At 38.1% G+C, this 144,179-nt stretch overlaps 8 protein-coding genes, 1 long non-coding RNA gene and 1 pseudogene across 12 annotated transcripts in view; 7 read left to right on the plus strand and 3 right to left on the minus strand.

The window, feature by feature from the left end:
• Positions 1-4,610, plus strand: part of LOC149402299 (lupeol synthase-like) — a 13,756-nt gene extending 9,146 nt beyond the window's left edge. For all 3 annotated transcript variants that reach the window (XM_089609320.1, XM_089609319.1, XM_089609318.1), the window contains 8 exons: positions 570-1,039; positions 1,549-1,788; positions 1,883-1,981; positions 2,342-2,398; positions 2,498-2,544; positions 2,629-3,031; positions 3,737-3,820; positions 4,307-4,610. In XM_089609320.1, the coding sequence (XP_089465446.1) occupies positions 570-1,039; positions 1,549-1,788; positions 1,883-1,981; positions 2,342-2,398; positions 2,498-2,544; positions 2,629-3,031; positions 3,737-3,820; positions 4,307-4,423 (1,517 nt within the window). In that variant the 3' untranslated portion in view covers positions 4,424-4,610. The remainder of the gene's footprint in view (positions 1-569; positions 1,040-1,548; positions 1,789-1,882; positions 1,982-2,341; positions 2,399-2,497; positions 2,545-2,628; positions 3,032-3,736; positions 3,821-4,306) is intronic.
• A 13,926-nt stretch (positions 4,611-18,536) lies between these two features.
• LOC149402300 (lupeol synthase-like) lies at positions 18,537-32,520 on the plus strand. Of its 2 annotated transcripts, XM_089609292.1 has the most exons (12): positions 18,537-18,777; positions 18,884-19,087; positions 26,821-27,009; positions 27,091-27,463; positions 28,042-28,511; positions 29,649-29,888; positions 29,983-30,081; positions 30,181-30,237; positions 30,337-30,383; positions 30,468-30,870; positions 31,538-31,621; positions 32,114-32,520. In XM_089609292.1, the coding sequence occupies exons 2-12, from the start codon at positions 18,887-18,889 to the stop codon at positions 32,228-32,230; spliced, it is 2,280 nt and encodes a 759-aa protein (XP_089465418.1). In that variant the 5' UTR covers positions 18,537-18,777; positions 18,884-18,886; the 3' UTR covers positions 32,231-32,520. The 2 variants fall into 2 exon arrangements, with proteins under 2 accessions (XP_089465418.1, XP_089465417.1); XM_089609291.1 differs by lacking the exon at positions 18,537-18,777 and having other exon boundaries at positions 18,801-19,087.
• Positions 32,521-43,871: 11,351 nt separating this feature from the next.
• On the plus strand, positions 43,872-48,235 carry LOC149402301 (uncharacterized; annotated as a pseudogene).
• Positions 48,236-49,702: 1,467 nt separating this feature from the next.
• LOC149402302 (U-box domain-containing protein 34-like) lies at positions 49,703-54,196 on the plus strand. The gene is made up of 9 exons (XM_089608846.1): positions 49,703-50,498; positions 50,792-50,916; positions 50,999-51,120; positions 51,302-51,516; positions 51,586-51,637; positions 51,809-52,091; positions 52,220-52,750; positions 52,821-53,552; positions 53,909-54,196. The coding sequence occupies exons 1-9, from the start codon at positions 50,315-50,317 to the stop codon at positions 53,951-53,953; spliced, it is 2,289 nt and encodes a 762-aa protein (XP_089464972.1). The 5' UTR covers positions 49,703-50,314; the 3' UTR covers positions 53,954-54,196.
• Positions 54,197-54,455: 259 nt separating this feature from the next.
• LOC149402303 (glutathione hydrolase 1-like) lies at positions 54,456-57,234 on the minus strand (the record flags this gene model as incomplete). The annotated part of the gene is made up of 6 exons (XM_089608847.1): positions 54,456-54,926; positions 55,037-55,174; positions 55,514-55,778; positions 55,856-56,091; positions 56,176-56,691; positions 56,968-57,234. Coding segments are annotated over 6 exons (1,674 nt in total), but the record flags the coding sequence as incomplete, so codon positions are not given.
• Positions 57,235-63,356: 6,122 nt separating this feature from the next.
• On the plus strand, positions 63,357-65,908 carry LOC149402304 (uncharacterized). Its single transcript, XR_016296080.1, has 3 exons — positions 63,357-63,710; positions 64,502-64,595; positions 65,555-65,908. It is a non-coding gene; the product is annotated as an uncharacterized LOC149402304 (long non-coding RNA).
• A 3,305-nt stretch (positions 65,909-69,213) lies between these two features.
• Positions 69,214-69,804, plus strand: LOC149402305 (uncharacterized). Its single transcript, XM_089608312.1, has one exon. It carries the CDS (start codon positions 69,214-69,216, stop codon positions 69,802-69,804), a length of 591 nt encoding a protein of 196 aa, XP_089464438.1.
• A 21,616-nt stretch (positions 69,805-91,420) lies between these two features.
• Positions 91,421-94,282, plus strand: EMB2453 (Tetratricopeptide repeat (TPR)-like superfamily protein). The gene is given in 4 exon segments (XM_089609207.1): positions 91,421-91,807; positions 92,418-92,759; positions 93,370-94,072; positions 94,075-94,282. Coding segments are annotated over 4 exon segments (1,458 nt in total). The 5' UTR covers positions 91,421-91,492; the 3' UTR covers positions 94,173-94,282.
• Positions 94,283-100,746: 6,464 nt separating this feature from the next.
• Positions 100,747-107,623, minus strand: LOC149402307 (pyrophosphate-energized membrane proton pump 2). The gene is made up of 15 exons (XM_089609025.1): positions 107,481-107,623; positions 106,703-107,039; positions 106,037-106,240; positions 105,706-105,857; positions 105,472-105,619; positions 104,982-105,114; positions 104,519-104,691; positions 104,047-104,167; positions 103,782-103,969; positions 103,112-103,549; positions 102,827-102,991; positions 102,600-102,755; positions 102,372-102,483; positions 101,679-101,898; positions 100,747-101,158 (listed from the first exon to the last, which is right to left on the minus strand). Exons 2-15 carry the CDS (start codon positions 106,802-106,804, stop codon positions 101,059-101,061), a joined length of 2,412 nt encoding a protein of 803 aa, XP_089465151.1. The 5' UTR covers positions 106,805-107,039; positions 107,481-107,623; the 3' UTR covers positions 100,747-101,058.
• Positions 107,624-122,083: 14,460 nt separating this feature from the next.
• On the minus strand, positions 122,084-125,134 carry AGT2 (alanine:glyoxylate aminotransferase 2). Its single transcript, XM_089609755.1, has 9 exons — positions 124,826-125,134; positions 124,237-124,467; positions 123,906-124,076; positions 123,687-123,830; positions 123,428-123,607; positions 123,116-123,341; positions 122,588-122,701; positions 122,359-122,445; positions 122,084-122,268 (listed from the first exon to the last, which is right to left on the minus strand). The coding sequence occupies exons 1-9, from the start codon at positions 125,060-125,062 to the stop codon at positions 122,225-122,227; spliced, it is 1,434 nt and encodes a 477-aa protein (XP_089465881.1). The 5' UTR covers positions 125,063-125,134; the 3' UTR covers positions 122,084-122,224.
• Between the last annotated feature and the right edge of the window lie 19,045 nt (positions 125,135-144,179).

Consider the following 144,179-nt stretch of genomic DNA (forward strand, 5'->3'; position numbering starts at 1 on the left):
ACTCTTTTTTTTTTTTTTTTAGCTCTACTAAGTCTCATAACTATTGTGTTAGTAACATCTTCGTCCTTCAACCATTTTTATATGAGCAAAATGGTCCACGAAGTATTGATTTCGCAGTATTCAGTCCTTTTTAAAAAATACATATAATTTTTAATGAAACAAAATACCAAACACCCTAAAATATATTAATGACCTTGAATATATATATATTTTAATTTAAATAAATCAACTAACTAAATCATATTATTAAACACTTAATAGAAGTTATGCAATTTTGAGTTCTAGAGTGCTATTTTATTTTAATGGTACCTTTCTAAAATTTAAAGAAGTTACTTAAGTTTTAAATATATGTATGTTTTGAGTTGTTAAGGAATTGAATATAAAAAAATAAAAAAAAACATATGGTGTAGAAAATGTCTAAAAATGTTGAAAAATCAATAGTTTAGCTTGCATAATAGTTCAATGACTATATGCAATAAAGCTACTTTTTTTTTTAATGCATCAAGTCATGATATATTTTAGCTATTACTTATTGTTTGTTTTTTTCTGTATGTATTCTGACTATGTAGCAAAAATGTTTTGCTATTGTCGATTGACGTTTATGCCGATGTCCTACTTTTATGGAAGAAAGTTTGTGGGACCAATCACACCTCTAGTTCAACAATTGAGGGAAGAGATTCATGTTCAACCATATAAACATATTAAGTGGAGCAAAATGCGTTACGTATGCGCGAAGACGGATAATTATTATCCTCATGGAAGAGTTCAGAGGCTTTTATGGGACAGCGTGTACTACGTAGCGGAGCCTCTTATGAATACATGGCCTCTTAGCAAGTTTAGAGAAATGGCTCTTAATCGAGCGATAAACCACATTCATTATGAAGACGAGCATAGTAGATACATTACTATTGGCTGTGTGGAAAAGCCGTTGATGATGCTTGCTTGTTGGGCCGACGATCCTGCCGGTGAAGCATTTAAGAAGCATATCCCTAGAGTGGCCGACTATTTATGGGTCGCAGAAGACGGAATTACTATGCAAGTATGTGCTTTCTTTTCTTCTCCTATTTATTTTACTAGTTTTAAGAACATGCTCAAAATGAATACTTGTACATTTTGTTTGTGGCTTTTCATTGCATTAATGATCGAAATTTAATACCTAACAAAATTATCGGATAAAAATAGTAGAGTACTTCTTTTTTTATTTTAATTTGTATTTTGTATATATATTTTATGTGAATTATTCTTATTATTTTCAAAATATATAAGGAAGGAGAATAAAACTCTTTCTATTTATTTTCAATGTTATGGATTATAGATATTTTTATAAAAGATGCCTGTTAGCGAACTTGTGTGCATGATAAGTTAGTGATCATGTTTATTGACTTGATTGTTTTTTGTTTTTTATTTTATTTTGAGAAGGTGACTTGGTTGTTTCTTATTAAAGAACATTTGTGCGCACGAGTCATAACCATAAAATGTAGTGGAGGAAATAGTGTGAGATATAGTGGCTGGTTCATTAATATTGTATTCATTAATTTACATGTGTAGAGTTTTGGAAGCCAGTCATGGGATTGCAGTCTCACAATTCAAGCTCTACTAGCAGGCAATATCAATGACGAGATAGCCCCTATTTTGAAGAAAGCACACGAATTCCTCAAGATGTCTCAAGTAAGGGAGAATCTTCCGGACTACAAGCATCATTTTCGTCATATTTCCAAAGGAGCATGGACATTTTCGGATCGAGACCACGGATGGCAAGTGTCTGATTGTACCGCTGAGGGTCTAAAGGTTTTTTTTTTTTTTTTGGCATAAATTCGTAATCACGTCTAAAAAATATCTAATACTTCATTAACTAACAAAAAAATGAAATTAATTTTGGCAGTGTTGCCTTCTACTCGAAATGTTGCCATCGGAACTTGTAGGAGAACCAATGGTTATTGAGCACATGTATGACTCTGTTAACCTCATAATGTCTCTACAGGTGAGAAAATTATTGCTAGATCTCTCCTTGATTCCTAGCACCTTTATATTTTATAATACATTAATGTCAAAAGAACTGTCGAGCGGCTCAAACTTGTTTTCTGGGCTCTAATTGGTCCCCAAAAATATGTATTTAAATTTAAAATATTATGTATGACAGTAATTCTTTATTGAAAATTTATCAAGACAAGACAATATGCTAAATTTATAGAGAAAAAATTTCATTTATTACAAAGAATTTCTTTATCAAAGAATATAAAACTTTCAACAATTTTAAAAAGAGTTGGGCCTAGTTCGTGCCCGGGCTCCAACTCGACATTTGTTACTAATTAATCACTTTTTTTTTATGATAAAAAAATAGGGTTCCAATGGTGGCGTATCAGCTTGGGAACCGACAGGAGCTCCGAAATGGTTAGAGGTGACGAATATACTTATCATTATACTTGTTTGTATTAAGAACATGTACTATGAGGAGATAGTAATGTAACCATTTTTTTTTAATCATCATTTTCTTCAGTGGCTCAACCCTGTCGAATTTCTTGAAGATCTCGTTATTGAATATGAGTAAGTAATTATTTATAAGTCGTTCTCTACAAAATTCAACATGATATCTCAAAGCTAATGGCATGCATGCACGATTTTGTTTAGATACATTGAGTGCACTTCGTCGTCAATCCAAGCCTTGAATCTATTTCGAAAGCTTCATCCAAACCACAGAAGAAAAGAGGTTGAGAGCTTCATAGAAAACGCGGCAAACTACCTGGAAAACATTCAAATGGCTGACGGGTCATGGTACGGGAACTGGGGGATTTGCTTTGTGTATGGCACGTGGTTCGCCATTAGAGGATTGGAGGGTTCAGGGAGGTACTACTACAACTGCGAGGCTGTCCGTCGGGGCGTTGACTTTTTGCTACAGACGCAAAGAGACGATGGTGGTTGGGCCGAGTCCTACACTTCTTGCACCAACAAGGTCTACACTCCTTTTGAAGGAGACCATTCAAATTTGGTGCAAACTGCATTGGGATTAATGGGCTTGATTCACAGTAGACAGGTTTGTATACATAGACCAACCTATTTTAAAATTACTAACATGTGTAGGAGCAAACATACGTCCTCCCAAAAAAAAAAAAAAAAAAAAAAACTCGTTTATTAAGTCACTAACCAGCTTATTTATTTATTTTAATAGTCTCTCTATTTTGTCGTTCCAATAAAATTAAAAACCAGTCCCTTCAAATACTTTTATAATTAAAAAAACATACTTATTAAGTTTTATAATAAAAAAAATTAATTGGGAGATCTAGGTATATGGTCGACCCTATAACCAGTGGCAGATCCTGATTTTGGAAAGAGGGTGAGCAAAAATCAATTTAAGCTGAAAAAAAAAAAAAAATTAATCCCGAAAATTTGGACTTTGATGGGCCCAGGCCTCTTCAGGCTTGTACCTGAGTCCGCGCCTATAACTATAGCATCACTATCTAATAATTAAGAAACTATCTCAAACTATGACGAGTATAGGTAAAAGTTGAATTCGATCTTTAACATTGGAATAGTTGAACTACAATTTTAATTGAGAGTAGTCATTGATTATTTGATATGATTTCTTTTATCGTATTTTTAACTTATTTTCAGTTCAATTTTTATCCCTCTATAATTATGTTTTTGACTGGCTCAGCCCTTAAACATGTGTGATTCTTTTGTGATGATTGTGCTTTAATTTAAAAAAAAAAAATGTTCTCATTTTATCATTTTGTTTCAGGCCGATAGGGACCCTACTCCGATCCATCGTGCCGCCAAATTGCTAATAAACTCTCAATTGGAAAACGGAGACTTTCCTCAGCAGGTATTGTATGTCGTAATATGTCATCTAATTTTTTTTATAAACACCAATTGTTTCATATTAATAACAGATAGCCTTAGTCTATTTTTTTGGATTCTATAATTATATAGTCGTATAGAAATTTTAGGGTTGCATAATAGCAAATGTTTAGTTAATTATAATTAATTAGTCACTAATTTTGTTAACTACAATTAAATTGACAATTTTATCCGAATAATTATTGCTTATTAATTGAGTTATTTTGAAAATATTGTCAATTTATTTACAGTTAATGGAATGATCAATGACTAATTGATTATAATTAACTAAACGTTTGCTATTATTAACATGTTGACTATTTAACAAATACTAAATGTTTGACCCTTATAAATTTATTTTTCTAAGTAACCCAAATAGCCTTAGCTTAAGTCTCCGGAGTTACTTTATTAAGACCGTCGTGGGAATTTTTATGCTAAAACACGTGGCTTTTTAATTCTTATGTAATCACAGGAACTTATGGGGGTTTTCATGAGGAATTGCATGTCGCACTATGCTGCTTATAGGAATATATTCCCCATTTGGGCTTTGGCTGAATACCGTAATCTTGTTCAACCGCCTTCTGTTTGAAGAAACAATAGCGGCATAAGATTGTGTTTGTACTTTTTAGTTTTGGGTGTTGCTAATTCATTTCAAAGTTTCCATCAGCGCATCCTCTGGTAAGATTTGGTATAGGAAATGAGCAATTTGTTAAATAGTTGGTGTGTTGTTGCCGGACATAGAAGAAAACGTACAACATTGATATACATTAATGAAGGCCCGATGATATTTGGTATATCCCTCTATTGTTAATTATACACCTAAAAATTCATGATGAAAATTTAAACTTTGAACTATGGAAGCAAGATTATTATATTTGATCGTCTCTATAGGATTTGGCATAAATAGACCACAAACATAACGGTATTAATGATTTAGTCCTGAGACTAATTATTTTAATAATTCAATCCCTAAACTCTAGTTTTGAAAGGGATTCCATCCTTCTGTCCTTGCCACGGTATATAAAATCAGCCATAACCTAAATAATTTGAAAATCATAGCCAAGAAGTATCCAAGAATAATTTAAAAAAAAAAAAATAGAAAGGGAAACAAAAGCTGCAATGTTGATGGTTCCCCAAATAAGGTGAGTACATATTTATATCTCAGGACAATGTCCATTTATAATTTTGAAATCTGTATTCGAGGACTGAATAATCGACCATCATGTTCACCTCTTCCAATCGGATGGGAAAATACCTTGATTTTCTGTTTTAAACCCAAGATTTTAACCTATTATAAAATATAATTTCACTTACGATGAAGTTTCTACACCAACTAGAAACGTACATACATTCCAACATTTAGAAACATCTTTCTTCCATTGAAATACTACTTGTCGTTTTTTGGGATTTACAAGTTTTAGTTTTTTTTTATGTTCAGTACTAATTAGCTTTCAGTTTCAATGTTTGAACTTTGTCGGGTATGTCTTGATTTCGATTGTTAACGCACGTGCTACCAAAGTGTTATTCGAATGGTAATCGAGGGAAGGATGAAATTTCAAACAAGATCGTAATTTAGGGATGACATCATTTAATTAAAAATTATAGGGAATAAATCGTAATATATATATATATATATATATATATATATATGTTTTATATATATATATATATATATATATATATATATATATATATAAAAAAACTTAAGGACTATTTCTGTCAACTATTCATAATCTCTATGGTTATATGAATCCCCGAAAAATACAAATTTCTTGCAAACATGTATTTTATTGGAAAAATTGTACAAAATAGCCAAAGTTTCAACTTTTCAACAAAGTAGTTAAATTTACGTTAAGGAAAATATAATATATATATATATATATATATATATATATCATGTGTTTAATAGAAATGAAGCGGCTATTCTTCTAGTTTCTACAAATATCATATATATTTATTTACTTTACTATTAATGGCATATTTGCACCTTAAAATGTTTTATGGGTCCATTAGGAAAATAACCAATTTAAACGTTTAATATTGCTAAATAGCCAACGTTTGTTAAATCTTAGATAAATTGTCATTTTCATGTATTTACATACGTCAATCTTAGATAAATAATCACCTCCATATATTATACCACTGTCGGGGATGATTCCCCCATATAACCATATAAATGCGGAAAAGTAATTAATTACACTAATCATGAGCTAATTAATTCAATGATTATATGACAAGATCTAGATTTACGTTAATTAAAAAATTATAAGAGAGCATATAAGTCAAGCAACCGAAACAAGAGTAAACAAGTACTTACATTGATTTTCGGTTCACGAACTGAAAGCTTTCACAATCCGTCTTCGTCTTGAACGTACAAGCCTCCACACGATCAAATAAGTGACTCTACTTCAAGGACTCGATGTGATGACACCTTAGTCTTTCGAAACGTAATCTCCGAGACGAATAAGAAAGATGAGTGGGCACAGTCTTTATCTCACTAGATCACGAAACTAGGTGTTTCGAGATCTCTCTCTTATTTTACTAAGAATGGAAACGAATTTCCGAGGGGAAGAGAAGCAGAAGTGCACGGCCAAGGGAGGGCTAGGTTGCACGAAATTTCTCTCAAAAATTGCTCAAAATAATTGCTTATTTTTGCATTCTCATGAACCCCTATTTATAGTAGTAAAAATGAGATATTCATGGAATCTTCCAGAATATTTTATTTCCTTTTATTGTGTTCACACTAGTGGATTAAATCTAGGCCATTGGATCTCATCTAGTGAATCCTACTTTTTCTCTCATCCATCAGATCAATATCTATGGGATATTATTATTTTATTTAAATAGAGAATATTTTATTTAGTGAGATAATAAATGAGAATATATTATTCTCCTAAATATTCTCCTAAATACTTTCCTTTAAATAAGGAGAAAATATAGGACAATATCTTATATTTCTCTCTCTCCTTTATTTAAACAACTAAAGAGAAAATATTGGTAAATAATAATATTGAAAAAATCGGATTTGGAGGCACACGGCGAAGGGGATTTGCGCAAGTCCTTATGCCGAAATTCCCAATTCGATTTTTTCATGTGTGCAAGGCCCAATTGCTTAAAACCCAATTAATCATTTATTTACTTGGTCCAACAATAAACAAATAATTAATAATTGTTTATTTACTTGATCAAACAATAAATAAACAATTCTACCATAAATATTTATTTAATTCTGCGAATACCCGTTTTCCAGAATTAATGCTGTCAATCACAATTACAGCAAGTGATATTAATAATGATAAACATTATTATACGAAAGTTCTTATCCGCCTTTATCAGAGCCGAATCGGGGACTATGGACCTAGTAATAGGAGCTTAACAAATCCGATGAAAAAGACGAAATAGTCCTTTTTCTTTTGTCCATCGATTCGTCTAATCTTGGTCAAATACTCCACCTTGTAAGCCAAGACTGAACTCTCCTTTATACTAGAATTATATTTACTCATCGTGACGAGTGTCCACTGATATAGTCAGTTCGTGATCAAGATCCTCCAGGTTCAACCCGTGTCAAGAGAGGTCAATTTTTCCGTTATACTTCTCTTGATACATATCAGCCCTAAGCATTGTTGCTTCCCCAGCGAAAGATTCTTTCGAACGTTACTTACTTCAAAAGTGCGCGCAATCTATCGGTTCTGGAATCAACCCTTAGGTGAGAGAACATTAACCTTCTTTCAGGAAGGCTGGATTCAGTATCTGTAAATCATTTCCCACTCGAATTATGCTCTGAGAAAACTCTCAAGACATAAGCTGTGATTAGCATGAATAGTCTTTTAGCGAATGAGTCAAAGAGCTCAGTAACATAACCCAGTGTCCATGATCACTTCGGGATTTAGATCAAGTCTCACTGTGACCATCATAGTGGCCTCGGTTAGTGTGTCGTAACGGTCCTTAAACGACACATCTACACCAAGACATGTCCGAGTCGTACACTTACCACAAGTGTAGAATGCTCCCACATAGTGATCAGCCTTCACCCATGTGTTCCACATATATGACTTTAGATATAGTTTTTCAGGCGTATATCAGTCATCGACCATGTTTTAGCACACTGCCCGAACTCAGGTGCCCAGCACGTGACTCAGTTAGATACGGAGGCTATGGAATAATGAATGTTTAATAAATCTCATTAAATAAGAAATAACGCTTTCAATTCAAATAGATAATAAATGTCAAACTTTATTTTATTAATAATTTCAACGAGAATTTACATAAGTATCTTCTCGTGGGCAAGAATTCCTAACAATCTCCCACTTTGACCTAGAGAAGATATGGCATGTATCTAAGGCCCATTCCTCCCACATGTTTCATGAACACATGTTCAGATAGTCCCTTTGTCATTGGATCCGCAATGTTGTCCAACGTCGAGATCTTCATGACTGCCACGTCTCCTCTTCGAACTATTTCTCTTATAAGGTGGTATTTTAGTTCTATATGCTTTCATCTCTTATGGCTGCGAGGTTCCTTTAAGTTTGCGATGGCTCCAGTGTTATCCCAGTAGAGTTGCACAGGCTCGTTTATTTTAGGAACTACCTCCAGTTCGGCTAAGAAATTCTTAAGCCAAACAGCCTCTTTGGCTGCCTCGGAAGCTGCAATATATTCAGCTTCCATAGTAGATTCTGCGATACTAGATTGCTTAATGCTTCTCTAGACAATCGCTCCTCCATTGAGAGTGAACACTGATCCAGACGTAGACTTCAACATGTCACGGTCTGCCTGAAAATCAGAGTCAGTGTATCCTTGTATCACCAAGTCATTACTTGTGTATACAAGCATCATGTCTCTAGTTCTCTTAAGATATTTTAGGATATGCTTAACAGTTATCCAATGTTCTTGACCAGGGTTTGACTGGTATCTACTAACAACTCCCACTGCATAGCATATGTCGGGTCTAGTACACAACATGGCATACATCAGACTCCCAACTGCTGAGGCATATGGAACTCGACTCATATCCTCCACTTCTTGCGGTGTCTTAGGACACTGCTCTTTCGACAAGAACTTTCCTGAACGAATTGGCAACAACACCCCATGGGCATTTTGCATCGAGAAGCGAGAAAGTACCTTATCTATATAAGTACCTTGAGACAGAGCTAGTAGTTTGTTCTTCCTATCACGAATGATTTGGATTCCTAGAACAAAGGTAGCATTCCACAAACCCTTCATTTGGAATTGCTTTGCCAGCCACTCCTTTATGTCAGACATTACTTTAATATCGCTTCCTATAAGGAGGATATCGTCTACATAAAGGATTAAGAAAACAACTACTTTCTTCGAGTACTTGTAAACACAAGGCTCAGAAAAGTTTTGTTCGAAACCATAGGTCTTGATCACCTCACCAAACCTTTGGTTCCAGGATCTAGACGCTTGCTTAAGTCCATAAATGGACTTCAATAATTTGCAAACCTTGTGCTCTTGACCCTTTTCTATGAATCCGTCTGGTTGAGCCATATAGATTTCTTCTTCCAGATAGCCATTCAAGAATGCCGTCTTTACGTCCATTTGCCAAATCTCATAATCGTAATGAGCGGCAATGGCCAGAAGAATTCTGATGGATTTAAACATGGCTACAGGAGAGAAGGTTTCGTCGTAGTCGATTCCTTCTCTTTGGGTAAAACCCTTAGCCACAAGTCTAGCCTTAAAGGTTTCAACTTGTCCATCAGCTCCTTTCTTCCTCTTATAGATCCACTTGCACCCAATCAGTCTAATTTGTTCGGGTGCATCTACAAGAGTCCAGACTGAGTTCGAGTGCACAGACTCTATCTCTAGATTCATGGCTTCTAGCCATTTTTCTTTGTCCAAGTCGACCATGGCGTCTTTAAATGACATGGGGTCGTCGTCGTTCGCATCCAAGGCAACGACGTTTGCTTCAAAACCAAGATATCGGTCGGGCTCTCTAGAGACCCTCCCACTACGACGAGGCAGTGTAGCACTTGGACCAACGTTTGTGTTTTATTCTTCATCTCCCACTCTCACAACAATTGTAGGTGGAGATGGATCCCCTTGGACATTAGTCTTCGGGGTTGGTCTAACAGTTTCCTCGAGTATAATTGTACTTCGAGGCTTATGATTTTTAACATAATCATCTTCAAGAAAAATAGCATGAGTTGAAACGAATGTTTTCCTATCAATAGGATCATAAAATATACCTCCTTTTGTCCCTTCTGGATAACCAACAAAGAAACAAACGTTTGTTCTTGGTTCCAGCTTGCTCGATTTCTTTTTCAAGACATGAGCGGGACAACACCAAATACGGAAGTGACGCAAACCTTCAGGTGCTCCATTCCATAGTACTTTGGGTGTTTCGGATACAGATTTTGAAGGAACTTGATTTAAGATATACATGGCAGACTTTAATGCATAACTCCAGAAAGATGTTGAAAGTGAAGAGTAGCTAATAATGGATCTTACCATGTCTAATAAAGTTCTATTTCTCCTTTCAGCAACCCCATTTTGTTGAGGGTTACCAGGAGCCGATAATTGCGACTCAATCCCATGCTCAAGCAAGTAATCGGTGAACTCATTGTCTAAGAACTCGCCTCCCCGATCCGATCGAAAGGTCTTAATAGTCTTACCCTATTGGTTTTCAACACAAGCACGAAATTCTTTGAACTTACTAAAAGTTTCAGATTTTCGTTGCATTAGGTAAATGAAACCATATCTAGAATAGTCGTCAGTAAATGTGACGAAGTATTCATAACCGCCTCTCGCAGCCTCACTCATTGGTCCACAGACGTCAGAGTGAACAAGTTGCAGAGGTTCGGTGGCTCTTAATCCTTTTCCAGCAAAAGATCGCTTGGTCATTTTTCCTTCAATACAGGATTCACAAACAGGCAGAGTTCCCACTTGAAGGTGTTTCAACGGCCCAAGCCTTGAAAGCCTCTCTAGCCTCTTTATATTTATATGACCAAGTCTTAAGTGCCATAAATAGGTTTGTTCATCACTAGACAGTTTAATTTTCTTATTAGATGTGGGTTTAGCTACTTTAAACATTTCAGCATTAAATGAACATTTATTTTCAGGAGTTAATACATATAAACCATTATATAATAAGGCATCACATATTAATCTTCCATCTAAAGAAATACTCATAGTTTTCTCATTCACAGATAAAGAAAATTTTTGTTTAAGTAATTCAGAAACTGAAATTAGGTTTCTACATAACCCAGGAATAAAATAAACTGAATCTAATATCAAATATTTATTTCCAAATTGGAGTCGAACTATTCCTAAAGCTTTAGCCGTGACGGACTCTCCGTTCCCCACTCTAAGCTGCAGTTCGTCTCCCCTCAGTTCCTCCCACGAGTCAAACACCTGTAAGGTTGTACAAACATGATTAGTTGTCCCCGAATCAATTATCCAGGACGAGAGAGAATCTCCAGCATATAATGCTTCTAATACATGTAAGTGAGTGAACGGTACATTACCTTCACACGACTCAGGGCTGATGTCATCATCATCAGGAATCACTATAAGTGATGGCCTTTCCAGTACGAGAACATTCTCTAATGGTAAATCTTCTGGTGAAGGTGGACAAGGCTGTGGTGCCAAACTCGGTTGCACCTGATGGTAAGCATACTCTACCAAACCATCACGCCAAGAAAGAAGTTCGCTTTGAAACTTCGTCATCTTATAATCCGGGCCAAAACCACGAAAGTAAATGACAAAATCGGCGTATTCCTCGGCGAGTGAATTCAGAATGATTTCAACCCGAGTTGCCTCATCAATCTTTGTGCCCCGAAAGGTAGCTAGATTCATCCAATCCGACATGTTTCTCATATAGAGAACTGCGGATTCACCAGACTTCATTTTGTTATCCATAATATACTTCAAGAGATCATAATTCGAAGTCATGCTGAAATTAATAAAATACAAGTACATAAATTACTAATGAAAAGAAAAAACATTCATCATATAAATTTAGGAAATAAAAAAACATAATGCATAAGCACGGGGAAAAATACTAAAGATATTAAAAGACCCAGTTTTTTATATTCCAAGGTAATTCGACTAATAGTCACAGTCCGTTTCACTCTGGTGACGTAACGGAGTGCACCTAGTGAAAATGAGAACCATCTCAGATTAGTGAACAATCACAGTACATGTACCTTCATAACTATGCTCACTAACTAACATTTTAATAGGAATCGTTGGCCACATGAGCAACCACCGGTTGGTTCATGCATGAGTCGACCCAACACTTCAGTGAAAGAAATCTAGCCCATACGCACTAGCGTAACTAGTACACGCAGTGATCAACCCTCCCACCTATCGTCAGAGACACAACCTTGGTATTGGAATCAGAAAAGCCCTTCTGAATGGCACTGACCACCATGTTTAGAAAACCGCCGGTCACGAGGGGATCTTTCATCCTCCCGGTGTTGTGTCAATGTTGGAGGCCTAAGACTCAATATACTTTTAGTATTTTAATTTCCTAGCATTAACTTTAATCTAGGTGATACACTCGTGTTTACTAAATCATATTAAAAGCTCGAGTGATTCTAAGCTACCCTTAAAAACAATAAGTTTCGATATAGCTTAGTCATTAGGAAATTGTGACATTCTAGTCTTGATTATCCTAATAGTATTCCTTCACGGAAAAGCTCCCAGTAGAGAAGGTGAGACACTAGGTCTTCTTAAATACATCTCAGCTTAGCCTCTTATCGGCTTGGTGACAAAGCTCTCCGATCCGTTCAACTCATTCATTAATTAACTATCCTAATCCAATTAGACAATTTTAACGAATGAAAGCCCATGACAACCATAAACATACGATAAACGATCTAAGTTATAGCATACAAGCATGGCAAAACAATTAAATAAACAAGCATAGCAAGCATGGTTTGATTTGTGTTGATCGTATCCTAATTGACTCTTTAAAAATAAATCAAGATGAGCCCAATCATATTGACCCATGGATTCAATTAGGCCCATTCTTATGTCCTTTAGAAAAAAAAATCAATATCAAATTATTTAATTTTTCTAAGTTTTTTATCGAAAAAATTAATTAAGTAAGGGTCCATTCCAATGTCCCATTTAAAATAAATCGATATCATAATCATTTATTTTGTAATGTTTTAAATAAATATCATTAGGGCTCAGCCCATATAATTAATTAAATAAAACATTTAAAAAACTTAATTTTTTTTTTCGGTAAAATTTTTTTTTTTAATGAGTGGGCCCGTGGGCCCACTAGGGTTTCCGGGCTGAGGCCCGGACGAATCCTCTAATCTTGACTTAGGTCAAGTTTAGACTTGAGGTTGCACCGGACCGCCGCCGCCACGAGGGCCCGGCCCGGCACGAAGAGGACGGCCGAGACTTGTCACAAAATTTTGTGCAAATTTTCTTGTGGCGTAGTCGTCGAGGCTTTCTTCGTCCGTCATGCTTTTTCGTTGTGTGTCCATATCATCTCTCGCTGATCGTCGTGATCAAGAACGTCGCTCGTCGGATTACAACAATAATAATAATAATAATAGATTTACAAAAAATCCTATACCCTTTGAATTTCGGGTGTACAAAAAATCTAGAAAAGCGAGAATCAAAAATTCTACGATCAACCACAAATCACAATTCACATAATCATATATTGAATTGCATGAACTTCATATCAAAATATAAATTCATTCAAACGATATTAAATTTAATCACATGAACGAATCAATTAATTAAGTAAATCGACTAGCTCTGATACCACTTGTCGGGGATGATTCCCCCATATAACCATATAAATGCGGAAAAGTAATTAATTACGCTAATCATGAGCTAATTAATTTAATGATTATATGACAAGATCTAGATTTACGTTAATTAACAAATTATAAGAGAGCATATAAGTCAAGCAACCGAAACAAGAGTAAACAAGTACTTACATTGATTTTCGGTTCACGAACTGAAAGCTTTCACAATCCGTCTTCGTCTTGAACGTACAAGCCTCCACACGATCAAATAAGTGACTCTACTTCAAGGACTCGATGTGATGACACCTTAGTCTTTCGAAACGTAATCTCCGAGACGAATAAGAAAGATGAGTGGGCACAGTCTTTATCTCACTAGATCACGAAACTAGGTGTTTCGAGATCTCTCTCTTATTTTACTAAGAATGGAAACGAATTTCCGAGGGGAAGAGAAGCAGAAGTGCACGGCCAAGGGAGGGCTAGGTTGCACGAAATTTCTCTCAAAAATTGCTCAAAATAATTGCTTATTTTTGCCTTGTCATGAACCCCTATTTATAGTAGTAAAAATGAGATATTCATGGAATCTTCCAGAATATTTTATTTCCTTTTATTGTGTTCACACTAGTGGATTAAATCTAGGCCATTGGATCTCATCTAGTGAATCCTACTTTTTCTCTCATCCATCAGATCAATATCTATGGGATATTATTCTTTTATTTAAATAGAGAATAATTTATTTAGTGAGATAATAAAGGAGAATATATTATTCTCCTAAATATTCTCCTAAATACTTTCCTTTAAATAAGGAGAAAATATATGACAATATCTTATATTTCTCTCTCTCCTTTATTTAAACAACTAAAGAGAAAATATTGGTAAATACCAATATTGAAAAAATCGGATTTGGAGGCACACGGCGAAGGGGATTTGCGCAAGTCCTTATGCCGAAATTCCCAATTCGATTTTTTCATGTGTGCAAGGCCCAATTGCTTAAAACCCAATTAATCATTTATTTACTTGGTTCAACAATAAACAAATAATTAATAATTGTTTATTTACTTGATCAAACAATAAATAAACAATTCTACCATAAATATTTATTTAATTCTGCGAATACCCGTTTTCCATAATTAATGCTGTCAATCACAATTACAGCAAGTGAGATTAATAATGATAAACATTATTATACGAAATTTCTTATCCGCCTTTATCAGAGCCGAATCGGGGACTATGGACCTAGTAATAGGAGCTTAACAAATCCGATGAAAAAGACGAATAGTCCTTTTTCTTTTGTCCATCGATTCGTCTAATCTTGGTCAAATACTCCACCTTGTAAGTTAAGACTGAACTCTCCTTTATACTAGAATTATATTTACTCATCGTGACGAGTGTCCACTGATATAGTCAGTTCGTGATCAAGATCCTCCAGGTTCAACCCGTGTCAAGAGAAGTCAATTTTTCCGTTATACTTCTCTTGATACATATCAGCCCTAAGCATTGTTGCTTCCCCAGCGAAAGATTCTTTCGAACGTTACTTACTTCAAAAGTGCGCGCAATCTATCGGTTCTGGAATCAACCCTTAGGTGAGAGAACATTAACCTTCTTTCAGGAAGGCTGGATTCCGTATCTGTAAATCATTTCCCACTCGAATTATGCTCTGAGAAAACTCCCAAGACATAAGCTGTGATTAGCATGAATAGCCTTTTAGCGAATGAGTCAAAGAGCTCAGTAACATAACCCAGTGTCCATGATCACTTCGGGATTTAGATCAAGTCTCACTGTGACCATCATAGTGGCCTCGGTTAGTGTGTCATAACGGTCCTTAAACGACACATCTACACCAAGACCTGTCCGGGTCGTACACTTACCACAAGTGTAGAATGCTCCCACATAGTGATCAGCCTTCACCCATGTGTTCCACATATATGACTTTAGATATAGTTTTTCAGGCGTATATCAGTCATCGACCATGTTTTAGCACACCGCCCGAACTCAGGTGCCCAGCACGTGACTCAGTTAGATACGGAGGCTATGGAATAATGAATGTTTAATAAATCTCATTAAATAAGAAATAACGCTTTCAATTCAAATAGATAATAAATGTCAAACTTTATTTTATTAATAATTTCAACGAGAATTTACATAAGTATCTTCTCGTGGGCAAGAATTCCTAACAACCACGTCATTATTTATGGCTATTTACTAAACGTTAATTCCCGCTTCCATCATTTCTTCCAAATGGATATTCCAATATCGTCTTGTCATTTCTCCCCACACTTTTCTTTTTTATTTAAAGAGAAGATTCAACAATCGTGATTCAAATAACAACATAAATAGACTTGACTTCGTAGACTATCGGAAGGTGCATCCGTAGATTACGACATAGAGGTAGTTCATGTGTGTTCATGCTGTTAATTTGATGTCAATGGTCGGTCATATTCTGTGGTTTATGCAGTGCTGGTTAATGGTATATAACTCCAAACCATGCATTAAATCACTCCGGATGGACTGCCAGAGGAGCTCTAATATCTAGTAACTAGCTGGGACAACATCCAATGCTGGATTGGATGGAAGAACAAACCTAAAGAAAGACTCGGAATTGACTTTTTCTATTGATTCTTTTCCGATCGAGATGTATGGATCCATGGGTCTATATAGATCTTGTTCATGGATTAACGAAAATGTGCGAAAGACTATTTAGCAATGTCAAACGTTTAAATTGGCTATTTTTCCAATTTTTTATGTTTGTTTTATTCATGCAAATATGACCAGTTTTGTAACTTTTGGTTTACTTTTGAGAATATTTTAAAATAACAATTAAATATTCTTAATGAAATGTCTTACAATTTAGAAATATTTTATTAGAAAAAATTAAATTGAACAAATAAGACCTCTCTCTCTCTCTCTCTCTCTCTCTCTCTCTCTCTCTCTCTCTCTCTCTCTCCACACGGTGAACTAGTAAAAACCACATTGTAACCCCAAGAACTCTTACAGTAGTTTAACCACTCAACTCAACCTAAAACCTTTTGCCATCTTCTTCTCCGATATGCGAAATGACTTGTTCACTCATCTACAATACAACTCATACGACTATTTTTGGGAAAGCACAGCCATCCTTCTTCACCAAACTAAAGGCTTCTACAAAGTTCAAGAATACTATAATAGTGATACGAACCACGCCAACAATGTGACGGTGACCCAGAATCAATGTTGGTGCCTTCGCAAACCAGGATCTCAAGTTCGATGACTCCGCGACCCAACGCCTAGAAAGACGCGAACCTTGGAATAAAGAGGACGCCACAAACGAATGTGTAAGTTCACTTGATAAGCCGGGGATGAACGCCACAAAGAATACCTTGATAAGTTCAGAAGTTTCTTCAAGAAACAAAGAGAATTCTCTCACTTTTTTTTTTTTTTATCAAAAACGTAGTCTACCTTTCTCATTCATGAAACCTCCTTAAATAAGGAAAATACAAAGCAAATTCGGAGTTCCTGGTTGCCCTAACTTAAATGGGCTAGAAGACATTATTTAGGCCTAATAACAATAAAATTAAAAGTCTAACTTAATACCTAACATATATGGGCTTCATTTAACATAAATAAAGCCCAAAAACACTTGAAAAAGACTTCAACTTAACCCATTGTTTTTTGCTACGAAAATAACAAATAAATAACTCAAACAATAATAACTAAAATCAATCTTCTTCAATAACAGCTTGAATGATGTGAATAAGCTCTCCTTTATTTCCGTGGGTATGATCGCTCTCCACTTCTTGCGCAACTTGTAAAACAAGGTTGTTCATACCTTCCTTCATTCGCTTTGCCCTTACCCTTGTGATTGGTCCCTTTGTTTGTTCCTCCTTGATGTCCGGATTAAATAGATCGGTATCTTATTTGCTTATTGTTTACATATAACACACGTCATTATTTCATATGTTATTTCAATTATTTTTCTATAACCTTAACTTTTATTTCCAACATGAATCGATGGAGGCCTACACATCGAGGCCTTACCAAAATCTCGCCGCGCAACAAATTTGTGCCATACCTCTTTGTCTTACTCGCCTATCTGGCTCCCTTCAGCATAATCTTAATTTCTATCTCACCTATCGACCTTAGCTGCCTCAATCCACCATACTCCCGCACCCAACAGCCAACTTCGCCGCCCAATCCCACCCTCAAACCACTCGCCCATCTATCGAGCCTATACTCTAGTCCCACTTTTCCATCTAGATATGAAGACGTTTTTTTAACGTCTTAAAAAATATATAGTTTTTAAGACATTCACTTCGAAGTCTTTTTTTTTAACGTCACTAAATTGTTTCAAGTCAATTTTTTTAACGTCACACTTGCTATTTCAATTATTTTTATATAACCTTAACTTTTATTTCCACCGTGAATCGGTGGAGGCCTACGCATCAAGGCCTTACCAAAATCTGGCCGTGCAACAAATTTGTGCCATGCCTCTGTCTTCCTTGTCTCTCCTTCAGCAAAAAATTATGGTGCACTAAGTTTGTTACATTTATATTTTCATATATGCGTTGACCTCCTGCATTGTTAATCATTTATGGACTACAATGTTATTAAACAAATATGTCGATTCATTATTAAATAAGTCAAAATTAATGTTATCCAATTTATAATAAATTTTGTGACTTATAGACCCATATGCTAATAAAAGTCACGGTTTCAATATTTGTATGCGCCGTTCATTATACGTGACTGCCTGACTGGTTCTCATTTTTCGTTTGGGTCTTATCTCGATGTTGTAAACGGACTTCGTTATATCATATATTCATATCAATCTAGAAAATGAAATCCGAAGTTAATTGCTATTTATTGACCTATTAGTTGACTGGTGGTTATAATGATTATATCACGAGATTAGGCAGACGAAAACGCATCTAATTTAATTCCTGACCTCTCTAGTACATAAAAAAAAAAAAAAAAAAAAAAAAAAATTTGCTTCTCAACCATAATCCACCAATAATTCCTAAACTTCCAGTCTTTACCATATTTATTGCCATCGCTAACTCAACCGTTTTGAATTTATTGTACGCACAGAAAGAGCAACATCTTTGATATTGATGTGAACAGTCGGTCTGGTATCATCAATATAGAGTCGGTGAAGCTGCAAGTGTAGCTCGTTACACTTGTTTTCTTGTCATTTAGTATTCTTTTGTTTTTTTTTTTCCATTGTCTCGGTGTTAACCCGGTACGTAACAGTGTATATATATATATATATATATATATATATATATATATATATATATATACTTACACAAACATATACATTCGTTCTCGTGAATTGAAAGAAGCAGAAAATGTGGAAGGTGAAGTACGGCACAGGAGCAGAAGAGCCATACTTGTACAGTACCAACAACTTTCTGGGAAGACAAATATTTGAATTTGATGAGAAGGCCGGGTCGGAAGAAGAGCGAGCCGAGGTGGAAGAGGCTCGCCAAAACTTCTACGAAAACCGCTTCAAGGTCAAGCCTTGCAGTGATCTCATTTGGCGTCTCCAGGTATACATGATATCATTATGATTGTTGTATAATAGTAAAATATTTTACTCTTATAATAATTTATTTTGTTACGATGAGGTATAAGGGTACTTATTATGTGTAGGATAAAAAGAAACCACCAAACCTTACTTACACATATGAGTTCAATAATTTATCATACAAAAAAAAAAAAAAAAAAGATCCTTAACTTTCAATGCAAGTACAGATTTCCCTTTCTAGATTTATGATTTTCTTGTATTCGTACTGCAAGATGAAACAATTAACGAACATGGAAAAAAAAAAAAAAAATAGTAGTTGGTGCGCTTTAAATTAAACACCATCCAACTTTAGTTGGTGCGCTTTAAATTAAACACCATCCAACTTTTGTCCTCTTATATATTTTAGTTGTTTACTCTTGCGCTAGTCACAAAAACCATTGACTTCGAGCAAATTGCCATATCGCAATTCGCAAGCCTCTTCCTTGGTAATTTATTATGTAGAAAAGTAATATATATATATATATATATATATATATATATATATATATATATAATTCACTTTTTTCAGTTTTTTCACTTTCTCAAAAACAAAAATAAAAACTGTATCAAACAATTTTTTGAAAACAACTACAAAACAGTTTTTCAATACAACTACAAAAATTAGAAAACAGAAAACAAAAATTTTTTGAGTCAACTACCAAACACAACCTATAATGTTTTCTCCTACTTGTTATTATGTATTTATTGAACTAGGAGTTCAAGGCTGGTCCCGCTGGGTCCCGCTTGTAATTATTCATGCCCGTCATAATTGACCACCAAAAGTCAGTGTCTGATTTCTGATGTTCAACATTTATTGTCAACATAATATTCTGAAATTTTTGTCACGTAGTTTATAAAACATTTATGTGGCCGGCCAGCCAGTAAATGGTTACTTAATTAAAAGGATTAAAAAGATTAACGTCAAACATCATGCCAATTGGCGTAGATATACTCCCCATGGCTCATTTAATTAGCAAACTATTCATGGTTTTGATCATATAAAATGTAGTAATTATAAACTAATCGATTAAAAAATGGAAATTTGTAATTAAATAAGTCCTTTTAATCTTAACATTTGAGATTTAGCCAACATTTAAAAAGTTCTGAAAAAAAATAATCAAATGTATGAAGTGACAGTTGGAATAATGGGTTAAAATTCCAAAAGTATCATTAAATCAATGTAGCGGTTTTTTTTTCTAGATTCGTCATTTTCTCTCACTTCTAGTTTTGGATTCGTCACTTTCTCTCTTATACTTTTATTCAAACATTTTTTTTATCCAAACTTCAAAAATCCATATCTATCTCATATGAACTCGAAATTGAGTGATTTCAAATCCTACAGATATGCGGCACCGAAATCTTCAAACATAGACTCATTGTGTTGGATGAAAACTAATTTTTAGTGCCATAGATGTAGAAAAAAACTGAAATTTTTTGGAACTTATCTTGAAATAAATGGAAATTTATTGAATATTTTTGGAAAAGTCATTACAAACACACGTAAACATGATGCATTAAACATGATTTTTCATCAAACAATATTAGATCTATTTTTTAAGATCTCGGCGCCACGAATCCGTAGGAATTGAAATCACTCAATTTCAAGTTCATATTAAATATATATGGATTTTTGAAGTTTTTATGGAAAAAAAAAATGTAAGAAAGAAATTAGGAGAGGGAAAATGACGAATTCAAAACCAGAAGAGAGAAAGTGACAAATTTAAAAAGCTAATGTCATAAAAATAATTTTTATTAGCTAACACTTATATCACATAAGCTGTTTGGTTATTTTTCCAAAAGTTTGCAAACGTTAACTATTTCTAAAACATGAATATTTTTGTTGGCTATAAAACTACAGTACTCTAAAAAAAAGAGCCAATGTTATAAATGTCAGTAAACGGTGACATTTAAAGTTTTTTTTTAGCAAATTGTTTTCTTGATAAGTCGAATCTATTTTCTAATTTCAGTGGACGAGGGTGCTTTATTTACTGATTTAGTCCCTTTTGTCGTTTCAAGTTCGTTTACAAATAGCTAAAGCTTGACAGACATAAAGTATTTACATGTCCATATCATTTATATACACTATTTGATAAAATATCTATCCCCACATATAAATTTATATACAAGGGTAAATATTTTATTTACAATTACTTCTTTTTAATTTCTTCAATTTGTTGTTATTTAGTAAATTTTATATAAATTTGACAATTTGTAAATTTATTAGTTTTATCGTCTATTTTGGTAACATCATACACAGTTTAATTCATCAAATATCCAATAGCTTTTTTACAACCTGATAAATTTTTAAAACTTCGAATTGTTCGATATTTTCTAATTTCATTACCTAATACTGTCCATCTAGAAAACCATTCATATTCCATTACATGAATACAGCTTGCGTTTAAATTAATATTGTATTTATTCTATTCATATGATTATCCATATTTTCTAGATATATTTATTTCTTATGTATCTAATTAACTCGGCATATGTATATACCAAGTGTGAAAATAGGTTGTATTATTTTGTCCTAATATACAAGTACGTAGAGTACTTATCTTCATTCTACAATCTCTCTATCTCTTTCTCTCGAATTCCACAATATCATATCATAGCCTCGAAACAAAAGCACATGTACACCTTAGAAAATTCCTTTACCTTCACTTGAGTCTCATCAAACCCATCTTCAACATCCTTTCATTCAAACTTCGATCAGATCACCCATCGTCACGAGTCACAAACTCAATGGTAACAACTACCTTAAGTGGCCATAATATGTGTTCATGTTCATTTTCATGTGAAGTAAAGATGACTACCTCACCAGTTGACCTCCAAAGAGTGTTGATTCGGCATACAAAGGGTGGAAGGCAAATAACGTCATGGCGATGTCCTGGGTTATCAACTCGATGAACCCCGGGAACGGGAAAAGCTTCCTACTGCTGCAAAAATTTAGAAGGCCGCGAGAGAGATATTCTCAAGCTCAACAAACGCTTTAAATTACCCTCCACAACCTACAACACGGCGAGATGTTGGTGACGCAGTACTTTAGCTCATTTCACACATTTGATAGAAAATCGACTACGCGCAATGCCAGTGGATATGCCCAGATGACTCCAACGAGATCGTGGAACCAAACGAGCCTTCAAACTATTCTCCAGATTAAACAAAGAACTACAAGAAGTTTTTTGGTTTTATTCTCAGTTTGAAGACTCTACCATATCTCAAAGCCACAAATATAAACAGAGGTTTGTCATTTCTATTACTTGTAGACAATCACACGAGGTTTAGTTTGGTTTACCTAATGAAACACAAAACAGAAACTAGCGACCACTTCAAGAATTTCCACAGAATGATTCAAACTCAATTCAACACACTCTTTCAAGTATGTCACACTATTAATGCTCGTACTACTTTATCACGGAGTTCATTTCCTATTTCCTAACGCATGGCATCATTCATACCAACTCATGTGTACAAAAAGGAATTGCTGAATTACTTTCTTAAAGTTGTTCGAGCTATCTTGATCACCTTGAATGTCTCAACCCACTATTGGGGACAAGTTTTCCTTACTTTCATGTACCTCATTAACTGCATTTCATCTCGGGATCTAAATTCCAAACTTACAGTTCAAGTCTTGCTTGAAATATTTCTTCACACATGGCTCAAAATATTTGATTGTTCTGACTTTGTTCACTCCTCCCACTGGGGAAACCTTGACCCTATCTCTACCAAATGCATCATTGTCAGGTACTCTACCACTAAAAAAGGGTACAATTGTTACCAATCAAACTTTAGGAATTTCATTGTCTCCATGGATGTATGATGTGATGTTTCATGAGCTTAACCCTTACTTTCCTAGTTTTGATAGTCACAGGGAGAACATAATGGAAGACTCTCTTAATTGAATGACAATATCTTCAAACTCTACTCCGTCCATGAGTTCGAATATCTCTACCATACAATCAAACATTCCAATCTCGTCTCAGTCTTTGAGCTCACCTCCGTCCAGCTTTAAAATCACTACAAGTTACGTACAAGCTCACATCCAATATTCACCTTCAATATTTGACATTAAACCTATTGAGCAAATGTAGTTGTTCTTCAATAATGCCTCTTGATTTAGACTTACTTATTTCCTTGAGGAAGCCTACTCAGTCTAGTGGTTCATACATAGAATACTATGTGTACAAAAAATATCTATCTGCGAGCTATCAAGATTATGTGACAAGAGTAGACCAAGTGATGATCTCAAACTAAGTATATGAACTTCTAAAAATCCCTAGTTGATGACCTAAAATCCCCGACGAAATATGAGCTCTCAAGTATAATGACACCTAGAAAATCACCGATATACCATCAAGAAAGAGAATTGTTGGATGCATATGGATGTTCACCATCAAACACAATCAGGATGAAACTGCGAAAAGACGGAAAACACAATCAGGCTGGAACTGCCAAAACATAAACTCAGGGCCTATAGAGTTGATTATATAGTATATTGGCACTAGTGAAAAAGTTCAAAACCATTTCTCTAGCTACCAACTCGGACTAGCCGTTACTTCATCTTGATGTGAAGAATGCCTTCTTGAATGGTGATCTAGAAGATGAAATGTATATATAAATTCATCATGGCTTTAACAGCGACCAGCTCCCTAACAAAATCTGCAAGCTCAAGAAATCAGTTTACAGGCTCAAGTAGTCACCAAGAACTTAGTTTGAGAAGTTTACTCATGTACTCAAGAATTGGAAATATTCACAACGCTAAAAGGATCATACATTGTTCCTAATAATCTCAGCCCAAGGAAAACATACGACTCTTAGTGTGTTTGTTGATGGCATCATTATCACCGTAAATAACCTCAAGGAAATACCAAGGCTTACAGTGATTTTATCTCCTGCATTCGAAATCAATGAACTAAAAACCGTATGATACTTTCTCGGCATGAAAGTATCTCGATCTGAAAGGTATCATTATCTCTCAAAGTAATACATGTGTGATCTTCTTAAAGAAACATGCATATGCCTTATTGCGAAACGACTGACTTCTATGGATCTTAACATCAAGCTTCCAGCTTGAATTACTAAAGTCTTTGCACACAAAGAAAGATATCAATAGCTCGTTGGTATGCTCATCTATCTCACTCATACTCGACCAAACATAGGTTTCTAATAAGTAAGCGTATTCAGTGGGTTCATGAACAATCAGTTCGAGCTCCACATGAAAGCGATCGTGAGAATTCTTCGATACATCAAATCATCTCTTGGTATCGATCTTTGGGTCAAGAAGATCATTTCCGAGATGTAGAAGCATTACAAATACCAACAATTGAATAGGGTGCTAGATCATTGACCGACCTTTGTTCAGTGTGACCTAGTAACCTAGCAAAGTAAGAAGAAATATATGGTAGCTCGAACCAGTTCAGATGCCAAAACTAGCTACCGGAGTGTGTAAAGGTAAAATGGTAATGGACTACTCGATATCCTGCTCAATTGCCTTATCAAAATGATATGTGATGATCTAGTCGCACCGAGTATTGCCAAGAATTCAATCCGACACTGAGTATCATGCTGAACATCTTCCATCTAGCTTGAGGGGAGTAGAAAATTATTCAAATTTTATTACATGAATATAGTCTTCATTATAATTAATATCGTATTTATTCTATTCATATGCCCACCCGTATACCCTAGGATTATTTATTTTTTGTATCTAATTATTTATTGTATATATAGATTGTATTCTTCTCTCATAATATACAAAGAATAAGGTACATATTGGACTATATATATCTAATATTTGAATATTTAAGATATAATTTTAATTAAGAATAGTTATTAAATTATTTTAAGTAGTTTCTTCAAAATAATTTACACAAAATAGAAATTTGAATATAATTAATTAACAAAGTAGTCAAAACATTTAACTCTTCAATAAAATAGCCAAAGTTATGATGTCCAGTATTATTTTTGGAACCGTCAATAATAAAATTGACCCTTATTCACGATAAATTTACTAATTATTTGACACCTGGTAGTTGCATATTTTTGTTTTTATTCTAGTAATTTCATAAAACATTTGCTATTTCTTAAATCCATTAGCTTTAATTGACTATTTAGCTATAAAACTGATTTTTTATTTTATGAAAATTAAACCATAGGCAGATGTTTATAGCTTTTTATTCATAATTGAACTTTTTATAGGTGTTATAAGTAAATACTAAAATGAAATAAACGAGTTTTGAATTTTTTGCTAGTGGAGGAAGGACATGTAGCTAATTAACTAGAGGAATAACAGTTCATAGAAAACTACTTAAAGCATCTCCAAGAGAACTCTTTATATTTTAGCTATTTTAACTAAAAAAAAATTATTTTTTGAGAGTTACTGTTTTTCCATTTCACTCCAACCACACTCTCTATTTTAGCTAACATCCATTACTTTTATACTTTATTTAACAAAAAGTTTGATTAAAATAATATTAAAAATATTTGGAAAAAGAATAGGGAGCTCGCTATATTTAAAGAGCTCTCTACTACAAAAATTAATATAGGGAGCCATTATGAGTGTGGTAGGAGTGTGTAGGGCCCCCGTTCTCCATCGTGTTGGGCTGCCACCCGATCATAACTTCAGACTAGTATGATATTGTCCGCTTTGGGCCCAAGTCCGCACGGTTTTGTCTTTGGACATATTTTTAAAAGTCTCATACTAATGGAGATGGTGTGACTCTTATATCCAATGCAATTATTGCCTACTAGTTCGATGTGGGACTTAGGTTGCTACCCCAACAATCCTCCCTCAAACCTAGAACCACTTACACGTGGCCTCTCCTCCAGAGAAATCATCTTTGTACCGCCGTTTGGCACCAACGGGACATGCCGCCTGACCATCATCATTGTCAGGAAGACTTTCGACACAAAGCACTCCCATCGTGAGGTCATCACATTGAGGGCTTCTCCTTCCACATCGCAAACATAGCCCAAACTCTCAGTGCTCCTGATCATTTGGCTCTGATACCACTTGTAGGGCCCATGTTCTCCTCGGAAAGCACAATTTTATCTTTGGACAACTTCTCAAACGGTCTCATACTAATGGAGTTGGTGTGACTCTTATATCTAAAACAATTTTTGCCTACTCTTTCAATATGGGACTTGGGTTGTTACCCCAATAGAGTGTTTATTTTCCTCGTGATGCTAGATATGATAGCTAAGAATCTCATATAGAGAGTCTAATTGAAAGGCTCTTAATTAGCTATTAAATATTACCTTTTAATTTGCTTAATATAAACAAAATTTATCTTTGACTTTAATTTTACGCTCCCATATTTAGCTCGCAAAAGTAAACCAACAAAAAAACAAGTCAAAACAAACTAACAGAACACACCGTTTACTATTTAATCCGAAGTTCTTTTTTTTTTTTAACTATTTTATCCGAAGTGTTATTACTTATAAATTAAGATAGCGAAAATTCCTTTCATTTTATTTATTTCTTTTAGGGAAGCGAAAATTCCTTTCAATTTATTGTTTAAACTCACACGGTTCATATGCTTTGAACTTTTAATGATTTTCTTTTGCATGCAATCATATTTGGATTACACTTATTCATATTATTGGATGGTAGAAAAATATGAAAAAAAATAGAGGTGTGTGTAGTGATGTCTAAAAATTCTAAAGCTAACACAATAGTCCTTGCACTTTTATTAACTGATATGAAAATTTCAGATGCTGAGAGAACAAAATTATAAGCAAAAAATTCCACGAGTAAAATTGGAGAAGGGAGAGAGCGTGTGCAGTTACGAAAAGGCGGATGCTGCAATGAGAAGATCAATAGACTTTTGGTCGGCCTTACAATCACCTCATGGCCACTGGTCCGCTGAAAACGCCGGTGTTATGTTTTACATTCCTCCATTGGTACTTGGTTTCAAATTAATATAACTAACTAAAATCTAGATGCACTAACATAATTTTTAACATAGGGAAAATGTTTTGTAGGTGTTTTGTATGTACATATCTGGGACCTTGGATACGGTGTTCAATGAGCATCATAAGAGGGAAATGTTATGGTACATGTATTGCCACCAAAACGAAGATGGAGGATGGGGACTGCACATTGAGGGCCCGAGCATGATGATGTGCACAGTCATGAACTACCTTGCTATGCGAATTCTTGGTGAAGGACCCGATGGTGGTCTCGACAATGCATGTGCTAGAGCTCGTAAATGGATTCATGAAAACGGAGGCGCAGTGGGCTCGGGCTCGTGGGGAAAGACTTGGATGGCTATACTCGGAGTTTATGACTGGGCTGGTTGTAATCCCATGCCTCCAGAGTTTTGGTTTTATCCTTCTGTGGTTCCACTGCACCCTTGTACGTATACTCTTTTTTTTTTTTTTTTAGCTCTACTAAGTCTCATAACTATTGTGTTAGTAACATCTTCGTCCTTCAACCATTTTTATATGAGCAAAATGGTCCACGAAGTATTGATTTCGCAGTATTCAGTCCTTTTTAAAAAATACATATAATTTTTAATGAAACAAAATACCAAACACCCTAAAATATATTAATGACCTTGAATATATATATATTTTAATTTAAATAAATCAACTAACTAAATCATATTATTAAACACTTAATAGAAGTTATGCAATTTTGAGTTCTAGAGTGCTATTTTATTTTAATGGTACCTTTCTAAAATTTAAAGAAGTTACTTAAGTTTTAAATATATGTATGTTTTGAGTTGTTAAGGAATTGAATATAAAAAATTAAAAAAAAAACATGTGGTTTAGAAAATGTCTAAAAATGTTGAAAAATCAATAGTGTGCTTGCATAAGAGTTCAATGACTATATGCAATAAAGCTACTTTTTTTTTTAATGCATCCAAGTCATGATATATTTTAGCAATTACTTATTGTCTTTTTTTTTCTGTATGTATTCTGACTATGTAGCAAAAATGTTTTGCTATTGTCGATTGACGTTTATGCCGATGTCCTACTTTTATGGAAGAAAGTTTGTGGGACCAATCACACCTCTAGTTCAACAATTGAGGGAAGAGATTCATGTTCAACCATACAAACATATTAAGTGGAGCAAAATGCGTTACGTATGCGCGGAGACGGATAATTATTATCCTCATGGAAGAGTTCAGAGGCTTTTATGGGACAGCGTGTACTACGTAGCGGAGCCTCTTATGAATACATGGCCTCTTAGCAAGTTTAGAGAAATGGCTCTTAATCGAGCGATAAACCACATTCATTACGAAGACGAGCATAGTAGATACATTACTATTGGCTGTGTGGAAAAGCCGTTGATGATGCTTGCTTGTTGGGCCGACGATCCTGCCGGTGAAGCATTTAAGAAGCATATCCCTAGAGTGGCCGACTATTTATGGGTCGCAGAAGACGGAATTACTATGCAAGTATGTGCTTTCTTTTCTTCTCCTATTTATTTTACTAGTTTTAAGAACATGCTCAACATGAATACTTGTACATTTTATTTGTGACTTTTCATTGCATTAATCATCGAAATTTAATACCTAACAAAATTATCGGATAAAATAGTAGAGTACTTCTTTTTTATTTTAATTTGTATTTTGTATATGTTGACCTGTAAAACTAGTACAACAATATCTTACAAAAATACACAGACTCCGAGTAAGAGGACTCCGAGTACTGAAAAGATTTAGGCAAGACTTTCTCTTTATACCGACGAATCTAATACAAGAGAGCAGTGTTTATAAAAGGTTCTAAGTAGAAGAAAAACAAGAAAAGTATTCAAAATTCCGTGTCTTGAGAATCTCCGCGAGTTCCTATTTATACTTGTCTGGTGTAGCTTCGTGGTTGTGGGCTCTGACGGTTATTCGGGGGAACGTTGGGTGATCACTCCCACGTTCTAGACGGTTTTTGGGTAACTGCCGCTTTCCTCTCGCTGAGGTGGACGGTTACTACTTTTTGTATGGTTTTGGAACTGTTGAGGTGTGCGTTTTAGGGATTTGAAACATGTTTTTTTTTGTTTGACTAGTCTTTGACCTACGGTCTTCTCTTCTCTCCGAAGTTCTGATCGGTAGGTTTCGTTCTTATCTTATATACGGGTCGTTCCTTTTCAATGGTTAACTCTTAGCTCAATTTTACCTGAGTTCGGTGCTGGACTTTACATGCTGCTCGGGATGCCGACTACTATGCTCGGTATTTGGCCAAATTATCCAGTAACAGTATATATATTTTATGTGAATTATTCTTATTATTTTCAAAATATTTAAGGAAGGAGAATAAAAGATGCCTGTTAGCAAACTCTTTCTATTTATTTTCAATGTTATGGATTATAGATATTTTTATAAAAGATGCCTGTTAGCAAACTTGTGTGCATGATAAGTTAGTGTCATGTTTATTGACTTGATTGTTTTTTGTTTTTTTTTTATTTTGAGAAGGTGACTTGGTTGTTTCTTATTAAAGAACATTTGTGAGCACGAGTCATAACCATAAAATGCAGTAGAGGAAATAGTGTGAGATATAGAGGCTGGTTCATTAATATTGTACTAATTAATTTACATGTGTAGAGTTTTGGAAGCCAGTCATGGGATTGCAGTCTCGCAATTCAAGCTCTACTAGCAGGCAATATCAATGACGAGATATCCCCTATTTTGAAGAAAGCACACGAATTCCTCAAGATGTCTCAAGTAAGGGAGAATCTTCCGGACTACAAGCATCATTTTCGTCATATTTCCAAAGGAGCATGGACATTTTCGGATCGAGACCACGGATGGCAAGTGTCTGATTGTACCGCTGAGGGTCTAAAGGTTTTTTTTTTTTTTTTGGCATAAATTCGTAATCACGTCTAAAAAATATCTAATACTTCATTAACTAACAAAAAAATGAAATTAATTTTGGCAGTGTTGCCTTCTACTCGAAATGTTGCCATCGGAACTTGTAGGAGAACCAATGGTTATTGAGCACTTGTATGACTCTGTTAACCTCATAATGTCTCTACAGGTGAGAAAATTGCTAGATCTCTCCTTGATTCCTAGCACCTTTATATTTTATAATACATTTGTTACTAATTAATCACTTTTTTTTATTATATAAAAATAGGGTTCCAATGGTGGCGTATCAGCTTGGGAACCGACAGGAGCTCCGAAATGGTTAGAGGTGACGAATATACTTATCATTATACTTGTTTGTATTAAGAACATGTACTATGAGGAGATAGTAATGTAACCATTTTTTTTTAATCATCATTTTCTTCAGTGGCTCAACCCTGTCGAATTTCTTGAAGATCTCGTTATTGAATATGAGTAAGTAATTATTTATAAGTCGTTCTCTACAAAATTCAACATGATATCTCAAAGCTAATGGCATGCATGCACGATTTTGTTTAGATACATTGAGTGCACTTCGTCGTCAATCCAAGCCTTGAATCTATTTCGAAAGCTTCATCCAAACCACAGAAGAAAAGAGGTTGAGAGCTTCATAGAAAACGCGGCGAACTACCTGGAAAACATTCAAATGGCTGACGGGTCATGGTACGGGAACTGGGGGATTTGCTTTGTGTATGGCACGTGGTTCGCCATTAGAGGATTGGAGGGTTCAGGGAGGTACTACTACAACTGCGAGGCTGTCCGTCGGGGCGTTGACTTTTTGCTACAGACGCAAAGAGACGATGGTGGTTGGGCCGAGTCCTACACTTCTTGCACCAACAAGGTCTACACTCCTTTTGAAGGAGACCATTCAAATTTGGTGCAAACTGCATTGGGATTAATGGGCTTGATTCACAGTAGACAGGTTTGTGTACATAGACCAACCTATTTTAAAATTACTAACATGTGTAGGAGCAAACATACGTCCTCCCAAAAAAAAAAAAAAAAAAATCGTTTATTAAGTCACTAACCAGCTTTTAATAGTCTCTCTATTTTGTCGTTCCAATAAAAATAAAAACAGTCCCTTCGAATACTTTTATAATTAATTAAGTTTTATAATAAAAAAAAATTATATTGGGAGATCTAGGTATATGGTCGACCCTATAATCACGGCAGATCCAGATGATTTTGTAAAGAGGGGGAGAGCAAAAATCAATTTAGACTGAAAAAAAAAAAAAAAATTAAACCCGAAAATTTGGACTTTAAGGGGTCCAGGCCTCTTCAAGCTTGTACCTGAGAGCATGCAACATATTGTATAATATATAGGCAAAAGTTGAATTCGATCTTTAACATTGGAATAGTTGAACTATAATTTTAATTGAGAGTAGTCATTTGATTATTTGACGATTTCTTTTATCGTATTTTTAACTTATTTTCAGTTCAATTTTCATCCCTCTATAATTATGTTTCTGACTGTCTCGGCCCTTAAACATGTGTGATTCTTTTGTGATGATTGTGCTTTAATTTTATTATAAAAAAATTAAAAAAATTAAAAAAAAAAAAATTGTTCTCACTTTATCATGTTGTTTCAGGCCGATAGGGACCCTACTCCGATCCATCGTGCCGCCAAATTGCTAATAAACTCTCAATTGGAAAACGGAGACTTTCCTCAGCAGGTATTGTATGTCGTAATATGTCATCTAATTTTTTTTTATAAACACCAATTGCTTCATATTAATAACAGATAGCCTTAGTCTATTTTTTTGGATTCTATAATTATATAGTCTTATAGAAATTTTAGGGTTGCATAATAGCAAATGTTTAGTTAATTATAATTAATTAGTCACTAATTCTGTTAACTACAATTAAATTGAAAATTTTATCCAAATAATTCTTGCTTATTAATTGAGTTATTTTGAAAATATTGTCAATTTATTTACAGTCAATAGAATGATCAATGGCTAATTGATTATAATTAACTAAATATTGACTATTATTAACATATATAACGTTGGCTATTTAACAAAGACTAAGTTTGACGCTTATAAATTTCTTTTTTTAAGTAGCCCAAATAGCCTTAGCTTAAGTCTCCGGAGTTACTTTGTTAAGACCGTCGTGGGAATTTTTATGCTAAAACACGTGGCTTTTTAATTCTTATGTAATCACAGGAACTTATGGGGGTTTTCATGAGGAATTGCATGTTGCACTATGCTGCTTATAGGAATATATTCCCCATTTGGGCTTTGGCTGAATACCGTAATCTTGTTCAACTGCCTTCTGTTTGAAGAAACAATAGCGGCATAAGATACCATCGTTTGTACTTTTTAGTTTTGGGTGTTGCTAATTCATTTCAGAGTTTCCATTAGCGCATCCTTTGGTAAGATTTGGTATAGGAAATAAGCAATTTGTTAAATAGTTGGTGTGCTGTTGCTGGAAATAGAAGAAAACGTAACACATTGACATACATTAATGAAGGTCCAATGGTATTTGGTATATCCCTCTATTGTTTATACACCCTAAAAACTCATGATGAAAATTTAAACTTTGAACTATGAATGAATGCAAGATTATTATATTTGATCATCTCTATAAGATTTGACATAAACAGACCATAAACTTTACGGTATTAATGATTTAGTCCTGAGACTAATTATTTTAATCATTTAAATTTAATCCCTAAACTCTAGTTTTGAAAGGGATTCCATCCTTTTGTCCGTGCCACGGTAAATAAAATCAGTTATAGCCAAAAAGAATGTGCAAATCCTAGCCATGAAGTATCCAAGAATAGAATTTAAAAAAAAAATAGAAGGGGAAACAAAAGCTGCAATGTTGATGGTTCCCCAAGTAAGGTGATTACATATTTATATCTCAGGACAATGTCCATTTATAATTTTGAAATCTGTATTTGAGGTTTGAAAAATTGACCATCAAGTTCACCCCTTCGAATCGGGTGGGAAAAAGCGAAGAAATGAGGAAGACGAAGATTTGAGAGAGAGAGAGAGAGAGATAACTGTTGAACAATCGTTCTAACATAATTTCATTGATTGAGTAAGTTTAATACAATCAGTTATAATTACGCATATATAGTCAGCTTATCTTGACTGACGAGTTAGTTACAAACGGTAGTTAGTTACACAAGTTGAGTGTGAGCTGGCAGTGATGAGTTGGCAATCCTGACAGTGATGAGTTGGCAATCCTGACTGAGCTACTCTTGCTCACACGCCCCCTTGAGTTGGACGATTGTCCTCAGCGGCTAGAAGCAGGCGAGAGCTAAGTTCATGAAACCGTGCTTCAGGAAGTGCTTTGGTGAACATATCAGCAAGATTGTCCTCAGTGGGCACATATCGTACTTCGACGGACTTGTCAGCGACCAAGTCACAAATGAAGTGTACATCAGCTTCAATGTGCTTGGTGCGAGCGTGGAATACGGGATTCGAAGCAAGAGCACCGGCACCTAGGTTGTAACACCAGATGATCGCCGTCGACGGGGAGGGACAAACGTTCAGCTCACTCAGCAAAGAGCGAAGCCAAATCAGCTCAGTGGACGTTTGAGCAAGTGCCCTGTACTCCGACTCGGTGTTGGAGCGTGAGACAACTTTTTGCTTGCGTGCAGACCAAGTTATCAGGTTACCACCAAGGAGTACCACATAACCAGTTGTGGATCGACGATTGTCTGAGCAGCCTGCCCAATCTGCATCGGAGAAGGCCTCAATGGCAAGCCGTGGGGCTGGTTTAAAGGAGAAACCATAGTGAAGTATCCCCTTGACATAGCGAAGCACCCTTTTGCAAGCCTTCCAGTGGGACTCACGAGGACACTGCAGATATTGACTCGACTTGTTGATGGTAAAAGCTAGATCAGGCCTGGTGAGTGTCGGGTACTGAAGACCACCCACCAGCGACCTGTAAGCTGTAGGAGATTCTACCAATGGCGTGTCATCATCAGCAGTCAGAGATCTGGAAGAGATCATGGGAGTAGGACACGGTTTTGCTTCAACTAGATTTGCCTTGACCAGCAAGTCATAGGCATACTTGGTTTGAGTGAGCCTGAGTCCAGTCTGCATGCGAGTTGACTCAAACCCAAGAAAATGGCTTGAGGAACCAAGGGATCCAAGAGACTTTCAGGCAAACTTGACATTCAAGTCACTGACCACACGCTTGACTTCTGAATTGTCATTTAATGTGATGAGAATGTCATCCACATATACAAGTAGATATAGCCACACTGATCCGGAATTATAGAAGAACAATGACGTGTCACTCTTGCTATTGTGGAAACCCCGAGAGATCAGATTTGCGTGAAGTTTATCATACCACGCCTTCGGAGCTTGTTTAAGGCCGTAGATGGCCTTGATGAGTCTACACACATGAGTCGGGTTAGCTTGATCAACAAAACCAGGCGGTTGATGCATGTACACAGTCTCCTTTAGATCACCGTTGAGGAACGCATTATTAACGTCTATCTGCTGAATATCCCAGTTATATGTGACAACAAGGGTGAGCATTGTTGGAATTGATCTAGGGTACTCTAGACAAAGTGCAAGTACACGTAAATAAAAACTATTATGAGCATACTAAATTTACTAACCTTTTTAGAAGCTTGAACGTTGAGAAGCTTTTGGAAAGTTGCAACGTTCGTCTCCCCTCGCAACACGTCTCTCTTCTTTCCTCGGCAACACAAGCAACCACGATAGTTTCTATCACAAGAATCACTCTAAAGAAAAGGAATCAGTGAGTGGGCACTTTTAAACACGACGATTCGAGAACAAGACTCAAATTCGAAGAGCTAAAGACGCTAGGTCAAATGAGGACCTAGGTTCCAAAACAAAAACGAAAAGAACTTAGAGAGAGAGAGAGGATGGGCTGCCAAGCTAGAGAGAGAAGCTCTCAAATCTCTAAAACTTGGAATGCATGAAATGAGAAGAATAAGGCCCTTATTTATAGGAGAAGCTTTACCTTCAATAAGGTAGTTTCTTCTTCTATAGGATATCACATATTCATGAGCAAAATTGCCTTATTTCCCTTTCTCATTTGGGCGGCCAAGGGGGCTTCTAGAAGGCTTGGATTTGTTTCCTCTTTTGCTCCATTGCCTTGCTTGGCCGATTACCCTCCTTCCTCATAGAGGAAATTTGTTTTCTATTTTTCTTTTGGCAAGTATCTTCATACATTAATGCACAAAATAAACTCTCTTTCACATTAGGGCTGCACAAAATTTAGTCTCCCATTTCCTTGGGTTGGATGGCCAAAAGGCTTCTAGAAAGCCTTTCTAGATCTTTCTTTACTTGTTCATGACAACATAAGAAAAGCCCATTAAGAATTTTCAAGTAAAATTCTATGAAATGTAATTAATTCACAAGGCCAAATGAACACATCATGGCCGAGTGATCTAATGTCATCATATGACCATGTCAAAAAAAATTTATTTACATTCATTTCATAAAACCCTTTTAACAATTTTCGTAAAACTTGTCTCGTTCTTATTTTGACTTAGCTTCTAGTTTAACTATTCCTACTCGATATGATTTGTGACAGTGACCTCATGGATCCAAATGAACAAAGCTTGAGCTAAATACTCGGACTCAAAAGTTCACAAACCTTTTCCAAGTTTAGCTTAATGTCAACTGACTCCACTAAAGAGTTGACACTGCAAATCTCTCGGTTCAAATGAATTTATTTTCTACTCAAGAATTCAACCAAATTATGATGAGTGGATCCACGAAATATTATCGATGTTTACCCTTCATGAATATCATCAGCTAGTCGGGATTTACAAAATTACCATTTTACCCTTCTAGCTGTTATTTTCTCAACTCCTTTGTCGCTTGTGAATAAGTTAGAAACAATGTATTGACGATGAGCTAACAAGTCACATTGTTTCATCCAAAAGAGTCAGGACTCAATTTGGACACTGGCCAATTCATTTATTCACATTCCAAGGAACAAAGCATGAGGTGATATACATTACATTTCAGCAATCTTGTACATGAATTCCATATCTATGAGAACTTCACAAAGTTACTCATGACATCTTCATAACTTAGTACTTCACTAATAGGTCATGTTCGGAATCACATAGTGAGTCCGAACTCTGACTTTCTCAAATGAGAATACGTAAGCTATGAAATGACATGTCTCATTTCAGGATTAAGGTAAGCATGATGCAATTCATACGTAGTGACTTCGAGACATAAGAGGTTAAATGGTTTATTCTTATTTTGTCTCTAGAAGTGCACTGGTCAATTCAGTACCTTCCGAAGATACCTAGAAGAACTATAGAGTCTCCAACTCTCAATGCCCCATAACCAGACATCATAGATTCTCCTATCAATCGTATTGAGGTCAATAGTCCTTTGACCCTTAGATTGCGAATATATCGTTTTAAGCAAACTACGAAGAGTTTGTTCATGCAAATCTACATTTGTCTCTTCGTAAGTTGTTAAGTTTGTTTATGGACAAAAGACTAATGTTTTATCATAAAGCTTCAAACATACAAGGAAGAATGAATGAATGTTTCAACTTTTTATTAATGAATAAGCAATTACAAGCAAGAGTCTTCGTGAGACTTTATTACATCAAATGTACCAAATAAATACTACAACTCTTCTTGTGGGCACCATTGACAACAAGCATGACTCGGACTGATGGTTGTTTGATGACGGGACTAAACGTTTCAAAATAATCAAGACCATGAGTTTGCTTAAACCCTTTTGCAACTAGGTGTGCCTTAAACCGATGTATAGACCCATCTATCTTGTACTTGACTCTATCCACTATAGGTACATCCGGTGGCATGGCTACAAGTTCCTAGGTGTTGTTCTTGTGTAGTGCAGACAGATCATCATCCATTGCAGTCAACCAGCGAGTGTCTGCTAGAGCAGCTGAGACATTGTGTGGTTCAGCTACAGCCTCATGATTCAGAAGTGCTAGTTATGCTGTTAAGGCCTTTGGCTTGAAGATGGCTGAACGAGCACGAGTGACCATGTGATGTGATGAATTTGTGGCTATTCTGAACATTGGAGGTAAGGCATTTGTGGCTAATTGGCTATTTGTGGGATCTGAGTTTGAACTGATAGGTATAATGTGGAGTTGGGAGTTTGAGTCTTGGGAGGTTGAGTCATGAATGATTGAATTTATGTTGATATTTGAGGGGTCATCTGGGCCAACTGGATTACGTGGGGAGGGGATAGGGTCACTAGAGCATGGTGCTGGTATGTGTGTTGTGAGAAAAGGAGTGACATTTTCATTTGTATTAGTTGTAGATGATGTGTTTGTGTTTTTGTCTGACAGGGCATAAGGGAAGTGTGACTCATTGAAGGTAACGTTTTTGCCTATGTATATCCTCCCTGATTTGTGAAGGCACTTGAAGCCTTTATGTATATCACTATAGCCAATGAAGGTACATAATATTGCCCTGTGATCAAGCTTGTGTGTATTGTAAGGACGTATGTGTGGGTAACAGGCACAGCCAAAAACTTTTAGGGCCTTGAGATCAAAGGATACCTTGAAAACATCTTCAAATGGAGACTTGTAGTCAAGTGTTGATGAAGGCAGTCGGTTGATCAGGAAGATTGCTGATGAGAAGGCATGCCACCAGAAGGTCAGGGGCATGTGACTCTCAGTAAGTAAGGTCAAACCTAACTCCACTATATGGCGATGCGTGCATTCCACGCGACCATTCTGAGCATGAGTGTGAGGACAGGGATGTCTGAATATTATCCCAAGATGACTCAGCAGGTTGGTGAAAGATCTGAATTCTCCTCCCTAGTCAATTTGTAGACACTTTATCTTGCAGCTGAAGAAACGTTCAACATGAGCCTTGAACTTCACAAAGACTTGTTTTGCTTCATCTTTTGTCTTCAAGGGATAAAGCCATGTAAACCTGGTATGGTCATCCAGGAAAGCAATGTAGTATCTGTAACCCTCACTTGTTAGTATAGGTGCTGGTCCCCACAAATTAGCATATACAATATCTAGAGGATTTTTGGCATGAGAATAAGATCTTGGAAAAACAACATTTTTTTTACTTTCCAATTTTGCAGGCAGTATAAAAAATCTAAGTGTCTTGCATTGCCTTGTTTAACATTGGCTTTTTCTAATGCTATAGAAAGGACTTTTGTACAAGGATGTCCTAACCTCTTGTGCCAAAGATTTAGATCACTTGACACAGTTTTATCACTAGTACAAGTATGTAAGTTTTGATTTTGATCTGGAGTGATTGACGTGAGTAGAGCTGATGCAAGTTGTGGTTGACTTGAAGCCTGTCCTCTCGAGTCTTTGAGCTTTGAGAGATCAAGCTTGTAGAGATCATCCTTGAGTTCCCCTGTTAGAAGGGCCTGCCTCAAACTTTTGTCCTTAATTTCACAGCCATCACATGAAAACTCAGCAATCACATCATTATCTCTTGTAATTTTCGACACACTTACTAAGTTTTTGGTGATTTTAGGTACATGTAGAATATTTTTCAGAATAATATTCTTTTACTGTGACTTAATAACAGAGTTTCCTATATTCAGAATAGGGATAGTATTACCATTACCAACTACAAGTTTCTCCTTGCCTTTGTAGTTCTCTGAAACAGCAAGATTGGAGAGACTTGATGTGATATGGCTTGTGGCTCCACAGTCAACATACCAGGATGGATCGTCAACTGTGTCTTGAGTTGAAAAGAGAGTAGTGGTCTGAGGAGACTGGTTCTGTGTAGCTGAGGCACTTGGAGTCTGATAGGCTTGATCAAACCTGAACCAGCACGCTAAGGCTAGATGACCAGACCTTGTGCAGATCTGCAATGTAGCCAAGCATGGATTCTGAAATTGAAGACATGAGCCACGACATAATGGCTTGATCTGTGCGATTCCATATCGAGAACTCGGGATTTGGCCTGGTTCTGAGGACGGTGGCGTTTTCACGCACAGTGTTCTTTGTTCTGATCGCCATTGATTCTGTCACAGGGTTTTCTTCGATTTGAATGAACTGAGTCGGAGTTGACTTAGATCCATCGAGAAAGCCTTCTAGGTCGTGCGCACGAATCGCTGCAAGCACTTGTGATCTCCAAAAGAAGAAATTATCACGATCGAGCTTGAGTGTCGTCGGAACAAGATGAACAACGATTGGGAATGCGTTTCCAGGATACGCCATTGACGCGAGTCGAAACTGCTCTGATACCAAGTGAAGAAATGAGGAAGACGAAGATTTGAGAGAGAGAGAGAGTGAGAGAGAGAGAGAGAGCTGTTGAACAATCGTTCTAACAGAATTTCATTGATTGAGTAAGTTTAATACAATCAGTTATAATTACACATATATAGCTAGCTTATCTTGATTGACGAGTTAGTTACAAATGGTAGTTAGTTACACAAGTTGAGTGTGAGCTGGCAGTGATGAGTTGGCAATCCTGACAATGATGAGTTGGCAATCCTGACTGAGCTACTCTAGGTCACAGAAAATACCTTGATTTTTATATTTAAACCCAACATTTAAAGCCATTATAAAATATAATTTCACTTACGATGAAGTTTCTACACCAACTAGAAACGTACATATATTCCAACATTTAGAAACATCTTTCTTCCATTGAAATACTACTTGTCGTTTTTTGGGATTTATAAGTTTTAGTTTTTAGTTTTATGTTCATTACTAATTAGCTTTCAGTTTCGATGTTTGAACTTTGTTGGGTACGGCTTGATTTCGATTGCTATCACACGTGCTACTGAAGTGTCTTTTGAATGGTAATCGAGGGGAGTATGAAATTTCAAACAAGATCGTAATTTAGGGATGACATCATTTAATTAAAAATTATAGGGAAGAAATCATAATATATATATATATATAACTTAAGGACTATTTGTGTCAACTATTCATAATCTCTATGGTTATATGAATCCCCGAAAAATACAAATTCATAATCTCTATGGTTATATATATCATGTTTAATAGAAATGAAGCGGTTTTTGTAACTAATTAGTCCACTTTAAACATGTGATTTTGGATCTAGCCTACGTTTGACAATTTTTAGTGATATAGCCAAATGGCTAATGTGGCAATAATTAAGGTCTGATTTGCCATTATTTATTAACAAATTCGTCACTTTCTCTCTCATTTTTTTAAATTTTTTTTGCATCAAAACTTCAAAAATTCGTATCTTTCTCATACGAACTCGAAATTAAGTGATTTCAGATCTTACAAATTCCTGGCGTCGAGATCTTCAAAAATAGACTCATTGTGTTTGATGAAAAAGTAAGTTTAATGTATCATATTAACGTTTCCATTTATTTTTTTTAATAATTTCAAAAAAATTCAGTTATTTCCATATTTAAGGTAGTAACGTGATTTTTCTACATCAATGATATTAAACATGATTTTTCATCAAACACAAAAAGATCTCGGCGTCACGAATCCGTAGGATTTAGAATCACTCAATTTCGAGTACATATGAGATAGATATGGTTTTTTGAAGTTTTTATGTAAAAAAAAAGTGTAGGAAATAAGTAGGAGAGAGAAAATGACGAATTTGTTAATAAATAAGGGCAAATAAGACCTTAAAAATTGTCACATAAACCTATTGGCTATTTCCATAAAAGTTGTGAAACGTAGGCTAAAAACAAATTTCATACTTTCATTTTGGTTATTTTGCTACACTGCTCTTTTATAAAATATTAATTTTTAGAAAAAATTAAATTGAACAAATAAGACCTCTCTCTCTCTCCCCCCACACGGTGAACTAGTAAAAATCACATTGTAACCCCAAGAACTCTTACATTATTTTAACCACTCAACTCAACCTAAAATCTTTTGCCATTCTTCTTCTCCGATATGCGAAATGACTTGTTCACTCATCTACAATACAACTCCTACGTCTATTTTTGGGAAAGCACAACCATCATTCTTCACTAAACCAAAAGCTTCTACAAAGTTCAAGCACACTATAATAGATTAGTATCTTATTTGCTTATCGTTTAAATATAAGTATAACACACATCATTATTTCATATGCTATTTCAATTATTTTTCTATAACCTTAACTTTTATTTCCAACATGAATCGCTGGAGGCCTATGCATCGAGGTCTTACCAAAATCTCGCCGCACAATGAATTTGTACCATTCCTCTTTGTCTTCCTCGCCTATCTGGCTCCCTTCGACATAATCTTAATTTCAATCTCTACCTATCGGCCTTCCCTGCCTCCATCCACCATACTCAACAGCCAACTTCGCTGCCTAATCCCAACCTCAAACCACTCTCCCACCTGCTCGCAACCTTCTCATGCGCTTCAAGGAGTTGTGCCCCATCCTAGTTATGTGTGTTGAACAATTTTGAGGGTATGTGTCAAGCCTATACTCTAGTCCCACGTTTTCCATTCACCAAGCCGAACTCATCTTAGCCTTTTCACTAACAAGGCCATATATCAAAACTGCTAAGATAAAGCGTTAGGCCAATTGGCCTATCGACAACCCAACCTTTTGATATATTTCTCGATAAGAACAAATACACCAATTATTAAGAAACAAACTTCTACAAATCCCGAGTGATTTTAGTACTTAAATGAATCTCTAAAACAGAGAGGATGCATGAAGGACAAAATAGATCATTCACACAGAAAATCGTGGTCCCAAGTTAAAGAAAGCTATTTAATATGTCGGTAAATCCTTTACATACCCTAAAAGAAGGGATCATGCAACATCATCAACAATTTCATTTTTGTGCCTTTTTTGCATTAATTTATGCCACATCATCAATGGTTCATTTTGCGATTTATTCTTCATTATCATCATCTATCTCTCTATCTCTCTCTCGTTCTATTCTACGTGTGGGCTCCACTTTAATAAAGTTGTATTGAGCTTTTATGTCTATATATCTTTACACGCTTATTCTTTCAAATAAGTCATAGAATGGGACTCACTCAATTTTTTTATTACAACTCCTAATTTTGGTTGACAAAATATGATAGTGCTACTTTGGATCATGATGATTGACGACATGACTGTTATAGGGTAAAAATCCGACCCTCGGAAAAGGACAAAACACGACGGATTCCGAGGAATGGAATCATTCCAAGCTATCCCGGAACCAGTCTCTGACCAAAGTTGGCGAGACCCTGGCAAGTCTCGCGAGCCACAAGCGAGACCCAGCCCAAAGAAGAGGTCATGCGAGCTACGATCGAGACCCAGCCATCAAGGGCAGGTCTCGCTATCCCTGTCGAGGCCCAACTCAAGGGAAGGTCTTACAAGGGGTCACGTCACGCGACACAAAGTCTCACTAGCCAACGGCGAGGCTAGCCTCTGATAGGCGACACTTCCACACTGATCTCGCTGCTCAATGCTGAAGCCCGCCCTCTCATGAGCGACACCTTCTTAGGTCTTGCCCACCTATGACGAGACCCAGAAACCCTCATGCGAGACCTCCCAAAAAGGTCTCCCGCAGGCTCCTCGAAAATTGGGCAACCATATTTTGGGTCCTTATTCCTATAAATATGGACCCCTACTCCATTTTCTGTAAGTCATTTCTTACCTGAGAACACTCATACTTTCTCTCTAAATTCTCTCAATGCTTCTGAGTTAAAGATAGCGTTTTCTATATGTCGCTTAGCATTATACCAATATTAATGTTAAGCGTCGTAGAGCGCGAACAAGGGAACCTCTCACGCCCCTCTAGTTCACTGTTTGTTTCCTTCTCAGGGCAAACCAAGGAACTCTCGATTACCCGCAGAGGTCGGTGATCTCAAGCGTTTGACGACACCAGCCTATGTGCAGCTTCAGGTTCCGACCCAAGGTTGAACTGCAGACGGTTCTCTAGTGTTAATCTGAACCGAACATTAACAGTGACTATAGTAAAAACAAAAATTGCATCAAACCACTATAATAATATAAATGTTGTAAATAATTGTTATGCTCATAAGTCAAAAATATAGGTAAGTAATTAATTACCCTACACCTAATTTATTGACTAATGTACACAAATTTTCACTATAAATACATGAGCATGATGAAGGGAAAATCATCCCAATTTCTACAATTCACTCTTTCAATTTCTCTCAAAAATTTACTCTTCATACTTCTCTAATCTCTCTTCTAAAATTCCTACCTTATAAGTGTTTAAAGAGTTTTCGATTTAAGTTATTCTTTTGGTTTTCATAACACGTTATCAGCACGATCACTCTCGTCAAGATCAATTCGGAGGTATAATACTCTAAACACTAAAACTCGTATAACTATTATTTATTGTATACACCAGATTACTATAAACAGGAGGCTATGCCACCTTATGGTAATATGATGTGATTTACAATATTTTACCTTCGTTAATGTATAACATCATAGTACTATACGTATGGAAGGCTCTGCCTCCTTATAGTAAAGTGACGTGAACTACATCTTACTTGTAATTAATATCAATTTTCTATATACAGGAGGCTTTGTCACCTTATAGAAAAATGTTATTAATTGCAAATTTATTTTAACTGCTCTACTTAATATTTTATTTTGATTAGCTATGTCAATTCAATACTCGTACATCTACATATTGTTTATTACACATTTTTATACTTAAATACAATAATTTTTACCACAAAATTAATAAATACCCAACGGTAATATAACGGCTATAAACGGCTATATTTTACCTTATAAATACATATCTATTCAACTCATTTTTACCACACAACTCTCAAATTTTCTTCTACCTCATACATATTTTTCTCATCTCCTACTATTTTTCGGTACAAGCTCAAAACGTCTCGCTTACTACTAGTCTTTATTGCCATATTTATTGTTATGTTTAATGCTTATATTTTTACCATAGAAATTCCACCGAATGAATTTTATTTCGTTGTAGTAATGTTTGGATTCATGTATTTATTTTTATTCCTCACAATTCTTGTAGACTTATATGTCTTTAATTATTAATCTAAGAAATTTTATATTTCATAATAGTTATCATCATGGCAAATCTCGTCAAACTCAATTTCAGTCCTCTAGACATCACAGGCCAAAACTACATGCCGTGGAAGGTAGATGTAGAGATGCATCTGGAATCTTTGGGTTTACTGGAAACACTTTCTGAGGAAAATACCTCGTCAAATATAGACAAGGCAAAATCTTTAATTTTCCTTCGTCGACATCTTGACGAGGGATTGAAAAGTGAATACCTCACCACCAGAGATCCAAGTTGACTCTGGAAGGAGTTGAGGGACATATATTTTCACCAAAAGGAGATCATGCTTCCAGTATACCGTGATCAATGGAACGCTTTACGGTTCCAAGATTTCAAAAAAGTCAGCGAATATAACTCTGCGATGTTCCGAATAGTATCTCATCGGAGATTTTATGGAGACCAAGTGACAGATCATGACATGCTGGAAAAGACGTTCACCACTTTCCATGCATCGAACGTAACCTTGCAACAACAATATCGTGTTCGAGGATTTACGAAATATTCTGAACTAATTACTTGTCTTCTAATCGCAGAGAAGAATAATGAACTACTCATAAAGAATCACCAATCCCGTCCGACAGGTTCAAAAGCGTTACCTGAAGTAAACGCTGTCAACTCCGAAGAACCTGAACAACGGAACTATATTCCGGGTCGAGGACGAGGTCGAGGTCATGGTCGTAGTCGTGGTCGTGGTCGTGGTCGCGGACGTGGATACAGACGTGGTCGAAGTGGTTATAATCATAACGATTCTTACAATATCACGAAAGATTATCATAAGAAGCAACAAGAAGAAAAGAATCACGATTATCCACACAAAAAGGGAAAATACCCAAGTACTTCCAAGGGTAGTGAAGATGTTTGTCATAGATGTGGCACAAAAGGACACTGGTCTAGACTTTGTCGTGTTCCTCAATATTTGTGCAATCTATATAAAGCAACCGTGAATGGGAAAGAAAGGGAGGTCAACTTTATTGACCAAGAACCTTTAGATGACTCCACTCATCTTAATGCTTCCGACTTCGATGGTGATCTTGCGCACAATGTTGTTGATTCTGCTGCCTTCACAGAAGACTTCAAGATTAATGATGCATGTATGTTTTTCCCATGCTTGGGAATGAAGCAAAGTCTAATATTTTACCTAGTTACTTAAATATAAATATGTATAATATGTGTAATATTTTTCAAGACTATGTAACACATTAATATTATATAATATAAGTACGTTTTTCTCATTAACTTTATTTTGTTTTAATATGAAGTTATCATATGGAAAAAGCAAATTGTGTGGCGAACCAAATGGTTGGTACTGGAGAAATCTGCATACCGGATAGTGGAACAACGCATATTATTTTGAATGATAAAAAGTTTTTCTCAATGATAAAGCCAACGAAAAATTTTGTGAATACAATATCAGGTCCTGTAGATCCGATTGAAGGTATTGGTAAGGCAAATTTCACACTGCAAAATGGAACAGAATTCAATATAAATAATGCTTTATTTTCACCGAGATCCAAACGAAACTTGTTGAGTTTTAATGACATATATTCTCATGGATTTAATACTCACTCTATAACTGAAGGCACCATGAAATATATGTGTCTTACGACATCCAAATTTGGAAAGAAACAAATTTTAGAAAAACTACCTATGCTCCCTACTGGATTGCACTACACATATATAAAAGCGATAGAATCAAATTCGGTAGTCATTGAGTCTTCAATTTTAACGACATGGCACAATCGTTTGGGTCATCCTGGTTCTATTATGATGCGAAGAATTATTGAAAATACACATGGGCATCCATTAAAGGGCCAGAAGATCCCTCAAGGTAATATTTTTCCATGTAAAGCTTGTTCTCTTGGAAAGCTTATCATAAGGCCTTCACCGGGAAAGGTTGAAACAGAATCACCTACGTTCCTTGAACGTATTCAAGGTGACATATGTGGGCCTATTCACCCACCATCTGGTCTATTTCGATACTTCATGGTATTGATAGATGCTTCTAGCAAATGGTCGCATGTTTGTCTGTTATCAACTCGCAATATGGCATTTGCGAAATTACTTGCTCAAATAATTAAATTACGAGCTCAATTTCCTGATCATACAATTAAGAAAATCAGGCTCGATAATGCTGGTGAATTTACATCCAAAACATTCGATGATTATTGTATGCCAGTTGGGATGGATGTTGAGCATCCTGTTGCTCATGTACATACACAAAATGGTCTAGCTGAATCGCTAATTAAGCGCCTCCAGCTTATTGCTAGACCATTGATAATGAGAAAGGGACTCCCTACTTCAATATGGGGTCATGCAATATTACATGCTGCTGCATTAATTCGCATCCGACCGAGTGCATATCATAAATACTCCCCTCTGCAACTTGCATTTGGCCAAGTACCAAATATATCTCATCTGAGAATTTTTGGATGTGCTGTTTATGTGCCTATAGCACCTCCTCAAAGAACAAAGATGAGACCTCAAAGGAGGCTTGGAATTTATGTAGGTTATGAAAGTCCATCTATTGTTAGGTATCTAGAACCTCAAACTGGTGATGTTTTTACAGCACGGTTTGCTGATTGCCATTTTGATGAAGAAAATTTCCCAGTATTAGGGGGAGAAAGAAACTAGCTGAAAAGGGAAATTACTTGGTCTGTACCAACATTATTGCATCTTGACCCTTACACAAAAGATTGTGAAGGAGAAGTGGAAAGGATTGTACATTTGCAAGGTATTGCAAATCAACTTCCTGATGCGTTTACAGACACTAAAAGAGTGACTAAATCATACATTCCTGCTGCAAATGCTCCTGCGTAAATTGATGTCCCAAAAGGACAAATTGAAAATAAAGTCACTCATGAAGTCACAACACGCCTGAAACGTGGAAGACCATTCGGTTCCAAAGATAAAAATCCTCGGAAAAGAAAAGGAGCAGAGAGACAAAATGACCCCAAAATGGAGGAATGTATTCTAGAAATACAAAACGAGGAAAATCGAGAAATTTCAATTAATTATGCCAATACAGGTATACAATGGAACCGAAATGATGAAATCAATGATGCATTCTCATATAGTCTGGCATGCGATGTCATGGATGAAAATGATGGAGATCCCGAACCAAGGTCTGTTACTGAATGTAAAAATAGACACGATTGGGGGGAATGGAAAAATGCAATTCAAGCCGAACTTGACTCGCTTAACAAGCGCAATGTCTTTGGACCAATAGTACTCACACCTGTAGATGTGAGACCTGTTGGATACAAATGGGTATTTGTACGAAAGAGAAATGAGAAAAACGAGATTGTGAGATACAAAGCTCGACTTGTTGCCCAAGGTTTTTCTCAAAGGCCCGGAATTGATTTTGAAGAAACATATTCCCCTGTAATGGATGGAATTACATTCAGATACTTGATCAGCCTAGCAGTGCATGAGAAACTAAATATGCATCTCATGGATGTTGTCACAGCTTATTTATACGGATCGTTAGATACTCAAATATATATGAAGATCCCCGAAGGATTCAAGATGCCTAAAGCATCTAGTTCAAAGCCTAGAGAAAAATATTCCATCAAATTACAAAGATCTTTATATGGGTTAAAGCAATCCGGATGAATGTGGTTTAATCGCTTAAGTGAATATTTAATACAAAAAGGTTATGTCAATAACTCTCTTTGTCCATGCGTATTCATTAAGAAAACTACATCTGGATGTGTAATCATCGCTGTTTATATTGATGATTTAAACATCATTGGGACTGATGAAGAGATCAAAGAAGTAATCTCTTACTTAAAGCAAGAATTTGAAATGAAAGATCTTGGGAAGACAAAATATTGTCTTGGCTTACAGATTGAGCACGTGAAAACTGGAATATTTGTGCATCAGTCAAATTACACGAAAAGGGTGATAAAACGCTTCCATATGGATAAGTCAAATCCTTTAAGTACTCCAATGGTTGTCAGATCCCTAGATGTGGTAAAAGACCCATTTCGTCCATGTGAGGAATCTGAACAGATTCTTGGTCCTGAAGTACCATATTTCAGTGCGATTGGAGCCCTTATGTACCTTGCTAATTGCACTCGACCAGATATAGCTTTTGCAGTTAATCTATTAGCAAGATTCAGCTCAGCTCCTACAAAGAGACACGGGAATGGTGTAAAACATGTGCTTCGTTATCTTCAAGGAACGATTGATTTAGGATTATTTTATCCTAACAAGACAAAACCAGTTTTGATTGGTTATGCAGATGCAGGTTACTTATCAGATCCACACAAAGGGAGATCTCAGACTGGATACGTGTTTACGTATGGAGGGACTGGCGTTCTCAAAAGCAAACGCTCGTTGCTACATCATCAAATCATGCGGAGATTATAGCACTACATGAAGCAAGTCGTGAATGTGTATGGCTGAGATCAACGACGCAACATATCAGAGCCACCAGTGGTCTTCCAACAATTGAAGACCCCATCACACTTCATGAAGATAATGCCGCATGTGTTGCTCAAATGAAGGAAGGATTCATCAAGAGCGACAGAACAAAACACATCCCTCCAAAGTTCTTTTCGTTCACCCAAGAGCTAGAGAAGAACAATGTTATCAACATCCAGTATATTCGTTCTTGTGATAACTCATCTGATCTCCTCACAAAGACGCTCCCCACTTCAACTTTCAGGGGGAGCTTTGCATAGTTGTACTTTTTTTTTCCTTACTGAGGTTTTTATCCCACTGGGTTTTTCCTAGTAAGGTTTTTAATGAGGCAGCATGAACACGTAAATGTATCAATGAGCATCCCAAAGGGGGAGTGTTGTAAATAATTGTTATGCTCACAAGTCAAAAATATAGGTAAGTAATTAATTACCCTACACCTAATTTATTGACTAATGTACACAAATTTTCACTATAAATACATGAGCATGATGAAGGGAAAATCATCCCAATTTCTACAATTCACTCTTTCAATTTCTCTCCAAAATTTACTCTTCATACTTCTCTAATCTCTCTTCTAAAATTCCTACCTTATAAGTGTTTAAAGAGTTTTCGATTTAGGTTATTCTTTTGGTTTTCATAACAATAAACACATTATTTCTTGTGATAGAGGCAATATTTATCAATTGTACTATATCTTTGCCACCTCATACTGTTACATTCATCTTCCACTTTTTTCATATCATCTGCATTCTCATAATCTCTTTACATAATTCATAAAATAACTACATATACAAATTATTTACTATGCTGCAAATATTTATATTGTAATTATTCATTATATATATTATAATTTTCAAATTCAAAATTAACACAACTTTAACATTTGAGAATTATTGTATTTTATTGTTATAATTTTCAATGTTATGTATAAGTGAATGGAATGACAGATTTGTATTTTGATAAACTATTGTATTTCGTTGTTATATTATTATTATTAATAATTTTTTACACTAGAAATTGAGAGCTAATTCATGTGGTAAATTAAAATCTGGAATTATTACAGTATTAATAAAAAAAAATACAAAACAGGGGGAACAAATACACAATATATAATTGAAAGAGAGGTATAAAAGAATTATTTAAAAATAATTCCTGAATATTTCGTTAATAATTATTTATATGGTTATTAAGTTATATAGCCACACGGTTATAATGAATTGTGATATAACCCACCTTTGATTAATTTCTTGTAAATAGTCATGTTAACTTATTAATAGATAAATAAAAGACTTATTTAACTCAGCCAAACATGTAAAAAAATGTAGTTAATAGGCTGACACGTATGCAAGTTGATTATTTACAAAGTATTTAACAAAGATTGGCTAATTTACAATTACTATAGTTTAAGTGGGTTACCTAGTCAATTTTTTGTTATTTTATATATAAATATAACGGTACCTAAAGGCTAAAACCCATATCATGTATACTGACCGGTGCCGTGTAGGACTTCGAAATTTCTACGCGGTAGAATCTTCTTTACTGACATAACTACATCTATTTAGTTGGGTTGGGTCACAGAACAGACGAAAGTGGAGACTGACAGAGGTGAAATAAACAATCTAATCCATAATACCGTTCTCAATTTCGTACGCGGGACCTATCACCAAGATCAATGCACTGTCTAAAACAGAGTCGAAGGAGCAAGAACCGTGGGTGGCTAGCTCCGAAGATCAAGGGATTCCATTTCTGTTTGACCCTACGATCGGGTATAGTCCTATGAAAAGGAAATTCCCAAATATAGGATACTGGGTTTGTATCACCCGTTTAGTTGAGGAAGAGGTTTTTCCAATAAAGGGGTTTGATAAATCTTGCCGATTATTAAGGAATGTATTTCCTTTTATTTCTTCTTATTTGTCTCCCACATTCATGGGTCGCCCAGAGTGAACCAGGCGAAAATCACGGCGGTCCTTTTTTCCCATTATTTGTCCCATCATCGTCGCGCGATCAGTGAAGAAAGGGAGGGAAATGTGGCAAACGAGGAAGTACGATCCGAAGAGAGGATCGGGAACTGGGATCGTGGCTGTGGCGATAGACAAGGACAAAGGAAGCCAAGCGGCTCTCAAATGGGCCGCCGAGAATCTGCTCTCCAAAGGCCAAGTTGTTGTGCTCATCCACGTCGTCCATAAGCACTCTTCCAATGCTCCTTCAGGTATTCAATAAGCTTTCATACAATCAACTTCACTCTAGCTTTTGCATTAACATTGTTATTCCTCTTCTCAAAAGTAGGCCATCTATCGCGGGGAATTATAACTTAGGACTAGCAATTTTGTTGAGAAAGTTTACCCCAAAAAAATATATGTAATTTGCACAACAACCGTTTAGCTGCATTTTTATTGCGGAAAGCATTACCTAATTGTCCTTGCAAATCTGTACGTTGGGAATTGTGTTACAAAAAAAAATGAGCTGGTTTAAGTTTCATATATATATTTTTTTCTCTCCCAGTGGGAGGAAGCCAGGCCATTATTTGTAATCCCAAAAGCTCGGGTGGATCGCCGCACAGAGAGCAACTCGAGAACCAGAGCCAGGATCTTTTCCTCAAATTCCATTGCTTTTGCACGCGCAAAGACGTATTTCTCTCACTCTCTCCTCGCCATTTTTCATTTTTCATCTTCCTTGACAATTTCTACTTATCATCTTCCTCCGGATCAGATTCAATGCCTCGATATCATACTCGAGGACTCGGATACGGCAAAAGCATTGACAGAGTACGTTTCATATGCCGCAATTGAGAATTTGGTTCTGGGTAGCCCATCAAAGCACGGATTTATGAGGTACTACTCAAATGCGTTGACCATTTCAATTTGTTATTATTTTATTTTTAATTAGCAAGGAATGCAATTTTAATAAGCAAAATACGACTTAGAAAAAAAAAATAGAGAATTCAGCTACAAAAAATGGCTTTTTTTTTTTTTTTTTTTTTTTTTTTTTAATCTGGATGGCGTATTTCTTCAGGTTCAAGGGGTCAAGTGTCCCGAGCAGCATTATAAAATACGCACCGGAATTCTGCAACGTGTATGTGATCTCGAAAGGAAAGATTTCTTCGACGAAGAACGCATCGCGTCCCGTTGCGTACTCGTCTCCGCTGCTCACTCACATTCAGAATTTGACACTCACGAAGGAAGCTGTCAAGCCCATTGACACGCCTAAGCCGCGACTGAGCGTACGAGGTTTGTATATATAGCTGAAATTCTTTAGTTGGATTCTTGTTCAAACTCAATGACTTGTTTGATGTGTAGTGGGAGAGAGGCCAGCGTTCAGGCCTAGAAGCTTACACGACGAAGGAATAAGGTGAGGATTTGTCTTTTCGATAATCATTAACTTGTTTCCTTTCTACTGATATAGCTAGTACAAAACAGGAAAGAAAAGAGAGTGGTTCTTGAATTAAACCCAAGATTTTAGACTTTTACTTGGCGTTTGTGGAAATAGATTATGATTGTGTTATGCCATTGAGCGATATAGGTCTCCATTGGCAAGAAGGGCGGGCATTCCTGGGATTTCTCCGCACGTGGGGTTTTCAGAGTCAGATACGGACATATCGTTTATAAGCTCCGACAGGACAAGCACCGATCGGCCATCGTCCGTGTTCTACGACTACATCGACCAAGGCCGAACCTCGAGGCTTTCCACAAGCTCCGATGGGTCTTTCCGAGGGCCCAAGTTTAGCGACCTAACTTCGCTACACGATGTTTCTTTTACGATGGACAGTGGAAGGACATCTTGCTCCTGGTCCTCGCAAGGCATGGTATGCATGAACAAACTCAAACCACTGTTACTATGGGTATGCTTGGAACCAGGAAAATTTTGATTTCCGAGCCCATTTTGGACCACATTATCTGCACTAAAGTATGTACGTGTTTATATGGAATGAAGGACGACGTTGAAACTGAGATGAGGAGGCTAAAACTGGAGCTGAAGCAAACAATGGACATGTACAGCGCGGCGTGCAAAGAAGCGTTGACGGCGAAGCAAAAGGAAAAGGAGCTGAGTAGCTGGAGGATGGAAGACGAGAGGAAGCTTGAGGAGGCACGGCTGGCGGAGGAAGCTGCGATGGCGACCGCGGAGAAAGAGAAGGCGCGTTGCAGGGCGGCCATGGAAGCGGCCGAGGCGGCCAAGAGGATCGCCGAGCTCGAGGCTCAGAAGCGCACGAACGCGGAAGTCAAGTCGCTCATCGAGGCCAAGGAGTTGCGCAAGATGTTGGACAGCCTGGCCCACAGCGACGGGCGGTACAGGCGATACAACGTCGAGGAGATAGAGAAGGCCACCGATTACTTTGCCGACTCGCGCAAGATCGGCGAAGGCGGTTACGGACCCGTGTACAAGTGTTATCTTGACCACACCCCCGTCGCCGTCAAAGTTCTGCGCCCCGACGCCGCTCAAGGCCGCTCCCAGTTCCAACAGGAGGTAAGATTTCTTTTCTGCTTCGTAGAAATGTTTATTCTTTCTGAATTCTTATGGCATTATTGTAGTGCAGATCGACATACTGAGCTGCATAAGGCATCCGAACATGGTGCTTCTGCTAGGAGCTTGCCCGGAGTACGGAATTCTGGTGTACGAGTACATGGCAAAGGGAAGCCTAGACGACAATCTGTTCCCGAAAGGCGAGACGGCGGTGATGTCGTGGCAGATCAGGCTGCGAATCGCGGCGGAGATCGCGACAGGGCTGCTCTTCCTCCACCAGACGAAGCCGGAGCCGCTGGTCCACCGAGACCTCAAGCCCGGCAACATCCTGCTCGACCACAACTACGTGAGCAAGATCGGAGACGTGGGGCTCGCCAGGCTCGTCCCGGCCGTGGCCGAGAACGTCACGCAGTACCACGTGACCTCGACCGCCGGAACGTTCTGCTACATCGACCCCGAGTATCAGCAGACCGGGATGCTCGGAGTCAAGTCCGACGTGTACTCGCTCGGGATCTTGCTTCTCCAGCTCATCACCGCCAAGCCTCCCATGGGCTTGGCTCACTACGTCGAGAACTCCATCGAGAGAGGGACGTTCAGGGACATGCTTGACCCGGCCGTGCCCGACTGGCCCCTCGACGAGATGCTCTGCTTCGCCAAGCTGGCGCTCCAGTGCGCCGAGCTCAGACGCAAAGACCGTCCCGACCTCTGCTCCGAGGTCTTGCCGCGGCTCAACATGTTGAGGGATTTCGCCGACGGGAAGACCGGGCATTGTTCCTTCTCCAAAAATACTAAACACCTCCAACATGTAAGTCGAAAAAATTACAAAAGCGTTTTTTTTCTTCTTCGAAATAACCTAATATTCACAATCCCGGATCGTATATCGCCGTTTTGTGTCTCTTTCTCTGTCCCTCCAATTGTATTAAGCCACATCGTGATGACTTGGTCTATTTTGATTAGAGGGATACCGAGGGTAGAAATCGACTAAAGATGTTGGCAAGATTTTAAAAATAAATAACAACTAGAAATTCAATCTCAATGGTAATGGCTTCATTAGTAGGATCGGTTTTTTAAATAAATACTTTGATATCTGTTAGTAGCTGTGTATTTAGTATGTGATACACATATGTATCTGACATGGAGAGAAATGAATTCGATTTGCAGGAGGAGATAATTGATATTCACTCAAGCCCGGATTCGTTCGCTTGAAAACCTAGCAAGTTTCAGAATGGCAAATAGTTTTGCCGAAAAGCTTGAAGATATGAGGAAATTCATAGGCTAGTTGACAGCGAGCAGTTATATGAAACTAATGATAGATGGAAGATTAATGTGAGTACTCAATATGATAGATTGCTAACCAAAAAAAAAAAAATATCAATATGCAAATTCCACTCCCAAAAAAATGGGAGGGTTTTGAAAATTTATAGCTATTTGGTTGAGCTCAAGATTTTATTCCATTCTTACCATTAGTTCTATGTAATGAAAAAAAAAAAAAAAAAAAAAAAACGTGTTTAAAAGTAAGGAAATCTGACTATTCTTCTTTTCAATCAATATCTTAAGAAACTCTAACTTGGTGGACTGGGTGATCAATTTAGCATGTTAATGAGAAATGGTGCGAGCCATTTTTTTTAAAACTTAAGATACACACTGTTAGTGTTGCAACTACCGCACTTTTTGAAGAATTTTCCAATGTACTGTATTATCAAATAATAAATGAATCCTGTGGAAATACTATTCTCTGCTTCTTCAGATGGCTTGCGACCCAAGACACGTTTATTGTTTGAATGAAGTTGAGAGTTTTATTGGAACAGTGTATGATATGGAAACATGGGAACAGACTACTCTCTTGACATTATTGCAAGCTACAATTTCAATCATATAAGAGAAGGTAGTTTTGCTGCTTAAAAATATATTATAAGACTATACATTGTCAAAATCCGGCAGGGACACCACCTTTTCTCGGGTCACTCACTGCCACGAGCTCTCGGGAATAATTTTTATTATCATTATTTTCCTTCGGATTATCCGTATTTTTAACAATAAGCTGGCAAATAGTCCCACCTGCAATACCCTTCAGCGTGTGATGCTTCTTTTCGAGGGCTTCCCTTATATTACCTGGAACTTCAAAGTGGTCGCCTGTCACGGTTGTCCAGTTCTCATAGTTTACAACATTCGGAATCAACTGATCACATTAAAAATAAAAAAATATAAAAAGATCTTTAGTTTCAGGACTAAAAAGCATGTAAAAAACTATACATTCAAGATTCTTATTTGCTTATTTATATATGAAACCTTGTGATATATTCTCGGAGCCATGATAGAAGGTAGAGGGCCCATTCTGCGGACGAAATGGTTCAAGAAAACCTCGCCGACCGCCGAGAAAATCATGGCTCCACCGCTCGCACCCAATACCGCCTTAAGTTGATTGTCCTGTGAAAGAGCATACAATTATCAAATGATTGCGTTTGGTCACATTGACAAAGAGATGAGTAACTCATTACTTTTCAAAGGTCGCTAAGTCACGTAATCTATTCTACATGTGGTATCGATCATTATGTCTCTCAAGATGGTGGCTATTTGCGTTAACTCATCTTTGACAGGGTTCAAACTGTTTTGAGTTTTGTAGACTCTGTTTTCATGTTAAGTATAACACGGGATTTCACCGTAAAACCAATTGACAATGAAGAGTAACTCGTGACTCTTTTAGACTTGCAGAGTCTATTCATCTTTCTGATATGGGATTTGATGAAATAAATCCATGTTCGATACCTTAAGGACTATGATCGGTGACATGGATGACAACGGCCTCTTCCCCGGTCTGATAAAATTAGCCGGGGCCGGTGGTAGAGATCCCGTCGCAACATTCCCCGGAATTGAAAAATCGTCCATTTCGTTGTTTAACACTATGCCCGTGCTCGACGACATCATCTTCGCACCAAAGTACGAATTGACGGTCGTGGTCATAGACACCGCGTTGTGGTGACGATCAACGATGCAGAAATGGCTCGTTCCATGGTCCAAGATCTGATCCCACCTGTTACTCGAATTCAAGAAACAAAAATTAGAAAAAAGGTAAAAGAAAAGAGTGGATTGAGGTTAAAAAAAGATTACTTGGTGCCGTAATGGCTTGAATCAAATGTCGTTTCATCATTGATCATCTTCCTTATATCCTCGGCAAACTTGGGAGAGAGCATATCCGATAGAACCCTAGAAGTGTTGACAAAACCCGGATCTCCGAGGTTCATTCTCACAGAAAATGTGTATTTCAGAGCTTCGATCATCCGATGGATACCTAGCGATCCAGACACTCCTGAGGGAAGTCCATATTGCGAAAGAATGTTTAGCATCTGTGTCCCCAGAGATTCTAGTCAGAAAAACAAATGTAAACTGAAAATAAATAAAATATAAATGTTAGAGATATTTGGATTTACGAGTATCATGGGCGGACCGCCGGAAGGAGGAGGCATGGCAAGTAGTCGGTGTCCCATAAAATCAGCCGAAATCGGTTTGTTGACTCTGACTTTGTAGCCTTGCAAGTCCTTCATTGAAATTATACCGCCGGCTTTACGGACATCTCGAACCAAATCGAGTCCGACCGATCCGTTATAGAATGCCTCGATGCCGTGCTCCGAGATCTTTCGGAGGGTTTGGGCGAGCTTCCGGTTGTAACACAAGTCTCCTTCCTTTAAGAGAGTGCCGTTGGAGGCGAATACGGCGCGAAGTCCTTGGTCTCCGAGAACTGAGTCTTTGGAGGCAAGCAATTGGGTGTGTAGGTAAGGAGATATCTTGAAGCCGGAGCGAGCAAGTCGCTGGGCTGGTCTGACCAATCTCGTCCATGGAAGCCTTCCGTACCGTTTCCAGGCTTCGTGGAGCCCCGCGAGCTCGCCCGGGACTGCAACCGAGAGACTCCCTTCCGCTTTCAGGCTCGCGTTTCCCTTGTACATGTCCTGAAATTCACATCTCTTGTGATTTCTTAAGGGGAAAAAAATATATATAACGACCTACAAATCATTCCAAGTTTTGCTGTACGACATTGAGAAAATAAAACGCACTTCTGTCAGCCGATGAGTTCGAAAAACGAATTTTTTTTTTTACACAATCTCTTCAAACATGTATAGAAAGATGCACGTTTTTATGCATGACTGTAAAAAATAAGCAGATTTTAAGAAGCAAAAAAGTGATCAAAGTTTTGAGAAAAATGAAAGATGAGAGGATATATATACCTGAGAAGCAAGCAAGGGGGCGGTTTCTCGCATGTCGTAGGCGCGAGGGTGGCCACGGGCGGGGCTGACGAGCATGAAGGCCCCCCCTCCGATCCCGCTGGAGGCGGGCCCCACCACTCCGAGGCAGAGCGCGGCCGCCACCGCCGCGTCCACCGCGTGGCCCCCTCCTCGCAGCACGTCCCTCCCGACCCTCGAGCACCGCCCGTCGTCCGTGGCCACTGCCCCCTGCCGCGCCCCCACCGCCTCCCGCCTGCTCCCTCCCTCCGCATCCGCGCACGCCCACGCCCACGCCACCGCCAGGCCCAACACCACTTGTATTACTGCACGTGTTACATATCATGATTATTATACATGGAACCAAGGAGAGAGTGAGTGAGAAATAATGACTTACATCTTGATGCTGACATGATCAAACCAGCGACAGAGAGAGAGAGAGGAAAAGGCTTTATATTTCTTTTGTATTTTTGATGCAGAGAGACTGAGTATTTATACAGAAATGATGAAAGCCTAGATGATATTGATGACAACTCAGATAAGATGCCGTATGAATGTCCCTGATTAATTCAATAAGCACTTTTCTTATCTTGACTCATAGAGATAAATCAGGCGTGACGTATGAATGTAACCGAAGGTATAAGCTTCACCCATTGGTGAGCTAGCAGGAACTTTACAAGAATGAGGACTAAAAAAAAACTGGCTGCCTTTTTCAACACCTTTCTATTTTGTCTGACAACGTTTGTTTGTTGTCTCTTTCTTGCAACTTTATTCCGGTTGACTAGTAAAAAGCTATAGTTAGCATGTCTTTTTTTTTTTTTTTTTTTTTTTTTTTTTCTTTTGAGTAGTATAGTGGGCATGTCATTAGCGAGACAATTTTCTGAAGTGTCTATTGTGCCGCCACAAAGAGAAGCGAAGATTCCGACTGGTTATATCATGCCTATCTCAGAATATTTTATAAATAATTTGCAGTGGTTATAATTAAAGTATTTAACTAATATAACAATTTGCAGTGGTTATAATTAAAGTATTTAACTAATGTTATATTTTATTTTTGGAGTATGATATGGTAGGGAAACTTGATAAACCAAACTCAGTGTAGCATCTGATTTGAAAACCAAGCCATACTTTGGATCCTTTAGAGAAATCAAGCATTTGACCATCTGAATTGTCCAAATTACCCTTAAATTAAAAAAAAATTCAAAATCAAGCCTTTATTTCTCTCCACTCTTCTTCCCTTCCCAAATCACGCCTTTGTCTTTTCAATTCAAAAACATAAAAAAAAACCGCTCAGCCCGTCCCGCCCCAAATCCATCGCCCTCTTCTCTTCTCCCCGTCGGTCATCCTCATGCACGCACGCCCATCGTCGCAAACCCCCGACGCACGGCAAACCCCGACGCACGGCAAACCCCGAAGAAAATGGGTAAGTTTCGATCCCTAATTCGATGATATTTTGTAAGAGATTTGTTTAATTTCCTGAAAAAAGGAGTTTGAGTTCGTCATGTTGGATCCAGGAAAAAGTTCGAATTTGTTGTCTGTAATTTCGAACTTTATAGCTGTTATTTCGATTGCATTTCGAAGCTTACGATGCCCACGCCCTAATTCCTTTAAACTCAAATTTTTTGGGCCTTCTATGTAGTTAACCAGTTGAGAGAAGAAAAATGGGTAAGTTTCGATCCCTAATTCGATGATATTTTGTAAGAGAGTTGTTTGATTTCCTGAAAAAAGGAGTTTGGGTTCGTCATGTTGGATTCAAGAAAAAGTTCGAATTTGTTGTCTGTAATTTCGAACTTTATAGCTGTTATTTCGATTGAATTTTGAACTTTTTAACTTGTACAGATTTGACTTCTAATGTATACTTTTTAACTTCTTAACAGGTTCAAACGTTAATATATGTTGTTTATTTGATGGTACTTGGGTGAACAAAGGTACAAAATGGGAATATACTAATGAATCGCGATTCGAACTGCGTGCACTCGCGAAAGACATATCTTGGGCGGAGCTATTAATCGCTATGTACGAAGCTTTTTGTGTCGATGAGTCGTTATACGATTTGAAACTTGAAGCTGCGTATGTTTGGGCTGGAAGACCAATGCCTCCTCTCATTTTGGCATCGGACGCTAGTGTGACGGCATTTATGTTAGAGAATTCTGGTCACTCCAAGCTGAGGATTTCCTTGTGCGTAACTCCCGTGAAAAGAAACATTGTTAATGCAGCTCTCAGTACAACTTCAAGCAGGGCAGTTTCACCAGCCCCAAATTCTCAAGTAGCATGCTTAGGTATTAGCGTCGAGGTGAATGATTTTCAGGCGCCATGCAATGAAGAGGGTGATGAGGAAGATAAGGATGGTGATGATAAGGAAGATGAGGATGACGATGATGAGGAAGATTTTGATGCAAGAGGATTCTATTGTGAGGATGATCCGGTTATGAATGATAATGATATTCTCATGTCACAGCCAGTACCGGTGACGCCTCATAAGAAGTCGAAATTATGGGATGCACATGTTTCAATTCCCGATTTGGAGGAAAATGTAAGTACGCCTTCATCGACTGGCAGTTCTTCGGACATATGTGTTGGGCAAATTTTTGATAACAAGTTTGATTAGAAAACTAAAGTTGCCATGCTTGCCATGAGAAAGAGCTTTCAATATAGGGTCTTCGAAACAAGCAGGAGTCGGTGGGTAGTCAAGTGCAAAGCTGGTGATTGTACTTGGAAATTGAGAGGGAATAAACTACCAAACAGTGATATGTTCGAAGTGAGTGTGTATGTTTCTGCACATACTTGTTCGATTGATGCCCCTGCTAGTGGCCAACTTCAAGCTGCACCATAGATTGTAGGACATGTTATCAAGCATAAGTATAGTCTTCAATCGACATCATATACACCAAGGAACATCATAGAAGATGTAAGAAAGGAGTATGGGATAAATTTGAGTTACGAGAAGGCTTGGAGATGCAAAGAGACGGCAATTGGGTACATAAGGGGTACACTTGACGAGCCATACAAGCGGTTACCTGCTTACTTCTACGCATCAGAACAAAAAAATCCAGGTTCGGTTACTGACCTTGTTCTTGACTCCGATAGTCGATTTCGGTACTGTTTTTGGGCCCTTGGAGCTTGTATAAGGGGATTTGCATCATGTCGACCTGTGATATGTATCGATGGTAGTTTCTTGAAAACAAAGTACGGAGGGCAGATATTATCAGCGATTGCATTAGATGCAAATGACCAATTGTTTCCACTTGCATTTGTTGTTGTAGACACCGAAAATAATCACTGTTGGACCTACTTCCTTTGGAAACTGAGAGAGACCATCGGTTCCCCGCCAGATCATTGTTTCATATCAGACAGGTACTTAATTTCGAAGATTTAGTTTTGTTTCGACAATTTTGGAATGTTATTTCAGAGATTTTAGGTTTTCTGAAAAGTACATTTCGAATATTTTAGTTGATCTAATATTTATGTTTCAAACGCTTTGTTTTAGGCACGCAAGTATCCTTCATTCTATACCGGTTGTGTATCCAGAGTGTTATCACATGATCTGCTACCAGCATCTAAGTATGAATGTTGCTCATGTGTTCAAAATCGATGTTTGTGGCCCAGAGATGTATGGCGCATGTTATGCTTGGAGAAAATCTGTTTTTTATGCTCAATTTGAGAAGCTAAGGCGTAAAGATCTAAACCTTGCTAAATATCTGGAAGACATTGGAATTGAAAGGTTTGCTCGGTCGTACTTTCCTGGAAAAAGGTAAGTTCACAAGCAGGTAGTACTTAATTTCGAAGATTTTGGTTTGTTTCTAAGCATAACAACAGTGATATGTTGTAGATTTACAAAGTGATTTCGAATATTTTAACAACAGGTACAATTTATTGACGAGTAACTATGCGGAAAGCTTCAACAAGAGGATAAAGGACGCTAGAATATTCCTAATTTGTAGCATGGTGGAATTAAAAAACACAAACAGCTTTGAAAATTGTTTAAATAAACCATGAAGCCTTCTGGCAAAACAGTTTGAAATCAACATGAACTTACCATAGACGCGGATAGATTCTTTTGGCGGAGGGTTGACGAAGTCGTCGTCGTCATCAGGGGCTGCCACGGTGCTTGCCGTCTCGGGGGCTGCCACGGAGCTTGCCGTCTCGGGGCTGCCACAGTGCTTTCCATCCCTTCGTCATCATCATCTTCATCTTCATCTCCATTGTTGTCATCACCTTCATCCTCATCTTCCTCACCATCATCGTCTTCCTCTTCATCATCTCCATCGTTGTCATCATCTTCATCGTCGTCTTCATCACCATCTTCTTCTTCTTCACCATTACCGATATCATCATCATCCGGAGGGTCCAAAGTTTCATCATGAATATTGACAGCTTCGTCAGGGTCAAAAAATAAACCTTCATCATTCACCACTGCCCAAAATTATGTCACAAAACACCAAGAATTAATAACTAATCTTTGAAACAATATATAACAAAAGCCATAAAACTCCAAAACCAGTAACAATATAAAATTAAAAACTACGAAATACACAGTTGAGACAGATTACCATGTGGAGATGGTGACCTCCGCCGTGGATACTTCTCCGGTGGATACCTCTCTTCTTGTGTAGCGCTTCCCGAGACGACACTTACCAAATAATTGAGTTTCTCAGTCGTGTCTTTTTGCCACCTCATGATTTGCTTCCTCATGAGCTTCTGCTCCCTACACATTTTCTTAACATTATGCTCTACATCAGTCAAACGCCGTTCTAGCATTGAAAACTTCTCATCTCCAGGTGGTTGGCCAACGCCCTCTTCGTTCACGTACGCAGACTTCTTGTGCGCTACAATAGAACTGTAACCCGGATATTCTGGTATACTAGATGAGTGTCTCTCGAGTATGGAGAGATACTTCTTCTCACCATTGGTAGGCTCAAGAGTCGGTGTTGCCTCCACCTATAAAACAAAACTTTGAAATTAATCATACATAATAGTTTTAAAACATCGAAATGAACCTGAAAATGTACATAAAATCTTCGAAGAAAAAAAGTGAGAAAACATACGCTTTGTCGGATTAACTTTTTTGTGAACCCCTTCTGTCTTGCTTGTTTCATGCTCTCCCATTTGAGCATTCTCGGAATGCTATTCTCGCTCAATTTCTTGCCATACTCTACACCGACAAATTTGATGGCCTCGTACGCCCAAAATTGAACCGCATGAAGAAACCCTGGACCACATACTTTGCGTCTTGAACCTTCTTCTGCTTCTTACCTCGATTCTCGTATAAGCTACGAAGGTGTTTCGGGTCCGTCGCTAGCAACCCCTCGAGAGTGACAGCCCAACTAATGTGGCCCCACGGAAACGCCATAAAGTATGGGAGCTCATCAACCATACTCAACAACTCCTCCCAAATACCTTGCCAACTATCCATTCCTCGTATCACGCCTTCCACAATCAAACAAAGTCCAAGCTTGTAGCAGTCTTATTTGTTCGTGCATTTCAGAAAAGCTGCCTCTAAATCAGCAACAGACGGTGGCTTGTGAAGTTTTTTTTGTTCGTTGTCATCAACGTGTTCGAGTCAGGAAAATATGTCTTCAACAGACGGTTTCTTGAAAGGTGCTTCTTGAATTCTTCGGTTGACGGAAGCGCACTAAGCTTTAGTCCGGTCGTCAAAGCAAACTCGTTTCTTCCGAAACGGATAGGATTCTTACTGATACCAAAATAAATTGCATCCGGACCTCTTTTCTGGATGCGTCGTTGGAGAAGTTGGTTTATAATAACACCATTAAAATTGAACCCCGTAACGGAAGGGGAATCGATCCAACTAAATTGTGTGTCATTCAACCTAGCAAGTAATCTGAATGCTATAAATCGTGTGCTTGTTTCCTTCAAGTACCCTGTAATATACAAACTTTTGTAATGCTCGACTTGTGAATTTGAATAAAATAAACAAGTTTTATTTTGAATCAAATTCTTGTTGCACATGAGACGTCCTTAAATTTTAAATATCTTGGAGAAAAAAAAAATAATCATCATAAATATATTTAAGGTCGATGAAATTTTGGAATAAGGATATTCGAGTAAACTCGATATTTATTTCCGAATAAATTTATTCGGAACGTACTCGGAGACTTAAAATCTCAAGAGTGAAAATAAATTCCGAAATCCCTTAAATATATTTAAAATAACGGGAATTAATAAGAAATTCTCGGTTATTTTACATGATTATTTTTTTTAAAATTAAGGACGAGTTTGAGAGGATTTATTTGGAAAGGATTAAAGTGCAACAAAGTAAGGGACGAGAGTGAAAGAAAAAGTGTTTTTAGGGGTTGTTTTTGGAGACGTGTGGCAAGATGTGGGAGTGCCACATGGCATTCTTATCCTCTTTTTCTCCCCACTCCCACACGGCCACCTCACCCCCACTCTTTCTCTTCATTATCTTCTTCACGTCATTTTTCTTTTCTCCTTCTTCTTCACTCGCGCGAGCCACCTGCAAAGAGTAACAAAGAAAAAAAAAATCTAATCTCCTCCAAGCTAGCTCTCTCGGCCATCATCATCATCATCATCTCTCTCACCATCTCCACTTCCTTCCTCAACCCTCGTTCTCCCTCTTCTCCGCGCGCCACCAGCCAAGCCGAGCTCTCCACCGCGCGCGCGCCACCGAGAGGAAGAGCGTGACCGCCGTGCACCACCGGGACGTCGGAGCTAGGGGAGATCACCGGGAAGAGGACGAGGAAGCAGTGGGTGAATGGTATTTCGCTGATTCGGTGAGAAATTTCATCTCGGTTTGAATTGAAAACTAGGGTTCATAGCTCAAATATTGGGGGTTTTTGATCCGAGCTAAAATCAGTGGAATTGATGGGTTTTATTTGGTTTTTGGACTTGATTAATGATGTTCCTAGCTCGGATTTGTGTAATTGAGTCGATTTTGAATGATTTGAGAATTTTGAGCTCGCTGTGAGCAGCCTCTGTAAATTGACGTGGACAGTTCGGTACCGATTTAATTTGGATTTGTTGATATTTTTCTTGGATAATAGACGTCATGAGGTTTCTAAAATGACCAAGAACGTGTAAATCCGTTGAGAATTGAGTGAGTTATGAATTTTTGAAATCAGGGTATTGAAGCTGGAATTATGAACGTGAGTTTGAAATATTTTTGGCCATGTGTGTGCCTTTGGCCGTGAGCATTCTTTTGTTTGGCCGTGAGACTTGTTTGGCTAGGTAATTTGCTTTGGTTGTTTTGTGATGTTGAGATATTCTAGTTTGTTAGGGATTTTGAGACGTGAGAATTGAATTTGAAATGTGGATTTAATGACAAGTCTAAGAATTTTGTGACTAGTTAGTTGGATTCGTGTTTGGTCGTGTGACTTGTTTGGGTTCGGGTTTTTGAGTCGAGATGTCGGATTTGGAATTTTGGAAATTGATAAGAGTTTAGATTTAAGGAAGTAACTCGTTATCGAATTCCGAACCGACTCAAATCTAATCCCGACACTGGACCCTATATTTTTCAAGTAATTTTGAATCCAATAACTAACGGACTTTCAACCTCGGATGCTAGTTCTTTAGACGTTTCGGCAAGCGTCAAGTATCTCAGAGAACGTGAAAAGCAAGACATTGCCAGAGGTCGTCGAGCTTCTATCACAGTATCCCAGGTAAGTGTGGAGACATAAGTCAACTACTTACTAAGGGAATAATCATGTTTACGTGCATTTACGTGTTAATAATAAAAGAGTAGGAAAAGCCTTAAAAGACACAAACACCAAAGATTAAGGCTTCGGCCACTCTTTTTGGAAAATTTAGTTGGGTTTATACCCATAGGTTCAAATGCTAACTTGAACCAGCCACGTTGCTATTTTGATGTAGTTAGATCCCTCTGCTAACCATAGAGTTTAGCTAGATCTGAGGGGACAGGAGAGCATGTTGGACTCTCGGATTCGAGCCGAGGGTAGAAGTACCGGGAGTCATATTCCGAGTCTTCAACTTAAAACACTAACGAGCATAAAAGTGAAATGATAATTCTTTCAGGATTTAACCCGAGTCGCTCTCCTGTAAGTAGCATAGGTGTGTACTCTGAGTGCTACAGAGTACCCGAACCCTAAAGAATTGATGTGTCGATGGTACCAAAGGGAAATGAACCCTGACGGGCTATGAGGGTCTGGGGGATGGCGCTGAGTACTCATATCTCGGGGAGTCGACCAAGAGTCGTACCCGACTTTGTTGCCAGGCTATGAAGGCCTGAAGACCTTGACGGGCTATGAGGGCCTGGGGGTGGCGCCGACGTCGAATGAAGTGGTACCATTAGTGGATCCCAGACAGATGTTAAAACTCTTAGGCCGCCGGACGACTGCTGCTCGAAGTCTAAGGCTGGTCTCTTGTCGTTCTGAAGGTTATAGCGGGGGATGTGTGTAACCCTGAAGACGACAAGTATTAGTTAGAGTATGCGCGCATCAGTCATGCTCTAGAACTTGTTAGATTTGCATCCTTGCATTCTTATGTGCCTGTTTGCACGTCACATGTTATCACATGGCATTAGTCGCTTTTATTTTTTCTAGGTTAGACTCCCACTTACTGAGTCAATCGACTCATAGTTTTATGACCCTTGGTAATGTAGAGAAGGGCAAGGCGCCGATGTGAATAAGGAAGTCGTAGATGAAGACCAGACGTGTATCTCTTGACCTTTGGGCTAATGGGAACTCACCCGGGTTCAAATCCTTCTATAATAATATCTATATTTTGTTGAACCCCTTTCGTAAACTATGATTCCCAAACTATCCCTTGTATATATACTTAAAATTAGGGAGCTTGTGTATAAATAAGAGTCGCTATAAGGCTCTAATTCCTAAAGTTAAACAGCGAAAAATTTACCCAGGTTTTCGTATAACCACTTATAGTACTTATATATGATCGTGTTATGTTTAATATAAGTATTATGGTTATTATGTTGATTTGATTCTGTTTCCGCTGATATGAGATATATTGTTATATATTGATGTTGAAATCTGAGACGTAACCCCACCGTCGCGGCCCGTGAGTCGCCGACGAGAGGTCGCGGGTCGTGACATACCCGCTGTCTCTGAAACTTATTTGACCACTGTACTCCTTACAGATGGGAACTAACAATTCATATTTCGGTGCCTACAAAAAAAATGATAAGTTGTCATAAAAGTGATAAAAGTTCGAAATAAAGAATCAATCAAAGGTAAAAACTTCGAATTTTGACACAAATATTGCTCAAAGTATGTGCAAAATATCCGAACTGCATACATATCCTCACAAATCTTTCCAAAACAAATCAATCTTAAATCTTCGAAATCGCTTCAAATAATACCAGAAAGTACCCTAAAACGCTATACACTTCATAGCAAAAAAATCCGAAATGTCTAATCAAAACATACCCACAAAATGATAAGTTGTCATAAAAAAGTGAGAAAAGTTCAAAATAAAGAATCAATCAAAGGTAAAAACTTCGAATTTTAACACAAATATTGCTCAAAGTATGTGCAAAATATCCGAACTGCATACATATCCTCACAAATCTTTCCAAAACAAATCAATCTTAAATCTTCGAAATCGCTTCAAATAATACCAGAAAGTACCCTAAAACGCTATACACTTCATAGCAAAAAAATCCGAAATGTCTAATCAAAACATACCCACAAAATGATAAGTTGTCATAAAACAGTGAGAAAAGTTCGAAATAAAGAATCAATCAAAGGTAAAAACTTCGAATTTTGACACAAATATTGCTCAAAGTAGGTCCAAAATATCCGAACTGCATACATATCCTCACCAATCTTTCCAAAACAAAGAAAACTTAAATCTTCGAAATCCCTTCAAATAATACCAGAAAGTACCCTAAACGCTATGAACTTCATAGCCAAAAAATCCAAAATGTCTAATCAAAACTACATCCCAAAATTTCATACCGAAAATACCCAAGATTTCATATCAAAACAATCTTAATCACCAAAAATTCATCGAAAACTTCAAACCCTCAGACCCAAAATCTTCGAAATAGAACCTAAATCACAGGGAAAATATTTCATACTCTAAACAACCCTAACAAGTCCATAATCGAAGATTTTGAAATAATGTCATCTAAATAATTATAAAACCATTTCAATTTAACAAACCCTAAAATGGGACCCAAAACAAACTCACCATTTTCGTTTATAGAACCGATGTAATGACGGTTGGACTGGCGAGGAGGGCTCGGTTGGTTCGCGACTCGGCTGGACTGGCGAGGAAGGAGCGAAATGGCGAGTAGGTCTGGACTGGTTTACGATGATGGGCGTGCGTGCATGAGGATGACCGACGGGGAGAAGAGAAGAGGGCGATGGATTTGGGGCGGGACGGGCTGGGCGGTTTTTTTTTTATGTTTTTGAATTGAAAAGGCACGCGTGATTTGGGAAGGGAAGGGGAGTGGAGAGAAATAAAGGTTTGATTTTGAAAAGATTTTTAATTTAAGGGTAATTTGGACAATTCACATGGTCAAATGCTTGGTTTCCCTAAAGGATCCAAAGTATGGCTTGATTTTCAAATCAGATGCTACACTGAGCTTGGTTTATCAAGTTTCCCATATGGTACTCTATAATCTGTTTTTATTTTTTTCGCTTTTTTTTTTAAAAGATATCCATGCACGAATGAAATTGGTGGAGGTTGAGAGGGGACGATACTAGAATTTAAGTATATCCTATTTTATTTAGTAAACGTATATCTTTTTTTTTTTACCTAAATTAAAAGTTTGGCATTTTTTTTTTTTTTGGAAAAAAAAAATCATAATACAAAAAAAAAAAAAACAAACAACCTCACTGATTTCACCTGGAATTTTTAGAGGAAATCTAAGAGTTTTATTGGCAGATTGTAAGTGAAAAATTGGCAAATTTACCAAGTTCTAAGCAATGTTAAGCACACAAGTAATAAAACCATACACGCTTGTGAAGCCCATGAAAGAAACGGTGTTTAATCCTGTTTCCAAGTCTGAATATTCTCTGACAACCCTGAATTTCATTTAAAACAAATATTTAAAGAATATATATGACACGATAGTAAAAGTCACTAAACTGATAATATAAGTAATTATGATTGTATCCCAACTAATTTTCTTTTTAGTAAACACAATACCACGAAAGAATTCATTAAAACCCTCACTTAAGTAACGGAGGAATACCGTGATTAGAAGATAGCTTTTTGATCCCTTGGAACCATAGCACAAGGTGGGACTATCATCGACCAATGTACATCTGAACATATACTAAATGTATAACGGGTCAATTTGTGGGCCACAACATTACAAGAAATGGGAATGAAAACAAAATCGGAATTGAAAAAATTCAAGCACAAAACCTTAGTCTTTCCAATATCGTTCCCATTTCCGTCGTAGGATTGGCGCCACTCTTGATTTCGCAAACTTTTGCAAGACAATTCGATTGAACATCCACCTAATAAACTCCGAGAGTCAAGGCCAACGGTACTCCCCGGAGAATAGCCATTGCTTCCGCAAGAGGGGGAGAATAACACGAGTTTCTCACCGAAATCTACGAGGCGATGACAAAGCCTCTATGGTCGCGAAGGACACACCCAGTACCAAACCGCCTCCTATTCCATCAACACACCGAGGTGACTCCCATTGTCGGTGGGGACCACACCATGGCCCCGTCCTTGTTGTTTTCTATTTGATTGTTTGTTTGTTTGTTTATCATCTTGAATAAAACTGCCTAAAAGTAATTAGTTGTTCAACAAGTTGTTTAACCAACTTGCTAGACAACCTTTTTAATCAAATTAAGTAATTACAATTATTACAATTGGTATCAGAGCGGGTCACTCGATTTACTGAGTGTGGTCTAAGGACACACCAGTACCAAATCGCCCCATATTCCGTCAACGGCCGCATCAACACACACCGAGGTTACTCCCATTGTCGGCGGAGACCACACCGTGGCCCCGTCCTCGTTGTTTTCTGTTTGATTGTTTGTTTGTTTATCATCTTGATTAAAACTTCCTAAAAGTAATCAGTTGTTCAATAAGTTGTTTCACCAACGTGCTAAACAATCTTTTTAATCACGTTAATTAATTACAATTATTACAATTGGTATCAGAGCAGGTCACTCGATTTACTGAGCGTGATCTGGTTTATCTACTAACGTGTTTTTGAGATGAACATGAAGGAATGAAAAGTATTGGTCGACCTCCTCTGTTGGAAGGACACAATTATGGGTGTTGGAAGTCAAAGATGAAAGCTTCCTCAAAGTTGTTGATGATAAGGCTTGGATGGCTGTTGAGAAGGGATGGACTGCTCTGACTGCTCTTGATAATGATGGAAAAGTTACTGATCTTCCTCAAGACAAGTGGACTGAAGATCATCACGAAGAAGTCATTGGGAACTCTAAAGCTATGAATGCCATATTCTATGCTGTTGACGAGAACATATTCAAGATTATCTCCAACTATGAAGTTGCCAAAGATGCATGGGACATTTTGCTTGTTGCTCATGAAGGCACTAACAAGGTCAGATCTCAAAGTCTCCGAATGCTCACCACCACGTTTGAAAATCTTAAGATGAGTGAAGATGAGACTATCGCTGAATTTGGTATTATAATTTATGATATCTCTAATGAAGCATTTACATTGGGAGAACCTATCTTAGATGCTAAACTTGTGAGTAAAGTGCTGAGATCACTCCCAGATAGATTTCACATGAGGGTTGTACCGGTGGAAGAGACTCATGATTTGAAGAATATGAAGTTTGATGATCTCTTTGGGTCTCTCATAACCTTTGAGATGAATCTTAAAGCCAAGGGATTGGGTCTGAAAGCTGAAACTCAGTATGAGATTGAAGATCAAGACGATATGTCCGATTAAATTGCTTTTCTTGCCAAGAACTTTGAAAGATTTATGAAGAAGATGAACATAAGATGAGGAGAGCAAGGAGATGGTAATCCTCAAAAGAGGAACAGATTTGGAAATAACCACAGAGGAGAAAATTCTATGGGAATCCAGTGTAGAGAATGTGAATGGTTTGGACACATTCAGGCAAAATGTGTAAATACCTTGAAGAAGAACAACAAGTCATGTGTTGTTAACTAGAGTGACAATGACCCAGATAGAAGTGAACTCAATGAGGAGAATACTAATCTTATGGTTTTCAATGTTGTCACAGATTCGAAAGCTAAAGAGAAAGATGATTCCAGCTCCAACTAGAAGTTGGTTGAACATCTTCCTGGAGACGTAAGCAGTGATGGTGAAGTCACTGAAGAAGATATTGTAAAAAACTACTATCTACTCAATGAGAAGTGGTTGGCTATGCTAGATCATAACAAGAAGCTGAGTCAGAACATCAATGTGGATGTCGAATTGGTCTCTCAACAATCACAAAACTATAGGTTGTATTTAGTATATAGTATTTATTTGTATTCATGTGGATCTCAAGAATTCCTCTTATATGAATCGAATAAAGCTGAAAAATAACGAGAGTAGCGAAGAATAACTAAAAGAATATTGAAACAAATGGTTTTTATTGAATATTAAATACAACTGGGGTCGAACTCTACACAATGAAAGGTGACGAGCTCAACTAAGTCTTAAGTAAAAAATTCAAGAAGTAATAACAAATAAAATAATAAATCAATCATCCTCAAAATAAGGCTGAATCACGTATACTTATAGCTCAGGTCGTCATCCTTCTGTCGTTGATTGGAAGAACACGTGGTCGGAATGGAGGGCCTGGAGGTGCCACGCGCACATTGACTTGAGCTGGCAGTGGCGAAAAGATCGATTGAGGAGCGCTTCTCACGGGCTGATTCATGAGATGCTGGACTCAGTCTTAGCGAAGAGCTAGATAACCATATGTTCTTGCCCCAAAATTTCCAATGCTAAGTCACGAACTTACACATGTACAATCGATGACGGGCTAGGCCTATAATTATGGAGGAAGTCAGTTCATCTTGACGAATTGGGCTGCCAAAGTGAATTTTATCCGAATGAGTTAGACTCTAATCAGTTCACCTAGTCACTTGGGCTTTTGGTCCAAAAGCATATTTTGGTGGGGAGGATGGATCCTACTCCCACGATTATTGGCTTGAAACTTGAGAAGAGTGATCTTGAAAAGAAGGAATTTGATCTTACTACTAAAAAAGATGAGCTTATAAAAACTATTCATGATCTGAAGGAACGGGTGAATGGAAAGATGAAAGCTCATTCAGAGTTGAATAAACTAAAGAAGAATGTGAAGATGCTCAACTCAGAGTCAAGCAATCTTGATTCCATTTTGGCTACCTAAAGAAGAAGTGGCAATAGCAGAGGTACTTGCTTTTGTGGAGAATCATCTCAGACCTCTATGCAGTTTGTAAAATCTAGAGAAAATGTGTGGAACCCAGAGTCTAAGAAGATGTTCCACCAACCTTCTGAATTTTTTCACTCATGCTAATGGCAGACAGAAAAAAAAAGTGGATTTGCTACTACTGCAACAAAGTTGGTCACATTAAGCCATGTTGTTTCAAGTATCTAGCTGATCTCATATTGAAGAATGTAAAGAAACATGATCTAATGAGACAAGAATGGAGAGTTAAGCAGCATGTTTGCTTTGTGGCATACAGCTCTGAGAGTAATATATAGGAGGCTAACTACAAGAAATATGTCTTTTATCCATACCTAATTAATGATATTTATGATATAATGTCGATATTTCATATGTATGATATCATTTAAATTAAAAATGTCGAAAAATTGTGTTCAATGGATGATTTAGCGACATTTATAAATAAAATGTCGTGAACTACTTTTTTAGTGAAAGTGATCTATTGTTATTGAACATTTTATACAACTTTTTTAAAATGTCGTAAAAATTGTCTAACAATTAAATATTTTTCGACATTATATAATAAAATATTGCGAATGTTATCATATATTAATAACAAAAAAATAAAGGTTGTTAAATCACAAATACAATGACTTTTAAATTATGTCATGGAAACATTTTAGTAGTATTTATTTATTTATTTTAAAGTTATGATATTTTCTTTCCATCTTCTTAAAAACAATAGAAGAAAATCAAAGTTTTATTTCTTCAAAAATGACCTATAACAATATATTATATATTACGTACCAGTTATCAAAACCCCGCGTACTTGATATTATCTTTTAAAAAAATCTCACGTACAATATATTTATATATCTCCATCTTTTACTGTCGTGTCTCACATTTTGTTCTAAGGCAGTTGTTGTCGCACGAAAATAAATAAAGATTAAAAACCTCGGGCGGTTCGATCCAAGGCCGGACCAAGTGACCGCGCCCGGGCCAAAAATGTGAACTCGAAGACCGAGTTGCACCCTCCAGACCCCGAGGTGTGTATTGGAGGGTGTGACCGTGACAGAGGTTGGTTGCCTACGTACTCGTCGTCCGGGATCAGGTCTGAACGTAGTTCAATATAGGTGTGGGGGCTATCTTGGGCTCGGAGGTTAAGACTCTAAGACTTTAGAGAAGGACCTGGCTCGTAGCTTCTAGTGAAGACTTTAGAGTGGTCGCTTAACTCGTAGTTCAGAGTTCTAACTCAAGGGCCAATAAGCTGGGGCGCAGCTTGTGCGCTATGAAGACTCGAGTCGCAGAACTAGAACGCGCTCCCTCTCGTCGAGGGGGGTTCTCGGATTTTTGAGCCGAGTCGGGAGAGGATGAGAGAGAGCTCTTGGAATGTCACAGGAGCGTGTGAAAGAGAAGAGAAGAGAGAGTTCTCAAAAATCTCAAGAAGAAGTGAGTTCAAGGTCCCCCTCATCTTCACTTGATGAGGGGGGTATTTATAGGCTTGGAAGAAGCTTTGGGTCGGCCCCCTTGAGGCCCACCGGATGGCAGGGCGGGGGGGGGGGGGGGGGGGGGGCATCCTCAACCAGGGTACGAGGCGCGCGAGGTGCGACCCAGTCGTTGGTAAGTAGCTCCCGCGTTCTTAAGGCCAAAAGGCATGACCTTGTAGCAGTAGAGTCCCCGATTAGTGACGAAAGTTGTCTTTATCTGATCGGGCTCGTGCATTCGTATTTGGTTATAGCCCGAGTAGGCGTCCATGAAACTTAGTAGCTCATGTTCGGCCGTGGCGTCGACCAGTTGTTCGATGCATGGGAGCGGAAAACAGTCTTTTGTGCAGGCTTTGTTAAGATCTTTGTAGTCTATACAAATGTACCACTTCCCATTAGGTTTTTTTACCATGACCACGTTGGCCACCCACTTGGGGTACTTGGCTTCTCGGATGAAGCCAACGGAGATAAGCTTTTCAACTTCTTCGTTTATTGCTAGGTATCGTTCAGGGTTGAACGCGCGTCTAGCTTGTACTTTTTCGACGATATTTTTGTCGTCGTTCAACCGGTGCACAATCACGTCGGGGTCTATTCCAGGCATGTCTGCATGAGTCCACGCAAAGACATCCTTAAACTCCCAAAGGAAGGACGTGAGTTAAGTCTTGATGGCGAGAGGGAGTTGTGCACCGATCTTCACAACCTGGTCAGGTTTGGCTTCGTCGAGAATGATCGAAGCGAGATCATCGGGGGTGTTAACTTTCAACCTCTCGGTCTCATCACATGGATCTAATTCCCCGAGCTTCCATGCGTCTTTTTGATCACACGGGTAGTCGTCTTCTAGCTGGTAAATCGTGTAACCCTTTTTTCAGCGGGCTTGCCGTCCACACCTTGGACATAGCATATCCTCGCTTGGGTCTGATCACCAACCATGACGCCAATTCCTTCCTCGCTGGGGAATTTCACCAGTAGGTGATATGTGTATGTGATGGCCCTTAGTATGTTCAACGTGGGTCGCCCAATGATGACATTGTAGGGCGACTCCTGGTCAACCACAAGAAAGGGGACCATGTGAATGACTTCGATACCTCCAGCAGTTCCAAAGGTGACCGGTAAATTTATGATTCCTTTGGTCATGACCTTTTCTCCCGTGAACCCAAACAAAGTGTCTGGGTCGGGACGGGGTGGAGCCCCCCGAGTTTCATGCGCTCTAGGGTGGTCTTAAAGATTATATCGGTTGTGCTGCCGTTATCAATAAGGACCATTTTCACCAAGTTGTTAGTCACTTGGGCTTTGAGGACTATTGCGTCATTGTGCGGTTGTACAACTCGCTTAGCCTCCTCATTGGTGAATTGAATCGTCTCGTATGGTATGGACGGAGGTTCCTCATAGGTGAGGTTAACTTGCCCGGTAGGGCCTTCTTGAGAGGCAGCCCTAAGGAACTTTTTTCTTTGCCGGGCTGAATCCCCATCTTGCAAGCCACCTAGTATGGTGGTGATGACGTCGAGTTGTGTGTCGGCCGTAGCCGCGACCGTGGTATGGTCAGTGTTAGTGTTGGTTCCTCCACCCTTTCCAGGCTGTGGCCTGTCGTTGGTAGGGACCGCAACACCTATCATTCGGAGAACGAACTCTTTGAGCTCCCCTCTTTGGATCAATGTCTCAATCTGTCGCTTGAGCGCGAAGCATTGAGCGGTCATGTGACCATAATCTTGGTGGAACTCACAATAACGGGACCGATCGTGAGATACGGGGTCGCCTTTCATTGGAGCTGGAGTGGTGAATTTGTCAGGCGCCACAGCATAGATTCGATCTACTGGGGAGTTCAAAGGTGTGTATTGTGAATAGTCTCTGAAGTTGTTCGCAAGACGCAACTTTTGAGACGTAGGGGGTCGGCTATCAGATGCTTGACCTCCCTCATTCACTTTCTTCCAGGGGTTGCCCTGCTCGTTGCCGGACTCATCTCGACGGCAGACTTTAAGAAGTCCCCACTGTGCAAGCCCTTGATGATGGTTGTTATCGCGTCACTGTCGTCGAAGCGGTCGACCTTGTTCGATTCCGCGGTGAACTGAGTGAGATACTGTCTCAAGGACTCGTTATTCTCTTGCCTGGTTGACCGTAGGTACATCTTGGTTTTCTTTTGAACCATCGATGTAGCAAATCGCGCTAGGAACATGTCCTTCAGGTCTTTGGACGATTGGACGCTCCCTGGTCTTAAATTCTTAAACCACTCGAAACTGGCTCCGGTAAGGGTAAGACTAAAAGCCTGGCATAGAGCCCCAGGTGAGACGCCCTGCATCGTCATCCAAGTTTCGTAGTGTTGGATGTGATAAGTGGGTTCGGTTTTCCCACTCTAGAGAGGGAGATTTGGGAGTTTGAAGTTTCCCGTGCACACCTTAGCAAGGATTTGGGCAATGAATGGCGAGGAATGTTCTTCTACGACCCCGTATATATCACCGGCCAAGTCGCCTTCATGTAGATCACATACTTCGTTGCGAAGGTTGTGAATCATGGTGACAGTGTTCAGGCCAGTGTTGGGGGTCACTCCCTGTTTGTGAGGAGTCACCTGGTGCCTTTCATTTGACCCTTGAGCCGTGCGAGGGTCCCCATTGATTGGGGCCGCAGGGTTGTGACCTTGGCGGGCACTCAACCTCTCTCGTAGGTCTTCTCCACAGTTGTTCCGTTGGACGGTAAGTCGATCCCATAGGTCTTGATCACTGGCATAGGGGCGTGAGCTTCGAGCCACACACCTCACTCGCCGAGTCGTTTGACCTTCCCTGACATTTCCTCTCTGACCAAGTTGGTCATGGGCTGATCGTCGGGAAGTTTCCTCTTGGGAGGAAATGGGTATCGCCTTTGTCTTAGCTGGTGGATTCGAAGGACCGGCTTCGATCTCTACGGAGGGTTCCCTGTCTTTAGTGAGAGAAGTATCGATGTCCGTCGAAATCTCCAAGCCCTCGTAGTCAGAATCATAGTCATGTCCTTCATCTACGAGGTCTTCGGGTTCCCCTTGAGGAACACCTTGCATAGGTCCCTTGCCCGCTAATTGGCAGTGGTACCTCGTGTTGGCCGCTCTCAGTTGGCTGATCTTCTCCTCCATCTCGAGGATGCGGTTTTCCAGACTATCCTAAGGTGGAGGTGGCGAGGGAGCGTGACTCTCGTCGTTGAGAGTCTCTTCATCGTCGTGCACTCGGGAGCGCAAGAAGTATTTCTTCACTCCGGTTGCGTTCTCGGGGTTATTCATGCCCTCAAAACGAACAGGTGGTTGACCGCTCATGTCTTTCCCAAGCCGAGAAAGAAGGAGTCGAGTTGTAGAATGGATTTTGGGCTGTATAAATCAAGAAGTCCCATCCTTCTAGTGTCAAAATGTTGTCATACAAAAATGAACAACGATTAAAAACCTCGGGCGATTCGATCCAAGGTCAGACCAAGTGACCGCGCCTGGGTCAAAAATGTGAACTCGAAGACCGAGTTGCACCCTTCAGACCCTGAGGTGTGTATTAGAGGGTGTGAGCGTGCCAGAGGTTGGCTTCCTACGTACCCGTCGTCCGGGATCAAGTTAGAACGTAGTTCAATGTAGGTGTGGGGGCTATCTAGGGCTCGGAGGTTGAGAATCTAAGACTTTAGAGAAGGACCCGGCTCGTAGCTTCTAGTGAAGGCTTTAGAGTGGTCGCTTAACTCGTAGCTCAGAGTTCTAACTCAAGGGCCAAGAAGCTAGGGCGCAGCTTGTGCACTATGAAGACTCGGGTCGGAGAACTGGAACGCGCTCCCTCTCGTCGAGGGGGGTTCTCGGATTTCTGACCCGAGCCGGGAGAGGAGGAGAGAGAGCTCTTGGAATGTAACAGGAGCGTGGTGAGAGAGAAGAGAAGAGAGAGTTCTCAAATATCTCAAGAAGAAGTGAGTTCAAGGTCCCCCTAAAGTGAAGATGAGGGGGGTATTTATGGAGGAAGCCTTAGGCCGGCCCCCTTGAGGCCCACCGGATGGTAGGGCGTGGGGCGCGCACGGGCATGAGGCCCTGCCGGGCGCGGGATGCACCTGTTGGAATTGATCTAGGGTTAAGAAAATATTTAACGCTTCGAGCAAGCGGCAGAATTTAAAAATTTTCTTTAAAACAAGTAAAACGTTTTTACTAACCTATACAAAGAGCAAGTACATATAAATTAAAACTATTAATGAGCATTATATGTTTACTTTGAGAAGCCTTAGGAAGGTTGGAACGTTCGTCTCCCCTCGCAGCACGTCTCTCTTCTTTCCTCGAGAATTCGAACAACCACAAAAGTTTCTATCACAATAATCACTCGAGAAAGAAATAAATTAGTGTGTGGGCACTTTTAAACACGACGACTCAAGAACAAGTCTCAAAGTTGAAGAGCTAAAAACACTAGGTCAAATGTGGACCTAGGTGCCCCCTTCTCTCTTTCTCTCTAAGTCTTCTTTCGTTTTTGTTTTGCCACCTAGGTCCACATTTGACCTAATGTTTTAGCTCTTCGACTCTTAGACTTGTTCTTGAGTCGTCGTGTTTAAAAGTTCCCACACACTAATTCCTTTATTTTTCGAGTGATTATTGTGATAGAAACTTTCATGGTTGCTCGAGTTCCCGAGGAAAGAAGAGAGACGTGCTGCGAGGGGAGACGAACGTTTCAACCTTCCTAAGGCTTCTCAACGTTCAAGTTTCTCAAAGGTTAGTAAACATATAATGCTCATTAATAGTTTTAATTTATATGTACTTGTTCTTTGTCTAGGTTAGTAAAAACGTTTTACTTGTTTTAAAGAAATTTTTTAAATTCCTCCGCTTGCTCGAAGCGTTAAATAATTTTTTAACCCTAGATCAATTTCAACAAGGAGAACATCACCAAGAATAAGACACATCAAATGGATTCTCAAATAGAAAGTGTGGACTTTGAAGAAACCTTTGCCTCTGTTGCTCATTTGGAGGCAATCTGACTAGTGCTTGCTCTTGTTTGTTGTCTGAATTTCAAGCTTCACCAAATGGATGGCAAGAGTGCTTTTCTGAATAGTTTTCTCACTGCATAAGTCTATGTTTCTCAGCCCAAGGGATTTGAAGACCCTCACCATCCAGACTATGTCTATAAGATGAAAAAGGCTTTGTATGGATTAAAGCAGACACCTAGGGCTTGGTATGAGAGGTTGACTGTGTTTCCAGTGAATCATGGCTATGCTCGAGGGGGAGTAGACAAAACTCTTTTTGTGAAACACATCAGGTCATGCTTGATAATCGCTCAAATTTATATTGATGATATTGTGTTTGGTTCAAGCTCGCAGAAGTTGGTTGAACAACTTGTTGAACAAATGCAAAGAGAATTCAAGATGAGCATGGTTCGGATATGTAGGGTTTTTAATAGTGTTTTGAGGTTCTATGGCATCTTTGGTTGGTGTGAAAACCAAGGTTTAGGTTGCCTAAATAGTCGATGTTAACTTATGGGCTCGACAGAGGAGGTTTGGTAGGTTGATGGGCTCGAAAATAAGGCTTTCAAAGAGATGAGCCCAAGAGATGGTCGAGGCAGGCTGGTGGGCTCGAAGATAGGGTCTTCTGAGGAGATGGGCCTGAAAAATGGTCGAGGCGTGCTGGTGGGCTCGGATAGAACGTCTTCCGAAGAGATGGGCCCAGAAGTAGGTCGAGGAGGGCTGGTGGGATTGGAGGGAGGGTCTTTTAAGGAGATGGTCCTATCACATGCTCGAGGTAGGCTGGTTGGCTCGGAGAGAGCCCTGGCTCAGGAGATGGACCGGACAAGTGGCCTTGATGACTTGGTGGGCTCTGAGAGAGCCTTGGCCAAGATGATTGACCCGAAAGGTGGCCTTTGCAAGCTAGTGGGTTTGGAGAGAGGACTTGGCGAGCTAATTGCTGAAATTGATCTAGGGTTAAGAAAAAGTTTAACGCTTCGAGCAAGCGGCGGGAATTAACAATTTTCTTTAAAACAAGTAAAACAATTTTACTAACCTAGACAAAGAGCAAGTACATATAAATTAAAACATTAATGAGCATTATATATTTACTAACCTTTGAGAAGCTTGGACGTTGAGAAGCCTTCGGAAAGGTTGAAACGTTCGTCTTCCCTCGCAGCACGTCTCTCTTCTTTCCCCGGGAACTCAAGCAACCACGAAAGTTTCTATCACTAAAATCACTCGAGAAAGAAAGGAATTAGTGTGTGGGCACTTTTAAACACGAGGACACGAGAACAAGTCTCAAAGTCGAAGAGCTAAAAACACTAGGTCAAATGTGGACCTAGGTGCCAAAACAAAAATGAAAGAACTTAGAGAGAGAATGAGAGAGGGGCGGCCAAGCTAGAGAGAAAAGCTCTCAATCTCTACAACTTTGGAATGAATAAAATGAAAGGAATGATGGCTCTATTTATAGGAGAGGATTTACCTTCAATAAGGTAGTTTCCTCTTCTATAGAATATCACATATTCATGAGCAATATTCCCTTTATTTCTTTAGAGGCACACGGCCAAGAGAGTCTTCATGACTCCTTAGATCTGTTTCCTCTTTTGTTTGCTTCTCCCTTGACCCATTTGGACGAAATCCCTCATGCATCTAGATGCAAATTTGTTTCCTATTTTTCTTTTGACAAGTATCTTTATACATTAATGCACAAAAAAATCTCTCTTTTCTTTCTTTGGGTTGGGCGGCCAAGACTCCTAGAAGGAGCTTCTAGAAGCTTCTTCATTTGTTCATGACAACATAAGAAAGGCACATTAAGAATTTTCAAGTAAAATTCTATGAAATGAAATTAATCCACAAGGCCCAATGAACTCATCACGGCCGAGTGATTTCATTCATCATATGACGATGTCAAAAAATTTATTGACATTCATTTCATCATATGTCCAAAAAAGACAAAAATACCATTTTGACAATTTTAGTAAAACTTGTATCGTTCTTGTTTCGACTTAGCTTCTAGTTTAACTATTCCTACTCGATATGATTTGTGACAGTGACCTCATGGATCCAAATGAACAAAGCTTGAGCTAAAATACTTTGACTCAAAAGTTCACAAACTTTTTCCAAGTTTAGCTTAATGTCAACTGACTCCACTAAAGAGTTGACACTGAGAATCTCTCGGTTCAAATGAATTTATTTTCTACTCAAGAATTCAACTAATTGTGATGAGTGGATCCACTGAATATTATCTATGTTTACCCTTCATGAATATCATCAGCTAGTCGGGATTTACAAAATTACCATTTTACCCTCCTAGCTGTTATTTCCTAGACTCCTTTGTCGCTTGTGAATAAGTCAGAAACAATGTATTGACGAGGAGCTAACAAGTCACATTGTTTCACAACTTAGTACTTCACCAATAGGTCTTGTTCAGAATCACATAGTGAGTCCGAACTCTGACTTTCTCAAATGAGAATACGTAAGCTATGAAATGGTATGTCTCATTTCAGGATTGAGGTAAGCATGATGCAATTCATACGTAGTGACCTCGAGACATAAGAGGTTAAACAGTTTGTTCTTATCTTGTCTCTAGAAGTACACTGGTCAATTCAGTACCTTCGGAAGATACCTGGAAGAACTATAGAGTCTCCAACTCTCAATGTCCCATAACCAGACATCATAGATTATCCTAACAATCGTATTGAGATCAATAGTCCTTTGATACTTAGATTGCGAATATATTGTTTTAAGCAAACCATGAAGAGTTTGTTCATGAAAATCTACATTTGTCTCTTCTTGTGTTGTTAGGTTTGTTTATGGACTAAAGGCTAAGGTTTTATCATAAAGCTTCACACAAGGAATAATGAATGAACGTTTCAACTTTTTATTAATAAATAAGCAATTATAAGCAAGAGTCTTCGTGAGACTTTATTACATCAAATGTACAAAAGTAAAGACTACAACTCTTCTTGTGGGCACCATTGACAACAAACTCCTACTCGACTCAAAGAAGATGTGTGTATTCCTTCATGTTTAATCCCTCTCTATGGTTGTCGAAGACCTTGTTTGCTAGGGCCTTGGTGAATGGATCTGTCAGGTCGTCCACCGTTGAGATCTTCATCACTTCCATGTCTCCGCGCTGCACGATCTCTCGAATCAAATGGTATTTCCTCTCAATATGTTTAGAGCGCTTATGGCTTCGAGGTTCCTTTGATTTAGCGACAGCCCCACTATTATCACAATAAAGGGTCATGGGCTCGTCGACATTTGGAACAACTTCCAAATACTTAAAGAATTTTCTAAGCCATACAACCTCTTTTGATGCTTCACAAGCAGCCACATATTCTGCTTCCATTGTGGAGTCAGCAATGCAAGATTGCTTAATACTTCTCCACACAACATCTCCACCATTAAGGATGAACATAGATCCCGAAGTGGATTTTCTGGGATCCTTATCCGCTTGAAAATCGGAGTCGGTATATCCCATCATAGTCAGGTCAGTACCTGAATATGTAAGCATCAAGTTCCTAGTTCTTCAAAGATACTTCAGAACATGCTTAACAGCAATCCAGTGCTCGGGTCCAGGGTTGGATTGAAAACGGCTAACTACACCAACTGCGAAGCAGATATCAGGTCTAGTGTAAAGGATAGCATACATGAGACTTCCTACGACTGAGGCGTCAAGAATTTTTCTCATGTCATCAATCTCTTGCGCAGTCTTGGGAGACTGGTCCTTAGAGAGTGAGACTCTATGCCTAAAGGGTGTTTGGCCCTTCTTAGAGTCTTACATCGAGAAGCGATCCATCACCTTATCAATATAAGATGCTTGAGAGAGCAACAGAGTCCAGTTCTTCCTACCTCGAAAGAATTGGATCCCCAAAATGTACGCGGCTTCTCCTAGATCCTTCATATCGAATTGATTTGCCAGCCAGACCTTAACCTAAGATAACTTACCTACATCATTACCTATGGGTAATATATCATCGACATATAGTACCAAAAACACAACTTTACCTTCGTGCATTAACTTGTAAACACACGGCTCATCTATTGACTACTGAAAACTGAAGCTCTTTACAGTTTCATCGAATCTAATATTCCATGACCTAGATGCTTGCTTTAATCCATAAATGGACTTAAGCAACTCACAAACCTTGGTCTCTTGACCTTCTTCCACGAAACTGTCTGGTTGAGCCATATAAATGCGCTCGTCAAGATTGCCATTCAAGAAGGCCGTCTTGACCTCCATTTGCCAGATCTCATAGTCGAGAGCTGCAGCTATGGATAGAAGTATGCGGATGGATTTAAGCATCACGACTGGCGAGAAGGTTTCTTCATAGTCAATCCCTTCTTGTTGGGTATAACCCTTAGCCACAAGTCGTGCTTTGAACGTCTCGACGTTCCCATCCGGACCCCTTTTCTTCTTGTATATCCACTTACACCCTACGGGTTCAATTCCTTCAAGAAGGTCTACAAGTTTCCAGACTTTGTTGACATACATCGAGTGCATGTCAACTTTCATGGTGTCAAGCCAAAGGTTTGATTCAGAACAAGCAATCGAGAGTGTCTCCATAAGACATGTACCTGTCAGGCTTTTGAGTAGCCCTCTCACTACGTCGAAGTACTACTTGATGAGAATCTGATGAGTTAGGTTATGTTTCAGTTGGGGTAAGAACAGTTCTTACAGATGAGGTAGAATCTTCCTCACCCAACTTTTCTTCAATCACAATTTTGCTTCTAGGTTTTACATCTTTCATAAAGTCCTCCTCAAGGAAACGAGCATTCGTGCTAATGAAAGTCTTATCGTACTCGGGACTATAGAATGTGAAACCTTTGGTTTCCTTTGGATATCCAACGAACAGACATAATTCTGACCTACTAGCCAACTTGCTAGTCTTTTGCCTCAGCACGTGTGCAGGGCAACCCCAAATTTTGATGCGACCAAGATTTACTTTACGACCAGTCCATCATTCATAAGGAGTACCAGGAACCGTTTTAGACAGAACTTGGTTCAGAATGTAAGCGGTTGTTTCGAGGGCATATCCCCAAAAGGAAAGAGGGAGTGATGAGTAACTCATCATTGATCTAACCATCTCCATAAGAGTTCGATTTCTTCTCTCTGACACTCCGTTCTGTTGAGGCGTGCCAGGTGCGGTAAGCTGAGAAGCGATACCTTCTTCTTTAAGAAAGTCATCGAACTCTTTAGACATATACTCATCACCTCGATCGGATCAAAGAGTTTTGATCACTTTGGCAGTTTGCTTTTCCACTAAAGCCCTGAAGACCTTAAATACGTTAAAGGTCTCGAATTTGTCTTTCAGAAAATAGACAAAACCCTATCTCGAGTAATCATCAGTTAAGGTAACGAAGTATTTGTATCCACCACGTGCCTGTTGACTGAGCGGACCACATACATCAGAATGTACTAGTTCCAGCAACTCAGTGGCTCTTCGACCCTTATCAGAGAAAGGTCGCTTGGTCATTTTTCCCTCTATGCAAGATTCACAAGTAGGTAGTGAACCTATTGCAGAGGCTAGGAGTGAACCGTCCCTCACAAGTCTCTTAATCCTATCTAGACTGATATGACCAAGTCTTAAGTGCCAGAGATATGTTGATTTTATTAGATCGGAGGATTCAAATAGTTTGATCCTCTTTGGCTCCCTAACTAGATCATTATCTATTTCGGTGTCTAAAAGAGAAGGTTGAGTGGGATAAATGTAAAAAAGACCATTCTTCATACATGCATCACTGACAAAAGAATTTGAAAAAGAAATACGAATTCCATTCTTTATAAACTTTAAACAATAATCTTGCTCGAAAAGTTGAGCAACAGATATTAGGTTTTTCCCAAAGGAATGAACATAATAAACATTATTCAAATTAAAGTGCGGTCTTCAAAAGACAACGTCATGGATCCTACAGTCTTCGCAGACACCACGCTCCAATCACCCAACTTGAAGCAGATGTCGCCATCCTCTAAGCTTTTGCTTTTCCTAAAACCAGTCAAGGAGCAACAAATATGGTTAGTAGCAACGGAGTCAATAATCCACGATGATACATTATCAGCTACTAAGCAAGCTTTAGTAACAAGTACAATACATTTTTCTTTGGTTTTAAGGTAGGCAGGACAGTTCCTACGCCAGTGACCAGGCTCATTGCAGTGGTGGCACTTGTCGTTAGACTTGTCCACCTTAGCAACTTTTGGCGTCTTCTTCTTCTTTTGAACCTCAGGTTGATTCTTCTTCTCGGCCTTGCGAGGTCTCTTCTTAGATCCCGAGTTGGAGGCAGTAGCATGTACCTCTCCTTGAGCCCTCTTTTTCTTAGCGAGTCCCTCGGTGGTGTGAAGCTCCTTCATAAGCTCGGTAACAGTGTACTCTAGCTTATTCATGGAGTAGTTCAGCTTGAAGATGTCAAAAGACTCGGAGAGAGTTTCCAAGATCATGTCTATTTTAGTCTCCCCGCCAATCTCAGATCCAAGGATCTCCATTTCATTTAGATAGCTAATGATCAGCATCATATGATCTCTAACGGGAGTTCCAACCTTCATGCGACAGCTCATAAACTGTCGGACCGCTTGTTGCCTAGCTTGACGTCCTTGCCCTCTAAACATCTCATGGAGATTGTAGAGCATATCGGCAGCAGTCTCAATGTCACCATGTTGTTGTTGCAACACATTGTTCATTGATGCTAAAATATAGCATCTCGCAATCTCATCGGATCGGAGCCAGACCGCCTGGATGTCTTTTTCCTCTTGTGTCGAATCTTCATTCGTCTGAGGACAGGGGGTGGTGAGAACCCATTTGTGCTTGTCGACAGTAAGGACTATGTCGAGGTTATATTTCCAGTTCACGTAATTTTCGCCTTCAACTTTATTCGAGGAAAGAATGGTTGAGAGAGGGTTGAGAGACATTTTGCCTATATAAGTTGAAACAAATTTATGATTAGCCTTTGGTTTAGGATTTATGTTTTTAACATTTGATAAAATCCAAAGGTGTTATAAACCAAACGATAATTTACTCCCTCAAGAGAAGGCCGCAAAAAATCTCCATTTATAAGTAAATGACACATCATTAATGCTTAGCCAAGATGTCAATACACCATTTTTTACTACCCACCTTTTAAATTGGTTTGATCACTCATATCTTTTCGCAGAGTCTCAAGAGAGGATTACTAGGGATTGAGCCTAAGTGTGCAACCAACCACTTAGTACAAAAGATCAACTTTGAAAAAACAATCCCCTAAGAGGAGGCCTTGTCTTCATTGTCTCACTCTCGGACATAGCTCATGGAGCAATGATCGAAGCAAAAATGTCATAGAGTACTCCCATTGAAGAGAGGGCCACAAGAATGACTCTTAGTCTCACGTCAATTGCTTCTTTCATTAGTGTTGGGGATCGTGGGTTACAAACAACAAGTATAACCCTCCCACTTAGTTTTTGGAGTTGGCACATCGTCTTTATAAGTTCGGAAACAAATTTCCTAGTTATAGATATATAGAGTGGACTACTATAAAGGAATCCTAGATCTTCATGTTCAGAGCAGTGTTAGTGCATAAAGGCACAATGTACATACTCATATTTTTCTATTCGGGAAAGTGCATGAGGGAAGCGTGAACTTCAACTCACTCGAACACTTGAAAGTTTAAGATTACACATCTTTATTTTTCGGCTCGTCTACGAGGAGACCTCCCACTCATATTTTCAAGAGCATATAGATTTTGAACATATGTGATATAGATATAGTTTTGATAACATTTTGAAAATTATTTGATTTGGATGACAAAATATTTTCAAGTTTGAAAACGAAAACGGTTTTCAAAATTCAAACTAGTTTTGTAAAAATTCAATTTCAATTAAACTTTCAAAAATAAAAAATTTTAATCTTTCAAATTATGTTTATAATCTTATGAAGAACAATTTTTCTCAAGAAAATTTTCTCATTAGAGTTCTATAACTCATGGTAGTGGGGCTGAAAATCCGGAATTCTAAAAAACTGGACTTTCGGAACAGCCGCGCACCTCGGAGTAAAATCGCCATAACTGCATGTTTCGATGTCCTTATGACCTAAAACCAATTGAATTGGAAAGAGGACAAAAAGACCTTTAATTGTATTCAAGAATCATTAAATTTAGAATTCTGAGCTGAGATTTATGCCACTTTTACTGCGGATTTTCTCGAGCTCGAAGAAAACTGGAAATAATTAAAGTTCGGACTTTGAGTGCGAAAAAGAATCGAGTGTAACGGAACGTTTTATGAAGTTGTTAAGGCTTTTATTTGTGTTTTATTAACAAGTTAATAAAATGGTATAAAAGAAATAACAACAAGCATAAAATGAATCAAGTAAATAAAAGAAACTAGTAAGACAAGATAACTAGTCACAAAAATTTACCGAAACTTCTCAAACTTTAAAAACATGTTTTTCATTATAAAAAATTAAAAACTTTTAGAACTGATTATAATGTGTTTTAATAACATCCCAAACTCATAAAAAAACAACATAATTTTTAATTTAAAGGCATGATCGATAAATTAAAAATAATCTAAGAAAACAATTCTAACTTGTCACAAAATTAGTAAACTTTCGAAAACGATTTTCAAGCTCATAATTTTAATTACATGCACATGCATATCTTTGACCATAGCTCTGATACCATTTGTTGGAATTGATCTAGGGTTAATAAAAAGTTTAACGATTCGAGCAAGAGGTAGAAATTAAAAATTTTCTTTAAAACAAGTAAAACGATTTTACTAACCTAGACAAAGAGCAAGTACATATAATTTAAAACATTAATGCGCATTATATATGTACTAACCTTTGAGAAGCTTGAACATTGAGAAGCCTTCGGAAGGTTGAAACGTTCGTCTCCCCTCGCAGCACGTCTCTCTTCTTTCCTCGGGAACTCAAGCAACCACGAAAGTTTCTATCACTAAAATCACTCGAGAAAGATAAGAATTAGTGTGTGGGCATTTTTAAACACGAAGACTCGAGAACAAGTCTCAAAATCGAAGAGCTAAAAACACTAGATCAAATGTGGACCTAGGTGCCAAAACAAAAACGAAAGAACTTAGAGAGAGAAGGAGAGAGGAGCTCTCAATCTCTAAAAAATTTCGAATGAATAAAATGAATAGGATATGAAGGCTCTATTTATAGGAGAGGATTCACCTTCAATAAGGTAGTTTCCTCTTCTATAGAATATCACATATTCATGAGCAATATTCCCTTTATTTCTTTAGAGGCACACGGCCAAGAGAGTCTTCATGACTCCTTGGATTTGTTTCCTCTTTTGTTTGCTTCTCCCTTGACCCGTTTGGCCGAAATCCCTCATGCATCTAGATGCAAATTTGTTTCCTCTTTTTCTTTTGACAAGTATCTTCATACATTAATGCACAAAAAAATCTCTCTTTTCTTTCTTTGGGTTGGGCGGCCAAGACTCCTAGAAGAGCTTCTAAAAGCTTCTTCATTTGTTCATGACAACATAAGAAAGATCCATTAAGAATTTTGAAGTAAAATTCAATGAAATGAAATTAATCCACAAGGCCCAATGAACTCATCACGACCGAGTCTAAAAAAATACAAAAATACCCTTTTGACAATTTTCGTAAAACTTGTATCGTTCTTGTTTTGACTTAGCTTCTAGTTTAACTATTCCTACTCGATATGATTTGTGACAGTGACCCCATGGATCCAAATGAACAAAGCTTGAGCTAAAATACTTGGACTCAAAAGTTCACAAACCTTTTCCAAGTTTAGCTTAATGTCAACTGACTCCACTAAAGAGTTGACACTGAGAATCTCTCGGTTCAAATGAATTTATTTTCTACTCAAGAATTCAACTAATTGTGATGAGTGGATCCATTGAATATTATCTATATTTACCCTTCATGAATATCATCAGCTAGTCGGGATTTACAAAATTACCATTTTACCCTTCTAGCTGTTATTTCCTCAACTCCTCTGTCGCTTGTGAATAAGTTAGAAACAATGTATTGACGAGAAGCTAACAAGTCACACTGTTTCATCCAAAAGAGTCAAGACTCAATTTGGACACTGACCAGTTCATTTATTCACATTCCAAGGAACAAAGCATGAGGTGATACACATTGCATTACAACAATCTTGTACATGAATTCCATATCTAGAGATCTTCACAAAGTTACTCATGACATCTTCATAACTTAGTACTTCACCAATAGGTCATGTTCAGAATCACATAGTGAATACGAACTCTGACTTTCTCAAATGAGAATACGTAAGCTATGAAATGGCATGTCTCATTTCAGGATTGAGGTAAGCATGATGCAATTCATACGTAGTGACCTCGAGACATAAGAGGTTAAACGGTTTGTTCTTATCTTGTCTCTAGAAGTGCATTGGTCAATTCAGTACCTTCGGAAGATACCTAGATGATGTGGATTCTGGGGGTTTTGTTTTGAACGAGGTTTGATGATTCTTGGTTTGAGATTGTGCTCGAAATTATGTTTAAGATGGTTTGTTTTTGGAATTTCTGAACGTTTGGTTTGAAAATTTTGTCTTGGCCGTGTGAAAGAGTTTTGGGCCGTATATATTGGTTTTGGCCGTGTGATGTTCAGTCTGAAATTCTGGTTTTTAGTTGTTGATGCTCCCCGAAACTAAGTTACTATGGATTAGTGTTTGGCTAAGTTTGAATTTCAGATTGTTTGGAAATTTTGATTTGATGAATTTTGTTTGGTCTCGGTTGTGAGCCTTGTTGTCAAGGGTCTAGGCTTGTTTAGGCGGGCTACGCAGAGCCCAAAACAGCGGCGGTTCGGGACGACGAGGACGTGGCCCAAGACATGACGGAACTATCGCGCGAGCGTCGACGAGGCGAGACCGAGACCGGGTGAATGTCGGCGTTTCGGTTTAGGCTCGGAGACTCGCGGAGGGTCCGTCCCGTTTTAGCGAGTTATTTCATTATTGTTTTGTAATTATGAAGTTTAAAGTTATTTTTGTATACGAATCGTTTTGAGTTAACGTTTGGTATCTCGGTTACTCGAGCGTCGTGATAAGAAATTTGACTATGTTTTCCTTGAGATTCAGAGAAGAAAAAGAAACAATCTTTATTTTGTTGGAGTTATTTTCTAATCTCGTTTTGGATAAATGAAATTAGTTTTATTCAAGGAAGCACAAGCTCGCTTATTAGAGTTACTTCTCGGATTTTTGGAGTTTATCGTAGTTTCTCGTTTGAGTTTACTCTTTCTCGTATCGTTTGAAGTTTTGTTCTGAGAAATTGATTTCTTTATAGTGGATATGTCATCGGATTCTACGATTCTTTTAAATCGTACGTTTGAGTTTGAGTATTGTGGACTACTCATAGGATTCTGATTCAGGATCAGTTTGATTTACTGTGATAGGACTCAAGACTGAAAGTCGTTTAGAGGGTTCACGGAGTAAGTGAACGTCTGGAGTCTCGGTTTTAGTGAACGTTCAAGTTCACAGGACGAGCGAACGTCTCGTTGAAGAGCGACTTAGACGCTTATTCTCGAGGTAGGTTATTATAATCCTTCTCTCCTGATTTTATGGTTTGGCCTCAAGTATATATTATTTTCGAAATGAAAATGTTTGTGAACGTGCCACGAAACCTAAACCGTTCTTAGAAAATGTGGCGGAACTTCATCTCAGGATATCTGATCATGAAGTTGAGAATATTTTCGATATTATACATATATCCCGTATTTGCGAAATAAAAGGTTTTGTATATCCTGATAGAGCCGGAAACGTATATATATGAAGCGGAGAGTGCAATCGTATATATATAAGGGTGTGGAGAGTGCACCATTCTGATCAGAGGACTGTCACGGGTTATAATGACAGGGGCTCAGGAAATAGTAGACGTTTAAATGGGCGTAGATGCACATTTAAATTCAATTGCATTTCTTGCATTTACAATTCTAGCATCAGCATTCCGTCATTTACATTTCTGTCATTTACATTCATGCAATTTACATTCCTGCAAGTTATACTTGTGCGTGTATGGTGATTTACACGTATAAGACTATTATTATACTTGTACGTGTATGGTGATTTACGCGGGACAAGAATATTATTATTATAAAGTAAGTATTATTTTCGAAAATCTTTTTTTAAAAATCAAACCATTACTATAGCACCTACTGGGCCTCAGGCTCATCCCTATTTCTTCAAATTTATCTTATAATCAGGAAGTGAGAAGGAGAAGGGTTAGGAAGACCTCGGAGTTAAGTGTGGTCGAGAGTTTGAAGGTTTATACTGGATAGACTATCAAGTGTCGAAGGTCGGTTTTGTTTTTCCGTTTTCTTTCTTTTATCTTTGGACTTGTAAAGTAATCAACTGAGTATGCACCGTGGGATAGTTTTGTAAAGTTTATTACTGCTTAATTATATTCTAATCACACCCCACCTTTCCCGGGGCGTGACACTAGAAGAACTATAGAGTCTCCAACTCTCAATGTCCCATAACCAGACATCATAAATTCTCCTAACAATCGTACTGAGATCAATAGTCCTTTGATCCTTAGATTGCGAATATATTGTTTTAAGCAAACCATGAAGAGTTTGTTCATGCAAATCTACATTTGTCTCTTCATGTGTTGTTAAGTTTGTTTATAGACTAAAGACTAAGGTTTTATCATAAAGCTTCACACAATGAATAATGAATGAACGTTTCAACTTTTTATTTATAAATAAGCAATTACAAGCAAGAGTCTTCGTGTGACTTTATTACATCAAATGTACAAAAGTAAAGACTACAACTCTTCTTGTGGGCACCATTGACAACACTCATCCGCTCAGAGACACAGTGGTTTTGGCTCAAGGGCTCGGAGAAGGGGCCATATGGGCTCATGGGATCAGAGAAGTAGTGGTTTGGACTCATGAGCTCGGAGAAGTGGTCAGGGCTCATGGGCTCAGAGAGGTGGTGATTTGATACGGTGGATTTGAAGACATGGCCATTTGGTCAGTTAGATCTGAAGATAAGGTCATTTGGCCAGGTTGAGATCGAGTTGTGGTCAAGGATATTTTTCCGTGTCACCCTCGTGTCATGACCGAGAGTATGATCGTAAGATTTTCTCGTATCATGATCGAGTCATTCCGGTGTTATGACCGAGAACATGACCAAGAGGTTCTCTCGTGTCAATCTCATGTCATGACTGAGATAGTGACAGGGTTACTTCGTGTCATGACCGAGAGCCTTTTCCATGTCATTTTCGTGTCATGATCGCAAGCATGATCGGGAGATTTTTTTTGTGTCATTCTCGTGCCATGACCAAGAGAATGATTGGGCCATGATGTGTCTTGATCTTGGTTTCTTCCCGTATCTATGCGTATTGTGGAGGACACACTACCGTTGAATCATCGGTCTTCTTCATCCGATTTTCACCACGTGTTCGGAATAAGTGAGGCAGTTAACGAGGAAACGTATATTTGTCTCCCAAGATTCGAACAGTATATTGAACGAGCTTCGGGTGATCTGCTGAGCAAATCATTCAACATGAGGTCAAATAATTGAGCTCGGATTCGCGATGAGTGGCCTTAAAGAAGCCTCAATCTTTTTATGTGAATGGATTGAGCCAATCAAGTTCAATTCGATTTATTTGGGCCGTCAACTCACAGATTTGAGGTCTAAATATATTATAGTTCAAAAGGGACAAAGAAAATATATTTCATATCGAAGTTTAAATGATTTTTTTTTTTTTGGACTTTTTGGTTTAAGAGGTATAATCAAGATATATAAAAATAAAATAAAATAAACGCTCATCAATCATGATATATTTGTTTTCGACATTTTAAGGTAAATAAATTACAGAAAAAAAAACGGTAAATAAAGAGAACCAACCAAGACATCAAATCATTTGACTTCAAATCCGAAAGCCCCATTGAACAATGAGCACACAAACAATGTCAGTGAGTGTCTCTCACTCTCTTCAGTGCGCCAAGCTACACGCCTCGGAGCGGCCATGGCCTCGGGCGACGAGGATCTCGTGCACGTCGACCCGCCCCAAGCGGAAGTTCGCTCCGCTGACGACGGGTGACGGCTCGGACGCTCGCGAGCTGGCTCGCTTGGTGATCAGGAGCTTCACTGACAAAGAGCCTTTAGTCAAGACGCTCAACAAGTATGTCAGGATTGTCAGGACCGAGCATTGTTTTCTTCTCTTTGAAGAGCTTGGCAGGGGCGATAAATGGCTTCAATGCCTCGAGGTCTCCTCTCTCTCTCGATATGATATTTTTTTTTCTTTAATTCATTATCTGAGAGGAGTAAAATTATCCTCGTTTCTTAGAGAAAAGTTTTCGAGATGTTGAGAAAGTGGCGATATGTGTGGATATGCGAGGATAAGGGTTAGCTCTTGTTCAAGTGTATCTACATCAGCAAAATTAGAACTCATAATACTTTACTGGGTCTGTATTGTACTCATTAATGAACAAATGGACAATGGGCGTATCAGCTTGGTAGTTTTAGGTCGTGGGTATATGATATCAGAGGTATTAGATTTTGATACTTCTGCGTATGACTAGTGGGGAATCTGTTAACTCATTATATCAGATTGTAACTATATACAGTTGCTTGTTTGTATATCTCAGGCTTGTCTTCTTTTCTTTTTGCTGAGAAATCTGAGGATGTCAAAACAGAAGCATTTTCGAAGAAAAGAGAACAGACTTCGTGGATCTGTGGGAGGAAAATAATAGGAAAATTAGCTGAATGGCTCCTTGATTTTAATCCAACTCGAGATTAATCAAGCTCTTTGTAGTTTGTGCTTCGCTTTGGATTAATTTTATTAGGCCCTCCCTAAAATAAACAGATTGAATTCAGGTATTCAGATGGATGCAAAAGCAGCGGTGGTACATAGCGGACAACGGGATATACTCAAAGCTGATATCGGTGATGGGGAAGAGAGGGCAGACGCGGATGGCGATGTGGCTCTTCTCGGAAATGCGGAACAGCGGATGCAGACCCGACACGTCGGTCTACAACGCCGTCATCTCCGCCCACCTCCACTCGCGCGACAAATCAAAAGCCCTCGCCAAGGCCTCCGCCTACTTCGAGAAGATGAAGGGCACCGAGCGCTGCAAGCCCACCATCGTCACCTACAACATTCTCCTGAGGGCCTTCGCTCAGGCAAGGAACGTCGACCAAGTCAACTCTCTCTTCAAGGTAAAGATGCATTTTCCGTTAAAGAAATATTTTTCACCTAAGTTAACCGGTTAAAGTTAACCGGACGGTTAATACTAACTAAAATTTCGGTTAACCAAGGTTGGCCTAGATTATAAGACATTTAATTAAAAAAATGATACAATATAGGTGGAGTTAGGCGTATAGCCCATTCGAACTCCTTACGTTAAAATTCTAGCCAAGCTATTTAAAAAATTAAGAAAGAAGTTAAAACTATGGAGACATAGACATGTGTTGGGCTATTACTTTAATTATTTAAATAGTTTGGCTATAATTTTAATGGATGGTACTTATTTGGCTAATTGATTACAATATATTATTTTTAAAATTAAATTAAGTTATTCAACTTTAACCGTAACTAATAATATCTATCAACAAAATATAACTTAATTTAACTGAATTATATTAAAATCTATTTATAAATTTAAAATAATCTATAAAAATTAATTATATCAATTTACTAATTAATATAATTATAAGGAAATTAATGGTAATAATTTCTAAAATAAATTTAAGTACTAAACGAAACATATTAAAATAATTTCGGTTAAAGGTTAAGCTAAATTAATTGAATTTTCACCTTTACTTGAAGGACCTGGGCGAGAGCGGCATCGCCCCCGACATCTACACCTACAACGGGGTGATGGACGCGTACGGGAAAGTGGGGATGATCCGGGACATGGAGTCGGTGCTCACTCGGATGAAGAGCGACAAGGTGAAGGCGGACATAATCACCTTCAACTTGCTCATCGACGCGTACGGGAAGAAGCAGGAGTTCGAGAAGATGGAGCAGGTCTTCAAGAGCTTGCTGCGCTCCAAGGAGAGGCCGACGCTGCCCACCTTCAACTCCATGATCCTTAACTACGGCAAAGCCCGGCGCTTGGACAGAGCCGAGGCCGTTTTCGTGCAGATGACAGACATGGGATACGCGCCGAGCCTCGTCACGAGCGAGAGTCTCTTGACCATGTACGGCCTCTGCGACTGCGTCTCGAGGGCCAGGGACGTGTTCGACAAGCTGGCCGCGTCCGGGACCGGCGGTGTCAAGGTCTCCACGCTCAACGCGATGCTCGATGCCTATTGCCTGAACGCCTTGCCCATGGAGGCACACAAGCTCTTCGAGAGCGCGAATAGCATAGGCGTGGTTCCGAATACCGCCACGTATAAGCTTCTCTACAAGGCCTACACTAAAGCCAACACGAGGGAGTTGCTAGGAAGCCTGTTTAGGCACATGGAAAAAGATGGCATTATGCCTAATAAGATGTTCATCGTTGATGCCCTTGGCACACTTTCATCCTCAGAGACCACTCCGGTCAAAAAAACATCCAGAAGCCGACGGGAAGAAGTGAAAAGCTTAAGAGACTAGGTAAACAACTTGTCCGCTTTATCTTCGACTAACTGTACATGGTTTGGATTTTGTGCTTTTCCAAAGGGTTTCAAGGATATTTTGTTTACAATCAGCTACGCCATAAATAGTTTATATATTTTTTTTTTTATTATGTTTTGAATTCCCTATTGTTTTGAACTGTTTCTAACAAGTACTATTGTAGTATATATAGTTATCTTGGTTTGTTAAGATCTCTGTTAGCCTTTGGTTATAACTTTTTTTTTTTCGCCATTATGATGTATCCAGTGGTTAGGCTTCAAGTTCCATGGAAGTGTAAATGTATTTATGATAATATAGAAGTCCATAGCAGTGTAAATTTAATGCAACTCTCTATGATTCTACCCAAAAAAAGGTTTTGTTTTAGCTAACTTGAAACATCCCAACTTGTACATCAATACTAGTTACACTCACAGCACAGTAAAGTTTCCCACACTCAATTTCGAATCGGAATCGCTTTTCTATAGGAAAAATGTCATATGGAATAATGGAGCTAAGAGGTTGAATATCTGCTTCCACTCTTCTCATGTGTATCTCTTTCAATGCATAATCATATTGATCGACAAGATGTTTTAGCGAGGTCTTCAAATTCGCTTTGTGTTGTTGGCTGACCCGCCAAACAGGGATTTTTCTCAAGCACAACCAAACTATGACTTCCTTTCTACAAACCCATTTTTCATGAACATTGAACTGGAGTAAATTGCTCCAGTTGTTCTTCAAATTCTTCAGCACTCAAAAGAGATACAAAGTACACTCTTTAAGACTCCCTGTAACTGTAATGCTTTGTATATCAGTTATGACTCCCAAGTTTTCCCGGGAACTTTTTCATGACATTCCACAAGGATCCAGTTTCTTTATCCACCTTTGGTGTCTCCATATCTGTCTCGCAATTAAATTTTGACACATCATTAACTATTAATTACAGTAAATATGGGACGGACTAGCTATCTAGCCCATATTAGATCCCTATTTTAAAATAAAAGTGTAACTTTGAGTTTAATTGGGTAAATAACCCAAACTCAAACTCAACAATATAATATACCAATTATACCCTTTTACAAAATGTCTTCATCGTCCCCGACCCTAACAACTCCGTCAAATCGAAATATGCGACTCCAGAGCTCCGACATCGTCTCTCTCGGCCTTCGAAGACTTGAACCGCATCAAGATTGGCTCCGACGCACTTGGATTCGGTTCCGCCGTTGTACAAATGCTCGAAACCCTAGGCTTGACGAACCTCTAACTATGAACCCACAACGAGCTCAACCTGACTCAGAGCGAAATCGAGTCCTTTTTCGCCGCAGAGAAGCCCGAATTCGCGATCCTCATCGGAGACCGAGCAACGATCAGATTAACCCAAGCAAAGTTAATCCGGTTAATTTTCACTAGATACATCGGTAAATCAAAGGTATCTCCCGGTAATCCAGCGAAATCTGAGTTCCGGTACGGCATCAGTAACGGTATTCGAATCCTTGAATAATACCACAAAGAAACCATCCTTTTTCAAAGAACGAGGACAAAATCCACACATGTGATGTGATATGTAAGTGGGAACAAAGGTACAGATGATGGAAGGTATGAGAAAAAAAAAAGAATTAATTACACTTTTGCCCCCTGATGTATGGCGTTCCTGATAATCCACCGCCTAATATTTAAAAACGACCACTTTTGGCCTTAATCTTAAATTGGGTTTCATGGCAGTCCTTCCGTCAAAATTTAAGCCTAAACGTTAGTTAAATGAGCACGTGCCTCGTCTGAGTAAGGCTATTGTGTGTATTTCCCCACATTAATAATTGAATTGTATATTGTTATAAAAAAAAAGAAGAAAAAAAACCCCAAATCGAATTGTTTAAAAAAAAAAGAAAACCCAAATAGGAAAAACTCTTAAACCCTAATGCCAAAATCTTGCATTTAGAATTAGATTCAAACCCTAAACTAATGGCGAAGGGAAAATCACCGGGTAGGCCATCTCCGTCGAGTAAACGTGGTGGATCTCGATCTGCATCATCCTCTCGTGCAAAGAAATCTGAAGTGACGAAGACAGGTGAAGCGACTTGTGCGAAAAAATCGCCGGCAAAGAAATCTGGAGCGACGAAAAAATCGCCTGCGAAGAAATTTAGAGCGACGAAAAAATCACCTGCGAAGAAACCTGGAGCAAATAAATCTGCAACAAATACCCCATCTCAAGGTTTGTCCTCGATTTATACCGAGTGGAAATTTTTGGGGACCACATGTTTGTGTCTTTATTTTTGTTGTCACGTTAGGACCACAAATGGATTCTTTAATGGATTCTTTTTGTTTTGAATATTCTTTTGTTTTTGTGTCCCGTGATGTGGGTCCTTCGTGTTGTTATTGATGTTGGTGGGCAATATTTAATGGCTTTGCTTTTGTTTGCTTTCGATTTTTTTTTTTTTTTTGCAGAGGAGTTATTAAATAAGTTTACAATCAACTTTCACCATGGGGGTAGAATGGAGTTTTTACCTGATGGTTGGAGATACGAAGGAGGTGTCATTGATCACTGGGACCACGTTGATATGGACAGAATGTCCATTGTGGAACTGGAGTCTGTGACGAGGGAGTCGTTGGGATACACTGTCAATCCAGTCTTCTATGTGAAGTCTACTACATGTGATAGGGTTGAGTGTATTTTCACTGACGACAGACTACTGGCAGCGTTATCAGAGTGGCTATCAACACAGTGGGATGTGGACATATACTGTGATCACCCTGATAATTATCAGCCAACCAGGCCGTTGGGCATTGACATTGCATGTGATGTAACTTATCATTTATCTTGCTACGTACAGGTTCATAAAGGATATCTTTTGAAGACAAAGATGATGCATGCGGCAATGACATACTCCGTGCAAAAATTTGAAGCAGAAATGGAAATAATTAAAGCTAAAGTCCCTGAAGCATATGATTGGTTAATGAGCAAAGGCACTTCTCACTGGGCTAGGAGTCATTTCAGGACCACTCCGTAGTGTGAAATTCTGTTGAACAACTTATGCGAGAGTTTCAACGGGGCAAAGGCAATATTGATGGCTAGGCAGAAACCCATCTTGTCAATGCTAGAGCGCATTCGAATGTACCTTCTGCAACGGTTCAGCAGGCAAAGGCTTGCTGGTGACAAATGGACATCAGACATTGGTCCACGCTTATTCCGAGTACTTGAAACTAACAAGGTACACAGTGCAGAAAACATCGCTTTTTGGGCCGGTGATTCTGAGTACCAAGTTTCAAACATGTATGGAACAATGTACAAAGTTGATGTAGCTGCTCACACGTGTTCATGCAGACGTTGGGATTTGTCAGGTATGAATCTACGTTGTAGGTATACACAATCCTTTCAATTATTATCGTGTAACATGTAAACTATGTTGTAGGTATACCATGCTCGCATGCCATTAGATGTATTTGGCAAAGGCATGAAGATCCAATGAACTACGTCTCACATTAGTACAAAAAGGAGACTTACCAGAACACGTACAAACACAAGATAAACCCAATTAATCCGACAGATCAGTGGCCGAAGACTAGATTTACACCTATGGAGATGCCACCAGATAGGGCAAAGCCTGGTAGGCCAAAAAAATTGAGGAGGCTTGAGCACGATGAGGTTATTCCTCGCCAAGGCTCACGGATGACAAGGAGATATATGACCACAACATGTTCCCGATGTGGTAAAGACGGTCATAACACTCGTACGTGTTTCAGACGCGAGCAACAAGAACAGGTAAACATGGTCAAAATTCTGATATACTATATGTACGAATACACATTGACTTATGGAATTATTAACAGCGACAAGCGAGGACTAACTCAACAAGTAATCAAGCACCTCCACCGTCACAACCAACCCAAGCTTCCACTGCAGCAGCACCGTCACAACCAACCCGAGCTTCCACAGCAGCAACTACTGGATTTAGGGTATGTATTTTCGGATTTAATTGTCCATGACCATATTACATTTCACAAACTATTGTTTTTACATTTTCAGAGAAGCCCTCGGCTTAGGACTCGCCGCAACACCAACACAGTGCAAATGGAGCGTCGGAGACTTTTTTCCATGATATTATAAAACTTTGATATTGTATAGGTTAACTCTATCATTTTGGAAAGCTGTGTAAGAAAACTATATTTTGAGCTTACTCGATAGCTTAATTATACTAATATTGTTTTGGAAAGCTGTGTAAGCAAACTATATTTTGAGCTTACTCGATAGCTTAAGTATACTATATTGTTTTGGAAAGCTATGTAAGCAAACAATATTTTGAATCATAAAATTTATATTGTTTGAGTTTGTGATTGTGTTTAAATTCGTTCTCAATTTCTTTCAGTCAATAATCACTTGTTGTCAATACCATAAGTAATGTCATCAAATACAAGAACACGCCATTTTCATTGTCACAAAATATCATTACAACTTCATTGTCAATTCCACTTGATTTTACTTGATCAAAATCATACATAAAAGAACGACAATCACACAAAGCAGTATCTTTATTTTCAAAGATTCACTAGCTATCAACATCATCATGTTATCGGTAATATCGGTGATCTTCATGTCATTTGCCAAATCCTGTACATGTACATCAATCCCGTCTTGAACTTGCGACGACTGTGACGTAGGGGGGTCCAACCATTCAAAGAAGCCGCAACCTTGTGAGTTTCTATCTTGTTGAATACAAGTAACAATCTCAAATATTACTTTCGACATACATTGTACAATCTCGTTTCTATTCTGTTGAATATATTCTGTTGAATACAAGTAACAATCTAAAATATTACTTTCGAAATACATTGTACAATCTCAAATATGTAATTTCTTTCGATTCTATGAATATTATAGACAGTGGCAGGTACTAAGAAAAAAAATGCAGACATATTGAGAAATCGAATAAAATGCAAACATATTGATACTAGTAGACATTGAGAAATCGATTAAAATGCAGAGTAAATTCTAAGATCACAATCAAAACAGATTTATTGAGCATAAGACGAGAAACAAAATTTGGTTTTGATTTATTTTTGCTTGAAGGGTAATAATACACTGGTCCTTTTTTTATCGACAAGATAATACACCATGGTCTCAGCGCCAAATAAATGCCATGTCGCATTGTCTAATATATAGAGACGAGAAACTTACCTTGTACAGAGGACATCCGAGAAATCGCCTTGAAGGATTATGCCCAGTCCGTGATAACCTCTCGACAGCACTCAAACCGCACGGACAAGTTGGCCGCGGCACCACCACCTGGTCAACAATCACGAGGCCTTTCTTGCGAGTTGACGCGCTACTGTGACTACTCTCCATCGCGACCACACCTTGGACTCGATTCGTCGCTCACGCCACGCCACAGAGACCTCCAGCTCGAGTCTGAAAATGAAGAATGAAACCCTAGCTGATTCGATTTGGGGAAGAAGAAAGAAATTGATTTGGGGGAGATGGATTCAAAATGTTATAAGGACATTTTGGTAATATCCTAAACATGTGCCTAACATGTGCCACTTTAACTGACGTTTTGGGCTTCAATCAAACGGAAGGTCCACCTACGTTATAGCACATAATATTGAGGCCAAAAATGGTCGTTTTTATATATTAGACGGTGGATTGTCAGGAACGCCATACATCAGAGGGCAAAAGTGTCATTAATTAAAAAAAATTACTTTTCCATTCCTCAAACACCAACGATGACGAGAATTCGGAATAGTAATTGAATATTTCAGTTTACGCTTGAATTCTTATGGATCATTGATCCGAATTTAAAAAATAAAAAAAAATAAAAAAAAAATCACTTTTTCCATAGTTGTAATCCAATTTGCTGACGTTAAATTTGGGATTGAAGAATACTACATAACTTTGAAATGAGATTGTTTAAAAAAAAATATTTATACGAGTGTGAAAGGGATATAGAATTTCCTAATCATGTGAGCAGATGGACCCGGGCGTTAGAAGCTCGCGAGGACATTGAGGAGTAACAACAGTGCCCGGACATATTTTTATAAATCATTGCTTAACATATGATTCCTTTTTTAACTTATTTTTAAATTGACGCAATGACGTCCCTGAGATTGATGCTCTACTAATGTTTGGTAGCTATTGGGTGTGTCGTATCGCTGAGAACAAGAAAGAATGACATAGTAGAATATTTCAATTAAAGCATGATGACAAAATAGTGGATTATTCGTTATCTTTATCCCATGACGCCTGATTTTTTTAGCTTTAAGATCAAAATAGTAGAGAGCTTAATTAAAAAGGTTGTGCTTTTCCACCTATATTAAGAGTTCATATGTAATATTATATAAATAAATAAATAACAAAAAAACAAAACAAAAGTGAATGGGATACATATGTAGTTCATATGTAGTTGGAGTGGGGAGGACACCAAGAGAGAATAGAGTATATATTGAGAATTATGGGTTTCTATTTATATTTATATTATTTAACAATATAAAGTTATAATCGATATCAGTACCCCTTGTTAAACTAGACATGTGAGTTGCAGATGATGGTTTCCACTCAGAAGTTGACAACTGTTAGTGATTTGGACTTCAGCGCAACAAATAAAATTAGAGACGTCAAGATTGCCAAAATAAAAATTTAAGGGTCAATGTACCGTAATCCAAAAAGTCATTAGAGCCTATAACGCGTACTATACTCTCACAGCATTTTAACAGAACTCTCGGATAGTCTATAAAACATCTTGTCACGAAATATGAAAACTAGGTGTATAATGTTCTCACTTAAATGAACAGTAAGTTGGCATCTCATTATTTATGATCCAAGTGAAGGAAGATTTGTATATGATCACATCAGGCACACCTCGGTTTCACTGCTAATTAGTCGGAAAACTGTGTGATAACTTGGCGTTACCGTAACAAGTCTGTATAAGCAACTCAGAGAAACACGGGAGCCATGACGAGAGTGATTGTTGCAAGCATTTTTATGAGGACATGGATTGAAGGCCCAGCGGTGTCTTTAAACGGATCTCCAACACTGCAGGAGCAGAAAGAAAGAAAAAAATCAATCGAAGCAGAAAGTAGATTGAGAAAATAAAATTTTGAAAAGTACCCGATGTTAGTTAGGATTCATAAAATAACATTTTATTGCTTATTTAAAGTCTAAAGATCTCCCTGTCTATTGCACTTCAAGATGCAAATCTATATTTAATGATGTGAATTCCCATCAAAAAGTAAGGAAAAATGTTGATCATAGAAATGGTACAAGCTGAAATGTTTAGAACAAAGCCAAGAGTGTAGAAAATAATTGGAACGATTGATTCACACATTTTCAGGATAGCTTGTAGAAGAAAATTTTGTTTTAGAGAACAGCCACATAATCGATCTTTCTTTTTGAGGGTCAGGATCGAATTTATTAAATGGATCATAGAGAGAGAGAGAGAGAGAGAGAGAGAGAGAGAGAGAGAGAAAAAAAAGAAGATATTGGAGCAGAAATGGATCAAACTGTTTTCTACGTCGCCTTAGTAAGTGAGTAGGGTGTGTCCAAGGTAACTTACGTATCTCCGGTAATTGCTGCTTTATGAGCATCGCTTCCTTTGCCACCAAGAGCTCCGGTTTCGATGTACTTTTTAGCGTTGTCCCAGGCACCGCCTGCTGTGTTCAGGAAAAGAGCCATGAGAATACCCGAAACTGTTGCAAACATCAGCATTGCCGCGACGACTTTAGCACCAAGCAGAGGTTGTCCAGTATAGTATCCCAAAATACGGAATGAAATACCTGCAATTCGCATGGGCAGACATATTTTCTGTTGCTCAGAGATGCAATAAGAGCTTGTGTAGAGAAGAAAAATAAAAATAAAATAAAACTTTTCATAGGAATCGCTAGAAAGAACGTCAAATAAAATTAAACCAATTTTATATATGAACTTATGTTTTCCTCCCGATAATCTCAACTGCCAACAGTTTAGCTCAGGTGATGATGATATACGCAACACCTTAATTCACTTGACACATCAACAGATAAAGCAATCAATGGAAAAAGAATTCAGGGGCATTCCACATTCGTTTTAAATATCATAGCCTATTTATAAATAAATAAATAAAAGTCCATTCGGGATATTTGCAGCTAAAATTTGATGTAATTGGTAAATTGATATAGATTAAGTTACTTCTAAATTGTGGGAATTGGAGTTGCATTTAACATAAATTCACTGAACCGAAACTAATGAATACGACGCATGAATAACGTACCAACTGCAATCGGCGAAAATATAGCTAGGGCACCAGGTTTTATCATTTCTCTCAACGACGCAGATGCCACAATAGCAACACACCGACCATAATCAGGCTTCTCTTTATAATCCTGCAGCAATAACATCACTTAAAATTTGGTACCGGAACAAGATAAATACAGCAAAGTACTAAATGAACATGCATTTGGGAAATCCTTCAAAGGTTTTCGAGAAAAATTGTACTAACCATTATACCCGGCCTCTCAATGAATTGTCGCCTAACTTCATTTACAACTTCTTGAGCAGTTCGGCCAACGGCTGAACAAGCCCATGCACTAAATAGAAAAATAAGCATAGAGCCTAATAATCCACCAATAAAAACTTCGGGAATGGCAATATCAACCTGAGAGAGAGAAAGGAGTCTGAGAGTTTAAGACCGGAAATGTAATCACTACGGAAAAATAGAAGTCTTACCTGGTTAAAAGTTTGACGAGAAAATGTGGAGACCTCATCCATATAAGCACTAAACAAAAGGAAAGACGCAAGTCCAGCAGATCCGATAGCAAACCCTTTAGTTGTCGCTTTAGTAGTGTTTCCTACCGCATCCAAAATATCAGTGATCTCCCGAACACTTTCAGGCTGCAACAAAAGATTTGTAGTTTTTTGTCATGAAAGCAACAACAATAAATGAAAGACCACATACAGGATCTAAAATTATACCAAGTTTATTTAGTGAAATCAGAATTAGCACAAGGTTACCTGCTGACTCATCTCTACGATTCCACCAGCATTATCAGCTATTGGACCAAACATATCCATAGTGAGAACATAGGCCGCAGTGCTAAGCATTCCCATTGTTGCTACAGCTGTCCCAAAAAGCCCACCCGTTGGATTCCCGGATTCATCCGTTAGTCCCGATGTGTGACCCAACCAAAAGGCTGAGATGATAGCTACACTTATAACAAGAACTGGAAGAGCGGTCGATTCCAGGCCCAAACTGACACCGGCAATAATATTTGTCCCATGACCAGTGGAGCTCGAAAGAGCTAATGTGCGAACTGGCTCATGCTTGTAGTCGGTGTAGTACTTGGTGATCCAGACAAAAGCATAAGCCGTGATGATACCAACAAGCCCACATAAGGCAAAGTTAAACCACGCTGAAGGAGCTTGTTCAGTGTAAAGCAACCAACGGGTAGACTGCATAGAAAATATAATTTATGACATTCAAACAAAAATGTGGGTTACCAACCAAAAAAAAAAAAATACAGAAGTGACTAGAAAACCTGTTGTCCTCAATACATGAGACTAATTATGATTAGGGTGTCAAAGTTTCCCCCAATAAAGGATATAAATAATTTGGAATATACCAGAGTGACAACTGCACTGATATTTTATGCAAAACAGGTTTCAGTTGGAGATAAAGCATTACCAAACCAAAAGTCAGTACAGCTAAGAGTATAGTCACTGAATATCCTTTCTGGAGAATCGCCATTGGATCCTCAATAGGAGACTTCGCACTCAAATCACGTGTACCCCTTATTGAAAGAATTCCAACGGATGATATTATGAGGTCAAATGAGTGAACAACAAGAGGGAACAATATAAAGCCGGATGGATCTGCAGAAACAAGAATAATTGATTGAGGCTTTGGTTGAATTATCATTTTTTTAAAACAAATTACCAAAGCTACTTACTATCAATTTTACAACGCTGTGCCATTGATCCTCCAAGTATCATAGCACTGATTATTTCAGCTGCAATACTTTCGAAGAGATCAGCACCTCTAGCTGCACAATCGCCCACATTATCTCCAACCTTGCCAAATTATTTCAGAAAACAAACTTAAATTAGTAAGTTAGCACCAGCAGAATAAGGGAAAATTTGTGGACTATATGTGTTTTTAAGAATTTAAACATGACATTTTGTTAGGCAACGTGCTTGGAAACAAACAAATTTTTTGGCCGAAGTCATATACATGTGCACACTGGCTCTGTCCAAATAATTGGTGATCAGTTGGTGCTTTTTGTTTCCCTTCTTTAGGATCTTATCACTCTCAGACCTCTATCAGTAGTCACTAAAGTATTTCAGAGGAAAATACACATGCATACACATTTGATCTGCACTTATCAAGAGCGTGTGAGCCATACTAAATGAGGAAATAATTACCAGATCTGCAATCACAGCAGGATTTCTAGGGTCATCTTCGGGAATTCCCTGCTCTACTTTTCCAACAAGATCTGCACCAACATCAGCCGCTTTTGTGTATATTCCACCACCCAACTGAGCAAATAAGGCAACAAAAGAAGCCCCAAATCCATATCCAACAAGGAGAAGCGGTACTGGAGAGGAAATAAATAAAAGTCCAGCATCACGTGAAGTCCAGGATGGATATAATACAATCAGCTTAAACAAGTTTTCATGAATGCGTTAGTATCAAATGTTGTTTTCCTTTTAACTACATATAATATAAAAAAAAATGATGCAAGTATTTAAACATATTTAATCTTGAGAAAAGAAAGGATAGCAAGTCATTACACTGAGCTTATTCCTTTTAAAATTGATAAAACGATCATTTAGGCATGGTCTATTCATAATTATGCTGTATGAAGTAAGAAAAGAGAACACCTACAATCAGTAACCTTCATTGAACCAGGTGAATCCACTCCCAAAAAAACATAAAATGTGGAATACAGAATGGCAATGCCAGTTACAGCCATCCCAACGACAATCAGAGCTGAAAAACCACCAGCCCGAACAGCTATCTGCATATTAAATATTCCGTTGTAATTTATGTAATTCTTTTTTATTTTAAGAAACAGAGAAATTTTAATTTGAACAATTATAATAAAGAGAGGTGGTTCAGTCCCTGACTAAATAACTAAACAAACAAAACAAATATAAGATAGAAAATCCTTAAATTCCTTGCTGGAATATAGCCAAAGGGCCACTCAAAATTTGACTTTCCTCAGATCCCCTACTATACCCCCGCTTCCAATCCCTCAAACATGTTCTTATTCCTCTCCAACCAGACTCTGTATAATGTCTCCAACTGCACCATTCACTGCCTATTCACTTAAATTTTGTCTTGCGATGCTTCTAAAAACATATGAAAGACAAACCTGCAACGCCTCTCTAGCAGATCTTCTAGCAGCACTAGAGACGCGGACATTTGCCCGAACAGAAACCCACATCCCAACATATCCTGCAACACCTGAACACAGAGCTCCAAGAAGAAATGCTGCTACAGTGATACATGCAGAATAAGACCTACAGAAGCATGTTTACTACAGTAAATAAGTATTGAGCTAAAGGCATTGTAGAATGATTAAAAGAGAATAGAATTTTATTATCACCTCCCAATACCAGAAGCCTCTTGTTGAGGAGTTGTATCGCGAAACAAGTAAATGCAAAGGATAACCAAAGCTAGCAAAACTGCCATCTTAGAAATAGTTCCATATTGGGTCCTAAAGAAACCCTCAGCTCCATCACGTATCGCCTCAGATATCTAAAGGGAAAAACACAAAAAGAACGAAAGTTTACTCCAAGGTCAATTCATATATTCGAAAAAATAATAAAGAAAAAAAAACTTGCAACACTAGAAAATCATGACCATGATTTTTTATTTTTTTGGGTAAGATAGACACATCATATCTTCATGATTAAATAAATTTAATATTGAAGTACCTGAACCATCTCAGGAGGCCCTTCGTCTTTCGATAGCACCCACTTAGTAAGATAAATTGCGAAACAAAAGGCGAGTATACAAACTGCAAAGACGAACAAGATGATAGGAGAAGTTTTTGCTCCGATGTAAACGACAAAACCAAGACCCAAGATCAACAGTATCAGAAAAACGCGAAAATTTATTCCAAGTATGATCCGAAAAATCTACACCAACAAAAAAAATCATTAGTACATGAGAAAATGCACATAGATGACCGGAAAACGAGCAAAAGAAAAAGTTCAAAGAGAGAAACATATGATAGAAAATAATATACAAAAACCATGGCATGGACAAAAGAACAAAGTGGCACAACACTGATCAAGATCATCAATCAAACAAAAACTATTTCAGAATCCAAATGTTCTACATATAAACTTGGCCGAGTGCAATTAAATAACATAACGGCTTTCTGGGGACAGCCAAATTATTCTTTTTTTCTTTCAAACATCCTTCTCCGAAATTCAATAATCTAGCTGAGCTCATGAGAGAAACTAGAAAAACTACATGCTACGGAACAAAAAGTTAAGCCGAAAAAAAGGATATATTTGAGAGCTTAGATCCAGCTCTTGAAGAATCCAGAATGAGCATAAGCTAAAATAAGAATAAACTTGAGCGGATGACCCTACCAATGGTGTATAAGCTTTGCTTCGCATGCTCGGGAATGTTCTTGGCCTGTCCTGGAAAGGGAGCAACAGATTTCCCTCCTCCAAATCATCCTCAATCGCCATTGTATGGGATGAATTCACCCTTCTAGCTACAGGAAAAGGGTTGTACTCGCTGCCTTGGGGCAATTCGCCCCCTGAGCCTGGACGCTGAATTTTGAATGCTCTTCTTCAACAAGGAAACCCTCGAAGAAGTGATTAGTACAGCAAACGGGTCGGCTATAGATTTAAAGAGATTTCGACACTCTCCACTTCTCACAAAAGAGTCTCACTCCAAAATTTGGCTCTGCTGCTTTGATTTCTGTACAATAAAAAGTAATAAATTCATGGAGCCGTAAACCCTAACAATAATCACCGATAACATTGAGCAAAAACAGGGTATGTATAGCTAATGACCAAAATATACAAGGTTTAAAAGAATTCCTTTTGGTTTTTTCCAATATCATTGACAAACTACAAGAAACTGTTTATTTCAAGAGAAGGCCACAGGCAAACCAAGTGATACCAGACAATTGAAAACCAATGCCTCCATTGAATCACTCGATTCCGATAAAATGCAAGTGAAAAAAAGAAAACGAAAGGTAGTCTGAATATTGAGGAGATCCAAGGAATTGAAACCAAAATACTTGAATTAATCGCAATAATTCGACAATTCTGATAAGTCAAAAGAAAAGAAAACGAGAAAAATGGAATTACGGAGAGATCAAAGGAAAGACTGGATTGTACAAAGAATAAAAATTACCAGAGAAGACGATAACGTAGAGAGAGAAAACAAGCTTCGGCGTTCAGCGCTCTCTAACTGTGAAAGTCGTCGTTCGCAAATACAGAAATGAACTCGTGAGGAATATTCGAACTTCGCCTGCTAGAAATTGTTTTTTGTTTTTTCCCCTTAAAAAACAATAAAATAAAATAAAGGGCATACTATATATCTAACCCAAATAATCCCCTATTTTAAAATTATAGGTTAACTATTAACATATGTAGGAAAGTAATCAATTTGTTATAATAACATTCCAATATTCCAATAATACCATTAAGCATTGTTATTATTAACTGTCAGAGTAAATAATATTAATGGTAACAAGAAAAATAGTAAATCTCATTACCCGTAACAAAAACAACAGTAAATCTTATTAACTGCAACAAGAACAACAATAAATCTTATTAACTTTCATATCCGCCGTCTCCGGCGCCGGAATCCGAGTTTTAATCAAAGTTTCAAATGGCGAAATCTCAACCCCACCTTCAAACGGTCGGATCTATGCAGCCGCATGACTCGTTGATGTTCGAGATCGTTTCCGGATGAGGTTCGTCACGGTTAATTGAATTAACATTCACAATTAATATGCATAACTGAATTTCTGACATTCGAACGATCGGATCGGTGCAACCGTAATAGGTGCGTGTCATACATAGAAAACTCTTATCATCCCGACTAAATCCGAGTTTGCTCTTGAGTAGTTTTAATGTTTTTCGTGTGTTTTGAGGGCTTTCAGGTCAAAATGTGATTTTTATGATATTATGGGCAAATTTGTACAAAACAAGGCATCCAAGATCGAAAACGAGTCAAAAGCAAAGGAGGAGTCAAGAAAGACGGCAACCTCGCGTCGGGACGTTCCTACTGCGCGCCGCGAGGTCTGGAGATTCATCCCAATTCAATCTCTGAGCGTCTTGCGCGTTCAACAATGTTGTGGAAATGTCTACCTCGCGCCGCGACCTTCATACTGCGCGCCGCGAGGTAAAGGAATTTGGGCGCCGACCTCTTGAATTTGGGCAAAATATAGATATTTATGTATTGGTATATTTTAAGACAACAACATTATCTTTTATATTTATTGAGGTTTTTTTTAAAGCTCTACACATTACAACCAGACAAAACTATGCGAACTAATCATTTTTTATCTAGTTTAAAATATTATTTCAAATTTTATTAAATTAAAAAATAGCACATCTATTTTAAAATACTGATTCTACGCTCCTTAATTGTTTCTTCTTTATATTATCACGCTATTATTCTTTTCTACGACAAAACAAAATTCTTCTAGTGATTTACTTAATTTGGTGATGATTTGATGATTCTATGAATATTAAGTATTTTTTTCATCTTTTTTTATGGTTTGTAATCCGATTCTTTGAATTGATGTTGTTTTAACAAAAAAATGTGCATCTTCAATGGGAGTAGTTAAACTTTCATTTTGAGGATTTTGGGTGCTCCAATATATATTATTGTGGATCCTCACAATTTCATTTTGAGAGTTTGAACATTGGACCCTCAAATTTGAGGGTCCACTGTTCACACTCTAAAAAATTATTGTGTAAATATGTTTTAGTCTTTTATTTTGTATAAGTTGTTAAAATTTATCCCGTTTCTAAAATTTAATCAAATATTTTATTTTTTGATACACAAATATAAAAATATTATAAGTATATTTTTTTAATTTAATAATTTGATATATTTACTAGTGGATGAATACAAAAACAAAAAAATCAGGTAATTAACCAATTAAAACATTTGAAATTGTTATATAACCAACGTTTCGTAAATTTTAGATAAATAGCCATAAAGATAACGTGCATAATAAATGGAAGTGACTATTTACCTAAGATTTACGTTTGTAAATATATGAAAGTGGCTATTTACTTAAGATTTACGAAACGTTGGCTACTTAACAATGTCAAACTGTAAATGTGGCTATTTACCTAATGGGCCCTAAAAAAACATAACACATGCTATTATTAAAGTATGGTTTTTTATTATTTGTGTGTAATATTATAATTTCATTTATGTTTAGTTAAATAGTAATATTTATGTTTAATCTATGTTTTTATTAAAATGTAACTCCATATTGTGTATGTTTTACTATTATTTACGAGGGTATAACAATGTTCAATATTATTAAATATTATGTACTAATATGTAATATAAATAAATTTGTGAGGTTTGAGGATCCTCAAAACGAGGGTATTCATTGGAGTAGATGGCCTTTTAGCCTTCATTTTTAGGTTTGATGATCCTCAAAATGAGGATTCCCATTGGAGATGTCCTTAATTGAGATGTCTACCGTTTATAATTGAGCCTTCATCGAGCTGATCGTTCATCCGTGTTCGTCATCGATCTGGCACTTGAAACGGGTTGGGCTTGGTTCACGGCTTCATATATCTTCATGTGGGCCTTTGAAAATGGGCCTAAATCGTTTGGCCTTTTCAATGGACAAAATCCCGTACCAAATTATTCTAATATTGAATTAAAAAAAAACAAAATTAAACCCCCACGGGTAAAATATTATAAGAGAAATTTAGGGAAAAAATGAAATTAATTTTCTTCTGTCTTTTTTGGCCTAGGGGCCTTGAATCCGAAGTTTTTCCTCGAGGTTAATGTGTTTTAAAGGATTGAGAGGATGCAAGAAGGCGAAAACAAAACAGTTATAAAGACTCGATTGCGACGTACTTTAAAATATTAGAAAATGAATATTGTACTTTACAATATTAGAGAATGAAGTTTATGCTTCTTTAAGTAGTCACATGTAATTTTTTATTTATTCAAACCGTACTCTTTTCCTTCACTAAGTTTTTATCCCGATCTTCTGGGTTTTACTTAGAAAAGTTTTTAATGAAGGCGGTTAAGTATTGTCATTCTTTTTATATTTATGAAATAATTTTTTTTTGGGAATTTTGTTTTTATAATTTATCAATTTTTTATATACAAAAAAAAAATACAAATCAATCTCAATCTCAAAATAGGCCCTTAAGCAGTCAAACAATTAAAAAACAAATAGCCCAAAACAAGACCTTTAAAATAAAGCTCAAAATAGCTCAAAACAGGCCCAAAATAAACCCCAAGCAAGTCCCAAGACCAAACTTGAACCAAGCCCAGGACCAAGCCCAGACCCGGCCTAGGACCAGACCCGGCCAGTGAACCAGAGGGCCTTGTGCCTGGGCTCGGGCTGATCCTCATGATTCTCTACTTTGGGTTGGGCCGACCCGGGCCCCTTCATTATTGGGCCGGGTTGGGCCTAGGTCCGGGCCTGCTAAGGGCCTCATTTTTTTGGCCGGGCCGGCCAATTGACAGCTTTAATCTGAATCGGTCTATGAGCGCCGAATCGCGGAGTTTACCTCAACTATTTGTTGAAATCAATGATGAAACCTAGTCTTTCGGCAAAGGCCGTCAACAACAGAGCTATTTTTGTGTGGTCCCAAGTTACTCGGGACGAAGGTGTTTTGGTTGTTCTTGATAATTGAGAAAAAAAATTGAACTCAAAGCCAAGAAATTGAAGTTTTTTGTTGTTGATTACAATTGTTGCTCTTTTCTATTTAATTATGTTTAAATAAGTTTATTTGTAATTTATTTAGTAGAACTCTTCAGTTTTTGGAACTGTAGTTGTTACTTCTATTTATTTTGATGTATTTAATTGAAGTTTGATGAATAGAATTGTGAACGAAGATAAAAAAAAAAAAAAAAATTGCAGAAATTCTAATGTATCTCTTTTGTTTTTTTGTTTTATGTATGGTAATGAAGTTCATAAATTTATTTCAAGTTGAAGACACAATGAGTATGGTAAATAAATGAGAAATCAGTTTGACAAAATCATTTTAAGTGAAAAAAATATAAAGAAGAAATTTGATTGAAATTGACAATAATTTTATTCAGTGAAATACAAAATATCAAGATAAGTTACGTGTTTACAAGACAGTATACGTAGGCTTTTGTCACGACCCACGAGCAGCAAATCGCCCGCGAGCCGCGACGCTTCCTCACAACTTTCACAAACATACAAACTTATACATAATCATAATGCGAAAACTACTTTCATATTTATATATACTCTTTTACATAAAGCGGAATTGCATAAAACTGCTACTTATTACATATACGTAATATCAAAATTCGAGGAAATTTTTTCGTTTTTTCTCTATACATATACAAAACTCTTATAGAAGATTGTGTAAAAGCTTTCATAACATTGATTATAAGTTTGGTCGTATAACTATAGAGTACTTCGAAATTTATTTATCCCCGATTCACTAAAAAGAACAAACACCTTAGCAGCCCATAGGTTGAGAGACACGTGTCCAATCTACTACAACTTGGCATGAGCTTTTCGTTCATCTACGTTACAAAAGGTTATAAACTATTAGTCGAAAGACGCAACAAGTGAGATTCTATCTAGTATTGAAAGCAACTACATGTCATGTAACGTGCAAATAACACATAAGGAAAGTGATATAGACAAAGAAAGAATCAAGAGCGATATATGAACTATGCATGTATAAATGAATCTACTCGATCATACAATATCAATCATTACTTGTTGTCACTGCCTTCAGGACAGACGAGAACGAGAAAGATATCGTCACTACCTTCAGGACGAACAAAACCTGCAAATACCCGAGGTCACTACCTTCAGGACAAACAAGGTAATGTGAATACTTGCTGCCACTAACTTCAGGATAGACAAGAAGCCACCTCATATCCGAGCATTAATTCCTCTTGGTGACATCAAAGTTTTAGTCTGGGATCCACTAATGGTACCGCCTTTGAATATAATTCCTAGCGCTTGACAATGGTTGATCGTGCCAACCTTTTGGCCCCACTGTCAAAACATAAGTTTGGTATCATCTCAGTACCATCGCCATGTCTTTACTTACTTGTGTTTCGGTATTCTTTACTATCCTAGAATACCGTAGTAACTTAACTATATGAGCACTTTGTCTCAGATTAAATTATGAGTTAATGAGATCTTTCACTTTCTTCGACTTGAGTATCTAAAAGAGAGTTCAAGGCATGACACCTAAAGCCTCAAGGACATGATTCTCAGCTAAAATATGAGAGACGAATGTCATGCTTCTCCCTTAAACTCGTCTATCGGGTGAATCAAAGTTAGTAATAGTTAGAGGAATGCCTAACCAATCACATAAACAAAGGTATGAGTTGTTAGCGAGTTACGTTTTAACTTATTGGAGAAAACCCGAATCTACATATTCGATAATAGTGGTCGAAATCTTAATTTTGGCTAGTTTGTCAAGTTTCACGGTTTTCATTCTAGTCTTTATTACTAGCATATAGAATGCACATAAACAATTGAATTCCCTTGGTAATGAGGTGACTTAATTTCTACTTACCTGGAATCCACTCCACGCAAGCTTATCCACTGTCAACGCTCGCATTTGTGGCAATCCTAACTCCAGTCCACTCAATCTCCTTTCCACTCATCGTCAAACCTCATGGCACTCTATAAACTTATCTAGGAAAGAAAATTCACGAGCGTACTTAGTCCTCCTCTCATCGATACTCTAAAACACTTGTTCTCACCAAAGGAGAAACATAAAAAGAGCGTATTCAGTAATTCCTTCACTGATACGCCAATCACACATTCTCGGTTGGGAGAAGCAGAGAAAGCATAACCAAATCCAACCACATACAAGGACAAAGACAAAGGTACGCAACCACATACTAAGAATGAAGCCTTCGCGTCTCTTCTCAATTCTAAATTAAGGAACATATGAGAATACTCAGAATAGAAGCAGTTGAAATGTTAATAGGAAACGTAACTTGTTCCCTCTCTTATTGACTCGGAAGTTATCCTAACCTAGTCATAGGATTTCACAAACCCATTGAAACCACTCTTCCGAGATCCAACTGTCAAAAATATTACATAACTCAGAACAGAAAACAATAATTTACTTAAAATAATTATATAATATAATCTTATAATTAAAAAGGAGGTCTTTCATCAAGTTATAAAGAGAAGAAAACTAATTTTGAATTAAAACAATTTATAAATAAAATAAAATGAAGGAAACAAACCCTTTTTCAAATTAACTGGGCTTAGTTTGAAAAAATATAATAAAAAACAAAAAACCCAATTATAAAATTTTCTTTTGAAAATAATTTTTCAAACTAATTAATCATTGAAATACGATAATGAAAGTAGAGGGTGTGACTTCGTTATCTAAAAGAGTCGATTGTTCTCGATATGATTCTAAACACGGGTTGTGAAAGGCAAAACTTAATCTCAGTCCCTCTTGAATACCCTCTAATCTCTCTCGAGTCTTTAGAAGCCTAGCTAATTGGCGAACTTACACCTCTTGGCTTAGGTCCTACTAAAGCAATTAACCGTAATAAGCTCAGGATTTCTAGCAACTACAACCACTCCTAGTCTATCTAGAGCCTAAGGTAGTAATGGATGGGACGGGTATAGCACGCTCGTTTATTGTCTCTCGACATCTAAAGTAGCCTAAAATACACTAGTTAGATAGCTAAGCTAACTAGAGATTACACGCAACCCAAACCCATAGTTTAAACACTCTCTAACCCAAACATGAAGCACAAACCTAAAATAGACTTAACCAACCAAACTCACCTCAATAACTACATCACACCCCGCTAACTACTTAGCCACTCATAGATTCAATCAAACAAAGAAAACTGACAATAAGTAAAAGAAGCAAAGCTAAGAATGAACTTGACATTTAATGACACTCAACAACCACACAAGATTTATATTAAAATCTAATGAAAACTATGAAATCCAACTCAACAATAATATATAAACTCAAATCCACAATACTCAATGGTCAATAACTAAATCCAAGACAAGAAAGCAATACATAAGAGTAATGAGTTTCTTGATGTTGTCAATGGTGCCCACAAGAAGAGTAGTAGTGTCTATTTATGTACATTTGATGTAATATAGTCTCACGAAGACGCTTGCTTGTAAATGCCAAATAAATAATAAAAAGTTGAAACGTTCATTCAATCTTCTTTGTCTGTTTGAAGCTTTATGATAATCTATAGTCTTTAGTCCTTAAACAAACCTAACAACATATGAAGAGACAAATATAGATTTGCATGAACAAACTCTTCATGGTTTGCTTAAAACAATATATTCGCAATCTAAGGATCAAAGGACTATTGATCTCAGTACGATTGTTATGAGAATCTATGATGTCTGGTTATGGGACATTGAGAGTAATTGACCAGTGCACTTCTAGAGACCGAATAAGAACAAACCATTTAACCTCTTATGTCTCGAAGTCACTACGTATGAATTGCATCATGCTTACCTCAATCCTGAAATGAGACATGTCACTTCATAGCTTACGTACTCTCATTTGAGAAAGTAAGAGTTCGGATTCACTATGTGATTCTGAACAAGGCCTATTGGTGAAGTACTAAGTTATGAAGGTGTCATGAGTAACTTTGTGAAGATCTCATAGATATGGAATTCATGTACAAGATTGTTGAAATGCAATGTATATCACCTCATGTTTTGTTCATTGGAATGTGAATAAATGAACTGGCCAGTGTCCAAATTGAGTCATGACTCTTTTGGATGAATCAATGTGACTTGTTAGCTCCTCATGAATACATTGTTTCTAACTTATTCACAAGCGACAAAGGAGTTGAGGAAATAACAGCTAGAAGGGAAAAATGGTAATTTTGTAAATCCCGACTAGCTGATGATATTCATGAAGGGTAAACATAGATAATATTCAGTGGATCCACTCATCACAATTAAGTTGAATTCTTGAGTAGAAAAGAAATTCATTTGAACCGAGAGATTCTCAGTGTCAACTTTTTGAGTAGAGTCAGTTGACATTAAGCTAAACTTGGAAAAAGTTTGTGAACTTTTGAGTCCAAGTATGTTAGCTCAAGCTTTGTTCATTTGGATCCATGAGGTCACTATCACAAGTCATATTGAGTAGGATTAGTTAAACTAGAAGCTAAGTCAAAACAAGAACGAGACAAGTTTTACGAAAATTGTCTAAAGGGTATTTTTGTCTTTTTGGACATAGGACGAAATGAATGTCATTAAATTTTTTGACATTGTCATATGATGACAAACATCACTCGGCCAAGTTAAGGAATTTGGGCCTTGAGGATTAATTTCATTTCATGGAATTTTACTTGAAAATTCTTAATGGGCTTTTTTTATGTTGTCATGAACAAATGAAGAAAAATCTAGAAGCCCCTTCTAGAAGGTGTGCTCGTCCAACCCAAGAGAAAGAGAACCAATTTTGTGCATTGATTTATGAAGATACTTGCCAAAATAAAAAGAGGAAACAAATTTCCTCTAGAAGGGAATCAAATGGGCGGCCAAGGTAAGAGAGAGAACAAAAGAGGAAATAAATCCAAGGCCTTCTAGAAGGCATTATGGCCGTGTGAATGAGGAAGGAATGAGCAAAATTTTGCTCATGAATATGTGATATTCTATAGAAGAGGAAACTACCTTGTTGAAGGAAATTCCTCTCCTATAAATATGGCCCTCATTCTCATTGTTTTCTCATCCCACATAAGTTAGAGATTGAGAGCTTCTCTCTCTAGACCTTGTGGCCGCCCATCTCCCTCTCTCTCTCTAGTTCTTTTTGCTTTTGTTTTGGAACATAGGTCCACATTTGACCTAGTGTTTTAACTCTTCGACTCTTAGACTTGTTCTTGAGTCGTCGTGTTTAAAAGTGCCCACACAATAATTCCTTCTTACCTCGAGTGATTTATGTGATAGAAACTTTCGTGGTTACTCGAGTTCCCGAAGAACGAAGAAAGACGAGCTTAGTGGGGAGACAAGCAATTCAACCTTTCCAAAGGCTTCTCAACGATCAGCTTCGATAAAGGTTAGTAAATGAGTAATGCTCTTTAATAGTTTTAATTTAAATATAAACATGTGCTTGCTCTTTGTCTAGGTTAGTAAAATCGTTACTTGTTTAAAATAAAAATTTTGACCGCTTGCTCGAAGCATTAAATCTTTTCTTAACCCTAGATCAATTCCAACACTTGACACAATGATAAATGAAAAGAGAGAGAAAATCCTTTTGAAGATGGGAATGATGATGGAGTTGATGTCACTTCACTCCTTCCTCTTCTCCACTCCAAAGCTTTCAAAAAACCTCCAAGAACAACTTTTTCTCTCTTTTCTTTTTTTATTTCTTCTAAGTCATCCTCCTCACAACCCATATGACCTAGGCAAAGATATAAACCCTTCCAATGCATATTTTTGGGGTAGCTTGGACCCTTAGATGAGATCCAATGGCTGAGAATAGTTCAAAACGCGAGCTTTTAAAAAGCTGAAAAATGAAATGGCACGCCGCGCCTGGTAGAGCGTCGCTCTTTCCAGCGCGCCTCACCGTGCCAACTCTCTGGAACTTTTGTTCCCATAATTTGGACGATGGCGCGACACTCCACTGTCAGGTGCGGTGCACCGAGCTGAAATTTCCGCTTCCCTTCCTAATTATGTCCAAAATAGCCCCGTGTAGTCCCGAATGCACCCTTTAACTCCAAAACTCTCCACAATTCTCTCTTTGAATAAAAAAACCTGAAAATACATTAAAAACTACCAAAAAGACGTCAAAACTCTTAAAAACAAGTTTCGATTCATGTCTAAAAAGGTAAGATAAGTTAGAGTGAATCTCACTTATCACACATGTACGATCACACATGTACGGTGGGACTAATATCTTGAAGACCATCATCAAGAGATTTGAGGATCTTAAGATTAAAGATCAAATTGTCGGGACTCCGTTCGAGCAATTTTTTACGGAGAGAGAACTTAATTTCTCTCCGGTGCTGGTACACGCTCTTCTACAACGTAAAATTGAGGTAATGACATGGGAAGAGATAACATTTAGGATTAGGAGGTAAAAGAGTGATATTTGGACGCCTCGAATACTCTTTGATTTGTGTGTTGAGTTATGAAGATGATCCGTCCAAGAATGAACAAGACCAGTACACAAGGGATAGGTTGATCACCGAGCACCTCAATGACATATGGCTAATTGGAAGTTCAGTGCATTGGTAACAGCGTTCAATATTTGTCAGAATCTGGATGATGCTTTCAAGCTCGGTCTTTGTGTCTTCATTTTGGGCTATCTATTAGGTCAACCGGGCAACAAAGTCATCGAAGAAAAATGGCAAAATTTTTTGCTTATCGTTGAAGACCTACTGTTCTTCTTCAAGATGCCTTGGGGAAATATCAGCAGGGTCCGAGACATTTTCCAGCCTCTTAGTCGACTTGAAGCACGATCGCGAGGTCTTGCTAAAAAAGTTGAAGGAAAAGCCGGATATGGCACAAAACGAGGCAAAGTACACGCTGACGGGTAATCTACATACCATTCATTACTAGGCATATGAGGTTATCCCAGAGATTGGAACGAGATTCGGTAAAAGCCCCAGTATTCGAGTGTCGATGATGCATTCATGGTCCAGCAACATAGTCATTATGAGTAAAGACATCGAGACCATTTTGAATAAAAAACGGCAACTTCTTTTAACTCAAAAAATATTTATGTTACTAACTTTGAAATATGAATAAATTTTCTGGTTTTGTAGATGTGCGTTCTTCATATGTTGAGACCACGGGCATGAGAGAAAGGATATTCTACATTGCCAGAGACGCAGACGAGAAAACTTCTATATTCGATACACGTCGAAGGAGATTACGCGACGGAGCCGCGTAATATTGATAAGAAAACTGACCTAGTAGCGTCTATCGTGAAGGAGGCCGATGTACTCGGATTTGACGAAGAGGACGATTTGAACGAAGTGCATGTTTCAGATACTCATCGTCTTCCTCATCCAAGAGCTTCTCATCCTGAAGCTCAACAGCTCCCGAGTATCCCGCTCCTGAAGCGGCCACTTATCTCAAAATCCCGCTCCATAATAACGCGAGAAATGTAGGAAGAACTCAGGGAATCTCAGGGGATGGTTTTGCATGCTTTGAATACAAACGGTCGTAGGATAGAGAGGATCGGGCGGGACCAGGTATACATATATTTAATAAAAATATAATTTCCTAGTAGTTCTAAGTCATTAGATTCTTAATAAGTATATTTGGTGACTTCAGCTTCCAGATTAGCATGTAGGATAGGCTCAACTTCGTCTTCACGGACGTGACGGGTTTACCTGAGTGTGAGATACCAACTACCCAGGCTGAAGGAGAGCGATTTCATTGGCCTAGTCCTCCTCCTCCTCATTCTCTTCGACTAAGCCGCCACTTTCTTCTTCGAAATCGTCTTCTTCTAAGACATCTTCATCTTCGAGTCCTAGCCGTTCACGAGACGTTCCAAACAAGCAACTCCCGCTTACAAAACTAATTAAGAGGAAACGCAAAGACCCACAAAAAACTCCATCTCAAGAGCGTCATCAGCGACATAAAATGACACATTGGGACGCATTCACTGATCTGACGAAGTCCAAGTACAACGAAAAACGGCTCTTTGCGTTCAAGCCTTTGAAGGAAGCAAAGGATATGGTGTTTAATCCCTTTGGTAAGTGGTTGAGGACCTCAAAATATCAAGAACGTTTCATGTCTACGGTTCGACTAAAGACTCGTAATGCTTCTTCTGCTTTCTTCAATATGTTGTTGGAGTGCACCAAATGGCTACACGATTCGGTGCGTTAAATGAATACTTATATATATTATAATACACATTTTATTTTAACGTAAATTAATATGTTTGTTATTTCATACATTCATAGCATATTGATGCTATTATACACATGCTTCGGACTCGCCAGCCACATCTCGATGGATATCATCAAGACGTCCGAATCATGGACTGTTGATTCGTCCAGAACGTGTACGGCCGATACATGAAGGAAGAGGAGTATAAGAAAAAAACCATTGAACTAGGGATGGAGTCCGAGCCCGCGGAATGAGACTCGAAGTCGGTGTTTACCCCGATGGCTGTGTACAGAGACTCGTAAGTATTGCCATGTACGGGAGCGCGGGAGATAATATTCGTTGTCAACTTCAGAACCTTCATTGGTTTACCTTTCGGGTCAACTTAGATGAGTGACAATACCATCTTGGATTTCCAGAAGACCTCGTCCAGATGACGTAATAAAAACGATTTGAAGGAGTTGATGGAGGTACGTAAAAGTATAACTTCGGTTTATTAAATTGTTGTAGTTAATAAGTTTATTACTTTTTTTATAATCGTGTAGAAATGGAGTCGAGCACTGCCTAGAGTTATGGCCCTGAGTGGTTTGTTTAGCGAGCATCTTTAGAGAGCATCGCATGTCATATCAGTAACTAATCGGCGGCCGAGTACAATTTCATCCTTTCACATGGTTAGTCGATCAGAACATCTCAAATGTTTGGACAGGTAAACATGTCAAAAATATTTACTTGTATATAACATGTTTCATTTTTTTCATAACTTATTTTATTTTTTTGTAGCGGGGATTGCGAGATGTTAGCAATCAAGTATGTGGAGCACATACTTGAACAAATCGTTTGAAACACTTCCATATTAGGACGTTCAGGAAAAAAATTGTGATGCGACTTATTTTATGAGAAAATTGTCCCGTGATACTCTTATTTTGTATAGAATGTTGTTGTGGTCTTTTTGTATGTATGAACTAACTTAAAATCACTTTGTAATCGTGATGTGATCATCGTTTTGATATTTGAAATTAAAAAATAAATAATTCAAAGTTCTGATAAAAACAAAACAAAATAAAAAGATTTAAAGTTCATAAAAAAGCATAACAATAGTTATAAACTTCACAAAAACAAAATAATAAAATTTTTCAATCTCTTCAAAGTGTATGTCTTTCTGTTATGTCTCCTACTACCACATTTACCGCATTTTCGGTGGATAACAACATTCTCTCCTTGAGATGGGTATCGATTGACCCTTCGTCTCTTGTTTACTTTTCTTCGATAGACCGACTTATTTCTTGTCAACTAGTTCTGCACCCTTCATATTTTTTATTTCATCCAGGACGTTCCACTGTTCTTCATTCCCAACCGGATATATGGCTTTCTTGTACATTTCAATCCCGACTGCATAACGAGTAAACGTCGACTCCTCAATGTTGGGCATATGCGATGGCATGCTCGCACGGGATACCCAGTTGTTTTGGTAGTCCGCAAGTGCATGCCTTCGCCATCAAGTCTACATCAAAATCGCATCTTTCATCTTTAACATGACACTCATATAAACCAAGTCCATATGCATTGACGTATTATGCCTTATTATCTAGATTTGTGAGATCACTTTGCCACGTTGGTGTCAATTTGGTATTCAACTTGTGCGCGATCTCTTGTTGATCGAAAAACCAAGTTTGGAGTGTGATTCGAATGAAGCAACGTTGTAATTGGAAACATTCTAGCATTCCTCGTTTTATTCTTGAAGATTTCTGCATTGTTGCTTGTCGTTAGGTCGTGCCTATACAAAAGAGCAACTTTTATATAGTTAACAGTTGTAAAATTTAGGAAAACAAAATTCATATCGACAACCCAAGTTTTAGAGTTTTTCCGTTTTTCATGTAAGAACGCTCTGGCCCATCGATCAAAACCCACTTCTTCGAGATATTTTGTCATCTCGACATCTTTTTGTCCTAACTGTCTAAAGTTAGCTTTAAATGATGGTAACTTACTGAAGGCATAAGCAGCGTCTTACAATTCACAGCTTCGACACCGTGTCTAATGCTAACATGTCGATCGGATATGAATGCCAAATCAGGTATGTCTTCACTGATAGCTTCACTCAATTTCCTCAAAAACCAAATCCAGGAAGCATGACACTCACTGTCTACAACTCCAAATGCAAGTGGATATAACTGTGAATTCGCGTCCATTGCAATTGCGCAAAGCAACTATCTACCATATTTTGTCTTAAAAAATGCATTGTCCAATGATATGACCGATCGACATGATTTGAACCCTCTACGACACGCAAAATTAGCATAAGTATCGTACAACATCATCCACCACCGTACAATAAAGGCATCGTATCACATCGTAAAACAACGTATCTTGTCGTACAACATCTTACACCATCAAGAATTTTGATTAAATTTCATCGTACAAAAATGTTGAATCTCATCTTATCCTATCGTATACCATCGTACAAAAATGTTAAAACCCGGATTTTTCGCTATGTACTTCAGATCTGAAGGTATTTATCCCTACATTTTATCCTATTCAATAAAAACTTATATAATATGAATAAGTAATCTTATCCATGATGATTCCACGAAATCCACTTAAGTAGAGAAGATTTGAGAGATAGAGAGAACATTGAAAAGTAAAATGAAAAAGGTTTAAGATGGGAGATATGTTTATATGGTCAGAAGAGTATTCTTGTCGATTTTGTGTCTAAAAGTCAATTTTTGGATATTTTTAAAAATTGAGGTCTAATCTTTTTATTTAATTAATTTTTAAATCCAATTAATGAAATTTCTCTTCGAAAGTCTGAACTCGTAAATCAGAAACATAAAAGTTCTTTAGAATCTTTATCTGATTGACCTGCAGTGTCGATGAGTTCCAAAAGTGTACGCTAGCTACGATAAAATCCTTAAAATTATAGGGAAATTTTTTTTGAGATTTGGCAAGTTCTAGAAATTGAGAAGACAAACTTCTTTATTGCATCGTGTTAAACGACAGACTGAAACATCTACAAGTTCACTCAAGTAAATGAAAGCTTTTTGAGTTCTTTACACAGCGGTAGAAAGTCTTAAAGGTTTAGCTTGCGAAAACAAGCTCAAAGTTTTGACATCGAATAGTCCAGAGCATCCACAAGAAAATCTGCAGGGACAAACACAGATTTGTGAGATAATATTTCTGCTCGAAAGAGGGACGTAATTACAAACTTCGGAAGAGGCCTGAAGAAAGTACCTGCATCGTCTTTACTGAAACACATTGGTGGCTTGATTCGGAAAACGTTTCCGTGCAAACCGCCTTTCCCGATCAGGATTCCAAGCTCTTGAATCGGAAACCAGAACACAGTGCATTAGTTTGATAAAATGAAGTCATAAAAAGACTATATCATATATTCAAACCTCTCAGCTCCTCACGGTAGTTTGATAAAATGAAGTCATAGAACGACTATAATATAGATTCAAACCTCTGAGCTCCTCGAACAGAACCCCAGTTTCTTTCGTGGCAGGTGTCTTTTGATTTCTATCAGTTACCAGTTCTACACCAACCATCAAGCCCCGGCCTCTCACATCTCCAATAACTGTCAGAGAGAGAGAGAGAGATGCATATATTCAGGTCCATCAACCAAATCAACTAGATCCAGTGTTTATTTTTTTTTTTCAGAGGGTGTAAATTTAAGGGAAATTAACATTCACAGGCCATGAGTTTTACTGTGAAGCTGCATTCAAAAATTGATGTCTGAAGTCCATCACTCATTCTCATATTTTTCTGTTTATTGCTAAAATAACCTTGTGTTTTATTCATTGTCAAAGCTGCATCACTTAATTGACATTTTAGTTGATTTTAACGTGTTATTTTACCAAAATAAGCATAATAAAAGTAGACAGTATCATATTGGTTTAGCTTATATTTACCCACATGACAAATCTCACCACGAAATAGGTTGAGCGTTTTTGTTTCCCATCCAAAAAAAAAAAAAAAAAGATTTACTTACTGTCGTGTCTTTGCTGAAGATCTCTCAAACGCCGAAGCAAGTGAGAACCAACGTCGGCACAATGAGCTTGACGCTTCTCCTTATCAAGAACCTTGAGCACTGCTAGTCCACCGGCAGAGCATACAGGGTTTCCCCCAAAAGTGTTGAATTGGATTTTCTGTGCCAGCACGCTCGCTATCTCCGGAGTCGTCACCACAGCTCCAAGTGGTAGACCATTTCCTATTCCCTGATAAAATAAAACAACAAATTTTACCCGTGAGACCTTACAAGACAAGAAACAGAACACGTCGCGCTATGGGAAACGGAAGAGACCTTTGCCATTGTAACTATGTCGGGTATGACACCCTGTGTCTCAAAACCCCAGTAATGGCTTCCGGTGCGACCGAATCCAGTTTGGACCTCGTCAGCGATGCACACACCGCCAGCCTTGTGGACGATATCGTACACCATTTTCAAATATCCCGGGGCCAATTCAACTGTTCCTCCAACACCCTAAAGATAAGGAAATGATGTGTTAGGGGAAGGAAAAAAAAAACAATATTCGATCCAAGAGAGCAGGATTAGAACCAACCTGAATAGTTTCAGCTATGAATCCAGCAACATTCCCCGAACTACCATAGTCTAGGTGGTCTTGAACATCCTTAGCATAGAGTTCAGCATTTGAGCCGAAAACTCCTCGATAAGGATCTGGATTTACCACATGATGAATTTCACCCTACAGTGAAATGGTTTGTGAATAGGCAGGTACAGGTTGTTTTCCAAAAACAATATTTAGGTACACAAAACAAACCTCTGGGATTGGATACTTCCAAGTTTTCAAAGCTGTCAATCCAATTGTACTAGAACTTCCACCGTGATAGGCGTTCCTTAATGAAATCATCCCAAGATTACCGCTGTAGAGCCGGGCCATCAGCATTGCTAATTCGTTCGCCTCTGATCCCGAATTCACAAAATAAACAACCTGCATTCAAACAATGACTTTAGAAGCAATTATTTTGCCAGGGACAACATTAAATGTGTTTCTCTTGCGCTGAAATAAACAAAATTGTAGTATGAATTCACCGACTAAATATAGACGCATATAGGACTTAAATCTTTTGATTGATGCTAAACTATATAACCTTGAGGTTTCCGGGCATTTTTGAGGCGAGTGCTTCAGCGAAATCAGCAATGGCGTGGTGTAAGTAAATCGTTGTTGCGTGCTGCAAAAGCTTGGTTTGCTCGACTATCGCGTCTACTATTTCAGGATGGCAATGCCCACAAGACACAGTGACTATCCCAGCAAATGCATCCAAATATCGCCTTCCCTTCTCGTCGAACAAATATTGCATTTTCCCCTCAACAATGTTGACCTGTAAAACATAAACACACTTATACACTATAGTGCTATAATGTCCATCTATCTTACTTAAAATTTTGTATAATTTCCTCTTCTTTTGTAAAATGTAAAGCAGAGAAACCTATGAACAGAAATTCGTTGAAATCTAGCCTCTTTGTGGGTGATTGTATCGCTTTAAAATGACATCATTCATTTCGAATATTCAAAAGACTAAAAAAAAGAAGGAAAAAAACCCCTGAAAATCGGAAGTTTTGAATCGGAATAAAGCGTTGATCAAACGTACAAAAACCGAGGTAAAACAAGTGACAAAGCAACAAGAAAAATATTCAATTAAAAGAAAGACGATAGATCAATAGAAAGGGAAAACTCACAGGCTTTTGATAGTAATGAAAGAGAGACGGACCGAGATACGTCTTTCTCTTCTGCAAAATCTCGTTGGCCATGGGTCCATTATACTGCCTGGGTTCGTAATCAAAAGGTGGTATTACAGGTATCGAAGAAGCTTCAGAGAGAGATGACGAAGAAGAGAAAGGAAATTTTTGGAAACGGTGGCTGAAACAACTGGCCTTGTTGACGGCTTTTCTCAACAGCTGTCTCTGAAACGCCATGGCCGACCTTGATCAAATTGTGAATCGGATCGGTTGGAGTGGAGTGTGAGTATGACCAACTCTATGGCCCTTATGTATTTTTTTCCGTACGTTATTCTTTGCACATCATCAAATAATATAAAATTAAGGAAGGAAGATTTATTAAGTGACAGTTAGCGTTGTCATTGACGTGGATTTCCTATTGATTAGCATTATCTCTGTCAACTTGCAACATGGTACATCAATTAGGATCACTCAAACCAATAACTAATATTAAATAATACTTGTTTTAATGTCGAGCATCATGGAAAGTATGACGTAGAAAGATTTGGCCTCAGTAGTTACGAGCAAAGATCGATACACTGACATTGTTGTCATACGGATACTCAAATTATTTTATTGGTATATCATAGTAAATTAAGTATCGCGGTAAAAAAAAATATTATCGATGAAATTATTATTATTGTCATAGTAAACCGTCAAATATTAAATTTATCTAGAAGTATTTAGTAAATAAATATTTATAAAAAAATTTATATATAAAATAGAGTAAAATGAAAATAATCTATAATATCTTTATTACTTTACAAATTGTAATTCAAATAGTTCAAAAAACTTCATGAAATAGCTCAGCACAAACACAACACAAATCAAATGGAATAGATTAATATAAAGTACAAACCACAATGAAAAAGTTCAACACAATCAAAATAACATAGTTCAACAAAAACGAAAATCAATAAAATGACTACTCCGGATAAACCCTCGGGGTGACGGGCATACAACAATAATACTAACTTATATAATGAGCATATATAGTCAAGAAATGTCCACATGATAATCGTACTTATCCATAAACAGTCAACTCATGTAATGGCAATAATCATGTTACAAACAAAGAAATTAAACTTAAACATAAAAAACACAATTTTTCATTAAACCGGACTCATATGTGCTCATGGGCGCTTCCCACCGAGAAGCAATGAGGATTCGATGTCTGGCTGCCGAAAATATGAAGGATTCCATGGGATTTGACGGAAAATGGTGAAAGTCACTCACAGCCGCGCCGAGAAGCTAACTCTAGAATCCCGAATTTTTCTGAATTTTGGTCCCGAATTTTACTTAAAGGTTTTTGCGGGGAAAAAATACTGAACAAGCCGGATTTCACGAACCGGAAATCGGACCGTTTTCGGTCCAGTTTACCAAGTCTTTTCAGGGAAAGGCACGATTTGTACGAATCGGTGCCGAAACTCTTCAAAACTCCGGTTCCCGTCTGATTTCTGTGGAATTTCAATCCTTGGGTACGAGAGCGACCAATAATGAATAACATTTTTACCGTACAGTAATAGAATTCAATGAATATTGTTGACCTGTAAAATTAGTACAACAATATCTCACGAAAATACACAGACTCCGAGTACAAGGGCTTCGAGTACAGAGATGATTTAAGCAAGACTTTCTCTTTATACAGACGAATCTAATACAAGAGAGCAGTGCTTTCTAGAGGTTTTAAGTGAAAGAAAGTGCGTGAAAAAGTCCCTCTTGGTTCTGTGCCGCAGCCTTTATTTATACTCGTCTGGTGTGGCCTCGTGGTCGTGTCTCTGGCGGTTATTCTGGGGAACGTAGGGTGATCAATCCCACGTTCTGGCCTCGTAAAAAGTATTTCTGAATTTTGGCAAAATAAAGTATAACTAAGTAGATTTTCTATAAGTTTTTAAAACAACTGAAACGAGTGATTATCCTGCCGCCTAGTTTATTTTTCCAAGAATAATAAACATTATGCGATTAAGCACCGAGTATTGGAGCAAAAGATAATTAAATTATGAAATTTTAGAGTACGTGCGACCAAGCCGCTTTTTGAAATGTAAAAACAACACTTGCGACCAAGCCGCTTTTTGAATGTTTAAAAGATAAAAAAATTTAAACGTAAAATCGGCGAAGGTGCTCAGCATTCCAGGGGTTTTTCTCCATATCGCCGCTCAACTGTTGTAGTCGGTAGGCCCCGTTTCCGAAGTCTTCTCGGATGAAATAGGGTCCTTCCCAGTTTGCGTTGAAGGCCCCTTCCTGGTGGATTTTGGTGTGGAGAAAAACTCTTCTGAGGACTTTGTCGCCGACTTTGAATGATCTTGGTCGGACTTTCCTGTTGAAATACCGAGTAACCTTTTGCTGGTTAGCTAGATTCCTTAATCTGACTTTTTCTCTTTTTTCTTCTAACAGGTCTAGGTTAATTTTTAGAATGTCGTTGTTTACCTCTGTTGAGAAATTTTCTCTCCTTACTGTTGGTATCAAGACGTCGGTCGGTATGGCCGCGTCGAAACCGTATGCGAGGGAGAAAGCCGTTTCGCCAGTTGAGGAGTGCTCGGTGGTTCTGTACGACCAGAGAACTTCTTGGAGCATATCCACCCACTCTGACTTTTGTTCGCCTAACTTTGTTTTTAAGCCGTGTTTTATTGTCTTGTTGACTGCTGCCACCAAGCCGTTGGACTGTGGTCTGACTGGAGTAGAAACAACCTTGTTAATGCCATATTTTTCGCAAAAACTTTTGAAAGAATCGCAGTCGAACTGAGTTCCGTGGTCGGATACTATTTTGACTGGTATTCCAAACCGAGTAATAATATTCTTCCATACAAATTTTTCAATTGCATGGGCTGTTATTTTATTTAAGGGCTCGGCTTCAACCCATTTTGAAAAGTAGTCGATGGCTACAATCGCGTACCTGCATCCGCCTCGGCCTGTTGGCAAAGCTCCGATTAGGTCTATTCCCCATTCTGCGAATGGGATCGCGCATGATAGGGAGATGAGTGGATTAGGTGGAAGCCTCGGGATATTTGAAAACTTTTGACACTTGACGCATTTTTGCGTCATGCGCCGAGCATCGGCTTTTAATGTTGGCCAGTAGAGTCCTTGCCGGATGATCTTTTGTGCCAATGCTTCGCATCCGATGTGACTTCCGCATATCCCTTCATGAATCTCTTTGAGAGTGTACTCGGCTTCGTCTTCATCTAAACATTTGAGTAGAGCCTGAGAAAATCCTCTTTTGTAGAGATTCTGACCTTCGAGGAAATATCGAGCAGCTCTGAATTTCAAGCTCCTAGCCTCATTTTTCTCTTTGGGCAGAGTTCCGTGCTGCAGGTATTCCCTGATCGGAGTTTGCCATGCCTTTCGTTGATCGATCTGAAGCACATGGGGAGCTTGCTCAATGCTAGGTTGCCCAATTTTGATCACTGAGATTGATTCCGAGCCGGATCCTTGAGTAGCATGCTTCGCTAATGCATCGGCCTCTTCGTTCATGGCTCTGGGGACTTGGGTGATTTCGCAAAGTTCGAATTTGCTGGCTAGGTCTCTAGCTTTCTCGGCATATAGCAACATCTTTTCGCCTTTTGCCTGAAATTCACATTTCATTTGATTAACAATTAACTAAGAATCCGAATATACTTTGAGCTTTTTGATTTCTAAATCTTTTGCTATTTGTAGCCCATGTATCATGGCTTCGTACTCAGCTTCATTGTTTGAAACATTAAAATCGAATTTTAAAGCGAATTTTACCTTGTCTCCTTCTGGACTGGATAGCGCAATTCCGACCCCGGACCCCTTTTCGTTGACTGCTCCGTCTACATACATGCCCCAAATTGGGAATTCAACTGGTCTGTATGTGAATTCTGCAATGAAGTCAGCAACTTCTTGCCCTTTGATTGCTGATCGGAGGCTGAAGCGTATATCATACTGTGTCAGCTCAATCGACCATTTCATAAGCCTTCCGGACACGTCAGGTTTTTGCAGCACCTGGCGCAGTGGGAAATTGGTGAGGACTGTAATCGGATGCGTGAGGAAGTAGTGTTTTAGCTTCCGAGAAGCAGTGATGAGGGCGAAAGCTAGCTTTTCGAGTTCCGAGTATCTTCCTTCCGCCTCGTTAAGGCGCCACGAAGTATAATAAATCGGGACCTGGTGTTTTCCCTCATTTTTGATCAGTGCTGAACTTACCGCATGCTCCGGGGCTCTCCTTCCTGTACTTTTCTTAAAGTCGGAGGCCATGCCAAGTGCTCTTTTAGGGACTCGAAACTCTCATCGCATTGCTTGGTCCATTCAAATTCCTTGGAGCCTCTGAGTACATTGAAGAAGTGAATGCTTCGATCGGTAGACCTTGAGATAAAACGACTCAATGCAGCTATGCATCCTGTCAATTTTTGCACTTCTTTGATGTTTCGTGGTGGTCTCATGTTCCATAGGGCTGTGATCTTCTCTGGATTCACTTCGATGCTTCGTTCATGAACGATGAAACCTAAGAATTTACCTGCAGAGACACCAAACGTACATTTTAGAGGGTTTAGTTTCATGCGATATTGCCTTAGAAGTTCGAATGATCTTCTAAGATCATTCGTATGTTCGTCTATTTTTCGGCTTTTAACTAGCAAATCATCGATGTATGCTTCCATCGTAATCCCGAGTAATTCAGCGAACATTCGATTTACTAATCTTTGCTACGTCGCTCCAGCATTTTTTAACCCAAAGGGCATTACTGTGTAGCAGTATAGCCCTCGATCAGTTATGAATGCCGTGTGATCCTGGTCGGGACCATACATAGGGATTTGATTGTAGCCAGAGTAGGCATCCATAAAGCTTATAATTTCATGGCCTGCTGTGGCGTCTACTAACTGATCTATTCTCGGCATAGGGAAACTATCTTTAGGGAAAGCCTTGTTCAGATCTGTAAAATCCACACAAGTTCTCCATTTCCCGTTAGGTTTCTTGACCAGGACAGGGTTGGCTACCCATTTAGGATATTTAGTTTCTTTTATTGATCCGTTAGAAATCAGTTTGTCTACTTCTTCTTTTAGGGCTGTATACCTTTCGGAGTTTAAAGCTCTTCTCTTCTGTCTGATAGGTTTTTCTCTAGGATCTATATTTAACCTATGACATGCTATTTGAGGATCTATCCCCGTCATGTCGGACTGTGACCAGGCAAATATATATAAGCTATTAGATAGGAGAGTAATTAAGTTACTTTTGGTACCTGATTCAAGATATTTTCCAATCTTGAGCTTCTTCTCAGGTTGTTTTGGATCTGGAGCGACTTCCTCGACTTCGTCTCCTGGGCCAATTTCTTCTCGGCTCGGAAGGCGTGGGTCGAAGTCCGAATCGATCATCATAACTTTGTGGACATCTTTGTCCTGACTCTCTTTGAGATAATTCGCATAACAGCTCCTTGCGATAGCCTGAGTTCCGACTACTTCGCCTACCCCGTGTTCGGTAGGAAACTTCATCTTCAAATATTCTATGGAGGCGATAGCCCCGAGAGACTGCAAGGTTGGCCTGCCAATGATTGCGTTGAATGAAGATTTTCCGGGGACCACCACCCACGTCGTGTTAGTGGTTTTGCTCCTCGGGCTTTCTCCCACAGTTATTGGGAGTGGTACTACTCCCTTAGGCTGGATTGAGTCTCCTGTGAATCCATAAAGATTTTCAGGGGAAGGAGCTAATGCATCTTGCTTAAGACCCATCTTGTTGAACGTGTCTTCATAGAGCACGTCGACAGCACTCCCAGTGTCCACCAATATTCGGTGTACATTCCTGTTACCGATAAGAGCTGATATGACCAATGGATCGTTGTGAGGAAACATCACCCACCGAGCATCTTCTGCTGAAAAGGTGATAGGCTCCGAGCTTGGTTTAGCTATCTTGTTAGGCCTTTGCTCGGCTGTAAACAAGATTTGTCGGGGTCCCGCATAGGCTTCTCTCACATAGCTCTTTTGAGCGCTCCTTGAGGTTCCTCCGACATGTGGTCCTCTGACTATGAGTGAAATTTTAGCATACGCCTCACCTTTCTGTTCCTCTTGGTCCCCTTGCTCGGCCTTAAATTTCTTCAGCGCTCCTCTTCGGATTAGAGCTTCTATAGCTTCTTTGAGGTTGAAACAGTCGGCAGTGCAGTGACCGATGTCCGCATGGAAAGCACAATATTTTGTTTTATCTCTTCTTGAGATATCTTTCTTGATCGGTCTTGGCTTGGGGAAATCCTCTTTGTCCTGTGTAAGACTAAATATCTCCTCTATCGGGGCTTTGAGCTTATGATATTTATCGAACTTACTGGAAAAGGGTTTCAGAGGTCATGTTCCCGACCGGCTCTTCTTCGGTGGGCGGTTGTCCTCGGAATGTCGTTCCCTATGCTCTTCTCGGTAGCTCTTTGGCGGTTTTGCTTTTCTTGCCGCCAGCCTTGCTTCCTCTGCGTTGATATACTTCTGGGCTCTCTTCAGAAAATCGTTGTAATCCCTTGGACTAGTCTTCTGAAGCGACCACCAGAATTCTGATTCTGTTTAGACGCCGGAGGAGATCCCGAAGAGCTTAAAGTCTTCGTTCAGATCGTCAACTTGAAGAGCTTGTTCCGAGTAGCGATTAATAAAGTCTTTTAGAGATTCGTCATGGGCTTGTCTCACCGCTAGAAGCCTTTCTTTGGGAGTTTTCCCTGAGCTGGAGCCGACAAATTGTTCCATGAATTTTCTAGATAGCTGTTTCCAGGATCCTATGGAGTTTGGCTTTAGTTTTCTGTACCACCTTTTGGCTGAGCCAGTTAGAGTGATAGAGAAAGCCCTGCACATAACCTCTGGTCCGGCTCCTTGCAACAACATCCAAGAAGAAAAGGTGTCTATATGGTCTCCTGGGTCGGTCTTTCCATCGTATACTGGGATGCTTGGCATCCTGAAACGATCAGGCAACGGGTGTTCTAACACGCGTGCTGTGAAAGGGGAGACAGCTTCTCCAACTTTCGGAATAGACTCCTTCTGACCTAGGGCTACCTCTTCGATTCGACGTTCCAATCTTCTAAAATTTGTTTTGTTGGTGCTTGCACTGTCTTCGGTCTCCGAGCTTTCTAAGCTGTGCCTGAAAGTGCTTGAATGACCTTTGTCCATGGTGGGCTGGTACCGATCATGAATCTTTTCTTGACTGTACTGCTCCTTCTCGGACTCAGAATCATATTCCATCCTCTCATACCGATCTCTAGCATGTCTCCGAGGTTTCTTAACCTGTGGATCCTGCCCGATGGGTTCTTTCCCTGATCGGTGTGAGGGCTCTTCATCTGGGATCACTATTGCGCTTCGCAGTGTGACCTTTTTCGCCTGCAGTCTTCTCTTCAATTCCCTGTTATTTGCCTCTAAGACTGAGAGACGCTCTTGCATCTGTCTGAACTGTTCTTCGAGGCTGGGTTCCGGGAGAAGTTCAGCTATTTCTTCCGAGGTGAAAGGTGTTGGAATCGATCTAGGGTTTAAGAAAAAGTTTAACGCTTCGTTAAGCGGCGGAATTTTAAAAATTTTCTTTTTAAGTAAAACTAGTTTTTACTAACCTAGACAAGAGCATATGCATGTAAATAAAAACTAATATGAGCTAGAAGTTTACTAACCTTTCTTGAAGCTTGAACGTTGATGAGCCTTTGGAAGGTTGGCAACGTTCGTCTCCCCTCGCAGCACGTCTCTCTTTTCTTTCCTCGGGAACTCGAGCAACCACGATAGTTTCTATCACTAAATCACTCGAAAAGAAGGAATTAGTGAGTGGGCACTTTTAAACACTACGACTTGAGAACGAGTCTCGAAGTCGCAGAGCTAAAGACTAGGTCGAGTGAGGACCTAGGTGCCAAGACAAGAGAAAACCGAAAATAAACTAGAGAGAGAGAGAAGAGGACTTCGGCCAAGTTCTAGAGAGAGAGTCTCTCAAATCTCTTAAACTTGGATGAATGAATTGTGAGGAAAAGGGGCTCCTATTTATAGGAGAGGTCTCACCTTCTATAAGGTAGTTTCCTCTTCTATAGAATATCACATATTCATGAGCCAATTTCCTCTTTTCCTCATGGAGATGCTCGGCCAAGGATGCCTTCTAGAAGGCTTGGATTTGTTTCCATTTTTGTTCCTTGCCTTGCCTTGTCTCTCTCTTGGCCGATTACCCTAAAGCATCCTTATGCAAATTTGTTTCCTCTTTTTCTTTTGGCAAGTATCTAAATACATTTATGCACAAAATACTCTCTCTTGGTTAGGTATGTTGGGCGCCTATGTCCTTCTAGAATGGGCTTCTAGAAGCTTTTCCATTTGTTCATGACAACATGAAAAAGGCCCAATAAGAATTTTCAATAAAACTCTTATGAAATGAAATTAATTCACAAGGCCCAATGATCAAGTCATGGCCGAGTGAAACATGTCATAAAATGACCTTGTCAAAAATTTATTGACATTCATTTCATCCTTTGTCTCAAAAGACAAAAATACCCTTTCGACAATTTTCGTTCTTGTTTTGACTTAGCTTCCAGTTTAACTATTCCTATCGATGTGATTCGTGACAGTGACCTCATGGACCCAAATGAACAAAGCTTTAGCTAAACACCTGGACTCAAAAGTTCACAAACCTTTTCCAAGTTTAGCTTAATGCCAACTGACTCCACTAAAGAGCTGACACTGAAAATCTCTCGGTTCAAATGAATTTATTTTCTACTCAAGAATTCGACCTAATTATGATGAGCGGATCCACTGAATATTATCTATGTTTACCCTTCATGAATGTCATCAGCTAGTCGGGATTTACTAAATTACCATTTTACCCTTCTAGCTGTTATTTCCTCAACTCCTTTGTCGCTTGTGAATAAGTTAGAAACAATGTATTGACGAGGAGCTAACAAGTCACATTGTTTCATCCAAAAGAGTCAGGACTCAATTTGGACACTGGCCAGTTCATTTATTCACACTCCAAGGAACAAAGCATGAGGTGACATACATTGCATTTCAGCAATCTTGTACATGAATTCCATATCTATGAGAACTTCACAAAGTTACTCATGACAGACTCACAACTTAGTACCTCACCAATAGGCCTTGTTCGGAATCACATAGTGAGTCCGAAATTTGACTTTCTCAAATGAGAATACTAAGGTGTGAAATGGCATGTCTCATTTCAGGATTAAGGTAAGCATGATGCAATTCATACATAGTGACTTCGAGACATAAGAGGTTAAATGGTTTGTTCTTATCTTGTCTCTAGAAGTGCACTGGTCAATTCAGTACCTTCGGAAGATACCTAGAAGAACTATAGAGTTCCTAACTCTCAATGCCTCATAACCAGACATCATAGATTCTTCTAACAATCATACTAAGGTCAATAGTCCTTTGACCCTAAGATTGCGAATATATCGTTTTAAGCAAACTACGAAGAGTTTGTTCATGCAAATCTACATTTGTCTCTTCGTAAGTTGTTAAGTTTGTTTATGGACTAAAAGACTATGGTTTTATCATAAAGCTTCAGACAAGGAAGATTGAATGAACGTTTCAACTTTATTAATGAATGAACAGGCAATTACAAGCAAGTGTCTTCGTAAGACTATATGACATCAAATGTACATAAATAGACACTACTACTCTTCTTGTGGGCACCATTGACAACAAAAGGCAGGGTGCGGTTATGGTGTTCTATCTCCGTTTCCTGGTTAGAGACAGCGTTCACGGGTGCGGACAAACTAACCATATTCTTCAGCTGGTCCCCCTCCTTCTAGCGCCAACTGTTGACCTGTAAAATTAGTACAACAATATCTCACGAAAATACACAGACTCCGAGTACAATGGCTCCGAGTACAGAGATGATTTAGGCAAGACTTTCTCTTTATACAGACGAATCTAATACAAGAGAGCAGTGTTTTCTAGAGGTTTTAAGTGAAAGAAAGTGCGTGAAAAAGTCCCTCTTGGTTCTGTGTCGCAGCCTTTATTTATACTCGTCTGGTGTGGCCTCGTGGTCGTGTCTCTGGCGGTTATTCTGGGGAACGTGGGGTGATCAATCCCACGTTCTGGACGGTTTTGGGTAACTGCCTCTTATCTCTCGCTGAGGTGGACGGTTAATACTCTTCGTATGGTTCCTGAACCGTCAGGGTGTGCGTTTTAGAGTTTGAAACATGTTTTCTTTTGGTTTTGACTAGTCTTTGACCCACGTTCTTCTCTTCTCTCCGAAGTTCTGATCGGTGGGTTTCGTTCTTAACTTATGAACGGTTCGTTCATTTTCAATGGATGGCCCTTGGGTTTACTTAACCTGAGCTCGGTGCTGGATTCCTCTTGCCGCTCGGGAGTCCGACTATTCTACTCGGTGTCCGACTAATTTATCCCGTAACAAATAAAAATTTATTGTGGGAAAAAAAGGTTGAAAAAAGATTCTCTTGTGCAAGAGATATCGTTGTTAGCCTCTCATGGTAGGTGGATTATCATGTAGATGAACTATTATAGTTAGAAAATCTTTGTGAGAAAATATGTAGACTTCACATCTCTACGTGTCGTTACAAGATTCTCAACGTTCAATTTCCTCAAACATAGGAAGAAAAATCTCGAGATTGTTACAGGATTAAATGACAATTATAATACTAATACAATCGAACTTCTTCGGGATCAAGAATAAGATTTAAAATACTGACGGTATCTCGTGGTATATAAAGTTGTTATTATATCACATAATTTTATAATATTTCGCTAAAATATCACGAGATCATTGTTTCTTACTATGAATACCGCAATATTTTATATGAAACGCAAAATCTCGCCCTTATACAAACTTGTTCATATCACTCCATACCGACCAATTCTGTATAAATTTTATGTCGGTATAGTTTATTTTTATTTTATGGTATTTATTTTGACTTGGTTCAGTTTTGAAATTAATGTTTGTTTTTTACCTGGTCAACGCGTAGTTTGTCTTCGAAGGGACTAAAATGGTCATCCACCAAGCCCACCAGAATACGAAAAGTCAATATGACTACTAATTTTCGACGGCCTCCTATATCACATTTGAAATCAGAGCTACTACATCGGTACAATATCTGACGATATAGTTTCTCACCAAATTAAGAATCGGCTTTGGTAAAAGGAGATCAAGCAATTGTTAGAAGTGATTTGGATTATTTCAAGGCTGGACAGAACAAAAATGGGCACATCGTCTAAGAAAATCTTGACCCTAGACTCCCTAACAAAGGCTATATCATCCATAGTGATGACGTTGAACTATTTTTCGCCAACCCCAATTCCCCCGAAAAGAAACTACAATTCAACACACACTCGGAGTCCCGTATAAAAATTCAAACTAATAACTTTATTAGTTTAGATGTCTTTGTGTGGACATAGTGGACATGGTCGAGATATATCTCGAACAAGCTTGTCACCGACTAAATATATATCTCCAATATGCAATATTTTTTTCTTCAAGGTGTCATAAATAAAAGAACAAAAAATTGGCTACATAAGCCACTATAGGAATTATAAATTAGTCAATCTTTGGTAAATACTTTGTAAATAACCAACTTGCATATGTGTCAGCCTATTAACTACCTAAAATATATGTTTGACTGTGTTAAATAAGTCTTTTATTAATCTGTTAATAAGTTTACTTGGCTATTTGCAAGAAATTAATTAAAGGTGTGCTATATCTCAATCCACTATATCCGTGTGGCTATATAGCTTAATAACCCATAAAAGAATAATAAAATAAATATAATAAATAAAAAATTTACTGCCATAAAAAATTTGGAGTCTGACATCACTCTTCCTATCCTTGATCGTCGACCGCAATTAAACTTGGGCATCGACTCCTACAACCATTGTGCACTTCTAGGGAACTTCCGATTTCGTGTAGGGTGCAGAAATACTCAATAAAACCCGTAAGGAATTCATTCCAATATAATGCCATCAACTTGTTAGTAATTGCATCTCCAATCGGAATTGGATATTTCCACTAGCGAAATAAAAATTTCCTCTTTCATATACACAGAATTCCCGACCATTGGTGACCGAAAGTGTTCCTTACAATCAGGGCCGGCCCTAATGATAGGCCACTTAAGCAAAGGCTTAAGGCCCCAAATTTTTTGTGAAAAAAGGTTTTTAAAAAAGGCCTCATATTTTTGAAAAAAAGGCCTCGAATTTTTTACAAAATAAACTATGTGAAATTTGTTGTCATTAGCCCATTTTACACTTCTTGTTAGGGGAATACCCTAAGTTTCATTTAATTAAGGAAATAGCCCATTTTTTTCTTAGCAGACAATTATACCCTTCGCGAATCAGTTAATTAATTAATAGACTGAATTGAGTTACGCTAATTAATTAAATAAATGTTTGGATTGGAAATTCACAAAAAATTTACAAAAATCAGAACTTAAGTTAATTCATATTCAAAGCATTCAAATTTCTATTCAAAGCATTCAATTAATTAACCTAATTCCTAATTCAGTCAGTTAGTAAATTAATTTTACTCACAAAAAAAAATCAGAACCTAAGCTAATTCTTAATTCAACCAATCAGTTAATTAATTATTCTAACTCAATTCAGTTAGTTAATTAATTAACTGATTCGCGAATTAGCACTGATTCAACAAAATAGCTCAACAATTCAACAAACCGATCGATCGATGGTAGATAGAGCCGTAACGGACTCAACAGCCCATGGGTGGGAGATCAGAGGCGACTTTCTCGGTATTGCAGTTCCGAAAAGACGGGTACCGAAAATCACGAACCCAAATACATTTTCTCTTTTTTTTTTCCTTTTAATTTAAGAAGACAATGTTAAAAATTGCTGTTAAAAAAGTCATACTCTTATTTTTGAATTTTATATTTATTTATTTTTGTAAGGTCTCATTTTAATGTTTCGCTTAAGGCCTCAACAATCATTGGGCCAGCCCTCCTTACAATCACGATAGGAAGAAAACAAGGAAACTTATGTTCCTTCCAAATTCTCATATTTAACCGCAATATGCCTTAGTAACACAGTTCCATTCACCAATACAAACACTAAATCTAAATCTTGCAGAGTTTAATCATTGCATGTCCTGACTTACTAGATCTACTTCATCAAAGATGGCCACGGTAACCTCCTACTAGGTATCCCCCTAATTGGACGAGCAATACATCTTATTGGGAGCATGATTTCAATTGTGACGGTTTCATAATTCATATATATTTAGTAAGTTAACGTTCATTTCATTTTTTTACAATGAATGAGAAATTATATTTGTAGACCTAAAAACTAGCAGAATATCATTATTAGGCTTGCTATTTGGAAAATATCTAAAATTAGACTTTTGTCTCATTTTTTGGACAAAAATACTCTTCTGCAAATTTTTTCATTTCTCTATCTCTAATTCTCGCAGTTCAAACTTTTCAGACAACCACCAATAATATTATGACGATCTACGACAAACATGAGCAAAATTAACATTTTTTTTAAATCAGTTTTTACTATATAATTGAAGAAAACATTGAATTTCATCACAGATAACTCGCAAACCATTGCAAACATTGAATTTAATTTTTGCAATGATTTGCGATGTCTATCAAGGATTTAAGAAAAACTTCATAATGTGGACCGAAAAAATAGAGAAAAATCAATAATGTGCTTGTTATTTTACAAATATCTTAAATTAGATTTTTAACCCATTTTCATACCAAAATATCCTTCAAAGCGTTTACACATAAGCTTTCATCTCTCTCTCTCTCTCTCTCTCTCTCTCTCTCTCTCTCTCTCTCTCTCTCTCTCTCTCTCTCTCTCTCTCTCTCTCTGTATTGACGGATTCCGACGAACTCTAACAAACATGCGATGGATTGCGATGGTGCAATTATTTGCGATGAACATCACAGATTTAAATGGATTCACGTGTATTTTTTGTCTAAAATTTAGTCTTAAGTCTAATTTTAGATAGAGTGTAAATAACAAACCTAATCTTGATATTTTGCAAAGTTTTAAGTCAAAACTTATATATTAGCTTAACACAATGCTCAATGTTGTAGGATCATTAAACACCTCATTAAACTTGTTGGCCGCAAATGACTACTTATTCACGAGCAACAAGTTCAAGATAAAATATTATGTATCAAAGAATTAGGTAACTAGATATATTTACACTGCTATATAGTTACTCTTTCGTATATATTTGGTAAGTGGCCACAAACATTACATGACATTTTTTATTTGCCTTTTCATTGAAATAAAATATTGGAGTATTTACGTCAATTTACGCATGTAAATATATGGACGTGGTCATTTACCTAGTATTTACAAAAAGTTGAAAAGTTGGCTATATAGAAATGTGAAAATGTAAATATAGTTATATATCTAATGGACCCTATATATATATATATATATATATATATATATATATATATATATATATATATATTAATATTCGTATGATAAAATTGTGATTACAATGGAGGGTAGCAATATGTTAATAAATTAGCTGGATACAATACTCAATGCTACTCGATTGTTGCTCGTGAATAAGTGGCAACAAGTTACACTGACGTTACCATGCAGGTTTAGCGATTTCGGGCGAGCCTATCCAAAGAGAAACCTCCCTCAGTTTCTCAAAGGATCCGTTTCGCTAGACATTCAAGTCTATAAAAAAATGGTGGCAAAGAAGCAGTAGAAGGAAGAAGAAGATGAAGGAGGAGGAGAGAAAGATTGATATATATATATATAAAAATCATTTATGATACTAATAACATGTTATTTAAACCAAAGATTAAAATCTCGCGCGAGATGGGGGTATCTCGCATTTTGAAGTATCGCGAGAGAGAAATGAGATAACTTGCGAAATGGTCCATTCTCGCGAGTTCTCGTGCATCTTCTCGCGGGCTATTTCTCTCTCCTCCAGTGTAAAAAAGTGAACAACGTTCACTCATTTTTTCCGATTTTCCCCCAAACTTGACGAGAAATGTTCTTAGTATTTTTCGCCCGTCTATCGCCAAATCATGCCGATGTCTCTCCAAATCTCGCGTGAGACCACTGTTTTCCATCGCTCGGCGTTAAATCTTGCCTAGGTCTCACCGTTTTCTGCAGATACTGCGGGAAAGTTTGAAATGTAATTAGATTTTGATTTTTGAGTCACTATTTTGAAATGGATTTTTTTATTATTCAGAATTTAAATGTTAATTGAATAATTACATGTTGTTTATGTTGATTTGAAATGAGTTTTTTTAATCCAAATTTAAATGTTAATTGAATAATTACTTGTTATATATGCTGATTTGAAATGAGTTTTTTTATAATCCGAGTTTAGATCTTTATTTTGTTGATTTAGATGTAATTTCTAATTAATTTGATCTAAATGTAATTAATTTCTTGATTAATAATTGCTTGGTTGATGTTATTCGTTATTGTTAATTTGATCTAATTCTACACGTTGTTCATGATTGTTAATGTATATGTATTGTTGTTAGTTCACATTTAATAGTTGAAGAGAGAGTTCGAAACCGGCTCGAAAATATTGTACGCCCCTTGAAGAAAAGACGAACAGTTTTGCATGCAACTTTTGTGACCTTGAGATGAAATGTGTGGTTTTGTGTGAGAACTCTCTACTGCATGTGTCTTTTTTTTTTCTCATTAGATTTTAGTGTGCGTTTATGTGAGAACTCTCTATTATATGTGCATTGGCTAGTAACTTTGTATTCAATTTAGAATTCTATGTGTGAAATGTTGAAAACTATATTTTTTTAAATTTATATTTCTGTATCATAAATCCTAATTAAAAATTTGTTCAAATATCTCGCGGAATACCTTTTTTTTTGCGGTATACCCCGTGGAAAGTGGTTTACCACACGATACGAGATACCCCAAAGGTTCATCAAATACCGCGGAATACCACGGTACGAGACGACATACCCCAGAATTAGATATGTGATACGCCCGCGAGGTGCAAGATTTCAATCCTTGATTTGAACCACTATACGTATTTGAACTACCATTTGTGCTATTGCAATGGTTTTATTATTTGTTTATTCTCGATAAGTGTTTTATTATTTGGTCATGCATATAATTTTTCAACCAAAATTCGGATAATATATCATCTCTCTCTATAAAATATCTCTATAAAATAGTTGCATATAATTGTTTTTATATACTAGATTAATACTTTTCATGTAATTAATATTTTTTCATTAATGTTATTTATGGAGCTTGTTGATGTTGGACTTTGGGATCAATCAAACGAGAAAAAGATTTGGCCCAGTACAAGTTAGTTGGGTCCAAGCCCATATATTTTTCATTAGCAAGTTCGGGTAACCACCGGCCCGTCAGAAGATTCAAATGTCAACTCAAGATAACCGTTCCCTGAAGACCTGGAGATACAAAGCTCGTCAGCCCGATTGATCCCCAACCGGTTTTCGCATGAATAGGTCTCCAACAACAGGTGTCCCGAGATATAGTAATGAGTTTCAACTGACACACGACATGTCCCAAATAGTCCGGAGCTCAAAACCTCGTCTTCTTAGACTATAAAGATATGACTATTAGGCCCATTTCGGACACGTTACTTTCATTATTATTATTGTAATCAAATTCACATCTTTGTACTGTTCTGAGCAATCTTGATACAAATAGCCCCGAGCCGATCTTACATCCTGCTTTAAATCCCAATTCATCAAGAGTTTCAATTTGGTCTTGTTACGGAGAATTGAGACCCATTTACAAATCTAAATCGACCCATTTCCAATCATAAATTTATCTCGATTGCTTTGGTGTGATTTCTGGCATCAACAATTTTTCTAAGATTTGGCCCAATTTCCAATCTAAATTCCTACAACACTATTTTTCTTGTCACTCCAACCCCGCGGCATCATTTTCTCCGAAAACTCCCGCGTCCGGCTTGGAATTGATCCCTGAATTGAAATCAATGCTAGAGGCCCTCATCGAGAGAGCCGTAGCTCAGGAGCGGTCATACCAGACCGTGATGTGAGAAGTGTCAATACTTCCATTCAGGGACTGAGCGTTGGAATCCCACTAGGACGCAGTAGGTCTCCCGTCGGCAGAATCCAACCCAAACGATGTAGGATCTAACATGCCAGGAAGGAATTTCCCACCTGAAATTCAGTTGGACTTCTCGGGAGTCGAAATGACTCCCAACCCTAATCGAGGTGAAGTCCATACTGAACTTCCACCTCCGCCTCATGAAATCCCGCAGCACATGAAGTCTCTCGGGAACGGGTCTGCACGGGCCTAATCCTCGGTATTCTGACCCCGTCGAGAATGCATGAATTCAACCGAACACGCGCCTCATAGAGCGGAAAGCTCTACGAGTCGACCCAACTCGCCTATGAACGCGGGGCGCCAAGTCATGCCTTACCGAGCTGGCATAGTTTGAAACCCATACTGGCCTGACCAGCCAAATGTCGATCCCACAAGGGTTCGCGAACTAATCCGTACAAGACCAAATACGACCATAACGAAATAGCTTTGTTACGGCGGACCGTGGCTGAAACCAACGCATGATTGCGGGTTGTGAAGCCCTCGAAAGTGATCGCCTCATTGAAGAAACACGCCACACCCCGTTCACAGAGCGGATTACGAGCGTTCGAATTAGGGATGCAAGGACACTCAGGCACACACGACTGCATTTAGAATAGCCGTTGGGCGGGCTTACCTGAATGACGACAAAAAGGATGTTGGTTACAGCCGCCTCTTCGTGGACCATTTGATGGCACCTGCCCTAGAATGGTTCTCAAAGTTATAAGAAGGATCTATCGACAACTTTGACCAATTGTCGATGGTGTTTTTGAAGCATTATTCTATGTACGTGGAGGTCGGTGCTTCAGATGTCGACCTATGGTCGCTCCAACAGCGGGCTCAAGAGTCACATAGAAGTTTCATGACTCGATTCAAAGGATTCATGTCCAAGATCAGTTATATCAGCAACGCAGGATCGATTGTTGCCATAAAGAACGCATTTTGGCACGAATCGCGGTTCCGCAAGGAACTAATCGTGAACCAGCCCGCCACGATCAAAGATGCTATGCATCATGGAATGAAATGGGCCGTTTCCAAGGAGGAAAGGGCGGCCATGGCGAGAAAATTTAGGGTCGCAAAGTCGATCCCGAACACAACATATCCTCCAAACCAGAACCCCCGCCCGTTCACGCCCAAAAGGCGCAACGTTGAGGCCTAGACTGTTGTCAATGGTGCCCACAAGAAGAGTTGTAGTCTTTATTTTGTACATTTGATGTAATAAAGTCTCACGAAGACTCTTGCTTGTAATTTCTTATTCATTAATAAAAAGTTGAAATGTTCATTCATTCTTCCTTTTCTGTTTGAAGCTTTATGATAAAACATTAGTCTTTAGTCCATAAACAAAATTAACAACTTACGAAGAGACAAATGTAGATTTGCATGAACAAACTCTTCGTAGTTGATATATTCGCAATCTAAGGGTCAAAGGACTATTGACATCAGTACGATTGTTAGGAGAATCTATGATGTCTGGTTATAGGGCATTGAGAGTTGGAGACTCTATAGTTCTTCTAGGTATCTTCTGAAGGTACTGAATTGACCAGTGAACTTCTAGAGACAAAATAAGAAAAAACCATTTAACCTATTATGTCTCGAAGTCACTACGTATGAATTGCATCGTGCTTACCTTAATCCTGAAATGAGACATGCCATTTCACAGCTTACGTATTCTCATTTGAGAAAGTCAGAGTTCAGACTCACTACGTGATTCTGAACAGGATCTATTGGTGAAGAACTAAGTTGTGAAGATGTCATGAGTAACTTTGTGAAGTTCTCATAGATAAGGAATTCATGTACAAGATTGCTAAAATGCAATGTATATCACCTCATGCTTTGTTCCTTGGAATGTGAATAAATGAACTGGCCAGTGTCCAAATTGAGTCCTGACTTTTTTGGGTAAAACAATGTGACTTGTTAGCTCCTCGTCAATACATTGTTTCTAACTTATTCACAAGCGACAAAGGAGTTGAGGAAATAACAGCTAGAAGGGTAAAATGGTAATTTTGTAAATCCCGACTAGCTGATGATATTCATGAATGGTAAAAATAGATAATATTCAGTGGATCCGCTCATCATAATTTGGTTGAATTCTTGAGTAGAAAATAAATTCATTTGAACCGAGAGATTTTCAGTGTCAACTCTTTAGTGGAGTCAGTTGACATTAAGCTAAACTTGGAAAAGGTTTGTGAACTTTTGAGTCCAAGTGTTTAGCACAAGCTTTGTTCATTTGGATCCATGAGGTCACTGTCACAAATCACATCGAGTAGGAATAGTTAAATTAGAAGCTAAGTCAAAACAAGAACTAGACAAGTTTAACGAAAATTATCAAAAGGGTATTTTTGTCCATTTGGACATAGGATGAAATGAAT

This window comes from Urtica dioica, chromosome 3, assembly GCF_054948205.1.
Source record: "Urtica dioica subsp. dioica isolate 48M chromosome 3, U.dioica_male_clone48M_v1_H2, whole genome shotgun sequence".
NCBI lineage: Eukaryota > Viridiplantae > Streptophyta > Magnoliopsida > Rosales > Urticaceae > Urtica > Urtica dioica.

Coding starts and splice junctions, on each gene's coding strand:
- LOC149402300 (XM_089609292.1), top strand. CDS start 18,887: ATGTGGAAGGTGAAGTACGGCACAGGAGCAGAAGAGCCATACTTGTAC. Junction 27,464..28,041: donor TGTGGTTCCACTGCACCCTT/GTACGTATACTC, acceptor CTGACTATGTAG/CAAAAATGTTTTGCTATTGT. Junction 29,889..29,982: donor GTACCGCTGAGGGTCTAAAG/GTTTTTTTTTTT, acceptor TAATTTTGGCAG/TGTTGCCTTCTACTCGAAAT.
- LOC149402302 (XM_089608846.1), top strand. CDS start 50,315: ATGTGGCAAACGAGGAAGTACGATCCGAAGAGAGGATCGGGAACTGGG. Junction 51,121..51,301: donor TCAAAGCACGGATTTATGAG/GTACTACTCAAA, acceptor GTATTTCTTCAG/GTTCAAGGGGTCAAGTGTCC. Junction 52,092..52,219: donor CCTGGTCCTCGCAAGGCATG/GTATGCATGAAC, acceptor TATGGAATGAAG/GACGACGTTGAAACTGAGAT.
- LOC149402305 (XM_089608312.1), top strand. CDS start 69,214: ATGGCTGTTGAGAAGGGATGGACTGCTCTGACTGCTCTTGATAATGAT.
- LOC149402307 (XM_089609025.1), bottom strand. CDS start 106,804: ATGGCGATTGAGGATGATTTGGAGGAGGGAAATCTGTTGCTCCCTTTC. Junction 105,115..105,471: donor CTGCTAGAGAGGCGTTGCAG/GTTTGTCTTTCA, acceptor TTTAATATGCAG/ATAGCTGTTCGGGCTGGTGG. Junction 103,550..103,781: donor CTGTACTGACTTTTGGTTTG/GTAATGCTTTAT, acceptor TTTTCTATGCAG/TCTACCCGTTGGTTGCTTTA.
- AGT2 (XM_089609755.1), bottom strand. CDS start 125,062: ATGGCGTTTCAGAGACAGCTGTTGAGAAAAGCCGTCAACAAGGCCAGT. Junction 124,468..124,825: donor TTCATTACTATCAAAAGCCT/GTGAGTTTTCCC, acceptor TATGTTTTACAG/GTCAACATTGTTGAGGGGAA. Junction 122,446..122,587: donor TCTGTTCGAGGAGCTCAGAG/GTTTGAATCTAT, acceptor TTCCGATTCAAG/AGCTTGGAATCCTGATCGGG.